Source organism: Sarcophilus harrisii, chromosome 6 (assembly GCF_902635505.1).
Source record: "Sarcophilus harrisii chromosome 6, mSarHar1.11, whole genome shotgun sequence".
NCBI classification, from domain to species: Eukaryota; Metazoa; Chordata; class Mammalia; order Dasyuromorphia; family Dasyuridae; genus Sarcophilus; species Sarcophilus harrisii.
The window spans coordinates 214200928-214345106 of NC_045431.1; positions in this window are offsets into that span (position 1 = coordinate 214200928).

Below are 144179 nucleotides of genomic sequence, written 5' to 3' on the forward strand. Positions count from 1 at the left end.
GAGACAAATCCATCCACATAATCTCAGAGGTCTCTAAATCCCTCCCAGAGGTCACCAGTCACAGCCCAGATTCCATGTGGGGGTGGAAAAAGTTGGGGCTGAATGACCTCAGTGAAAAGAATAATAACCCAAACTGCTCTAGATGTTCTGAGAGAACACATTTGGCCATTTAAAAAGATCCAATTTAGATGATTTAGGATACCACCTAAAATGGTGGTGGATTTTGGGACGAGGGGACATTTAGAAAAACTAACTAGAAGTTGTAGCAAAATTGGGAGTCAGTGGGAGATAAGGGGGATCTAATATGGATGAATGATTGAACTGCCCTTTGTGAATTTAACCTGTAAATGATTTTAGAATCTCAGTTGGAAGGGAGGCCATCTAATTCAATTGTGACTTAACAGTTCCCTTCCTAGACTTCCAAATAAATGATCATCTATGTTCTTAAACTCGATGGCAAAAGAGAACCTTCTGCCTCCTAAAATAGCAGATTACACTTTAGAATAGTGCTACTTGTTAGAAATTTTGTTCATTTATTCACTGATCCATAATCTACATATCAGCAGCTTCCAGCCATTATTCCTAGTTTAGCCTTTGAAGACCAAGCAGAATAAATTTCTCTGCTTTCTATAGGACACCCTTTCAAATGCTCAAAGCCACTTATCATGTCTCCTATTAATTCTTCTCTTCTCTGGTTAAACATATACAACTTCTACTGATTTTCATGTGATTTAATTTCAAGGCTTTTCATCCTTCTTTACCCTCTTGATATTTTTCATTTTGACAATGCTCTCTCTAAATTGTGAAACTGAAGATTGAAAGAATCCTTCCGATTTTGTCTATTATTGTCTATTATCACCCCAAATCTGGGCACTCTGCCTCTATTTGAATAGTCTAAAATTGATTTCCATACCACATGTTGACTCGTATGGAATTTGAAATCCATCAAAACTTCCTGTATTGTCTGTAGATGAACTATTTCCTCATCATATACTTGAGAAGTTTTTGTTTTGTTTTGGATATAAGGATAAAATTTTATATTTTTTCCTCGTTTCAGTTGTGGATGATTCTTCATGACCCCATTTGAGGTTTTCTTGATAAAGACACTGGAATGGTTTGCCATTTCCTTCTCCAGCTCATTTTAGAGATGAAGAAAACAAATAGGATTAAGGGATTTGCCCAGGGTTATAGTTAATATGGTGTCTGAGGCTATATTTGAACTCAGGTCTTAATAACTTCAAATCCATAACTCTGTCCACTGAGCCATCGATGTTTTCAATGTCTGACTATGCGCTAAGTACTTCTCAGCACCTGCCTCAGCCACCTTCATGGCCATTAGAACAAATTCTTCTCATCCATCCATTCCCCTGGGGGATATCTTCACATGCTTGGGGTAGATGGGCTTGAGAGAAGCCTGTTGTGGTTCATTTCAGGGACCACATTATAGGAAAGATCTTGATAAGCTAGGAAGTATTTAGATAAAGACAATCAAGATGTTTAAGGGTCATGACACATTGGGTGATGTGACAGCTGCCTTCAATACTGGAAAGAATGTCATAGAGAAGTGGGGTGAGATTTGATCTTCTTGGTCTTTGGGGGTAGAATTAGGAGAAGTTGTGAAGAACCAGACTTGACGGACCTGAAGCCAAGAATAATTTCTTAATCACTGGGGCTATCCCAAAGTGGAATGGGCCATCTGGACAGATGGTGAGTTTGTTCTTAGTAGAGATTTCTAACCAGAAATTGGAAAATTATTTTTTGAAAGCATTCTTATGCAGAGGTAGGATGGGCTATCACATTGTAGACACTAATTGTATATTCACCTGTTGGGATGAATTCCTTTGAATTGAACGACCTCTTAGTTCCCTTCCATTTCTGAGATTCAGTGACTTGATAGTGAAGCTCTAACCTTAAGAGTGAGAATAAGTATGCTGTGGGTATTGAACTAGAATTAGAAAACAAGTTTTAAAGTGATTTTACCTCTTTGTGCCTCAGCTGCCATTTTCTTCTCCAGCTCATTTTACAGATGAGGAAACTAAAGGAAATGGGGTTAAGGAACTTGCCCAGGGTCATACAGTTAATAAGTGTCTCAGGCTATGAGCTCTATCCACTGAGCCATCCTAGCTGCCTCACAAAAGATATAGTTAAATAGGTTCAAAATTTGTTGAATGAATGGGAATATCTATCTTAACATTTCTTCTTAGATTACTTTTGCTAGAACAGAAGATTGCGAAAGCTTTGAAAGGTGAACAAATATAAGGCAGTGTTGCACAGTGGCAAGAATATGTGTTTGGAGTTGGGTTCAAATACCATTGTTACCTACTAACTATGTGACTATGGACAAATCCTTTATTTCTTCATCTGTAAAATAAGTGATTAGACTATAATCTGAAAGGTCCTTTTAGCCCTAAGACTCATGATCCAATGTAGTAATGAGAAATGTCATTTTTGCCATTTAACTCTTAAAAAGATGTTATCTCAGGCCAGCCCTTATAAAGAAGGAAGTTATTAGAAGGTATCTCCCATTATACTTTAAGACTTGTAAAATACTTTTCTCATCAGAGCCCTGGTATGTAGTTTAAGTGCCATTTCCCCCATTTTATAAACGAAGAAACTGAGGTTCACAGAGGATTCTTGTTGGTAATTACATAGCTGGTTAAGTTTCAGATTCAGACCTGGCATTTCTGACTTCAGACTCCTTGAGCTGTTAAATTGCTCTACTTGTAACCTCAGGCCTTGTGTCATAGTGTTTGACAAATTCTAATTGACTGGTACAAGCTCAGCACTCTTTCTAATATATCACTAATATGTCTAATCTAATATATTACTCAGATAGAAAACAATAGGTGGGATGGGTATGAATTGATACCGAGACACCAAGAGAAGGTGTCTGGAAAACTACTTCTTCATCCTTTTGCTTCCTTTCTGTGTGTTCTTCACATATTTTAACTCACTGGATGAATGGAAGCTATCGAGGTAATTCTAGATATCTCTAGATTTGGAAGGAACGTCAAAGGTTATCTGGTCCGATCCCTTCCTTTTCTAATAGGGAACTTATTAGAGAGGTATATGACTTACTGAGGTCACACTGGTAGTGAACCATCAGAGGAAGAATTTGAACCCGGGTTCCCTGCCTCCAGAGCCAATTTTCTGTATTCTACTGGGGAAATGCAAGTCACTAATGAGTTCCTTGTTTGCTCGTTATCAGTCTTGTTTATTGAGCTAAGGAAGAAGACATTCCTCTAAATACTCCCTACCTCCCACATCCTGGGGAATTTTACCCAGTTTCAAATGGGTTATGTGATTCAGCTGGACATATCTAGAAGCACTCATTAGAAAAGACTGATTCCCCCCCCAAAAAAAAAACTGGCCATCATCACTAATAATCCCATAGCCAGTGGCCAAGACCCTCCTAACAAGAGTGTAGGTGACAAGGTCAGACTTGGGTTAGACATGAGGGACTCCAGGGTGAGATAAGGCTGGTGTGTGTGTGTGTGTGTGTGTGTGTGTGTGTGCTCAGCCATTCTCACCAGCCACTTCAGTGGCTTCCCTGGAAGGCTAATTAAGCAAGCCTACTGCTTTCATCAGGAAACAGTGCCAACGCAGTCCCAGCCTTACAGGAAAAATGCCCCAGTGGTGCAATGGGCTCAAAAGTGAAGGAGAGGCCAGAATCTCGGTGGCATAAAGTGGCCAAGAACTGCATCTCACCCACGCTGGTTGGGTCTTGGCAACAGTGTCTCAGCCGGAGCTTCCGGGACCTCTAACTGGAACGCTGAAAATGTATTAGGGGAAGGCTCAGACTTCCTTGTGATACAGACAGAGATTATTGGAAGGATGTTAGTGCAAACCACCGTGCTTGCTGCCCCAAGCTTCCCCTCAGCTCAATTAAGGCAGAGTTGGGCATTTCCTCATTGCTGAACCCACCCTGTCTCCTTCTCTGCTCTCCTGAGCATTGCTGTATGGTAAAAGGAGATCAGAAGTCTTTCCTCTGGGGTTAGGCTGGGAAGTAAAGGGAGCTGGGCTGGAAAGAGAAATCTGCCTCTCTCGGGCTAATGGGAAGCCTGCTCACCCCAAAAAGTACCCTAGAGTTAGGGGGAATAGCTTGTTCCATGGCAAACAAGTCCTCTTCCCCAGAAGCCAAGAGAATCCCGAATTGTTTTCATCAACATCAGTCAACAAACATTTGCCAAGCAGCTATGATGGACCCATTCTTTTACTAAGCACTGGGGGGCACAAATTTAAAAAAAAAGTCCCTGCCCTCAAGGAGCTTATTTTTGAATGGGGAAGACAACAAATATATAAAAAGGTAAATACAAAATACATACAAAGTAGATATAAGGTAACCTTAGAAGGGAAGGCAACTGATGTGTGGGGGGGGGGAGTGTATGAGTGTTAGGGACAGGAAAGGTCTCCCCACAGAAGGTGGCACATGAGTTGAGACCTGAAAGAAGCCAAGGATTCTAAAAAGGAGGAAAGGAGGACATGCATTAAAAATGCTAAGGACAGCCAGTACAGAGGCATGGAGTCTGGAAATGCAGAGTTGGGTTTGAGGACTAACAAGCAAGTTGCTATTGCCAGATGGTATGCTCTTTACTAATAAAACTCATTCTAGACTTTTACAACGGTACTTTTTAGTTTTTTTGGAAGGAGGGACTGGCTTCGGGCCTGTGAAATTTGGGGGTATTTCCAGTGTGGAAACTCCCTCTATTGACATCTCTTGGCCTTATTAATACACCTTCATAAACTTATCTTAAAGCATTTCCTAGGAGCAAAGTGCCTAGTGCAAAGAGGCACAGAGACAATATGTATTAAGAGGCAAGACTTAAAACCAGAACTTCCAGGCTGGTCTTTTCTATCCATTTTAACCCTAAACCCATCATCATCATCATCATCATAATACCTTACATATGTATAGCACTTGATCATTTCAAAGCAGAGACATGATCTCCTTTGATCCACAAAAATTTGGGAGCTAAGAGAGGAAGACATTTATCCCCATTTTATGGCTGAGAAAACTGAAGCTCAGAAAAGTCCAATGTGATCAAATGGCTAGTGAGTGGTAGGATAGTAGAATAAGTATGGTTTATGGAAAAGAAGGATTACTAGGATTCAGATAAAAGGGACAAAAAGAAGTCCATTATACAGATGAGGAAACTGAAGTTTAGAAAAATTAAATAGCATGGTAGAAGAAATACAAGGTTTAGAATCAGGGGTCTGGATTTGAATTCCAGTTCTACTTGTGTAGTTTAATCAAATCACCTCACTTCTCTTAGCCTCATTTCTGGCCCCTTCTTTATGCTTCCCCAACTATCATCTTGGGTCAGGCCTTCTACATCACTCTCCTAAATTATTGCAGCCACCTTTGAATTGCTTTCCCTGACTCAAGTCTCTCAGTGTTCCAATCCACTGCTGCTAAAGTCATTCTCCTAAAGTGTTGGGTCGACCATGTCTCCCCTCCTCAAGAAATTCCAAAGGCTCCCTATTGCTCCTAGGATAAAATATAATTTTCCTTGTTTAGCTATTAAAGTCCTTTACAACTTGGCTTCAATCTATCCGTCTAGCTTCAATAGCTATTGCTTCCTATGTTCCTCCCACTACTTCTCTATCCCCATGCCTCTGCATGACTAGAATGGATTCCCTCCTTTCTTCCATCATCTCAAAGACCATCTTCTGCATGAAGCTTTTTTTGATGATTCTTTCCACCTGTTAATGCATTCCCTTTCTAACTATCTGGTATTTATCACCTTTGTTTTAAGTTTCAATAGTTAAAACTGCACTAAAAATTTAAGGACATCATGTATTAGAATCAGGTAGATTTTGATATAATGGATAGAGTGCTGGGCCTAGAGTCAGGAAGACTGGATTTCAACCATCTCAGACATTTACTAGCAGTGGGAGCCTGGGCATGTCACTTAACCTAACAGCATGCACCTTCAAGAATTGCTCTGATGATCAAATGAGACATTTTTAAAAGCACTTAGCACTTATCTTATTGCTGTTGTCATATTGTACTTATCACACCTCACACTTTCATTTTTTCTAAGATAACATCGTTGGACCTGATGAATTGTCCTGAAAACTACCCTGCCTCCTCACTCACAGGTTGATGTCTTCTTAGAGAATTTACTACCTGTGTGGACTCAGTTCCTCACCTGAGATTGAACCTGCTCATCACTAAGGTCCCTTTTATCTCCATGAGCTTATACTTAGAATACAATAAATACTGTAACATACATATTTTCTCCCTTCCCTTGTTGATATTTATGCTATTTATATATATATATATAATTATACATATCTACATACATATTCATATAAGTTCATATACATATATGTGTGTATATATATATATATATATATATATATATATACACAGTTTGTCATCTCATTTTACACATTAGGAAATTGAGGCAGAGATTAAGTGACCTATAGTGTCACACGACTAATAAGCATCTGAGGCTAGATCTGAACTTTGGTTTTCTATCTACTCATTATTCTTAGTTCTAGCATCAGGGCTAAGCAGAATAAGTCTAATCCTTTTTCTACATGACCTTTCAAATGCTTAAGAAGAGCTTTCAGGCTCTCCCCAAAGTCTTCTCTTTTCCAGGCTAAAAATCCCTAGTTTCTTCCAACTGTCATTCAATAATCTTTCCCTTTGTTGCCCTCTTCCAGAGGTTCTCCAGTGTACCAATGTCTTCGCTGTCACTTATTTTATAGATGAGAAAAAGCAGGTTTAGAAGGGAGGAAGAAACTAGCTCAAATCAATTGAGAACCCAAGTTCCAACCCAGTGTCCCTTTCACCATACCATGCTCCTTCCAGCTATTGTTTGCCAATTTCCCATATGAATCTGATATCTAGGTTCACTGTATCTCAAATCCAACTTCAAGCAATTGACTTAACTCAGCCTAAAGTCCTAATGGACTTTAGATGATTCCTTTTGACATGGGAAATAATAGGATTCTGAGGTAGTTGATCCAAGTGAACAGAGTACATTTAAGAGCCAAGATGCCCAGAGAAACACCTGGAGGACTCAGTGACACATACTCTTGAGTAATCTTCTGTTACCAAGGATGGTTGAGAGATACCTGCTCATTTCCTTTCCAAGCCGCTGCTGAGGGAACTGCATTGATTTTCATAAACCAAGACCACCAACTGAAGGGTAGAGCTCAGAATATAATTAGTACACACTCTTTGGATCCTGTCCTTACATATTCAAAGTGTAAACTATATATCCTCAAGGTGAAGAGGAGTGTTGGTCTGCTTGGCTCCGTAACCCTCCAGGTGTAGGAGGGAAGATAAATCCCTCTCATGGAGGAGGGACTAAGATGGCTACTGATGGCCTATATGAGAGAAATCAGATGGGCATAAGATCATGGAGATGGAAGAAGCCTTAGGGGTGAGCAGGGTCAATCTCAGGTGAGGAACTGAGTCCACACAGGTAGTAAATTCTCTAAGGAGACATCATTAAGTCTGATGATAACCTGTGAGTGGGGAGGTAGGGTAGCTTTTAGGACAATTCATCAGATCCAGTGATTTATCTTAGAAAATGAAAGTGTAAAATGTGATAAGTACAATATGACAACAGCAATAAGTGCTTAGCCTGTGCTGCAGAATGTTCAAGCTTCCAAGGAGGTAGCACGTGGAGGACACTGGAGGACACCATCAGAGAAAAGTCATACATTATAGATGAAGCCAGAATATTTTCCAGAAAAACAAAAATTTTACGGATTCAGAACTAATTAAGCAATGTATAGATGAATGCACAGCAGGAATTGAAATAGGATTCTATTATTAGATTCCATATCCACGGTCAATTTACCTGCCTCCAATGACCCTTACTCCCCTACAAAAGTCATGGACTTCAAACCCAGCAGAAGTTAAGGCAACTTTCCAAACCATTCTAACTCAGATCTCACAAAGAAGTTTCTTAATCCAAGAAATAGGTTCTGTATATGAACTGTGGGCTAGGCAGGGCCTGAGCACAAACTAGATGATAAATCTTTTCTCCTTGGCTTAAATCCTGGCAAAGCAAAGGAGGACAAAGAATATAGAGTCTTTGATATAATTTCTCTTAAACACTCGAAGATTTGGTCCTTACTCTCATAAAACTAATTTATATGTCCTTGAATTTATTGGTCACAATGTTGCTACTAAATAGGAATATGCTAATTTCCAAAGATCATTCCTAATCATGATCTTAGTAACATCTAAGATGAAAGTCTGAATGTAGCAATAATGGAAGTAAAATTTTAAAAATTATAGCTGGATATACAGAGGAAGCTAGAGAGTAGAGACATGGCAGTACCTGTTAGCAGCTTTTCTTGGAAGTTCTTAAAATTATTATGACAATCAGATACTAGCTTCAGACTTGGGAATCTTTCTGAACTTCATTTTGTTTTGTGTTTAAGTTATGGATGCATTTAAAATAAGACTTTTGATGTTTTAGTTGTTCTACTGATAACCCTTTTTGGGGCGCTTTTGACTTTTCAATGATATAATTTTCAATAATATTCAATAATAGACTAGTTTCTCCTTTACGACCTTACTTAAGTAATCATTTATACTCTAGTCCCACAACCCCCTGAAGAGGGAAGGATCCCAATCTTTCAGGAACTGATGTAGTATATTTAATTCTGTCCATAAAATGCATATGATGTACAAACAAATTCTAAAACATGTGATTTATAATTCTGGCTTCAAAGCTTTACTGCAAACATACTCTAATAGGCAAAAGTAATAGCTAGTTCTAATTGACAGTACAATTGGAATCTCACAAGCAGAAAAATATACTGTATAAATTACAAGGCTAGCCTGATCTTAAAATTATGTACAAATGGGAAAAGGATAATCTAGATCAAAGGGAGAAAGCACTATGCCTTTGCTATAAGTCAGGGGGAAAAACCCACTGAGAGTCCCTGTATATCAGTCTTATCTTTTGTGTTCAAAGATGATTAAAATGTTCAATTAAAAAATTGTTGATAAAAAAGGAAAATGAAGGTGTGATTATATAATAAAATCTCCTTTATCCAAAACTCCAGAATGCTCATATAACTGAAATATGCTTGCAGATGGCCATAGTTCAGAGTGCTGACCCTTAAGTCCTACAAAATCCTGTATGATGTGACTGCATGCCTTCGGAATCATGAGAGATTTATACTATCGCTATACTAGAGAGTTGAAAGATGATGTCAGATATTGGATTGCTGAACATCCATTTTTGAGCTCAAAGGGACCGTGGAACAGAAAATCTAGAAAGTTGGGATTGCAGGGGCTCTTAGAAGGTACCTTAGAACCTTAAATATCAGAGCTGGAGGGACCTATTGGACTTAGAAAGGCTCATTAGAAAAAAGAATATGGATTGTCAAATATGGAAGGAATCAAAGGGATCATTTGTTTCAAATCCCTCAATTTGTAAATGAAGAAAATGAGTCTCAAGAAAAACCAAAGCTGCAGAGAAAATATATTAGGAGTCTCCTACCTTCCAGTCCATTGCTTGTCAAAGATAACATTCTGGCTCTATTCTAGAATCTTTTATTGCCTTTTAATTCTTTGAAAATGAGCAGTTCATACATGACCAATCCAATCCATTAAACATTTATTAAGTACTCGATGGCCTTTCAGCTCTAAATCTATGATCCTTCAATCCTTCTGTGTGTCTGGTATATGATAAGTAGAATGAAAACTGGTACTTTTCTCAAGAAATCTCTATTCTGCTGGACATAGGTGCCAAATCTTTAATCAACCAGAATATTTAATTAACTAGAGCACTTCCTTCCAGGACCATTCTGCATGAGAGGTTTTATGTGTGCATTTGTATAGGTAGAAAAAAGGAGGAGGAGAGAGAGAAATCAGAAGGGGAAGGGGGAGGGAAAAATAGAGAGGAGGAGAGGGAAAGAAAGAGAGAAGGGGGGAAGAGAACAAGAAAGAGACAGAGAAGAAGACAAAGAGACAGAGAGAGAGGGGTGGGGGAGGAAGGAAAAAGGAAAAAGAGACACACAGACAGAGATGCAGAGAGAAACAGAGAGAGACAGAGAGGGGGAGAAGGGAGAGACGGTGAGACAGAGACACAGAGACAGAGAGGGGGAGAAGAGCGGGGGGGGGGGACAAGGAGAGACAGAGAAGGCTAGAGGGAGAGCCAGAGAGAGAGAGAAATAGAAGATGCAGAGACAGAGAGAGAGGGAGGAGGGAGAGAGATATACAGACAGGCAGACACAGATACAGACACACACACAGAAATAGAGACAGAGAGAGAGAGGAAGGGGAGAGGGAGAGACAGAGAGAGACAGACAGACAGAGACAGAGACAGAGAGGAAAAGGGAGAGAGAGACAAAGATAGACACACAGACAGATACAGAGACTGAGACAGACACAGGCAGAGATGAGAAATGAGACAGAAACATACTCAGAGAGACAGAGAGAGAGAGAGAGAGAGAGAGAGAGAGAGAGAGAGAGAGAGAGAGAGAGAGAGAGAGACTGATAGCAGAGAAGAGAAGAGGGGGAGAAGAGAAAGAGGGAGAGAGTAAGAGAGGAGAGAGGGAGAAAGACACACACACACACACACACACACACACACACACACACAGAATGGGGAGTGGGGAGAGACAGTCTCTTCCTGCTGGCTTTCTCAATACCTTTTAGATGGTCTAAGCATATTTAAGAGAGACAGAGTGGTACAGCAGACGGAACGGAGGGCACGTTCTGGGTTCAAGGCCCCCTTGGGACACATACTGGCTGTGTGACTCGCCAGGGTTCTGGGCGGCTCTCTAAAACTAGCCGAGAAGGGGGCAAACGGCCCTTGGAGGGGACGTTTTCTCACCCTGTAAGCCCCCTTCCCACTGAAAACAAAGATGTAGCCCCTGTGTACCATGGATCAGCCCTCTTCTCTTGGAGGTCCCTGGGCCTGCAGCCCAGCCCTCCGCTCCTCCAAGAGCTGACCCCCGCTCCCTCCCCCGCAGACCTCCCTCTTCATCCCCTTTTCCCTCAGAGCTCAGAGGCAGCTCCGGGCGAAAGGGCTAATGCACTAATGAAATTAGCCCACGTTGGGTGTCAAGCAGCCAGCCGGCTTGTCTGCTGGGGTCAGCGGCCAGCGGGAGGCCCCGCACCGGATCGTGGCTCACTTCCCGGCACACAGCTGCCGCGCTGGAGGATGTATAAATGTTTCAGTGTTAGTACTGGGAAACCACATGAGGGAGCATTTGGCGAATGGAAATGCTTTCCTTGTATCAGTGTCAGGAAGGTGAGGGAACCAAACCAGAGGCCTCACGGTGCTGGAGAAGGGATCCGAGGCAGAGGAGGCAGTGTCCGGGGGGAGCTGTCTGCCCAAGACCTGGTCCTGCCTGCTTCTGCTCCCCCTGAGGTCCTGGGGAAAGCCTGAAAGCAGAGCTGCTGGAGAGAAAATGTAGTGTGTGTGTGTGTGTGTGTGTGTGTGTGTGTGTGTGTGTGATCTCCAGGGAGCCATTCCTCTTTGGCCCCCTTTCCAGAGACACCCCCAAAACGGGGAAGGGGAAGAAGTTCAGAGCAGATCATCCCCGAGCCTCCTTGTCAGTTCTTAGTCTAAGAAAGTCAGAAGGAACCTGGTTTAGATTTTTGCTTCCCCAGTGAGTTGCACCTTGTGGCCATTCTTCCTTCTCCTTCGGCACATCAGAAGGGCTTTGGGCTCTGGAGAACATCACAGAGACCTCAGACTCTCTGGTAAAACATTCACTGGACCAGCTGTCCGAAGTGAGAGTGAGGGTCTCTCGGAAAGCCCTGTGGTGGAGGAAGGAACTGATTAAGAAGGCCCCCCTTTTTAAATAAAGGGAGGGGAGATTATGGGGTCATAGATCCCAGCTGGAAAGGACCTTATTTCATTCACTTCCCCCTTTTTACAGATGAGCAAATTGAGACCCAAATAGGTTAAGGAACTTGCTCAAAGTAACACAGATGTTAAATAGGACATTCGGGATTTGAACCTGGATATAGGGTGCTTTCTATTACCCCATGGTTGTTCCCCAACTCCTAAAAGGTCCCTTCACTGAAAGACAGAGTTCTAACCATTTCCTTTTCATGGAAAAGATCCAACTTAGTCGGTTGATGTTTTCAAAGATGCTGGGAAATAAAAGTCATGGGGTTTAGTAAAAGGACATAGTTGAGGAGGAGAAATGGCCGAGTGTAAAAGGAGGAGGCAGATGGGAAGAAAAAGTCAAGGAGAAAGTTCCAACTGAGAGTGGTAGAAATGGCTCCTGTTTTCAGGCTCTCATAGAAATCTGGCCCATCCTTCGTCCTGAGTGGAAGGCAAAAAGAAGTCATTTGGGGGACTTGCCCTGGCTCCATATGCTAAAACCACATGTCTCAGAAAGCCTTCGATGCCTGTGAGAGCCTATCTGGTCGGCTCGCTAGTGGAAAAGGGAGGGATAAATCATGTAGATATTTTAAGGGGCTTGAAGATCCCAGCTTGACTATCCCAACTCATAAACCTGACCACTCCCTTCCCACACAAGAGAGGCAGGATGCACTCACTGGTGAAGTTTATCAATGTGTCTAAATTGTGTTGGGTTTCTCCTCCCCCTCCCTCCACATCTGGGGCAACCAACATGTTATCTGGAAGTAGAAGGATACTGGAGATCTGAGGAGACATTTGAAGGGATGCCCTGGGTTTTATTTATTTTTTTTTTACCAGGGGGGAGGGAGAAGGGTTAGATGTGTGGGCATGATGTCTCTGTGAGATTTCTCAGGAAATGTAGCCACTTCATCATTTGGGTTACAATCAAGCCAGCCAAACTAGGCTTGGTGTTTCTCATTATTCCCATCTCCAGAGAGCACGTATCCTTAGGTTGGCTCCAGTAAATTGGACTTTAAAAGGTAAATGTAAATTCTAGTGTTAATTTATTTAAAGTAAATTATTCAAAAAGTCATATGTCAGCAAGCTTCCTTTTGTGGCACTCTATTAATGTCTTCCTTAAATACAGTGAAGCCCTCTCTAAAAGCTGTTTTATGGATCCAGGAAATTATTACGAAGAAGTGCTTATTGTAAAAGACAGCTTAGTAGTTGGGTTCAATTAGGGAAAAAACCAGGGTCAACAGAAGCCCTATGTGTGAAATAATCCTAATAACAGAGATGCTGGGGGAGAGATGGAGGCAAAAGTCCATGTGAAAAATATGGAGATACATGAGCTAGAAGGAAAGAATAGAGAAACGAAGATTATCATGCTAAGTTTCAGTCCTTCAAGAAAACCTGAGGGCAAGATTTGGATGATGACTTGCTTTGATGGCATCTAGACTGGGAAGAAAAAATACAGGAGTTGGGAGTCCAAAGTCCCAAATTCTAGTGTCTGATTTGATGTATAATCTTTGCTGAGTCACTTGGGCCTTGTTTCCTGATCTATAATCTTTATCTCTATATTTAAGGATATCCTTAGCTTTATGTAGGGCTAATAATGCTTGCCTTTTGAGGAACATTCAGTGGACATATAGCAAACATGCAAATGAGAAAATAGATGCTTAAGTGCTTTCAGATTTTAAATGAGCTAGGAGAATGTATGATAGGGTTACCATCCGTGCTTTGCTATTTCACAGTTGATATTAAATCTCCATTACTGCTGGGAAGGGAGGAATTGAGAAATGGAATACATTCATCAGACCATTGCTTTGCAAGATTCACCTCCTCCTCTAAGAGAAGCATTGGAAGGCTTGAGTGAAATGATCCAGAGTGAAGTGAGCAGACCATTCACGATAGCTACAATAAAATCAATAACAACAAAGTCAGATGCTGTATGATTCTAATGGTCCAAGAGGCTCACTGATTGATTTTCAGCTCTAAATCTATGATTGAAAGAAAGTTAATTTCTTCAGGAGGAAGGCAAATCACTTGCTTTCACAGAGATTCAACTTTCTTCCCTAGTAAAACAGGAATAATAATCCTTGTGCTACTCCCCCATTGGAAGGAAAAATGCTTAAATGACTTTCTTTTTTTTTTAATTAAAAAAATTTTAGTTACTTTCAAGAACCATGAAAGTATAGAGGGTATTGTGATTAGAAAATAGTCCATTTCTACAACCTGAAAATAGCTTTAGTGAGCAAAAGGGTTTTCACAGGAGGGAAACCCCTTTCTGGGTTTACTGAATCCAAAAGATGATAAACGTCTTTAGCCAAGTGTTTCTTCCTGAAAATTGATAGGTCAATTCTCATCCTTCATTAAGACACTATCTGGGGTGGGGGGATGATCATCAAAGGATCATAGATGGGGAACTTGAAGACTTAAGAGTTCATTGAGTTCAAATACCATATCTTACCTATGAGAAAACTGAGGCTGAGATTAAATAATTCACACCTAGTAGGAAGGGGATTTGACAAAGAGATGTCCATCAATTGGGGTATGGCTAACTAAATTATGGTTTATGATTGTAATGGAATATTATTGTGTGATAAGAAATGATAAGCAGGATGATTTCAGGAAAATATGGAAAGACTTACATGAACTGATGCATAGTGAAATGAGCAGAACCAGGAAAATGCTGTACACAGAAACAACAATGTTGTTAGATGAACTGTGAATGCTTGACTATTCTCAGCAATACAATAATCCAAGACAGTGCCAAAGGACTAATGATGAAACATACTATCTCTTTTGAGAGAAAGAATTGATATTGTTAAATACAGAGTGAAGTGTGCTATTTTTCTACTTTCTTTTATTTTATTCCTTTTATTCAAGTCTTCTTGTATAAATGACTAATATGGAAATGTTTTACATAATTGCACATGTATCTGATCAATGTTTTAGGGAATGGGGAAGGGGAGGAAACATATTGCTCTAGATGCAGTAGGTGCTTAATAATTGGCAGATGGTGAATGAATATATGTGTACTTAAAGTATAGTGTTGGCCCAAAAATATATGGAAAATTTATACATACAAACACACATATGTATATACACAAATGTTAAAGTTTAATAAATGAAAACTGCTCCAAGACTTTTGGGATACCCTGTGTGTATACAATTTATTTGCATGTATATTTCTATGTACATATAATAAATATATTTATCTTATGTTTATTTTAATAAATATTTTATTTCTATAAATATCCAAATAGCTTTGTTTTAATTACATGGTTTTACATATAAGCATATATAAACACCTACAATTTAAATATATTCATATAACATAATTTTACTCTAAATATAAAATTATTTTTATTGTAATTAAATTTTTATATTACATGTATTATATATTATTATTTGTATCTCTATATTGATCTAGATCTTTGATTTCAGCAGTATGGATAACATTTGGTATGGGAACTCCTTTCACCACTCCAGACTGAGGGGCGGCTAGATGGTGTAGTGGATAGAGTGCTGGGTCTGGAGTCAGGAGGACCTGAATTCAAATATGACCTCAGACACTTAACACTTAACTGTATTAAGCTTCTCTATGTACCAGGTACATAGGCAATACAAATACAAAAAAATAAAAATCTACATTTTCAATGACATATAATAACTTGGGAGAAAACAAGTACAAAATATTCAGTATTCATTAATAAGAACTATGAGCTGGGAGGAGACTGGGTTCAAATCTTGGGTCCAATGCTTACTAACTGTGGGACATGGAGCAAGTAATCTCATCTCTCTGAATCTCATCTTATGCCCCATAAAATGAGAATAAGAGCAAGTACACTACGTATTTCACAGGATTGTTGTGGGAAAAGCCCTTTGGAAACTTTAAAGTACTCTGCAAATTTGAGTCTTTATTAAGTGCTCAGTGTATGTAAAGCACTTTGCATGAACTTTCAAAGATGAAAAAGTGCACAGTATTTGCCCTCAAGACATTTATAGCCCAAAAAAGAGAATATGGAATGTACACAAATAAATACAAGGAAGGATGGGGGCAAAAGAGAGACCAACAAAATGCTCTGAGAAATTCAAGAAAATTTATTACTTTTGCCTAAAAAGATTAAGGAAGACTTCATGAGGAGGTGGTACTCAAGTAAATATTTGAAAGAAATATGAGTTATTATTATCATTTTAATGATCAAATAAATATGACTTTAATATCAGTTTCTATATAATCCTGGGATAAATTGTGTGGCATTTAATTCTATGCATGAATTGGCTTCAGTAGATTATAAAATCATCCCTAGACAGATAGGGGCCTATATTCTTTTGAAATACTACTACTAAATATTAATAATTCTTGGGGCTTCTGCCCCGAAGGGATTGAGTCATTTTCTTTTGATGATTTTCCCAGTTGCAAATCTGACAATATCAGTAAATTCACTGAAGGTTCTAAGCTATGTTTGGAAGGTCAATTAGCTAGATGTTGTCAGTATAAAAGTTAGCAGTGAAATGATTAAGAGTTCCAAAAATTTACCAGTTTATGGAAGATGTTTGCCAGCTTTCTCTCCTATCATATGTAGATGTTTGGACGAGCAGCAATTTGTGCATAGCCAGAAGAATTCAGATCAGAAGTTACCAGCTCTACCGTACCCCTATAGTTTTATTAAATGAAGCTCTGTAGTGCTTTCTGCCTGAGGTACTATAAAAGTTGAGAGAGAATTACTCACCCTAAACCACATATCAAGTGTCTATGTATGGAAAGGGAAAATATTCCTGGTGCAGAAGCAAACTGCTCAAAAGACATATTTAGATTGAGAGAACCTGCTGTGTTGACTGGGTGCTGTAAATGGATCTGATTCACAAAAAAGCTATAATAACCCGAGGCTATGGACTGGTTTACATTATAATTGGAAACATTTCTTTGAGAGGAAATGACTGCTAAAAAGTTGCAGTTCAATGAATGACAATAATAACTTAGTGAATAAAGCAGCAAAGAAAGGAGGCCAGAACATGACATTAGCAGCTTGCTCCACAACAGATCAGCAGATGATATTAGCAGTAGCCGTGATGACCAAAAAAAGGTATTCTATCTGGGACACAATCCTGGGTTATTATGTTTTTTCTTCTATTGATGGCATAGGGATCTGTGGGAGAGTTTGCCCTTATTTATATTAGGAAGAGAGAAAGACATTTTTCTTTGTTGTTTACCTTGATATTCTGTGTAATTAATCGCTTTTGCTTGGGTCTGGGCAAAAAGAAGTATCATGAGTGATGGTTTTGAATAGATATTGAGCCAGAGAACCTTGAGCATTGATTTAGCTTTCAGGTGCCCACAATGAGGCAGAATGCAGGAAACAGATAATAAAACAAGGTCAATACAGTATTCACCTGGCAAAAAGAATTAATTACTTTCTATGTATGTTTCATTGTTTTTTATAATGTAAAGCTTCCCCAAAGTGTATTGGGCTGCCTTGGAAGAGAGTAAATTGTCCATCTCTGGAGGCCTTCTAGCAGAGACTGAACAACTATACTTGTCCAAAGCATAGCAGAGGGAATTTTTATTCAGGATTAAATGAATCTGGGGTTTTTCAGCCCTGAAATTTTATGATTCACTGATTCTATGACTTCAGTCTTTGTATAAATTTGAGATAGAATTGTTATACATATCAGAGCATATCAGTTTACTTTTGTTTTATCATTTGAATGCTGCTTTTAAGACAGTGATAATAATAGCATTTATATAATATAATTATATTATTAAAGTTTGCAAAACATTTCATTTTACAGATGAGGAAATTGAGGCAGAAGTTAAATTATTTACTCTGAGTCACATAGGTAGTAATGTCTGAGGCTGGATTTGAACTCTGAATTCTTGACTCCAAACTCTAACCACTGTACCTCTTGAATCCAAACTCTAACCACTGTACCTCCTAGTCATTTAGACCTGGACAAATTTGTGAAGCAGGCCAAGCCTGTCTTTGGGGTTCTGGGTGGTACCCACACCCCAATCTCAAGGTACCCAGTGGCTTCATATTGCCAAGGGCTTCCCTACCATCCCTTCCTTCCTTCTTTGTCCCCAAGTCTGCTCTCTAGGACAGGCTAGTCAGAACTTAAGGTGGAAACAGTTAAAATGATGGTACAGATTGGGAGGTAGATAGATTGTTGTTGTTGAGTCATTTCAGTTGTGACCTCATTTGGAGTTTTCTTGGCAGAGATACTGGAATGATTTGCCATTTTCTTTTCCAGATCATTTTATAGATGAGCAAATTGAGGCAAACAGGGTTACGTGACCTGCTCTGGGTCACATAGTTTGGAAGTTTCTGAGGGCAATTTTGAACTCATAGAAATGAGTCTTTCTGACTTCAGACCAGGCACTCTAGCCACTATTTCACCACTTGGCTGTGCATTGGATGGATATTAGAAATCAATAGTCGAACTTCTTCATTTTATAAGTGAAGAAACTGAAGGCTTAAGGAGTTGTTTTTCCCAGTGTTGTGCAATTCAAATTCAGAGATTTGAGCCCATATTCTATGACACCAACATTATTTTTAATGCTAGATATTACTTGAATTGTCAGTATGCCTCAAATCATGATATTAGACTGCTTCCTTCTCCACTTATGGTGTAGATTTGCAAAATTCTTCCTCACAACAAGCCTATGAGGCAAGTATTCTCATTATCATCATTAGTAATATTATCACTGTTATAGTAATGTTATATAATATTGATATGTTATATATTATATATCATAATGGTAATGTGTTGCATAATAATTATTAATATAACACTGTGGCATTAACTTTAGGAATAATAATAGTATCTACAACACAGGAATGACATAATTATCATAATATGACATTATAATTATCATAGTATTATATTATACCATCAATTATAATGTAATATTACAGGAAATTAGTACTAAATTATTATTAATAATACTATTTTTATCAGGGCTTTGATATTTTTGGCATACTTAGTGAAAACTTATCGTTGCAGACTTGCATCTTCTTTCAAATTTATCATTGGATAGTGATACTTAGATCACTGAGAGGCTGGTCAATTGTCAAGGATTGCACAGAAATAGGTGTCCTATGCAGGACTTCAATCCAGCTCTTCCCGAGTCATTTGCCAGCTCTGAATCCATCTCAAATATTTTCATGTCATTCAAGTGTTTTCCTTCATTATACAAAGGAGGAAACTGAGGCTCTGGAAATGTGAGGCCCATGCTCACATAGCTAACAAGAGTAAGAGGGAGGATCTGATTCAAAAGTTTTTCTGATCTTAAGTTCTATTGCGTCATCCTACATCTCGGTGCTGTAGCTAAGAATCAATCAAAACAACTATCAAGTAGTCAACCAGTTCTCATTAAGTTTCTATCATGTATCTAGCACATTCTAGGCAGAGAAATCAAACAGCTTCTGCTCTCAATGAGCTTACATAAGAGCACCTAGGTGGTACAAGAACTAGTTGGGAAGATCTGAGTTCAAATACAACCTCAGATACTAATTGTGTGACCCTGGGTAAGCCATTAATTAGATCTGTGTTTGTTTCTGTTTCTTCAACTATAAATGGGCATAATAATAGTATCTACCTCCATGGATTGTTATGAGAATAAAATGAGATAAAGTGTTTTGTAAATTTTAAAGGATAAAATTACTACTTACTAATAATGATGATGATAATGATAAATAATAATTATTATTATATCTCAAGGCCTGGTCCTTGGATTCTATCAACAATTTGCAGAGGACTTTCCAAACAAAATATACCCAGATTTACTCTGGCTGAAACCTTATATATTATCCAATCCCTCACTTTACAGAAGAGCGAAACAAGGTCCAGATTTTCCCCAAGTTCCATAAGAGAGAGGTCTCAAGCCAAGTCTCTTTGACTCCTAATCCACTGCTTTTCCTACTTGTTTACTATGGTTTTAAATAAAAAGTCCATTTTCAATCCATAAGAATCTTCCAAAATGAATCTCGTTTGACCTCCCTTGTAGCTACATTCATTACTAGATGAATCATCCACTCTAGTGTTCCCTAAGTTCTAAGTCTGTTTATTGGTCTATCATTCATATGGCTACATAACCCTATTTAAAAAAAATCCACTTCCTTTTCAGCATTTTTTCCCCTCCCTGCAAAAACCCACTTTTCCAGATGGCCTTCACTTTTTGCCATATGTCCAAGCTACCTTCGGCTTTTTGATCTTTGCCGACTCCCTTTGCCTCTATTTTTCTCTTAGTATAAATGACACCTTCACGTCTATTGATTCAACCACATTGCCAAAGCTTTTCTCATCTGCTTTCTTTAGGATTCAGGTTTCACACTCACAGGTACCAGTCTTTAAACAGTGATTAACCTGGAGTCATAAACTTGAGGGTCTTGACTATGGCAGAATGAGGCTGAAAGTCTTTGATCTCTTTTTGGTTGCTTCATCCCCCACCTCCAACATAAACCAACTCTTTGAAGTGATGCTCAGCTTTTCTGAAAATGACAAAACGGGACCAGGCTAGGTAAAAGTTTTGAGTAGGGATCATCAGGGAGAGAGTAGTTAGAGACAAGAATTTTTCTGGAAGCTTGATTTATAAAAGCTGATTCTAGTCAATGACGATGAGGTTCAGTGTCTGTAATAGGAGTAGTATCATGGAGTAAATGGTTAGTGGACCAGTCTCCTATTTAACAATACTGGGATTTAAGTCCAGCATTTGACACACATGAGCTGCATGACCATGAGTTATATAACCATTTAGTACTTCGAGCATTTTTCAAAGACTAAAAGTTTCCCTAGGAATTGCCAATATGAATTGGTGAGGGGAGTTTTCATATCAATGTTGATAGAAAGCATATAGACACAAACCAAAAAAAGAACCGCCCCCAAACCCCAACCCAAAACCTAGACAATAATTGAAGTTGAAAGCCAGTATTCTCTATTTTGACTGTCAATTTCAAAGTGTCAACCCCAAACCAATGTTCATTCTTTTCTCTTCCAAAAAAAAAAAAAAAAAAACCCAACCAAAACCCAATAACCCCAAAACCAATAACTTTAAAAAAATTTCCCAGACATGATATGAAATGATATTCAGGTTCATTTGGTACAATCCAAAACCAAAAATATCTGCCTTCTTACATTACACCAAGAAGAACTCCTAGGCTCCCAGTTGCTCTGGCCAGAGTCTGGTATGATGTAAAAATCAAACACACACACATCCCTAGCTCAGCCAATAACCCTGAAATCCCGACCCACACTATGGAATATTTCACACCATGATTTAACAGGGTCCAAAGTTGGGAAAAGTTTGCTTGGTTCCAAGCCTACCAGGGCAGGGATGATGAGAAGGGTGTTTTTTGATAAGAAGAGACTCAGTTCCCTTTCCCATATAACTCAAACCTCCTCCCCTAGCTAAGTAAACTCTGTATGGACGAGAAGCAGTGAAGCCCTTTTTAATTTCTACAGATAATGGGTGCTCCGTACAGAGGGCAGTCGGCTCGAACTGGTCGGGGGCATTACCCAATGCCCAGTTTCAGCATCTCAACTTGCCAGTAGGTGGCAGAAAGTCAAAAATTTTTAAATTCTCTTTTGCTTTAAGGAAGGTCCAAATATCAGAAGCCAATCTCCGATATTCTCCCCACATCTGTATGAGATTAGAAACCAGGAGGGAAGGATTTGTGGAGGTGATGGATCACTTACTTGGATTTACCATGTTTTTAAGTCATTTTATCCATTTCCCCCCTGAGGGTGTGAGGGATCCTGGGGTATAAACCATTTGATCCATTTTCTTATTTTTACAACTTGTCATAATAATCGAGGCTGCATTGCCTCCAAGCTTGGGGGAGCCACACCTTTCATCATTGGTCCGCAGGCACCGACTTCTTGAACTTGACCATTTCTGAGAAACTAAGGTACAAGTTCTGTCTGTACAAACTATGATGTGTTGACTAGCAGATGTTTGATTTCTTTCTTTTTTTAAGGTTTCTTTAAAGAGAGATTTATTTCTCTAAGAGTGTAATTGACAATGTCTTCAAGAAAAGAGACTAGGATGTCTGAAAATTCATATTTCAGGCTGCGGGGGTGGAAGGGGAAGAGCTAAAATAAAGTGTTCAAAATAAATGAAGTCCTAGAAGATGTGAATTACATGTTCCCAAATGGGATCAGTGTACAGAACAGGAATATTGGCAACATGCAAACTATGATTTTAAGAAATAATAAAAATTAAAAGTTTTTCTCTTCCTGTGTGATCTGAAGGAAAAGCATTACCCTTTCTGTGCTCTATTTTCTGAAAGACAAAAACAATACTAGCCAGTGGATTTTCTGAACCCAAGAGAGAGTAAATGAATTGGATCTGTGTAACTTAAAATTTCTCCAGTAAAGATGGCAATAGAAAAATTTTTTTAAAGTTCTATTCATAACCTCAGTGTTATCCTTGACTCTTCACTCACATTCCTCATCCCCAATCTGTTGCCAAGTTTTACATTCACCTTGACAGCTTTCCTAAAAGTTCCCTTTTCTCCACTCATACAGATGCCACAATGGTACAGATCCCCGTCACTTCATGCCCAGATGATTGCAATTCTAGATCATCTTCTGCTCTACCCAACTGCCAAAGCAATTTTCTTAATGCATATGTGAAGTCATGTCATCGTACCCCAACTTGGTAAACTCCAGAGGCTCCCTATTACTTCCAGGATCAAATATTTGGCAGTTGAGGCATCTGAAGCTACGTTTCTATTTTTTTTTTTTTACTTTGCTGTCCTCCACATAGTCCATAATCCAGCTTCATTGGTCTTTCTTTTATTCTTCATATAGGACATTCCTTTTCTTCCACTTAGATCCACAGGTCTTTTGACTACCAGTCCCCTGTGCCTGAAATATTCTTCCTCCTCATCTCTACCTCCTGGTTTTCCTGACTTTGTTCAAGACTCACTCAAATTCTACCTTCTGCAGGAGGCTTTTTCTGGTATTTCCATATCACCTCCATACCTATAAAATATATTTATAGTAGCTCTTTTTATAGTGGCAAAGAATTGGAAACCAAAGTGGAAGGAATAAGTTCCCATAAATGAGGGAACAGATGAACAGTTAATACACATTCATGTAATAGCATAAGAAATAATGAAGGGAATGTTTCAGAGAATCCTGGGAAGACAGATGTGAACTGATACAGAATGAAGTGAGCAAAACTAAGAGGACAATTTATGTAAAAACAAAAAGCTTGTTAAAAAAAAAGAAGTAACTCTGAATCACTTAAGAACTCTGATCAATGCAATGACTAATCATGATTCATAGCACCAATAATGAAGCATGCTAACCATTGCCTGACAGAGCTGGTTCAAGATGTGGAATGAAACATACACATGATGTGTATGTAGAAATTAGTTTTGCTTGATGATGAATATTTATTACAGGACTTTTCTTTTTCAGTTTGTATGTGGGGAGGAGGAGAAATTAAATGTCTGTTAATAAAAAGAATAAAATAAAAGTTGGAAAGAAAAAAATGATTATTTGTTGAGTCCTTGTTAAGTGTAAGGGATTGTTCGAGGTTTGAGGCTTATAGAAAATTATGTCATATGTAGTCCCTGCCTTAAAGAAGCTTACAATGTAGTTGGGGTGACAAAATAAAGATACTTGAAAAGTAATATAAAAGACAGACTTAGTAGTTCAAGACAAATGAAACAATGTGATGAATTGTATAGTTAGGAAATTCTATAGAAATTCAGAAGGGGGAGAAATCATTTTCAGGGAGAGAGGAAAGGAATAGTGTTCATGAAGAAGGCAGAATTTCAGCTGATCTCTGAAAGATAATTGGCATTTTGATAGGCTATGAGAGGTAGACCTTATAGGTAGATGAAACAGGAAAAGGTAGAAAAGCTCAGAGTACATCTGAGAAATAGTGAAGAAACCAGTTTAGCTCAGATGAGACTAGCTCAGTGGATACATTTTTCATTTGTACAAAAAGGGTTTTCTCTTTATAGAAAAATCCCTATCAGATTCCTTTAGGGCTTTTATAATCACATTTAAAGTATATTAATCAGGGGTATTCTAGTAAATGTTTAACAACTTGATGTCCAGAAGAAAAAAAATTATGACACATAAATCTAATCTGCTTATTATTTGATCCATCATTTTCTTAACCCTAGACATTTAGGCATATAGGAACAATAAGTCATACTTTGATATGTAGGATTTTCTTGTGAGGATCATAATTGCCCAATCTGCAAGAAAATGCCCAATCTGCCATTGAGGCAGAGCTCTGAGGATGTCACTTTCTTAAAGAGTACATGGTTCCCTCTAATCAAGTGGACCTCAGATCTTCCTTGTGAACTGAGATGCACCCTTCTTCCAGGGCCTTATTTTTATAAGGCTTAATACCAGACTTGATACTTGAACATTTTAGAGAAGTGACACAAAATACAGAATCCCATTGGATCATAGACGTTGCTTCAAGGACTGAAAATGATGCATCAGTTAGAAATGGTATGATGGTCACAAGATGTTGACTTGCTCATCTTGGACAAGGCTGAGTGGTCCAAAGGTACAAAAATAAGTTGGGGGACTTTCCAAAGAATCAAGGTATCCCACCCACACTGGATTTAGACCTGGAATTTGAGCAAAACAAGATGGAGATCTTTGTCAGCATTCTTGTGGTTGCATAAGGGAGTCTCATTGTAAACATTATAATGGCCTTCTACAGGAACCCATTTTATCTAATTATCCCTTTATGATTTATGTAAACTATCATACTGATTAATATTGATTAGAATAGAGGGCTCCAAATTAATTATTTCCCATTTTCTGATTTCTGAGGTATTAATGACGCTTACACTACAAATTTAACAATTGCCTTTTAGGTGGCAGACCAAGAAGCCTCAGCAGACCATTGGATTAACACACAAATTCAGGATCACTTGAATATTTGATTGTGTCTAGAGAAGTACTGAGGAGGAATTTCAGATGGGAAGGGTTGGTCAACCTGAGTTTGGGAGAGTTGACCCAGAAGGGTATCTTGTTGACAATGGGGAGCCCAACCAGATGTATTGGGGTGGAGATAGGAAATGGTAACTAAGGCAGGGTAACCAGGCCTTTGTCCTTTAAGTGTTAACATCACTTGCAGTATTCCTGAAGCTTAGAAAGAACAGAAATGAGTACCTGCTTGGCAAGAAAAATTAATGAGAAAATAAAGTCACCAGTTGGTCCACAGTTTTTCCATTTCTTAGAACTGACATCATCGGAGAGTTCCTCCCAGACCCCCAGACTCAACCCTACCCTATTTTACTCCACTCCTTAGGATGACTTCCTCTGAATGACTTTGGCCATTTTCCCCTAATTATTGCTCTTCAATAATTCCCACATTAGCTGGGCAAGAGCAGAGCCCAACAAAGCTTCAAGACAAGAGGATCCATGCTTCTTTTCATCCATTTCGCTAAAATCCTTTGTCTTTGTCTTTATCATAGTCTACCTCCCATGATATTTATTTTGTAGACTATACTGTATTCTCTCTCCTTAGATTGTAAGTTTCCAAGGGACAGAACCTGTTTAGTTTTTTTTTTCCTTTTGCAACCCCAGTTTTTGAACATTGCCTTGGGCACAGTATAAGTACATAATCAACATGTGTTGAATTAGGGTGGCATGAGTGTTCCTAGTCTAATGGAAACTGGCACCCCTCCTTCATGTACCATTATTTGCCAAGCACTTCATTTTCTCCTGGATCCCTTTGTTTCCTTTGCCATCTGGGACCCTGTCCTAGGCTGTTCATTAAATTTCAGTAGATGGAGACCTGAGCAGGTGTGTCTCCTTGGCAACATGCTGACCCATCCATTCTACATGATTCCATGATGGATGTGAAGCTGAGAATTAGCATGGCTAGAGCTAATTGGGAAGAACAGGGGATAACCCTGGTCTGAGCATGTTCTGCTGATTTTGAAGACTCTTGCCAATCTTCACACTGCCCTCCTCTAAATACTCGATGTTCTGGCCAACTGGACTGCTAGCAGTGTTCTAATCTCATTCTGTACTCTCCCCGCCATGTTTTTCCATGCTATCCCCCATTCCTGGGGCACACTCCTTTAGTCCCAGATGTTGTTTTTGAAATACTTCTCTTCCTTTAAGGCCCAGTTTCGGTGCTATTTCTCTAATGGAGTTATCCCTGATTCTCCACAGCTAAAAATGATCTCTTCTTACCTTAATTTTCTGGATTCTCTATGAAAGAACACCGAATCTGGAGTCTTAGGAAAATAGTTCAGATCCTTCTTCTGCCTTCTCCCTACACCCCTTTACCATATTACATGTGTGACTTTGGGAAAGTAACTATTGCCTCTGAGACTCAGTTTCCTCAGCTGCAAAATGAGAGGATTCCGCCTGTATGATTCCTAAGGTCCTCTCTAAATCTAGGGTATTCTTACCTTATATTATATTTATCTGTGGACTTGTTGAAATCTTCTCCACTCTCTCTTCAACAATGAGGTGATTCAAAGCTGTTCCTGATCTTGTGATGAAGAGAGCCATCTACAACCAGAGAGAGGACTGTGGGAACTAGGTGTGGTTTACAACATAACATTTTCACTCTTTTTGTTGTTGTTTGCTTGCATTTTATTTTCTTTCTCATTTTTCCTGTTTGATCTGATTTTACTTGTGCAGCAAGAGAATTATATAAACATGTATGCACATATTGGATTTAGCATATTCATAGCACATTTAACATATATTGGATTACTTGCCATCTAGGGGAGGGGAGGGAAAATTGGAACTCAAGGTTTTGCAAGGATTAATGTTGAAAAATTATCCATGCATATGTTTTGAAAATAAAAAGCTTTAATTAAAAAAATCTTTCTCACTTCCATAAATATCAGCCTCTTGGGCAGGGACTATTCCCTTTTTCAAGCTTTAGATTCCCAGTGCTTAATGCCTTACACAAGTTTTTTTTTTTTTTCCTTTTATGGGGAATCCCAAGTAAGGAAGTTCTCTCCATGGATGCTCATTTGTAATCTGGCAGCTAATTTGTAATAACTAGTCTTGAAGAGTTGCTGGACCATTGAGAAATTATGCAAAGTCTAAAAATCAGTATGTATCAGAGGAGAGATTTGAACTCAGATCTCCTTGACTCCAAGGGGTATTCTCTAACTACTTTCTCTCATTGTTCACATAGCAGAAACTTAATATGTGCCTGCTGAATTTGGTATTACTTTTTCAGTGTAGATTTATTTATCATTTTCCTTTCTGAAATGATCTAATTTTAGAGATGTGACCAGTGTTCAGGGCTGCCTATATTCAGACTAACTGAGGGAATTGTCAGCTAATGGGCAAAAATGACTCAGTTGGAGGGAATAACAATTTAGAAACAAGTTTACTTCCAAACACTCCTAAATATTAGAGTGACCTCAAGGAATGGGTGATGCAAGCTGTGCTTTTAACTGCAGGACAATGCTGTATCATTCCCCTCAGTGAATAGGCTCTTGTTTTCCCAACCTTTTTCTTTTGAAATCTTCCAAGATAGTAAACGTCATGTGTTTTCCCTCTGGATCAGGAAGATTAATTCATTCTTTATTTTTATTAAGGGTTTGCTCATTGCTGAAGATAGTGTTTGGTTAAAAAAAAAAAAAAAAGCCTAGTACATAGTCATTCTAGTGTCTTTCTAGCTATGTTACTCCCCCTAATCAAGTCACATAACTCTGTTTGCCTCAGTTTGCTCAACTATAAAATGAGCTGGAGAAGGAAATGGCAAATCACTCCAGTATTTTTGCCAAGAAAATCCCAATTGGGGTCCCAAAGAGTTAGATACAACTAAACAACAATAACCAGTTAGTAAGACTTTGGAAGGGACTGTTTGATAGGCTAAATATATCTGTTAAATAGATTTAAGTGTAAAGATAGTACTGCCCTTGGAATTTAGGAAGACTTACATTAAAATGTTACTCCTGACACTTTTTTTTAATTTGTGATTGTAGCCAAGTCACTGAATTCATCTAAGCCCCAGTTTCCTCATCTGAAAAATAGTTATAAAAATAATTAGTACTTGGCTCACTGGGTTATTTTGAGGGTTAAATGAGATAAATTGTGTAATGTAGTTTGCCAATTTGAAAACATTGTATAAATCTGTTGCTATGTTTTTAAATACTGTATCATTTTGAATTTAGTGTATACTTCTCCCAAAACCTAATATAAAAAATCTAAGTGCAGCTTTTAATTTGTCTTCTAGTCAATAGTACATATTTTTAAATATGGCAATTTTTTGTCATTATCTTTCAGTGACCACTAGAAATATCTGTGATGCTCTCTGTGTATATGTGTTTCTATATGTAGACATAGATACAAACACATTTATAAGCACATGTATACATAATATGTATATGTATACATGTGTATACTGGCCCCCATATATCCTTCCAAAATAGGTCTTATTTTAGGGGTGTCATCTATAGTTGAAGATGGCTTATATTTGGACCGCTATTAGGCAAAAATGGGCCAGATTAAGGCAACTGTTGCCTTTGGACCAAACAGGAACCAAGCTAACATCTGCATTGGAGAGATAAGCAGAAGCTCATTCACTGCAAATCCATTCATCTTCAGGCGCCCTGTGGGAAAGGCAAAAGAAGGAGCAGACATAGTTCTTGCTCTCGAGGAACTTCCGTTCTAAGTTGGGAAGATGATATATACATGTGCAATTGCTAGAAAATGAGACAAAGTAAAAAAGAATCCGGCACCAGATTGTACCTGATGGAGACTGTCAATGCTCTAGGAATTATTGAAAAGCAATTCTCTGCAGCTGTTGGAGTCTCTCTGCAGTGAAGAAAGAGGATTTGCTTCTATTCTCCTACTTTTAACTCTGTTCCACCAGCATGCACATTTGGGTAAATCATGGTTTGAGGAGGCTGTGTACTATCTACCTCTGAATTATACCGTCATTTTTTTTTTTACTTTTGCAGAACAAAGTTCCCTTCTAACATAGAGCATGGTACCGTGTATATAGTAGGTGTTCAATAAATGTCCCAGAATGGAATTGTTTATTGAGTACCTATAGTGCTTGAGCTAGAATTCATCAAATTCACACAATATTCTCCATCCTGCTGTAAGAAAATGGCACTGATACAATTCTTGAACCACTATCCACTGATTCTGTAACAACTTTAATCATGAGTCTTCTCACTTTCTGTTTGAATTACAATTTATTTTTCATGGAGAAATCATTGTACCCACAGTCTGGATATGAGTAAAATTAGTAGCAATTTGGAAGTGCTGAAATGGGAAAAAGGGGAGGAAGAGGAGAATCCAAATACCAGGGCAAAGGCTTGGGCTATCCCTGTTTTTATCAACTATTTCAGTGTAAAAAGACATGTGTGCTTCATAGGTCTACTAGTAACAGCTGCCTTTCTGCCCCATAGCTCAACTGGTAAGAAGCACCATAGCTTCTGTCATTGGTAATAGGTTTCTGTTCCCTGTCAAGCAAAATTTAATCCAGATGAGAGAAAATGAAAGATTTTTCATGCTTTTTACTGGTTCACTATTTTATCTGAGACCATTAAAAATCACAATGCTATTTACTGTTTCAAGGGATAGCCTTGTTTTTGCTGAATTCATCTGATTTTATTTTCTACATTTCAGATTTTTTTTCTCTTATTTTTATTGATTTCATCTGATTTTATTTTATAATCTCCAGATTTTTTCTTTCTTATTTTTTCTTCTTGTGAACACATGATATTCTCATCAAGTTTTCCTCTGACAGTCTTCACACCCTAAATTTTTTTTTTACCTATAGATGTGGGTAGGGGGAGGAACTAGAAGGGAAAGTGTGTCAGTCCTCTTAATTAGGCACATGACTTGGTTTTCACATGTGTGCTCCATCATATCCCATACAGATTCATTCCAGATTAATGCAACTGAGGTAGATATGAGATCTGGTCTAATTTGTTCCACTGTGTGAGTTAGTCTCATATCTAAAATGAGTGTTGATCAGTGATAGCAAACTCAAGTAAAAACAGGAGCCACTAAACAAGCCTAATAGCCATCTAATGACCTAGAAAATTATATATTAACATTTACATTCTACCATATTTTTATTTATTTTCTTAAATATTTCCCAATTACATTTTAACCTGGTTCCAGTAACATTCTGGAAATGGTGTGGACCATGTGCCTGTCTGACACCTTTGGACTCAATGACCTCACATGGCTAATATTGTATGTTTCTAAGAATACAGTTTTGAAAATTAATCTGCATTATTAATGTGAACTCCACAAAATATTTTTAAACACAAAAACATAGGAAAAAGAATACAGGCTGAGAAAACATAATATGAGCCAAAAAATACTTCCTCAACTAGTTTTATCTTTTTAGAAATTTACAGAGTTGAGAGGTCAGGTGCCACAAACAATAGAATCTATAGGATTTTACAACTAGAAACAATCTTCAGGGTTATGTTGGCCAAAAACGAATGTGCACGATGATTTTCTCAACAGGTGGTCATCTAGCTTTCGCTAGTGAGGGGAAATTTATAAATGTCCTGAGGCATCCCATTCCACTTTGGAACTGCTCTAAGTGGAAGTTTTTCCTGACCTCTTTTAAACAAGTCTCCCTAAACTCTAAAGTCAATCCCTTTTCCATTTGACATTTCATTCAATACTTAAAGACAGCTCTAATGTCATCTTCTTTTGGCTAAGAATCCTTAGCTTCTTCAATCAGTCCTCATGTGGCAAGAACTTCCCATCCTCCTCAGGATGATCACCAGCTGAGAAATGTCCTTCCTAAATATGGCATCCAGAACTGATCCAAATATTCCACATGTGGTCTGAAATGCTATTCTTTTGCAAATCTAGAAAATCATTCTGATTCAAATATCAAACCAAAGAACAATTATATTCACCTCCATTTTAAAAGAAAATGCCCCAAGTGGTAGAATCCTAAAGATGAATATACCATATTGCCTAATTTGATTTCCAAAATAAAAAAAAAGAAAATCTCATGCTTACTCTCTCTCTCAACCAGACAAGACTTGAGTTGTTCTGAGTAAGATGTCCATGTTCTCTGTAGCATGAGCTGCTATTGGCTTAAGTCCAGGTGCTGGACTCAGCGCTTGTGGCCAAGCTGTCGAGCTGAGCAAGTTAAAAAGGAAAACCATGGCCCCGTGACTTTAGAGAGCTGCTATTCCTGTCAGAGTCCAAGTCATTGTGCTGTTTATGATGTGGAATGAATTATTTAAAGTTCAGTGTCAACTCACAAGTCTGTGGGCTCTGTGGTAGCTAAAATTAAGTTCTGTGTGCTGAATTCTGGACTTGGGACTCCTGATTTCCATCTACATTGATTACTTTCAGAAAAGAACAGGGAGTCAGGTTAAATTTCACATCATTTCCCCTTTCCTTCCAAGCTCTTCTCTCAAACGTGAGCTCATGGGTTGTGACATTTGGAACAGAAATTAAAACAAGAGGGTTAAAATCTGTTCTGTCATTCAAGACCAACTAAAAGGAAGAATTATAACTAAGGCGGGAAAACAGGGTCTTTGTATCAGGATGCCGGTATTTAGGGGAGAAAGAAAATTGGAAGGATCTCACCTGTTAGGCTCTCAGGAGAAAAAGCAAAATCTAGTAGCTTCCCATTTTAACTAATTATTCTTGTTCAGCTTAGCTAAGTGTTTTTATGTTGCTGAAGGACTTCAAAGGCTGTTAAGACCCTCCAAATATCGATATCTTGAGACAAAGTCCAAGTAACCTCGGCTTAGTTATGATTCTACTCTCCATTATTGACTAGATGGGAGTGGTCAAGATGGAGGCAGTCAATGGCTGAGCTGCTAATACAGAGAGGAAAAAGGGCTCTATGCTGAAACAAGGAAGCTCAGGAAAAAAACAATATTAATTACAAAGAGAAGGCCAAGGATCAGACAATAGATTTGAGCAAAGGGAGTTGCCCATGATTGAGACAGGAAAAAAAAAACAAGTAAGTACATGGAGGTTGGTTTTAGATAGCTGGGAGGGATGAGACAACTTCTGAAACTAAAAGAAGCCAAAGCTTTATCTGAAAGGTCAGTAACCCCAGAGATCCAGAATGTGGGTAGCTTCAATGCACTAGGCTTCTCCTAAAAAAAGAAAGAAAGAAAGAAAGAAAGAAAGAAAGAAAGAAAGAAAGAAATTCAGTTTTGAACCAATATCCAAATCCAGTTACATTGTTGGTCTACGAGCTTTAGCAGAGATGTAACGTACCAGAGCTAGGATAAAGGATGATGTCTATGAACTCTGACCCAGCCAGTTTGGATTTGTGTGTTTGGTTCTGGAGGCCAAACTTTATGGAGGACATTGGCAAGTTGAATAATATCAGGAGGATGATAGCTGAGCTGATGAAGAGTCTTGAGATAATAATTCTCTTCAAATACCTGGCCCTCTAGACCAATGTACCTGTGCTTATAGCTCTGCTCTTCAACATCCCCAACAAGAGGCCGTCCAGTTGGCCTGGAAAGACCTCAAGAAAAGGCCTTTGGTTGCCCTCTATGGCTAGTATCTGAGGATCATTTAGAAAGCAGAAAATGATCATGAGGTAGACAGAAGCAACCATTGGATTAGTTATAGAAGACCTGTCATACTTACCTCCCATAATGACAAAATCACAAATCCCTGCAGTACAGAAGAAAGCTATATATACCCACCACCATTATCACTTGACCATGAATGCCATGATTCCCCTATTTATAGGCTCTTTCTGCCTCAAATTAACTTGCATTTACTTGTCAGAGTAAATGCAGTCTCCTCCACTGGAATATCAGCTCTTTGAGTATGGGGAGTGTTGTTGGGATTAGTGGGGCCAGAGCTCGCAGAAGTAGGCAGGAGCCAGATGACTGAACAACCTTATTCATAAACTAAAGAGTCTTGATTTTGATTTTATAGGCAAGGGGGACCTAACAGTGTTTAAGCAGGGGAGAGATAAAAGGGACATTTCACAAAGATTAAGTGGAAATGGGGTGGGGGGGGGAAGATGGGAGCCCAGTACTTGGTACCAATTGCAATAATGTGATTGGATCAGCTGATGACTCCTAAAGAAGAAGAAAAAACACCGGAGCCTTTGGATAATATTGAGAATGGACCCCTGAACCTTCCTTACCCTGTCACAATGAGGAGATAGAAACATTATCTGCTTAGCAAGGCTCTAACTAGCTTTCAAGTACCCCCCAACCTAGGTAAGAAAGTCTATATGGTGAATCTGTATGACACCAGAGATATTGATAGGGTCCCTTTCAGGGGAAGAGAAAAATTTGATCTGGGATTCACCTGTGGCTGTCAGAGGGGAAAGTGTTAGCTCATGAATAATTCAGAGTGAATTAAGAAACTGAGAGTGTCCTCTGCCCTGAAGAGACTTGGTAGGGACATATCAAACTCCAGATGCAACAGAGCCAGGCTGGAGTGTCATGCCCCCTGAAGCTGGCCCCAGGCCACCTCACCCGGCCTGTAGCAGAAACTCTGAAAGTAGAAAGTCAGTGGAAAGTTGAGGGGTAAGAAGCAAGAAAGGGTGCCGGAAAATAAAATTTCCTGGTGGGAAAAGACCTTGCTCAGCATTGGGCAATTTTGCCAAGCCCAATTTCAGCCCCCAGAAACTCTTCTTCTGTTCCTAATCACTTCAGTTTATGAACACAACAGATGGTCATTTCCCAGGGCCTGGTTTTCCAGACAAAGGCCCTGCTTGTTCATGAAGAAATAACTCGGTTACAAATAATACTTCCCTTTCGAATGTCCAGAGCTCTTTCCAATGAGGTCCCCCTCCCTTCATTTTGCAAGTTTTTAGGCATTATAAAACCCAGAGACACGTTGAGATGGCCAGACTCAGAATCCTAGGTTTGAATGCATGGCTTAACTTCTGAGAGCCTCAATTTTCTTGTCCGTAAAATGACCTCACAGGACCAGTGCCTGAAATGCTTCCTTCTCATGGAAGCCCCAGCTCACTTATAGACTTGGCTCTAGGGCTTCCCTTTGTTATCAGTCTCCTAACTCTGTTATCCTGATCCAGTCTTACATTCTACCCTTCATAAGATAGGTTCCAGCCTCATTTCATAAGACTTCCTATTCACAGACTGGGTTCCCATCAAAACGGCCTCCATGATGCTCCCCAAGTATCCCCCTCTTGCTTCTGCTCATTTGTTCAGATGACGGAACTCCTCTCCTGCTGTGCCCCCTTACTATCTTTTGCTTCGTCCAAGCTCGGCTCAAAGATTATACTTTTATTTTTCCTAGATGTTAAAACTCTTTCCTTCCTCAAACTGTCTTGCATTTATTTATGTGTTTGTATGTTGTATTCCCCAGGAGGAGGTGGGCTCCTGGAAGCTAGAACTTGATTCATTTTTATCTTTGAATCATCCCAGCATTTACCATGTTGCCTGGATCATAGAAAGAAATTAATGAATGCTTATTTATTTGAACTCACTTGAGGAATTTGCTTTGCAGACATTAAAGCACTTTATAAATGGCATAATTTTAGTACTGGTATAGTAGAGGATATTCTCAAAATCAGTTAGAATCAAGGCCATTTCTAAAATGATAATAAGCTCTTTGAGACCAGAAACTGAGACTTATGTTTCTTTGCCTCTCTCAATGTACATCTCAGGGCCTTTCACAGAATAGATCCCCCCCAACCATCCGCACTTACTTAATAATATTTCCCCCCAATTACATGTAAAGACAGTTTTCAACATTCATTTTTATAAGATTTTCAGTTCCATATGCCCAAAGGGCTATCAAACTGTACATACTCTTTGATCCAGCAGTGTTTCTACTGGGCTTATATCCCAAAGAGATACTAAAGAAGGGAAAGGGACCCACATGTGCAAAAATGTTTGTAGCAGCCCTTTTTGTAGTGGCAAGGAACTGAATGAGTGGATGCCCATCAGCTGGGGAATGGCTGAATAAGTTATAGAATATTATTGTTCTGTAAGAAATGACCAGCAGGATGATTTCAGAAAGGCCTGGAGAGACTTAACACGAACTGATGCTGAGTGAAATGAGCAGAACCAGGAGATCATTATACACTGCAATTACAAGATTATATGATGATCTATTCTGATGGATGTGGCTCTCTTCAACAGTGAGGTGATTCAGGCTAGTTCCAATGGTCTTGTGATAAAGGGAGCTATCTACACCCAGAGAGGGGACTGTGGGAACCGAGTGTGGACCACAATATAGCATTTTCACTCTTTTTGTTGTGATTTTCTTGCATTTTATTTTCTTTATCACTTTTTAAAACTTTATGATCTGATTTTTCTTGTGTAGCAAGTTAGTTATACAAATATGTATGCCTATATCGGATTTAACATATATTTTTACCATGTTTAATATATATTGGATTACTTGTCTCTAAGGGTAGAAGTGGGGGAAGGAGGGGAAATTGGAGCATAAGGTTTTGCAAGGGTTAATGTTGAAAAACTATCTGTGCATATGTTTTGAAAATAAAAAGCTTTAATTAAAAAAAATAAAGATTTTTGAGTTCCAAATTTTTCTTTTTCCCTCCCTTCCCTCCTCCTTTCCCAAAACAGCAAGCAATCCAACATAGACTATACGTCATATACAGTCATGTTCAACATACTTCCATATTAATTTTGTTGTGAAAGGAGAATAAGAACAAAAGGAAAAAAACACAAGAAAGAAAAAACAAAAAAAAATTTAAAAAGTGAAAATAATATCCTTCAATCTGCATTCAGAATACTAGATTATTATGTTCATTTATTGCTGTGTTTTGCATACCAAATCTATTCTACTTGATCCACCAGTCTATATCTTAGCCAATATCAGATAGTTTTGATAATTATTGATTTGTAATATAGTTTGAAATCTGGTACAGCTAGACCACCTTCATTCATGTTTTTTTTTTTTTTCCCATTGATTCCTTTTGTCCTTCCAGGTGAATTCTGTCATTTTTTCTAGCCTTATAAATTTTTGTGTGTGGTATTTTGATTAGTATAGCAGTAAGTTGCTGTTGTTGCTGTTATTGTTCATTCTTCCTTCTTGAAGAAGACTAATGATATCAGGCACATGATGTCTTGACTCGAGGTTGTGTGGGATTTGAGTGAGGGCGAGCTGCAGAATGTCATCAGCCTCACTCCCTCCTCCAGAATCATGAGTCCAGTGGCAAGAAATTAATTTAGGTAGAAATGTTATTTTTATTATATTTGCTCAGTCTTCTCACGAGCAATTGATATTCCTCCAACTTGTTTAGATCTGACTTAATCTGTGTGAAAAGTGCTTGCTAATTGTGTTCACGTAGTTCAGGGTTTGTCTCGGCAGGTAAATTCCCAAGCATTTTATATTGTCTACTGTTATTTTAAATGAGATTTCTCTTTTTGGACTTTATTGGTAATATATTTACAAACAGTTGTTAAGAAAAAGTGGACATAAATCATCTGAAACAAAAACCAGGGCAATCTCTAACCAGGGCTTCCAAGGGCTTTGCATATAATAACTCATTCAATACTTGTAAAGTATTTTACAAGGTCTTAGTGTAAAAGGGAAAGTATAAAACTTACTTGGAAAATATAACTCCTCAGTTTTATTTTCATTATACTCCTCTCAACTTTTTTCACACATTCTAAGGTCTTCCCACCGTGTTGCTAATGAAGCTGCCCAGCTGTGTTTTGAGAACCACTATTATAGATCAGATTGAGTCATTTGATGATTATGTAATTGGAATGAGGATGTATGGACTCGTCTTTTTATACCGAGGCAAGAGCTTGATCCTGGATAATCCTATATAGCCATTCTGGGAGTCAGGAAGAGACTTTTTAGTGTCATTCTTGTTGTTTTTCAAGGTAAATTGAAGGGTAAGGAAATTAATGATGGAGGCAGTTTTGTATAGTGTCTAGGATGCTGAAACTGGAGTTAACGTGTGAATCCTGCCTCAAACTAGCTATGTAATTCTGTACTAATCACTTAACCACCCAGCCTCAGTTTCTATATATATAAAATGGGAACATTAATAGCATAAGTCTCAGAGGGTTGTTAGAAGGATCAAATGAAATAAGTTTTCTTGTAAAATTTAAAACACCACCAGTTTTTAGTGAAAAAGCTGTTTATCTAATTGCATCAAGTTTATTGACTAGAAGTTAAAACTTTGATGTTGTAGTTTGGATCGAATTAAAGCCATTCAGTGTTGTGCAGGGTAGGTACCCATGTTTCTATCTTACAGTTCAGGACCAGTCCCATAAATACTATGTTCATCTCCTACTCCACATCTCTGCTCATTATATTCTATCTACCTAGAAACTTGCCCATTCCTTATTTGATCAATGATTTGGAGTCAAAATTGATCTTTAACCTCATTAGTTTATACTTTCTCCTCTCTTATTTTATAGATCAATTTTAAGTAAACATTTATTGAGTGTTTATTATATGTGCCAGACACTGGTCCTCTTGGAGAGTATAAGAGAGTATGTAAATAAGTAAGGTGGTATAATGGATATAGTGTTGCTCTAGAGTCAGGAGGACCTGAATTCAAGTGTGAGCTTAGAAATTACCTGGGCAAGTCATTTAACTTTATTTACCTCAGTTTCCTCATTTGTAAAATGAACTGGAGAAGGAAATGGCAAATCACTCCAGTACTTTTGCCAAAAAAAAATCCAAATGGGGTCACAGAGAATCAGTCATGACTGAAACAATTCAAGACCAACAAAATAAAGTGATTTTACAAACTTTAAATAGCAGACCCCAGGTCATCTAACTCCAATTCTTGGGTTCCTGTACTCTTTCTCATCCTTCAAGCCTTATGTCAGACTCCAAGAGGAACAGCATGATAGAATAGGCTTCACTTGGGGTAAAAGTACTTGGGTTTATATCTTGACTCTGACACTAAGTTTATTGGGTAACTCAGATAACTCTGTGTACCTCAGTTTCCTCTTCTGTAAAATCATGGGGTGAACAACTCTAAATCTATGATCCTGTGACCTACTTACCCTCTCCAATTTGGAAGCAACCAAGTACTCAAATAGTACATCTATAATCTTGGAGTCAGTCCCTGCCCTGGCTGGAAGTATATTAATAATAGAACCCAGATCTTGCCTATGAATCAGGTTCCCATCAGCCACTAAACCACCTAGCCTCAGTTTTCTCAGATGTAAAAATGAGAATAATAATAATTATTATTATTATAACTTCATAGGGTTATTGTAAAGATCCATGATTCCTTATGGATCTAAACTAGCTTCTTTCAGATTTTTCCCCCATACTGTACCTTCTGGCTACCTTAACCTATGGGTTACCCACTGGGTTACATCAGTGCTGGTGCCTGTTGTTAAATATTGCTAACTACAGCTCCCCATTCCCATGCTTGATTCTCCTAATCGCAGACTCTGTGTGATGACCGGCTCTTCCACCACCCACAAGCCCAGCATGACACCCCACCCCCTCCAAGAAGCCTTTGCCAAGGACTCAGGCCCACACTGATCTCTCCCATAGCACTTAGCAGCTCCAGCACACAATTTAGCATAATTTATAACCCACATACTGTCTTACATTCTTTCCCTAATTGTTTTGTGTGTTTGTCTTGTCTCCCTGGCCAGACTGAAAATGCTTCAGAAATAAGGATGGTGTGCCTTCTCTGTCTCTTGCATTCCCTGCTCTCAGAACTAGCAGAGTTCTGAGCACACAGTAGGAGCTTATTAAATACTTGCTAACTCCCTTCCTATCTCCTTCCCCCATCGTTGTTCAGAAGCCTCTCCATGGCTGAACATCAAATGGATCATAAAGCAGAACTCCTTTGGCAAGACAGATTTGGTTGTGGTTTTGTGTTTTGTGTTGTTTTTTAAATACAGAAGGATGGGGAGAGAGAAAGGAAAGAGACTTGGTTTTACTGGAAGTAAGGGGGATTAGCCAGGTTGCATCACTCAGTACAGCTGACCACTCCCAGAAGGGAGACATCCAAAATGTAAGATATAGAACATTAAATATTGAAAATGAAAGTTAAATATTAAACTTTATATGAAATATTAATTCCAATAAACAAATCCAATGGGGGGGTGCTTTAAAAAATTAGGACCAGGACACAGCCAAGGAAGGTAGCTCTAGAGAGTGCTGACCATTGCCCCTTCTTTCTCAGTGCTATTCATCCACAAAGGGTCCACCCATCACATGATGGTGCAGAAAAGTCCCAGAGAAAGAAAACCTTTTATAACTCTTGGTCATAAAACTCAAGTCTTTCCTACAAAACAAAATACAGTGGAGTATTTCAGAACTGCCACAACTTAGCTACTCATGGCAAGTGAGAAGCAAAAATAGAGTGAACGGGGAGGAAAAAATGAGATCTCTGAGCCCCTGGGGTAGGAACTGAATCTTTGTTTGCACTATGTAGGGCTTCTCCAGCAGAAATAAATAACAAGGAGTATAAAAGGAGCTAAGACAATGGACTCCCTTCTGCTGATGTCAATGGATACTTTGCCAAAGTAAAGCTCAAAAATCAGGCACATGAAATAGAACTAGGGGAGCAGAGAACTGGAATCTTTGAATTTAAGAGGTCATCTTACTAAGGTTTGGTGATTCATGCAATATGCAGAGCCTAAGTACCCAGTCATATAATGACTTAAGCCTTATAGGATTCCAAATCATTCTCAATCGTATAAACAGGGCACTGATTATAGTCACAAAAGTTGGGATTGTCAGAGTACCTTGAGGATCAACTAGTCCTAAAAGAGCTTGAATAAGATTCCCCTCTATGATATTCCCAACAAGTGGTCATTTAGTTTTATCATGAAGACTTCTTATGAAGGGGAGGGTGTTCCCTCCCAAAACAATCTTTTGGAAAGATCAATTGAAAAACATTGTTAAGTACTCACTGTATGCTAGACACTGTGCTAATTGCTAGATATCCAAAGATTTAAAAAAATGAAACAATCTCTGCTTTTGAACTTACATTATATTTTCATTGTTCAACTCGTCTTTTTTATATCAAAATTTATTTCATTTATTTATGTGTTTGTTTGACTTCTCCATCAAACCAGCTCTGTCTGTATCTCTATGTTTATAACTATCTATGGTTTATGCCCCATATTGGATTGCAGTCATAGAATCACTAAATCATAGATTTAAGGGGGCCATTTAGTTCAGTCCTTATTATTTTATAGATATTAAAACCCAGATGAGGTTATGAAAAGTCAGCCATAACTGCAAAATGATAGAATATTGATAGCTGTCGTAGTTCTCAAGCTAAAATCTTGATTGTCTTTTTGTTTCTCTTCCCAAACTTAGCATAATGGACATTACCATTATAAATGGTATTATATATTATATAATGGTATAACTGTACATCAGCATATATTTAATTAAGATTTGTAGAATAAATAAAAGAAAAATGGCCTCATTGGTAAACTTTAATAATCTGTTGAGTTATCATTTAAGATTTCAAAGGTCTTTAGATGGGTTGTGGATTTTAGTTTCAGGATCTTAACAAATTCATCAATATGTTATTCTCCTTGGCTTATGGGAAACTTTTTCTAAATTAAGAGGTAAAAATCAGAGTGAACCCAGATTCTTCTTGGTAATTGCATTAAATGCCAAGAACCTAGATTTGTGACCTTTGGAAGGAAACTTTTAGCTGAGTTGGCTCTCAGGGTCATGACACTATAAAAGACCAATTTGTCTCTCTTTAAACTTTGGGGATGAAGCAAGACCTAGAGAGTCGAAAGTAAGTGCCCTCTCTCTTCCCTCCCCAATCCCCAACACATATAAGATACATAACTTAAGGTCCAGGAGAAAACCAGCACCTGGGTTAGTTCCAAAGGGAAGGGTCAGTAAATTTAAAACGTGTGCTCCCTGTCATTCTTTTGCAAAATACGTGAAAAGCTGAATAGGTTTGGAACAGGTCAGGGCATAGGAAGTATTGAGATAAGGCACCCAAGTCTCTATTAGCCCTTGAGGCAGCCAGGGTAAAATACCAGAAGATGATGAAGGAACAAGAATAATTTAGCTGGAAGGACGATCTTCACATGAAATTAGCAAATATGAGTGGAGAAATGAGTGCCGATGGATAGCATAATTCTAACCACATGGAAGGATTAGCTGATAGAGGATATCAGGTAACTACATCAAGTACAAGTCAATCAGAAGACAGCTTGGAGCAAAATATGATTTAAGGTAAACAAGGTAAGATGGAACCACAGATGAATAAAGCAAACTCCACTTTACTCAAACCATTTTTTTCTTTCTTTCTTTCTTCTATGTCACTCCCATTTTCATGATGACATAATTGTTTTTCCGTCCCTACAGTTCTATTCTATTGCTTTGTCAAGGTATAAAGGTGACCGGGGGTTTTTGAAGATGACTTCCAGCTCTGGTTGGTCCTACTAAGTTGGAAAGGTTTTGATGACAGACTCAGTGAAGGACTGTGTTTGTTATTGTAGGACTAGAGTAATGGAGTTTAGAGAAGCTGATCAACAAATTGACCCTAATGAAATGACTTTTTTTTAGCCATGACAAATCAGGAACTGTTTACCAACACTTAGAGCAGTTGTGATGCATATTGGTGGAATGAGTCCCAGGTGGATTATATGCACTGAGACTTTAATATATTGAAATATGTTGTATTGGACTTTCTTTCAGATGTGTTTGTGTTTCTGTTGGCATTTGTTATTTGTTTGAAAATAGCCTATTTTCACTTTTTTTTTCCTTTTTGTTCTGATTTTTCTCTCCCAACATGATACATGTGGAAACATGTAAAAAGTAGAGTGCAAGTATAGTAAAAAAAAGTTTTTAACATGTAATTGGGGAAAATAAAAAATAATTAATTAATTGAATGATTAAAAAAGAAACACAGAGACTAACATGACTAAGAAATCAAGCAAAAATTAGGGGGGGAATCTCCAATTTTTAATTGTTATAATTCCATACTTGACAAGGAAGGACTCTTAGAAACCATATAGCATAGTCCCTTTATTGTACAGATAAAAATATAAACAAAGACCATATACCTTGTTAATGGCAGGTGGGGGATTATAACTGATATTTCATGACTCCTACTCCAGTAGGCTTTCCAATGGGCAATGTTTTCTCTCCTGCTGAGGAATACTATAAACTGTTGAGATATACCATCCCACTTCCTATTGATCATTCTCAGTCATGTATAGTGCATGGGGTTGAAATTACCCAGAAATATTTTATAGAAAAATGTGTCTTCCCTAATAAATCACAAATAGGCCATAGACAAAGTGCTAAAATGACTCTGATCATTTCACAATAACCATGCATACAAAAAGGCTGAAAAACTTGATCACATGCTTCTATCTTCATAACACTTCCCATGTATACTCTCATTTCTCTTCTGATGCACCTTCATGCAGGCCCTCATCACCCCATACCTAGACTATTGCAATAGTGAGTCTCCTTTTCTCAAACTACTCCCCCCATTGAAAGCTGCCCTTCACTCTGCTGTCAAATTGATCTTCCTAAAGAGCAGGTCTGACCCTTCAATCAAATCCAATATCTCCAGAATGAATATGAAATCCTCTGCCATTTAAAGTCTTCCACGACCTGGTTCCTTCCTACCTTTCCAGGTTCCTTACACTGTTCACTATCCCCTCAATCCCATGTACTCTTTGAACCATCAATAATGACGTCCTGGCTGTTTCTTGCACCAGTCCCTTCATCGCCTGGAATGTTTCTCACCATTTTCATCGACTGTTCATCATACCTGGAATTCTCCCTTTCCTTCTCTCTGCCTTTTAGCTTCCTTGGCTTCTGTCAAGTCTCAGCCAAAGTCCCACCTTTGACAAAAAAAAAAAAATTAGCCATTTCTCCTTAATTTTAGTATCTGAGATTACTCTTGATTTATTGTGTAGGTATCTTATTGATAATTATTTGGTTTCTGTGTTTGTCTTTTTTGTCTCCAAAGACTGGCACAGAGCAGATATTTGAGAAAAGCTAGTTGATTGACTTGACACACACCAGGAATTGTCTATAAATTATTAGGTGAATTGAAAAGAGAATAATTTTTAGACACTGGAGAAAATGGGGCTTTTCTGCACATCCCTGAGGAGGAAATGCCTGGAGAGGAAGGAGAGGCTTCTCTGGGTCCTCTCCCTGTCTCTATCTTAATCAGAAGAAAGCCTTCCAGATCCCAAGAGTCCAGAGGATACTTGACTTCCCAGCAGTGCCTAAAGGTCTTTCTGGACACAGCTAGTAGCAGTGGTTGCAACTGGAGCCAAGAATAAAGATAAATGCAGATTTGCATGCTTAAAGAGTACTTCCTGCACACCCTATGAATGAGAGAACAACTAAGAGTTGTGAATGATCCTTCTGCTACATTCACTCTCTAAGATGAGGCTCTGAACTTGCTCTAGATTCTCTTTGTAAGTACTTGTGGGAGTGTTTCTCAGACTTTTTTGGGGGAAAGGGTATTTTTGTACCAACTGTTTTAATTGAATCATCCTACTAAATACCCATTTTCTAAAAACTACTTAAGGATATTCACAGCATTAAACTTTTGGGGAAACATAACAAGTGGGCGTTCAAACTGATGGCCGTAGAGATTGTCCCCTCTAGAATCTTGGAAGGGGTGTTGGGAGGGGGGTAGGGAGAGATATAGCTAACCTAGCACTGGTGTCTCAACTCATCAGCAGGAATGAGACTTGAGAAAAGATTCCTAAGGAAAAAAATAAAGGGTCTCTCTGTGAAATCTCCATCAACCACACTGTCTATATATGCAAGGCACTTTCCTTAGCACGTGCAAAGTATAGACCTACTCCCAGGGGACCCAGTTTCCAAGCAGACTACATTGTGTGGATGTGGTCATTCACAGACATGGCCCAAGATAGAAAATACCTAGGAAACAGTACAACAAGCTGAGAAAATGCATATTCTGCAGATTAGCAGAAAGGACCTTATATACTATATAGAAAAAGGACTGAAGGAAGACTATGGTAAAGAAACAAGACCACTAATCTACTGGATCTCCCTTTGCCAACATATTATGGGAACAAGGTCATAATTTCCTTTATTTGTAAAATGAGATTTTTATGTGATGAATAATGAATCAATAAGCATTTTAAAGTGCCTACTATGTGCCAGGCTTTATATGTTAGACAAAAACAAAACCTTTCTCCAGGAACTTATAAATTCTATCCTATGGCCTTTCCCACGTGGAGATTAGCTGAATCCTTCTCTTGTCCTCAATGACAAAGGCCAAGGTTCTTTCCAACCCTAATGGATTTCAAGTCTATGACTGTTCCGGGTTTCCTTGCTTGTGTTGGTGAGAAGGCAAAGAATAAAATGGGTGGGAATGGGAAGCAAAAGTTCTTTTATTTTGCTTTATCCTGAAAAGAATGTATATTTCATAGAGGTGGTTCAAGCCAAAGTATCCCAGGTGTGGAGCTGGAGTCCAGGAAGGCATAGTGTGGGTAACTTGGTAAGCTCACCAGGTGCTCTTTCTTAACCACAAACATTTATTAAATATATGCCATGTTGGGGAATGGCTGAATAAGTCATGGTTTATTAAGGTAACGGAATATTATTGTTCTATTAAAAAATGATGAACAAGCTGATTTTAGAAAGGCCTGGAAAGATTTACGTGAATTGATGCTGAGTTAAGCAAGAAGAACCAGGAATACGTTGTATACAGTAACAGTAAGATTGTGTAATGATGAACTATGAAATACTTAGTTCTTCTCAGTGACTCAGTAATAAGGCAATCCCAATACACTTTGAATAGAAAATGTCATCTGCATTTTTCTCTCCTAACAAGATTCATAAAGAAATGTGTATTTAAAAAGTTAATATACATATATAACCAGAAAAAATAAAACAATTAATAAAGGGGGGCAATGTCTACCATATGTAAAGTGAGACTCAGCATAATACAACAGCTAGAGAGCTGGTTGACCAGAGTCAGGAACTTGGGTACAGATTCTACCTGACGCAGATTTGTTGGATCCTTGGTAAGTCAGCCTCTGAGTGTAATGAAGCAATTCTCTAAAGCTACAGGAAGTTGCTGATCTGTTCTGGTAGAAGGAGTTTCCTCTTTGTCACTCAAATATTTATTAAACATTTACTGTGCTCTTCATGTCAGGGACACAAATACAGAGAGAAAGATAATGCCTTCCTGAGGGACTTTGCATTTTAACATGGGGAAGGCACCCCTACAGGAGACATGATGGTGAAGTTTGGAAAATGGCTACTCTTAGTACTTTATCAAAAGGGATATTCTAGGAGGGATTCACAAGTGGGAGAAGAGCAGAGGGAACGAAAGTGCCACATGCTGCTGACCCCTAGTGAAATCACAGATTTAGGCTCTCCCTTCCCCCAAAAAAAATTTATGCTAGGCACTGGGGCTATAAAGAAGAAAACAAATGGAAATAGCCCTTGCCTGAAAGGAGCTTTGCCTGAAAAGAGATTATACTCTGTAAGAGTTTCAGTTTCAGTCCCCCATTTGGGGTTTTCTTGGCAAAGATATGGAGTGGTTCACCATGGCCTTCTCCAGCTCATTTTACAGATGAGGAACTGAGCAGGGTGGGTGGGTGATGAGGATGTGCATATGGCAAGATAAATAAATAGAAAAGATATAGCAAATAATTGAAAATGAGGATATTGTCTGGGAGAAACCTGGAAAGTCCAGGGTAGAAGGTAATAGTTGAGCCGTACTTTGAAGAAAGCTGGAGATTCCAATTAGGTTAAAGTATTTTCTCCAGCAAATACATAATGTGCTCCAGCAGCACATTATTAACCAAGTAGAATTCATAGGGATGGGACTCCTTATTTAACCCTTAGGGGAAAACAAGATGGAAAGAATGGCTACAGGACAGATGGAAAGGTGAACCAACAGGATCTTCCCTTAGAGCTATTCTACTTACATTCCAATGGAGTGTAAGCCTCTAGTAGGTGCTTAATAAATGCTTGTTGAATTAAATTTTTAAAAGCATTGGCTCTGACACCAGATGGACTTTGTTCAGATTCTGCCTCTGATACTAATTGCCTACATGATTTGAGGCAAGTTTCCTCCCCATCCTCTGCCTAAGTTTCCTCAACTTATTATTTTTTGTTCTTTTTTTCCCCCTTTCTTTCTCTTTTGGTGGCAATGAGCTAGTAAGTATCTGAGGTCGGATTTGAACTCAATTCCTGATTTCAGGACTGGTGCTCTATCCCATTGCACCACCTAGCTTCCCTACTTTAAAGTGAAAGTCTTAGACTAGCTTAAGAGTTTTAATCCTTTTTGTGTCATGGACCCTTTTGGCAGTTGGGCAATACCTGTGTACCCTTCTCAGAATGATGTTTTTAAATAATTGATTTATTAATTTATATCATATTTTTATTTAATATAAATTTAATTATATCATTATCTATACATTTATTTATAATGAAATAAAAAGGTATTTATTTATTTATAAAATATATATTTATTATATTATATTATTTATTTATTATAAAATAATATATATTTACTTATAAAATCTATATCTAATTATATTATTATTATATTTATTTAATAGAAAATAAATATATATTTACTTATAAAATATATATTTAATTATATTGTTATTTCTATATTTATTATAAAATATTTATTCATTATAAAATCTATATCTAATTATATTATTATGTATATATTTATTATAAAATAAAATATTTATCTATAAAATATATATCTAATTATTTATTTTAAAATAAAATATTTATTTATAAAATATATATCTGATTATATTATTTATATATTTATTTTAAAATAATAAAATAATATATTTAGTTATTATAAAATATAGATTTAATTATATTATGATTTAAACAATTCCATTTGAAGTCAATGGGGATTTGTTTTTCCCCTCCACAGTTCCCCTGGTATCTATCCATCAGCTCCTTCAGTGTCCATGAACTTTTGGAGTACATGAGTTTGGGTTCTTCCTGCTGAAGATATGTATACATGGGAACTATCTGATGAACTGAAGTAGGTGCCCACCAGATCCAGAGCGGGCACAGTGAGAAACCTTCCTGTGGCAGTGTCCCCTCTCGGATCAAGGTCAGCCTGGGTAACATGGAACAATGGCTCCATCATCTCTGGTACTTGGGAAACAGGATGTTCTTGGCCAGAGGGTAATAGGGCCAGCCTTTCTCCCATCCCTCTTAAGCCTCTGCTCAGGTCCAGTTATTCCTGGAAAACCGGCTTGGCAGTGATTAAAGCTCTCGTCCAAGGCAGATCTCTTCAGGTGGAACAAATGCGTGGACCAGGAGCCCAGGCTGGGGGGGCTGGACAGGGGGCAGGCAGAGGCCCCGGGCTGGGCGAGCCTGGCGTCTCATTGGCAGCGGCGGCAGTGGCAGCAGCAGCGGCAGCAATGGGCCATAAATCGCGGAGGCCTTCAGCCGTGGTAAATAACCGCCGATGTACTGCCTTGCCAATGGAGGTGTCAGCCAGTCAATTAGCCGAAGAAATAACATTCTTTCCCCAAGGGTGGATGCTCCAGCCTTTCAGCACCACTAACTCAAATGTCAAACAAGCTGTAACTGCCGTGGAGAACAGGAGCCAACTTTAGGGCAGCACCCGCCCAGAGCAGCCTTTACTTTGCCTCGCACTGGGTCCCGGGGTGTGTGAACTGAGAGCTGAGGTTGAAAGTCGCCCCACACACACAGCCTCTCACCAGGCTGCCGAGGGTACCTGGCTCTAAATGGCCCGGCTGGGCTGCAGCCAGCTCCTACCTTTGCCCACCACCGCCAGAGCCAGTTGGAAGGCCTTCCCAGTATCTTAAAGGCAGCACATCAACTGTCAACAGCAATGAAATGAAGTCGTACTTATTAGTATTTTGAGCCCTGCCAGGAAGCAATTAATTAAGCCTTTCAGATTCTCCTCCTCACTCTCCCTCACACCCCCTTTAACTCTGGAATGCGGATCAGTACCCTCTGCAACATTCCAGGACCTGTTGGGGGCCCCACCAGGTGTTTGCCTCCCAGAGCCATTTGTACTCAATGCCAGTTGGGGCAGTTCCCTTGGCAAGAGCCACTGGGCTATGGGAACTGACCACCCCAGGGAAAGTTCCTTGCCAAGAGATTCAGTGGATCCATTCAAGAAGACGGGTCCGTGGGGTTTTATATATTTTGAGGGTCATGGATCCCCTTGGCAGTCTGGTGAAACTCATGGACCCCTTCTCACAATAGCATTTTTAACTGTTTTGATTATAAAATAAATCAATTGTATTGAAATGTAGGTATTGAAATATTTGGAAAATTAGTTAATCGTCTCTGGGTTAAGAGTCTCTGACATATGCCATCTTCCGAGTGCTAGGAAGGGTCAGTTGGTTTCTTTACAAAGGAAACCAACTACATTGGTTTCAATATATCAAATCTTGATATTTTATCAAATTTATCAAAATTAAAATAAACCCTACCAAATTCAAGGTCTACTGGATGAAGAACCCTACATGTATGATCATGGACTCTTTGAAACTGAGGATCAGAGCTCTTGATCTTGCTAGGTATAGTAGGGCTGGGTTCATAGGTAGAGTAGAAATGAAGGCTGTTGATGAGAAACTTGCCAGTGATGAAGGAGCCATGGAGCCAGAGAGATAGATTGTCTTAGGTGATGGTTGGTATCAGAACTCAGGAGCCTTTCCAAGATGGCAGGTCCCTCCCTCATGATGGCGTGGGGAAAGTTGTGGCAACTTTCTCTCATGCACGGGGAGATGGCAGCTGGCCTTGGGGAACACGCCCAATCAGCCCAGCAAATCCTGTTAGTATCGTTGCATGCCCTTACTTGTCCCTTTCTACAATCTCACCTGCCGTGTCACTGGAAATCATCTCTCATACAATCTCTGACAACAAAGTTTGCCAACCTTTATTCTAAAACATTCTCTTCTTTTATCAAACATCTTGCTAGGAAGCTGGTCCAGTGGTCAATCCTCCTGACAATGAAGAGAAGCAGTTGGTGCAGCATTGGACCCGAAGACCAAAGACCTGGGTTTTGAGTTCCACTCCACCTAAGTGGAGCACTGAACCTTAATTTGTCTATCTGTGAAAAGGGATCAGTAATACATTATTTGTATGACCTATCTCAGAGCAATCTTGCTAGGAAAAGGTTTGGAACATGGTTTTGAAAAACGAGTTACATAAATGGCAATTACAGTTTTGTTCTCTATCCAGGTAGGATATCTAGAATACTGGGCTTACTTTTAGGTCTCATATTATAGGGAGGACATTAGAAAGAGAGAGAGAGAGAGAGAGAGAGAGAGAGAGAGAGAGATCATAAGTTTAGAGCTGAAAGAAACCCAGAGGCCATCAAGTCTACCAACCCTTTCCCTCATATAGATGGGGAAAATGAGGCACAAAAGTGACTTTTCTAGAGACATCCAGCTATTAAGTATCTGAGAGAGAATTTGAACCCAAGAGTTCCTGATTCCAAGTCCAATGCTCTATTATTTCCAACTGATTCTGTGATGGTTAAGTACCTCTAGATTATGCTATTTAGAGATTGATTAAAGAAATTAGAATTATTTAATCTGGTTCTCCAGGGAAGCTGGACGGCATAATGGATAAAGTGCCAGGCTTGGAGTCAGGAGGGTCTGAGTTAAAATCTGGCCCTAGATACTTAATGATTGTGTGACCCTAGGCAAATCACTTTACCCTATTTATCTCAGTTTCCTCATCTGTAAAATAAATTGGAAAAGGAACTGGTAAACCAGATTAGTATTTTGTCAAGAAAACCCCAAATAGGGTCATGAAGAGTGTGACAAGACTAAAAAATGACTCACAACAGGAGAAGAGAAGACTTGGGGAAAGGAGAGGTGTGTGGAAGGGGAGAATAAGTGGAAGATGATAGCTGTCTTTAGGACTTATTATATAGAAGGTTTTGATTTTTTTTTTTGATCCCTGAGATCAGAACTAAGATCCATGGTTAGAAGTGGCAGAGGAACTTTGGCTTGATATAAAGAAAAATGTCCTAACGAGGTCAGTCAAATTATTATTAAATTATTAATTTAATTATTAAATGCTTTCTTCAGGAGGTCAGTCAGTCAAATTACTATTAAATTATTAATTTAATTATTAAATGCTTGCTATGGGCCAGATAGCAGGTTTTCCCCCCTTCAAGGTAGAAACTTCTGAAGGACGCTATAGCAAGGATTCTTAATAGTGTGGATTTGAGAAGGTACAATCTCTTCACATGTGTTAACTCATATGCAAAGAAAATCCCTTTAGTTTTTAGGGCATGGAATATTCTAGCAACCTCTTTATACTCTTCTATTTCTTCTTTTTGGATTAGTTTTGCTCACTCAGTCTGTACTCACACTGGCAAGTCCAGAGTTCTCATAAGAAATATTCATACTGATTCTTACTGTTATAGAGATAAATCTGGCGAGGGTAATACACTTTTATTTCTTACATTTATAGGTCCTGAGCCCCCAATAGTGCGTTTCCCACTTAACAAATCAACCAAAAGAATACCATTAATTAAACAAATTTCTTAATATCTTTTTATATCACCTCAATTTCCCCCATATCATTCCTCCTCCCTCTTTCCAAAAAATCATCCTTTATAACAAAAAAAATTTTAAAGAAAAAAGAAAAAAAGGAAGAAGAGGAAAAAAAATCAATACCATTGATTAATACATTAAAAAAATCTGACAACAAATACAATATTCCATATCCATTGACTTCCCACCTATACAATTACCTCTTAGTCATGAATATTTAATAAATAAAAGACAAAACAAAATGATCAAAACTTAACATTCTATCTGCAAAAAAAAATTTTTTTTAAGGAGACAAAGTAAAAATGATCAAGACAAAAATTAAACATGTCATACTTTCCCATCAATGTACATAGTATTGGGGGTAAGGACACAAACTATGTAGAATGCATAGAAAACATGTAATCTACAACTTCCAACTCTGGGATTTAGGCTTGATGTCCTTGGTTTCAGGAACAAGCTGGACCACAAGTTACTGCTAGGTGGAATCACTGGGACTCTTCACTTTTTGAAGGCACCAGCTGCAGCATTCCTTATCTGAGCTGCTAAGTTAGTGTTATGTTTTTTAAGTCAAAATAGAAACTCTAAGCCTGACACTGCAGAGTTTTTCTGGTTCTACTCCTTTGAGTGGATTTTGACAGGCTGCCACCACTCATGTAGTAGACGGCAATTCAGGGAAAGGGAAAGGTAGAACTTAACTCCCAATAGTTAGCTCTTCCAAACACCAAAATTTTCTTCCAATCAGCTCTTTTTAAGAAGTAGATCTTTTCCTCTAATCAATTCCACTAAACATCAGTTGCCAATTTGCTCCTTAAGTTCTCAACATGAAGCAGCTCTGAGGTACCTTCTTGGATCCAATTCTGATAACCTATCAGATCACTCAGAAGTTTGTCCTTGAAGAACCTATTACTCCAAAGGAGAGTATTTTGTGTAAAATGATTTATCTCTATCTTATATTGAGAAAGTCACTTTTCTGTTAGCCAAGCCATAAACTGGAAATATACCCGTAGCCATTAAATAGGTTCCAAATTTTAATCTCTGCTTTTGTCAGTTGCATATAAATTAGATACTGAGAAAGAGGACACTTTAGCTATTTTTATTCTGAATGAATATCTTTTTTTTTTTTTGGTAGTCTGCAAACTCAATAGAAATCAACAGTGTGTGATATAAAAATCCAAAATTCTAATTGATTTAGGTTCTGCTGAGTCTTGGTCTGGGTGGATAGTAATGCCTACAAAAAATGGGGGTAATAATAACACCTATCTATTGGTGAAGTTATTGTAAGGATAAAATAATATTTGTAAAGTAGTTTGCAAACCATAGAGATTGATCAATGTCATCTCCTTTGTATTCTACTTGTCACCTCCTTCCATAGTGTAATGTTCAGTTCTATTGATGACAAAACAAGAATATCCATTGGAAAGTGATCTGGTTGGTGAAAAGCCTTGAGTGTGTACTCTGAAGATTGGTTGAATAAATAGGGATGCTTCATTTAGAGAAGAGAAGTCTTAGGGGAAACATGGGAGTTTTTGAAAAGTTATCTCTGGGATTAGACTTGCTCTGCTTGGCCCCAGAGGGCAAAATCAAGAGTTTGGAGGGTTGGGGAGGTGGGGTGTAAAGGAGGGGAAGATTTTGGCTTGATGGAAGGAAAAACTTCTTAACATGAAAACTATCTAATTATGGAATCGAAAAATGCCTCCAGAGGCAGTGGATTTCCCCTCAGTAAGAGTTTTCAAATAAATAACTAACCATTGGGTACGTATATTATAGTAAGGGTTCCTATTCAGGGAAGGGTTGGAATAGGCAGCCTTTGAGTTACTTTCAACCCTGAAACCAGGTTATTTTGTGGTTCTAAGGTTCAGAGAACTTAAATGATTTGCTCCATCCATGACAGGAAGGGACGTTGGAGATCACTTACTCTGATATTTCATTTTACAAATGAGAAAATTTAAACCCAGAGAAAGGAAGGGATTTTTTTCAAAGGCATACCACTAGTAAATATTAGGAGAATTCAAAACTAAATGAATTGACAGACATTGAATGTTTTTTCACCATACAAGGCAGCTTTCTGGATAGGGATAATTCTTGAACTTCCCCCTACACATACAAACACACACACACACACACACACACACACACACACAGTCAATTAACAAGTATTTCTTAAGCATCTAATATATTTCAAGCGTTGTACTATACTGGTATTGAAAGACAAAAAATGATAAAATCACTGCCCTCAAAGAGTTTTTAAGTTCTCTCTGGGGAGACAACTTATACATAGTTAAAAGTAGATTTAAAGTGCACAGTAAGTAAATATAAAACATGGGAATCACTGGATGGGCCCCAACACTGCTCACTCATGAATTATGTGGGGACAAGTGAATCAATCTTTCAGCTTCTCTCCAGATCAAAGCTGAGTAATCACCACCCCCTCACCCTGTCTCAAGGGTGGTCAAGACTCTTGTTGGGACTTTGGTAAGATGAAGATAAAGAGAAGAATTGGAATGATGAAGATCAAGGAACCATTTCCCTTCCTGATCTCTCTATTCCCAGTCCCACACAAGAAAGCTTTCCTGACCTTTCCAGCTATGGGCGCAGGAGTCAGGGAGACATGGATTCAAATCATACTTAATAGTTATGTGACACTGGGCACATCACTTTACTTCTCTCCTTCAGTTTCCTTATCTATAAAGTGGAGATAATAAATGTACCTACTTCCAAGGGTTGCTGTGAAGACCATATAACATCTCTACATAGCTATGTAAATATATATATGTACATAGATATAGTATTTCGCAAGCCCTAAAGCATTATATAAATGCTATCTATTGTTGTGTTCCCCCAAGTTATTTTTCATTTACTTTGTTTTTATTTTGCACATCCAAAAGTTCCCCCTTCAACAAAGTTGTTTTGTATATTTTTAATTTATTCTTTCTTAACGCTTTTTACTTTTAAAACATATGCATAGATAATTTTTGACATTCACCCCTGCAAAACCTTGTGTTCCAAAAATTTTTCCCTCCTTTCCCCTGTCCCTCTTCCCACTTTCTCCTGTTTATATTCACAACTGGCATCCTCATCCAGACCTCCATGAGGAGTTATACGGACCTCAGGAGGCATCTATTTCTCTGACATTACAAGGAAAAAAGAGAAAAGCCATTCCCTTACAAACTTCCTCTTGTGAGCAGGAGACAAATTGAAGAAAAAAGAGAAAAGGGACAGACTCCTGCCTACTCCCCACTCCTTAACACCTCGACACCGGCCTGCTGGGAACAGCTCCCAGGCGAACTCAGAGAGGGGAAACAAGAGAGGGGAGCCTGTCTGCTTGCCTCTCCCAGAGTCAGGGAGGGATGTAAAATAATCAGATGCCAGTGGGTCGGTATCGCTTTGCAATGATTGCTTTGTGGGGTTGTGTCAATAGGTGAGGAAGTTGAGTTTCAGCCATGAAACTTTAGCACGCTGACACAGTGGCCCTGAACAGACATCAGTCTCTGGTTACAGCCAGGGATGACCTCCGACCCATCTTCTCCCTACCATACACCCCCCCCCCCCGCTTCTAGCTTTTAAGAAATATTACTGGAGACATTCCCTGAATTTGGGGTTACAGCTCAGGAAAGAAAGACCACTGAGGGTAGTCCAATTTTACCCTTTTCTGCAGTGAACATTGGTTTGGTTGACTGACTGTTGCTTTATTGGGAAAGATCTTATTACATTATCATATGTTCTTAATCTGGGAATTTAGGTAAAAAAATTTTTGATAAGTATATTTTAAATATAATTGGTTTTCTTTGTCATTCTCTGTATTTTATTTTTAATATAAAAAGACTAATCTGAGAAAGACCCATAAATTTCCCCTACCTGCCAAAGAAAGGGTCCGTGTCATCAAGATTAAGACTTTTTGCAGGAGACAGAACTCAGTTTGGTGGTGGTGGTAGTGAAACCAATGGTTTCAAGTGGATTCAGAGATATTTTAAAATAATAAGTTAGCTTGGAATAACTCATTGAGCATTACAAAGCAATTTCCTTACCAATCTCCACAAGTGGGACAAGCATTATGATTCCCATTTTAAAGATGAAGACATAGGTTAAGTAGGAGGTTAGCCACTTGGGAAGGGAGGATGTGGGATTCTGCATCTCAGTCTTTGATGTGAAGAGGGAAGGAGCTCATAATCATTGGGTTGCTCTCCCTCCTGCTCTGGCAAACACCTTGACTCACTAGAACCTGTTAATAGCCCCAAGATCACCCTACTGAGTACTCTAGATAAAACAAAGGAGAGATTAACAGGCTGCATGACCAGTCAGTGGGAAAGGTAGAGTGAATGGCTCAGGAGAAAGAACGTTGCATTTGGAGCCTGCATTAGAGCCCTAGTTTGAAATCCGTGTGGTCCCAGTTTCTCCACCTGTAAATGACACTCATCTGTGAAGCCTTTTAGCTCTAAATGTCCGATCCTCCTCCACCAGCTCACCCCATTCTCTCCCCAGCTGCTCTTTCCATGTTCAGCTGTCCACGTCATCCACCTTTTGGCAGGGACTGGAGAAACAGGGAGTGAGGGGCAGAGATGACTGATCTCTCAGGTAGGTGTGTGTGCATGTGGAAGATGCCATCTTGATAAACATCATCTCACAGCTGTGCACATGATCTGTCAGCAGGCCTGTTTGGAGATTTCTTCACCAGCTGGGGATTTCCTAAACTCCCAGAACTCAAGAAAAAATTTCTCCTAGCTCACCTTCCTAATATCATTACTGGGCTAAAATAATATCTTTTCTTACCTATACGGTGGCCCATTCTCTGTATCATAGAATATAAAGGTGAATGGGACCTTAGATATTATCTGATCCAACTCTCTCATTTTATAGAAGTTAATTTACTAGCCTCTGATCACCCAGCTAGTAGGTAATTGAGCCAGGATTCAACCTCTGTCTCTAAATACAGTCTCCTTTCCACTATATCATCTTACTTTTTTTTTGTCCAAAGTCTCAATTTTCTTTAAAATAAATTTCCCTTCCCCATGGGCCATCTTTGTTAACTTGACCATTGAACAGAATAGCTGATAAAGAAGAAATCTCTCTCAGGGATGGCCCCCCTCTCTCCCTCTTTCCCCAAATCCACAATAGATACTAACTGAGTTTTGAACAGTTCTTTATGATGGTAATAAATTCATGAGCCATTCTTTGCTCTACACACAGATACACAGACACACACACATACACACACTGGATTCCAAGTACAAGTGACAACTGCCAGCCCATCCGAGCCAAATAACTCAAAATAAAATTCAAAATTTCCTTTATGTCTTTGTTTTCCTCCAGACTATGTAGGTACAGAAGCTGCTAGGATGAGTATTGGATTAATTGGAGTAATGAACTTGAAGTTCTTAAGACCTGTGATCAAATTCTGCCTCAAATATTTACTTGTTATATGATTCTGGACAAGTCCCTTAACCTGAACTTTTCCTCTCTGTAAAATGTATGCCTTAAAAATTCTTTATCTCCCAGAGTTGTTGTGAAGATCATATGAGATAATATATGTAAAACGCTCTGCAAACTTTAAGTGCTATATAAATGCTTACTAATTGTATGCATATATGTGTGTGTGTTTGGGTGTAGATGGATATATTATTGTGCCTTTATGATTTGTACATATTTGTTAAAATACAGGTGATCCAGGGAACTCTGAAGCATCTTTCTTATCCCACATGTTCCGTGTCTTTTTTCCTGTTTCACAGTCAGTGACTTTCACCAAGCTGACAGCCCTTTCTGCTCCCCCCCTTAATCCCAGCAAGAAGATGGATGGTTACCGCCCGTCCTACAGCATTGTGAGTGTTTTCAATTTATGAATCAACACAGGCAAACAGCAGGTCCACCCAGATCAAAGGTCCCTTTCTTCCTCTTGTTATCCTCTGCAGCCAGGTATTTTTGGAGGCAGCTGGGAGAACTATTATCACTTGGAGTGATGGGGGGTGGGGATGGGGGAAAACACCAAAGTCCTGAATAAGTCATGTCTCTTAAGTCCAGAAGCCATGTTGGAGCCTCCCAGGCTCCTGGGCTCCTGTGATCATGACTCGTGGCTTCTAAGCAATTGTAGAGGTACTAGGAAAATAATATGAATATTGATGCTATTTCTCCGATATCTGAGAGGCTCCGAACTGCACTTACAACTTAGATTATTGTTCTCATACTGTCTTTAATGGAGGATAATCAGCCACTGGGTCGGCACAATAGATATTCACTGAGTTTTGAACAGTTCTTTACGACAGCAGAAAATTTATGAGCCATTCTTTGCTCTACTATTCCCTCCCCCCCCCACTTTAGCCCCCCATCATGTTCATTCATTGTCAGTGTGACAGCAAAGTGCCTGACTGAGGAGCAATTACCCAGAGCAAATGGATTCGCAGCAGATTCAAAGAGATTGATAACAATGAGTGCAGACGTACATTATTAGGAAATTAAAGTGGAAATCAAGCAAGAATTAGAGGGGGAAACCTTTGAGTCTAAAATATTTAATTGACATAATTATCTATTAAAATATTTTTGAACATTCCCTTCCTATCCTGATGTTGGAACAATTCCATTGACCAGTAGGCAATTAGAAGAATGATATGACCATTGACCCCTTAAGATGTTCACCCAGAGAGAAAAATTAGGATGATTTGTTAATCCCCATGCTAGGATTTCCATTTATTAGAATTACAAACGTTTTCTGACAGTCTTTCTGTTGGGGTCTTAGGTACCATTTAGTGTGATTAGGAAACCTTTAACTCTCTATCATTCAACTCAACACTTAGCAGACACTATATGTCAGGGAAGCAAAGATTAAAAAAGAAAGAAAGAACTAGTCTCTTCCATCAAGGACCTTATAATCTATTAGAGGAGACTTGATAAATTCACAGATAGGTAGGACCTAACTATATGTTCCACAAATGAGATGCCCCATTTTTCGACTCTGGACTGGTTATTTTCTCTATCCCCCATCCTGGGAATGCTCTCCCTGCCTGACTTCCTTTAAGCCCCATCTATAATTCCCACTTCTACAAGAAACCTTCTCCAACCTTTCTTGCCTGTTAATGATTTCCTATTGATCCTATAAATAGTATGCTTTGTATATATTTGTTTGCATGTTATTCCTTCTCTCCTCCACCCCTCATTAGATTATGAGGTTCTTATAGAGAGGAACTGTCTTTTATCTCTCTTTTTTTTAATCCCCTGCACTTAGCACAGTGTCTAGCACACAGTAGGTCCTTAATAAATGTTCATTGATACATAGAGAGTAGGGAAGGCTAGAGTGAACTCCCCCACAAAATTTTGAGGAGGAAGGAAAGTACTCCCAGTTGGATTTATCAGGGGAGGCTTTACAGAAGGGATGATTCTTGGAGGAGCCTTGAAAGAAAAGCAGACTTCAAACAAATGCATCATGTGCCTTTTATATGTGGTATACTGTGCTGGACAGTACCCCTCTGTCAGAGCTCATAAAATCTGGCTGGGGGAGATGGGACACAGACAGCAAGGGTAGGAACTATTTAATTTTTATTGTTTTTTTTTCTTTTCAAGGAAATTAAGGTTAACACAGCATCACACTGCTAGTGAATGTCAAGAATCAAGCCAGATTTGAATTCACATCCTCCTGACTCCAGGGCCAGTGCTCTATCCACTGTGCCACTTGGCTCCCCCCTTGTCTTTGGGTTCTTGCTAAAACTTAGTGCTATTCTTTGCAAATAAAATGTATTTAATAAAGGTTTTTTGGAATGAATAAAAAATAGTTGACCAATGTGATAAGTGTCAAAGGAGCAGAGTGGGCAGTAAAAGATAGATAGACAGGATAGACAGAGAGGTAGATAGATAGGTAGAAAGACAGAAAAACAGAATAGATAGACAGACAGAGGGGATGGATAGACAGATAGAAAGATAGATAGATAGAAAAATAGGATAGATGTTGTTCAGCTATTTTCAGTTGTAGATGGCTCTTCATGACCCCATTTGGGGTTTTCTGGGCAGATAGTGGAGTAGTTTGCAACTTTCTTCTCCAAAGTATTTTGTAGGTGAGGAAACTGACACAGTTAACCCTATTGACTTGCTCTGGATTACACAGCTAGTAAGTGTCTAAATTCAAGAAATATAAGTCTTCCTAACTCCAGGCTGGAGAATGAGGCAAGGGAGACTCCATCAGCAGCATGGCCTGACTTCCCCAAGATAGAAAGATAAGACAAATGAGATATATGGATAGATAAGAGAGAAAGATAACTGATAACAGTGAGTATGCATGTATTCAGAATTTACTTAGCCACCTGCTAAGTGCTGGTCAAACAAATATAAGCAAGAATATAGTCCTTGTATTAAGGTAGCTTATATTTTAATGAGGAAAGACAAAATCTACCAGGGAATTGGAAAGAAAGGTTATTGAAGCTTTAGCAGAAAGTTAGCAGAAAGGCTTCATGGAGGGGGTAGAGTTTGAACAGGGGTCTGAAAGATGAATAGGATTTGGATGTCGAGATTGTATAATGCTAAGTAAAAGGCTTGAAGTGGGAAGATCCAAGGTGTGTATAACTGAGTCTGGAATGAAATTCCTGCCTCTCCAAAGTTTTATTTAAGGTTTCCTCATGTTTTTGCTCACAATAACCCTTTGATTTAGACAGTCTAGATTTATTATCCTTATTTTCCAGATGAGGAAAAACAAAGCTAAGTGAGTTGATCATGTTCAACTCTCAATTTCGAAACCAAGTTTCCAGGCTCTAGATAATATGGGCTTCCCTGTATTACCTCTTTAAAATTAAAAGCCTGTCAGGAGAGAATAGAGAATTGAAAAAAGAGCTCTAGAACCCTTTACAAAATGTAAACATTTCTGTTTTTCCATTTTCAGGGCCACCAATTTGTTTTTATTTGACTAGAGCATGGACTCATTTTATCCTTGCTTTGAAAGTGAAATCTCTTTGGTAGCTGACAAAGTTATGTGGGTGTTGACAGCTCCAGTCCTTTGGACTTTATTGGGATCAGTGAATTACTATCTTTGTTTATTGAAAAAAATAACTTCCTACGAAGGGACTTTTAAGGTGGGAGAATAGAGGACTAGGCTAGGTGAGTGGAAAGGAGAGGGGACAAGCACTACTCAAAGGGAGGAAGTGACAAATTCAGATTTTTTCTTTTCTGTTCACCTAAATCACAGTTGTATATCTTTCTTTAATTTCACACAAAAAGCTGTAAGCCAATAACCTCAGACAAAAGCAGAATCAGGAACAGAAAATAAAAAGAGGCTTGGGGTCAGGAAAAACTTCCCAACAATAAGAGTTGTCTAGAAGTGAAATAAGCTATCCTAGAAGGTAACGGGGGCTCCAGGCAGAGCTTGGATGACCTCTTGTCAGATTCATCATTGTAAGGATTCTTTTTGGGGTGTGAGGGGAAATATATGGACACTGAATTACCTTCAAAACTCAAAATTTCTCTGAGCCTGTGATTACTGAAAGTAATTGTGAGAGAATTTCTCCAAATGCTTGAGTAAAGTAGAATAAGAAACCAGTCTCCAACAAAGGAACCAGGATGATTTTTTTTTACAGCAGATACGGAGATGCTTAATTATTTACTGTATTATAGTATTAGACATAACGCTTGAAAGCTTCAATAAATAAGCATAATGGGCTCCCTTTAAAAATGTATTGGTTGACAATTTATTTACGTATGTATATGAACATTAGGTTATACTATAGCTTGTCTGTCTTCTCTTGGAGGAAAAGTACTTGATAGGAGACGTTAATTAGAGCAGGCAGCTAAAAGTATAGCTTTCTCTTTGCTCACTAAATACAGACCTTTTTTTTTCCCCTCACACATTGTATGGTCTGTACTTTCTATAATTATGCTGACCACATAGCTATTTCTTATTTGTAAAATAGTTGACGTTGGGAGACTGTTTTTTAAGGGTTAGAAACAATGAAAATGAGAATTAACAATGTAAAGATATAAAGTAGAATTGCTTCTCTGTGGTTGTGGGGGATCTGTTTTTACTGTTAGGGAAAAGGCTCCAACCTGTGCTAAATATATGGCTTGCATCTTTCTTATAATTAATGATTTAGAGCCATCTTTGACATGGTTGTTTATAGTCTGAAATTCTTCTTTTAAGAACTGTTTATATACAGCTTTGACCACTTGTCCATTGGGGAATGGTACTTGGTTTTATACATTTTTCAGGTCTTTATATATCTTGGCTATTGGGATCTTATCAGAAGTATTTGATGCAAAGATTCTTCACTCCCCAAACCCCAAACTGACAGCTTTCCTTCTTATCCCAGCTGCATTGACTTTGTTCATGCAAAAACTTTTCAATTTCATGTAATTGAAATTATCTATTTTCTGTTTGTGGTTGCCTCTATGACTTATTGTCAAGAATTATCTTCCTAGCCAGAGTTATAAAAGGTCTGATTTCTTCTGATTTTTATTTTATGGTCAATATCTTAAATTCAGGGTTTATGTCCATTTCCAACTTTTTATGGTATATAGTTTCAAGTCTTCTAAATCTAATTTCTGCCAAACTGTTTCCCAGTGTTCCTATGTTTCTCCTCTTTCTTCTCCCTTTCACTCCCCTAGACGCTAGTCCTCTATTCTCCCATATTCAAATCCCTTCATATGAAGTTATTTTCTTTTAATAGAGAGATAGCAATTCATTAATCCCAACAAAGGTGCAAGTTTCTCTTTAAAAACATCAAATCAGGAAAGTTTTTATGGCAATACTCAATAATTGCTCTGAAATGCTACTTTAAGCACAAAGTATGTGAGTGATCTAATTGAGCAACAAATCCAAGGTCGGCTATAAGATACTAGGAATTTGATTCAATTCAATTTGATTAAATAATATTTATTAAATGGCCAAGAGAGAAACAGTTTGATGTAATGGACCTTAAATGTTATCTAGTTAAGCCCCCTCATTTTTCAAATGAGAAAAAATAGGCCAGAATAAATTAAATGACCCCTTTAGTCAGCCAGGTAATAAGTGGCAGATATGAATTTGAACCAAGCTACTCGTATTCATGAGAGTCAGGACTCTCCTCTCCTCCCTTTCCTATCTCTCCTTTTGCTGACTCTCACTTTACCTCCTCTAAAAAATGGGGGGTGTAAATAGCACCTTCCTCTCAGAATGTAAAGATTGAAGGAAATAATATCGGGAATGTGCTTTAGAAACTTTAAAATACTTTATTGTCATCTCTGTCCTCAAGAAGCCTACAGTGGCGAGGGAGAAGAGAGGGATATTATTCATAAAGACACTTGGCTAAATTATGCTGCTTAGAGAGCTAGTGAATGAAATACATGGGGGAAAGGGAAATAAACATTCTTATAGCAAATATCATGCACTATATTATCTCTTTTGATCCTCACAAAAATCCTGGAAGTAGGTAGGTGCTATTATAATCCCCATTTTGCAGTTGAGAAAAGTGAGACAAACAGAAATTAAATAACTTGTTTGGGCTCACATAGCTAGTCAGTACTTGAAATGGATTTGAACTCAGGGTCTTCTTTACTCTAGGTCAAGCTCTCTCTCTTGTATCACCCAGTTGCTTCCTATAAAATATTACCCGTGGAACCTACCTCCCTATTTTTTTAAGATAAATGTCAAATGAGAACATGAATATAAAGTGTTTTGAGAACACAAATCTAGCCATCATTAGCTGAGTTAGTTGTTACTTTTATAGGATGACATGGGAAAGGAAGGTTTATATATAAATCCATAATATATGAACTCCTACTTGCAATGGCATTTTCCTCACAACAGTGTTGTGATGCAGGCAGTACAATTATTAACATCCTCCTTTCACAGACTGGGATCCAGAGAGGTCAGTACACATGGGAGATGGGATTTAAACTTGGTTTTCCAATTCCAAGTCCAGCATTCTTTCAATCCTACTAAGAGTTTACTCCTAATTAATAAGCATTTATTGAGCACTTAATGTGTACTAGATACTATGGCAGGCACTTGAGACATAAATACAATGAATGAAATGATCCTTACTTGCAAGTTTTACATTTGAACAGGGGAGACAATAAGGAAATATATGAGCACGTACAGAAAAGGAGTCCAAAACAGAGGTTAGTTTGACAAGGTATCAGCAGTTGGGGAGATCAAGAAATTTATCAAATAGAGCTGCATCTTGAAGGACAAGAGGGGAGGTCAGCCATTCCAGAAATGGGGTACAGCCAGTATAAATATTTAGAGAAAGAAGATAGAGTGTTTGGTGGAAGGAACAGAGAGGAAGTCAGTTTAAATGAATCAAAAAGCATAATATATATATTATATAATATATAATACACACACACACATACACATACATATGTAAAAGATAGTAGGGAAGGGTTTTAAAAAACAAACAGATGAGTTTGTATTTTTTCCTAGAGACAATAGGGGCTCACTGGAGTTCATTGAGCAGAGGAGTGACAGACAGGGTCAGATCTGAGCTTAAGGAAAATCACTGGCAGCGACATGGAGGAGGGATTGGAGTCGGGGCAAGGAAGCCAATTAGGAGGTGATTGCAATAATCTAGGCAAGAGGTAATGAAGGCCTGACCTAAGCTGTGTGCGTAGAAATAAGGGGGCAGATGGACAAGATGCTATAGAGATACAAATGGAAAAATTTAACAACTGGCCGATTATATGGATTTAGAGACAGTGGGAGGGTCTAAAACGATGCCAAAGTTACTAATCTGAGAGACTGGAAAAAGTTGGTGCCTTCAAGAGAAGTAGGGAAATTTGGGAGATGGACAGATTAGGGGTGGGGGGCGGTATGAAGGTAGTAAGTTTTGTTTTAAACAGGTTGATCTTGGGATGTCTCCTGAACATCCACTCTGAAATGTCCAACAGGCATCTGGTGATGTGGAAGTAAAACTAAGGAAAGAAATAGGGGTGATAAACCTGTGAGTTGCTGGCATAGAAAAAATAATTAAACCAATGGAAGCTGATGGGATCACCAGGAGAGAAGAAGGAGGTCTAAGACCCAGCTTTGAAGAACACTTACAATTAGGGGGAGTAAACTTGATAACAATTCAGCAAAAAAGACTGAAGAGGAATGGAAAGACAGGTGGGAAGAGAACCAGGAAAGAGTAGAACCAAGAGAGAATATACAGGAGTGCCATATGCTACAGAGGTTAGGAAGTATGAGGGCTGAGAAAAGACCATCAGATTTGGCAAATAAAGGATCATTGGTGACTTGAGAGAAGGCATTTTCAGTCTTAAGATAACATCAAATATGATATTCTATTGATGAGTGAATAAGAGGAGGGGAAACATCCAAAGTACATAACTTTTTTTAAGAGGTTGGCTGAGAAAAGGAGAACTAGAAGATGATAACTTGATGGGATGGTAAAATCTAGTGAAGTTTTTTTGTTTTTGTTTTTAAAACACGGCAGACTTATCTGTTTAAAGGAGTAAGGAAGGAATAAAACTCAGCAAGGAAAAGCTGCTGTGTAGGTACACGGCTCGGTGCTCCAAGATCTAATGTAATCTGGTAGTCAAGCTAAGATCAGTGTGATTAATTGCTTTCAACATGATGTAACTGCCTATGGGCTTGTAGCCTATGTTACACAGTCAATTAACTACAAGACATAATCATTGGTGATGTTATTTATCGCTGGCTATGGCCAAATCATCTAAAAAGTGAGGCACAGAAAAGGCAGGAAGATCCATCATGTTCTATCCCTTAGGGCAGAGAAAACGGAAATACGATGGAGACCACCAGTTCTCACTTTGTCCCTGTGCCAAAATGGTATATGGGGCTAATGGCCTTTCATTTCAGAGGGATTAGAAAGACTTCAAGCTTTCACAATTCATATTCAAGGTCAACTCAACAAATTCAGTTCAACAAAAAAATTATATCATTATCACCACCACTACCGTCATCATTATTATAGCTGATGAAAGGGTTGCCAAGCACTTTAGAAATAATGTGTCATTTTATCCTTACAGCTACTTAGAAGGGAGATGTTATCGTTTTCCCCTTTTTACAGATATGGAAACTGAGGCAGATAGAGGTTAAGCGGGAAAGGACCCAAAGCCACATTTAAACTCCTTTTTCCTGAGTTTATTCTGCACGGGACACTACATTGGGTGCCTGTAAGCCTAGTCTTACTGAGAAGTCTGGTTCTCTTCCGTCCATGAACTTACAATCATACTGGCAAGATGAGCCATAAAGTTGTACAAAGGAGTTCCTGGAAATTTGGGGGATATACCATTTATTCAAAACCATTAGTTCACTGGAGATCCCCCAATCAGGTGCACAAATAAATATGTGACATCTTAGGAAGGTAATACTTGCAGCAAGTTGAACAACAAAGGGTTAAATTAACCACAGGCTCATCTCTACTCCTGTCTTGCCTCATTCCTGAATTTCTGTTTTAGCTAGGGAGCCCAAAGTATGTCAATGACTTCTCTGGTGAATGGCTATTCTAGCCTCAGTGCCCAAGGTACCGTATTTCAGCCTGGGAGGGCTGGCCATGAGCCTTGCTACTTCCTTTTAGGATAAGGTGAGAAGAAACATCCACTGTTGATGTGCTGGTACCCTCCCAGGAAGATGCTTCATATCTCTAGCATTGCTCTTAAGTCGGTGTAACTCCCTGTGTTCTATTCTCTTCTTCTGACTGATATTTTTTATAATTTATCCTCCCTCTTGTCAAATAACTCTTAAGAGAACCTCCCAATAATTAAAAAAAATTCTTGTGCAGGAAGCATTCATCACTTAGCATCGAGGTGACATCCAAAGCATTAGCTTCTGGAGAGGTCGTTTTGAAAGAAAAGGTGGAGTAGACATGACCCCTCTTCCACTTCAATGTCTTAACAACCTATAATTTCATTGGTATGGCTATTTTTCCCACTAACACAGTTGCTAACTCTTGTATAACTTAACAGAAAGCATTTGAAAGCCGCTGTGGATGAAAATTTTTTTTTCATAATTATGAACATTTTCATAAATAATTCAAGGCCATAACAGAAGAAATGCAACGAGATTTTATATGATCCGTCTCTATGATACAAACAATAATTGCTATAAGACCTCAAAAAAGGGAGATATCAATTTGGTCAGGGGCAGCCAGGAGCAGATTGATGGAAGAAGAGGGATTTCAGCTGGGCCTTGAAGAAAGAACAAAATTTAGATAAACAGGCAGGCAGGGGGTTGGGGTCGTTAGGAAGGGCTTTCTTAGTGGCACAAAGATTTGGAGATAGGAAAACACTGGAGCAGACCAGTTTGAGCTTGTGGTTCCATTGGGAAATTATGGGAAATCATCTTGAAATATTAAGTTGGAATCATATTTTGGAGAGCCTTGAATATCAGGTAGGGGAATCTGGCCTTTATTTTGTAAGGTAAAGAGGAGCTCTTGAAGATTTTTGAGCAAGATCTAAAGATCCTGTGTCAGAAGATTTGTGGGGGGGGGGGGGCAGAAAAGATCAAGATCAAAAAGGAGACTCTTGTCTTGCTTAAAGTAATGGAGGTGGGAAGGAGCTGGATAATCATACGAGGTGTCAGATTGAACTTTTTCGGGGTAACATTACTTGGCAGAGACTGAACCATTGCCCCCATTACTATTTTCTGTGTTCAATCATTGGGTCTTGCAGTGGAGGGAATCCATAAGAGATGATTGCTAATACTCTGGGAAGATAAGGGATCTCTTAGTTAAGAGCTGGTATGTTATATATTTGACAGTCCCCCTTGACCAGAGTAACTAGAGGCAAACATTCAATTAATATGCTTCTGGGCTCCAAAATATGGTCTATTCCAACTATCCAGAAGCTCTTCTCTCTCTTTCCCATCCTACCCTACTCACAGAACCAAAATTCTTCTTTCCTTTACCCAGAACTGACAGGTGGACAGATGTGTATGTCAACTCTAATTTCATGTCAATCAATACTTGAACTAGGCAAAAAATGAAGATTTTCAGAATTGCCCAAGGAATACCTTTTTCCAATGAGAGAAAAAAATTGCTTCATTCTCCTTCAGCAGGAACTAAGGAAAGGCAACCAGGACTTAACTTGAGGGCATCAAAATTTAGCGGGGGTACCATTAAGCAACATAGAAACAACAGAGTTTAGTATTTACTTACAAAGAACTGTTAAAATAGGAACTTTTTTAAATGACAGCTTTTTCCTCCTAACCACTCTAAGTTGAAGAAGGAGGCATGCTGGTAAATGTTTAAAACTTGCTCTTTTGGGGGGACAAATATAAACAGGACACACTTTTAAGTTTAATACATATTATAAACATTTTCTCCATTCCTTTTTTTAAGTCTTGACAATCAACAAAACAATAAACAAGCCTTGATTTTTAGCATTTGCACATTTCTAAGGCACCGGTGCTTTCATGGAAAATTGGACAATCCCTGCTGTCCTGTTTGAGCTGGCTCCAGCACATGCCTTTGTGGAGCCCTCCCCAGGGTGACCTCAAGATGTCCTTGAGCCCTGGCAGGACATCTCCCTCCCCTACCACATTGAATAAGGGGGCATTTTACAACACTTATAAAAATCACTGTTTCCCAAACAAAAAAGTCAAAAAAATCAGGAAAGTGAGATCAATATCCCTGGGAACAATCCCCTTGAGGAAAAAATAAATAGTAGCAATTTCCCAACTATTTCCCCAGGGGCTGTGTTTGCTGTTTGACCACTTCAGTTTTCTTGGTTGATGTCCAACCTTCCCCTCAGACTAACACAAACAGGCCAGGTGTTTTCTCTCCATACCAAATGACCTATAAGTGTTTTTTGCATGTGTTAGTTCAGCTCAGCTGGGGTTACTGATGAGGAGGAGAACCAGAGTGGGGGTGGAAGAAGGGAGGGCTATTCTTGGCCCCATAAAAAGTCTCAGGAGGAAGCCCTGATTTTTTCCATCTTTGGGCACATCTGGTCTGGTCCATGGAGATTTTTACTTTGGAGCTGGCCTGAGCAAATCACCCTGCCTCGCCCCTCACCTGTTCCCTTCTCCCCCGAGCTCCCAGGATATCTGTATCCAGGTGAAATCAGGTTAAAGAGAATAGCAAGGGCAGCCTCGAAAGGAATAAGACAGGAAAAGGAAGCCAGTGTAAAAGTAGAGAAGGTCAGGGACAAATAGCGGCAGGTTGGTTTATGGGCTGATGGGATTAGGGTACCAGGCTGCTTTTCACACCAGCTGATAGAAGCAGCCTTCCTGCCCCAGTCACTTGAAGCAAGATCAATGTCCTTACCTCTGACCTTGACTTACGTGAGGCAAAACTCAATTTTTCAGTATGGAACCCCTTAAATGAAGAGAAGGGGACAGAAAAGCCAATGAGATGGGGTCTGCTTCACAGACAATATTTCAGGAAGACTCTGCCATGTCAAACCATTGCCTCCCTTCCTTTCTCTCCACTTGACATTACAAACCCTTTGATTTGACCCCTCACCACTTTATTTCCCACTAATTTCAAGCTAAGAACATCCCAAAAAGGGAGTGGGAAGGAGAAAGAGAAGAGGAAAAAAAAGAAGGGTCCAGGATATTTATGGTCTCACTTTCAAGATCCCACCAATAAATTTCTGAAAATGTTGTTGTTTCCTGAGTCTGAATATAAACTAAAAAACATGCCTTCCTGGTTTTGTTTTTATGACTATTTCATTGAGATTTTGAAATGGCCTCGAGCAAATTTGTAAAGCAAGTCAAGTTCCTATTCCCTGCCTTCCTGCTCCCCTCTCTGCACCTTGTACCCTATTCTTGTGACTGCTGTTAACCCTCCTGGTTATTTGGAAGTAGGAGCATCCCAAGAAAGGCTGCCTTCCCCCTGCAGGCTCTGGACTCCGAATTCTCAGTTTCTTCTCCTTTGTCCCATTCTAAAGCCTCTAATTTTATTGCTCTAATAGCTTGGAAATATCTAATATGAATCATTCATACCTTAGTATGAATTACCACATTTCATAGCAATGGTAGTAGTTGTAGATTCTCCATAAAGGTTCCTTGATGATGATATGATGATTAATTTATCAATTCGATGAGTTCCTCCTATGTCATAGTTCTGAAATCAGTGTGAAAGGTTAACCCTGCCCCAAAAATTAAATCCCTAGCAAGTCACTACCTAAATCCAAAGTCCAAACAGTTGTTTCCTATCAGAATCCAAAAAAGCAAAAATGAAAACCATACAGACCCAGAATAGACACAAGCCACAACAAAATTTAATAGGAAAATCTATCTCCTGTCCTAGGCTTTTTTGCATTTTGCTGCAAATTTGCATTGGCTTTTTCCAAAACAATTTCTCTTGCTGACCAAGGCAAGATGACCAAGTGTTGATTTAATTTGGACGTTCTTAGCTGTAGAATTTTTTTTAATCTCTTCATCTTTTACAACTGATAATAGCACCACATTAGTCATTGGAAAGCAGATTCAGTGTTTGTGTGTGAATGTATGTGTTTTTTTGTTTTTTGTTTGGCTTTGCCAGGATTATAATCAAAGCCTTCCCAGAATTACAGAACACTCCAGGGATAGAAGGACCAAGAATGTGCTGGGCTAGGCGAGAGCCAATAACCTTACCCCTGGAACTTAGTTGGGTCCCTGAGCCTTTCCATCTGCATAAAAGAACAAAAGATTTTTGGAGGCAAGAAACCGAGGGATCATAAACCTTAAAAACCCTTGGCAACTTTGCTAGAAGGGTCCTGATCCAAATGGAAACTGATTGAAAGCAGTTAAGTATGTGGAAATTAAGCCTCCAGCTTTACAGTGTCTTGGATCTTAATTAGGTCACTAACAGAGATGTATCCCTCACTGATCAGGAAATATGGTTCAAAACACACATTTAAGCCTGAGGCCTTTGCTAGCTGGGACAACAAGAGTTTGGCACCTGGGCAAGGAATTTCTTCTGCAGAGGAAATGTTTGTCCAACTAATACAGAGCTGGAAAGTACCTCAGTGGCCATCTTTTGGGTTCCGTTCGCAAATGTAACTCTGACTATAAAATATCCCATGAATAGTCATCTAGCCTCTCCTTGAAGATTTCCAATGAAAGAGAGCCCATCATCTCCTGATTTTGTTCTAATTGTTGGGAAGATTTTCCTGATGTCAAACTTAACTTGACTTTTTATAACTTGAACCCAAATATTTGAAGACGGTTATCATGGCACCTCTGAGTCTTCTCTAAGTGAAAAAGTACCATTTCCTTCAACTGAGCCTTATATATTATAGACTCAAGGTCCTTCACCATCTTCATTACCCTTCTTTGGACCCTCTTAACTTATCAGTGTCACTTCTTAAACCAGACCATTTAGAACTGAATAAAATAATCCAAACATGGTCTGAGGGCAGGTAGGGTAGAAGAGATATATTATTTCCTCATTCCTGGAAACCACAGCTCTTTTGATACAGTTCAAGTTTGCACTAGAGTTTTATTTGTTGCTCCTGCTGATTTCTACTGAATTTACAATCTACTAAAAAAACAAAAAATCCAGTTCTTTTCCAGCCAAATTATTGCCTAACTATATCTTCCCCATTCTGTATTTATGAAGGTGACATTTTGAACTCAAGTATAAGATTTTATATTCACCACCATTGTTTCATTCAGCCCAATGCTCTCGCTTGCTAAGATGCTTTTGGATACTAACTCAGTCATCCAGGGGATTTATTATCCCTTCTCCTTTTGTTTCATATGTGAATTTGAAGAACATATTACTATAAGCATATCACCATAAGCATAAACATAGCAAATGCTATTATTGAAAAATTTATGAGAATGTGAAACATGGCTTCGGAAATTTAGGAACAGAAAGGTAACGGAGGGCGAAATAAAGGGCAGCCATTAGAGACCCCTTACCAAGCTAACATTGATCCACTAGAGACTATTCTTTAGAATCTAGTCCATTCAACCAGTTCTAAATCCATCTAATGGCATCATCATTTAATTCAATTTTTAAATATATTTTATAAAAATAGGATGAAAAACTTCATCAAAAGCTTTGCTAAAATCTAGGGGAATATATCATTAGTATTTTTCTAATGTGTTAGTTTAAAAGCCTTGTCAAAAAAAAAAGAAATAAGATGTATCTGAAATGGCCTATTCTTGATCAAGCTGTGCTATCTTTGCAGTCACTGCTTCCTTTTCTTTATCTCTTTAATTAGCCATTATAGAAATTTCTCATGAGGGAAAGTCTAACTCATTGACCTATATGTTGCCAAATCAGTAGACTCAATTCTGTTCCTCCCTTTCGAAATAAGGACAATATTTGCCTTCCTTCATTTCTCTCCCATTTCTTAGAATATTTCAGATATCACTGATAAAATCACAGTTATGCAAGACACCATTACTCTGAGCTATTGACTTGCATTTACCAAGATCCTCTCCTAGTACTAATTTGTCTTGTGGATGAATGAAGAGGAAGAAGGAAAATAATCATTTATTAATAAAGCATTTTCTCTGTGTCAAGGACTATTATAAGTACACTTCACAAGTATTATTTAATTTGAGTCTCATAATAATCTTGGGAAGGGGTTATTATTATCTATTATTTTATAGTTGGGGAATCAAGGCAAACAGAAGTTAAATGCCTTAGTTAGGGTCACACAAATGTTTGAAGCTGGATTTTAATTCAAGTTTCTTTTTTTCCCTTTTTTTTCTAAGACAATTGGGGTTAACTGACTTGCCTATGGTCACACAACTAGCAAGTGTTAAGCGTCTGAGGCCATGTTTGAACTCAAGTCCTGATGACTTCAGAGCTGGTGCTCTAACCTCTGAGCCACTTTGCTGCTCCAAATTCAAATCTTTCTTAATCCAGACCCAGCCTTCCATTCCCTATGCCATCTGGCTATCTCTACTTTTTCTCTGCTATAAGGTGTCCTTATCCTATCCACCCCAAATAGGAGTCCCACCTTTTTTTGTCTTCTTTCCTCCAACATAGCATAGAAAAATATTTAGCTTTTTATTTTGTCTTTTTGTTATTCTTACTCTTTCTTACCAGCCTCAGTGAACTTGTGAACTTTTAACACTTTTCATATTTTTATAGAACTATGCCATAATCTTATAATTATGTTCTGTATTTGCACTTAATTCCATCTTCTATTCAAATCTTTTAAAAATATAAATTGGATTCTCAATCTTTTTATTGCTCACTTGCATTTTTGTTTTTTTACTCATTTATTTTCTTTTTCGATCTGATTTCTCTTGTGCAACATGAGAACTGTATAAATATGGTTTATACATATTGGATTTGACATATTTTAGCATGTTTAACAAAAATTGAATTTGCTTGCCATTTAGGGGAGGAGATGGGGGGAAGGAGGAGAAAATCTGAAACAAGGCTATGCAAGGGTCAATGTTGTCAAATTATCTATGCATATATTTTGAAAATAAAAAGCTTTATTAAAAAATAAATAAAAATATATAAGTTGGTTGGGGAATACCCTGTCCATTCTTATTAATCTTTTTGGACAATTTCTCTTTTTCTTCTCACTGGAAATGTTTCCCTTTGTGTCTTCGGAATTCTTGAGAATTTACCATTTCTCTTAGGCTGACTTCCCTTATAGAATTTTAGTCCATAACATGTACCACATCTCACTTCTGAACTCTTTAAAAACTATTCCATGAAAATCTAAGGATGCTTTAAGTTTCTGCCTGGATTCCCTCTCCTTTTGCATCACAAATTCCACAAACAGGAGTCACTTTCACCCAAGGTACCCATCATTTCCACCCCATACACAGTTTCTCTTTGCAAGTGAAAATCCGATCCCGAATAGAATTTCTCCTTGTTCCTCCATTTTTTGCAGAACAGAGTGATCATTAAGACGAGTCAGGAAAATTATTAGTTGCTTTGCTTTTGGCAGAAAGAGAACTTGAGCAGATGTCCAAATAATTGAAGTCTCTTGTCACTCCTATATCATGTACCAGGCTTGTGATGTTTGCCGAACTTCTCATCTATTTCCTCTTTCTGCCCGGGTGGTCTGTATTGCATTCTAGGGACAAAGTCAATTCTACTTCTCCCTCCCTTGATCTTGATCCCACTGCACTACACTGTGTTCCCTTCTCGGTTGTCTGGTTCCTGGATTTCCTCACAGGAATATACTGTGATATATACAATGCTGCTCCCTTTTACAGCTTATCCTTCACTTAGTTGCCAAAACAATCTTCCTTCTGTACACATAAGACAGAGAATCAGAGCTAGGAGGGACTTTACAAGCTATCTTTCAGTTTAAGGATGTCTGATCATGTTACACCTTGCCATGAGTGGTCTAGAGAGCAGCTCCGCTGTGCTCAGACATGCTAACACACCCACTTCACAGCGAGTATTTACCACTCAAAAACTGCTAGTGGCTCCATGTTGATTTTTCAGTCATTTTTCAAGACCCCCTTTGGAGTTTTCTTGGCAAAGATACTGGAAAGGTTTGCCTTTTCCTTCTCCAGCTTATTTTACAGAGGAAGAAACTAAGGCAAACAGGATTAAGTGACTTGCCCAGGGTCACACAGCTAGTAAGTATCTGAGGCAGCAATTGAATTCACATTTTTTTCTGATTCTGGGGCTACCTTTTGATTATAGAATAAAAACCACACAACAAACAACAAATAAAAACAAATCAAAAAACACTTACATTCAAGGCTGTCTAGAATCTGACTCCAGCCCACTTTTCCTGCTATCTTGCTTAGACACAATGCTCCAGCTGTTATTATTAACTCTTGTCAACCTTGTTCTTTGGTTTTTTTTCCTTCCAAATATGAATGCAATCTGTTCCTTCATGCCTGAAATCCCTCTTCTATGGCTCAGCCATAGAACTTAGAGATCCATCCTCGTCAACCCAGCTCAGGCAACATCTCTTTTGGGAAGCTTCCCTTGGAGCCCTAGCTGAAAGGAATTGCTCCCTCTTCAGATTTCCCTGGAATACTTTGGATTACACTCTATTTTCTGTAACTCGTATTTGGGGAGGGGGTGTCATATCCATTTGCCTCAATAGAGTATCAACTCCTTGAGAGCAGAGTCTTTGCATCCCAGCACTTTGTATCCCAGAGTAAATGCCTGTTCAAATGAATTTCTTTATGACATTAGGGTTGCTGAGTTACCTGTGGTACCCACCTTGGTCATCAGGTAATATGGACAGTATGATGTGGATATACTTGGGAGGGGATTTTCGGACCTGCTACGGTCAGACAAATAACTTGCCTGAGGGTCCAGGGAGGAGGCGGCTGGGAGTTTGCACAGCAGAGGGAGAAAATTAGAATATTGGGAAATAAGATTAGATGTGGTTGTGTTGGAGATTGGCCCCATGGTAGACTCAGTATGAGGAGATCCATCTTCCCAGGTTATGATTGATTAATCCCACGACTCCCTAACATCCCTCAATCCCATATCATCTTGTCCAAGTGCTTAGAAACCTTAAAGCATCATATAATGGTGACAATATTAATAGAATGCCTCAGGTACTTTCCAGCTCTTACATTCTAAAAGCTGATGACATGAACCTGGCCTTGACCTGCTTGAATCTTGGAAGAACTCTCCAGAGATCCTTGAACAAAACGCAAGGGGGTAGGGAGTGGGATTGCAGACAGCACAGAGCCCGATCCATTATTAGGTGACTGATGCATGTTGTTGAATGGAATAGGGTGGATGGAACAGAATTAGTTGAGAAGGAAAGCCTTCTAGACAGAGGCAGAAGAACTCAGGAGGCAGAAGAAGTGCTCTGCTCCTGGGAGGTTGGAAATGCTTAACAGGAGGCAGCTAGAGACTGATTGATGGACTAGCACCTGGGATCCCAGTTGCTAATAGCAACAAGGGCAAAGAAAGGGCTTAGTTTCCACTGAACCAGGGAGGAGAAGGCATGCTGAACATGTTAGTAATGAGACATGGCTCTTTAGGAGGGTGTGGAGCAGAGGCGGACTGGAACCACTTGCAATCTTTGGGAGCTGAGAGTCACTGGCCAATAGGCATAGGGAGAAGGAGAAAATAAATTCTCCTCACATTTCCCCTCTCTCTCCAAATATGGCTCCTTTCTGATACAAAGGCTTAGGGACAGCTATAGCTAAATAATTAATATGGGGTATCCCTCCTATTTCCATATGCCTTCTATTTTGGTCCCAAAATCTCACCTCTCAACCCCTAAAACCATTCTCCCTGCTGCAATGTTTCTCAGGGTATGCTCTATCCTTCCTTTCCCTAATCAAAATTACCCAGCCTTTGTCTCATTCCTTCAGGGCTACCCACTTTGATGAGCTAACTGAATAAATTTATTCAACTTAAGCCAATAAAAGCTTAATGGGAATGGAGGATAGTTCAAAAAATCATGGTAATTAGAGCTATAGAAGGCCTTAGAGAACATCCCCTCCATCCTCCTTGTTTTTTAGACAAGATAACAAGGGCTCTTGAGTGGGGAAAGAAATTTGTTCAAAGTCACTGAGGTCATTAATGGAAGAACTGAGAAAAGAGTTCAGGTCTCCTGCCTTCTAGACCAGGACTTTTCTTACTAGTCAAGACTCTTAGTTCACATGAAGAAGTGAATAAATGGGATTGTGCAGCCAAGTCAGAGGGATGTTTTAGGGAAATCCTATCATGATTCATTAGGTCGATGACAGTCTTTCACCCACTGCTTGACCCCAACATTCAAAGAGAACCAGAAGCTTGAGAATGGGCTAGAGGGGAAGGAGAGTCTATGAAAAAGGATAAAAGCAATTAGAAAACCCAAGTGACTTACTTAATTCCATTTACCCTTTTTCTGAGGCCCCTAAAGCTCTAGAATCTGGTGAATTTTCTCTTCATCTAGTCTTGATTTTAGGTTCACAATGATGTGTCTCTGTACTATGGCACCAGCGGCTACCACCTGGATCCTGGCCTTCCAACCCTATAACCCTGTGTTCTATCTGATGAACCATTGTGCTGGTATATTGTAAATGTTTAATGAATATATTTTTCATTCATTAATCCACTGTCAATATCTATTTTAAAAAAGAGTTTAGATTATATAACCTCAAAGACCTCTTTCTGCTTTGAATTTCAATGACCTAGGCCATTGGATCTACAATAAGAGTTCTTAACCAGAAGTCTGTGAATTTTGTGTTGTCATTTTTAAAAATATTGTAACTGTATTTTAATATAATTAGTTTCTCTTGTAATCCTATGTCCTTTATAATATATATGTATATGTGTATATATATACATATATAACTGCATTATTCTGAGGAGTTTATAGAAATAGTATTTATTAGACTATCACAGGAGTCCATGACACAAAAAAGGTTAAGGACTCCAGATTTGAGGAAACAGCTTCACTCCCTCCTTTTAGTAATTTTTTAATCCATTTTATTTATCTGTTATCTCTCCTGTTAGATTATAAATCTAACCATTTTTACCTTTTCTTTGTATTCCCAGGGATACAAAATGCCTGGTCCATAATAAGCATTTAATAAATACTTATTGATTGATTGACTCCTGGGAAGATGGGTCTCAACTATTTTTCCATCTTTATCAAAGCAGATTTGCATTAGGAGAGATATGACCTAGATATAGAATCAAAGAATAACTTTCTCACTGAAATAGTTGTTATGGGTTTTTCTAGCCATCATCATGAAGCAATGCTAGTTATGTTACTGGACCTTTTGTGTGCATATTTAAAGCCCAAATGGATAGCCATCTGTCAGGATGGTTGAGAAGGTCTCTGATGGCAAGAGGAAACAACACTAGAGACAGACTATGACAAGCGTCTCCCAACTATAAAAGGAAGATGGGAAGGAAGAGTTCAAATTTGAGAATGATAAAAGCTAAAGAATCCTTGGCCAAATCCAAAAATGAACAAACAAAAAACTGAGAGGAAAAGCTAACAATTCATTGGTGGCAAGTTTCTGGAAAGATTTTCTCCTTTGAGATTATTTAATGAAGGGAATGAATGACATGCCACTCTGGGGGAGGCTGAGAACAAACTATACTCTTTAGTCAATGAAAGCTTCTGATATTGGACTTTGAAGCTCAATGGTGGGCCAGTCAAGTCACAGCAGTCATCCGTTGGTCTGCACGTGTTTCTGTAATTATCCTGTCCAGGTACCACATGCATTTCCTTCTTATGGCCATAACCACGATGGAAACAAAGGCCCAGGGATCCAATGAGTCAGCTCTGTGAAGGGCCAGAGGAGGAACAATGAGGGATAGCCAAGGGGGATTTGATATAATCTAAAATCCATCTAGAATCTCCTTACTTCATAATGTGTACCTATCCAGTGGGTTCTTTGGTTTATTGTTTCTCCAAGGGGGTTGGGGGCAGGGAGGAAGAAGGCAAAGGAAATGAGGAACACTCTCAGATGGAAGAGAAGTGGTTTCTTCTTGTGTATTTATAAAGATAAGTTTTTAAAAGTGAGATTTGTTTGATGGTGAGTCATCCTCAACATTTGATGGATATGAATCAGATGACCTTCCCTGGCAGCAGATTCTGAAGAAAAAAAACAAACAAAAAACTATGGACTAAAGTTTTCTGATTGTTCAGAAGCCTTCAAAGAGTTCTAAAAGGCAATATCATTAGCTATATCATCATCTATCCTCAGTGGTAGCTTTTTAATCAACTGTTAAAAAATAGCAATAATATGACCAAACTCTCTGGGAAGGACATACTTGAAAAGTATAGGGAGGGCATGGCTACCTGAAGACTTACCCTGACTGAACTTCAGCTTAAATGGGATATTGGTCTTTCCATCCTTCCTTTCTTCCATTTTGGCTTCAGCTCTTCAGTGATTCTCCTTTTCTCTCACTTAGTCAAGATAGGGAAGTTTCTCTCAAGGTATTCAACTTACCAAGAGATAAACATGCAGAGCCAGCATCATCATTCTTAAGAGTCCAAATAAATTTGCTAAGACAAAATATATAGCCTCGTTACCCATCCTGCTTCCCACCAGCCTACTTCAGGTGCTTATAACTTCATGCCCAGAAGTATTAGGATAGTCTCCTGTATTCTACCTGTGATTGGCTTGCTTTTTCCCTATGAACAACATCTCTCAGAAGGTTTTCGCATTATCTAGTTCATGAGTCATGGCTCGTGAGGGAGAGGGTTGGAGTTTCTCCAAGGATCCCATGAATAACCAAGTGGAAGTCTTTGAGTTTGAGAGTTCCAAAAACAAACATTAGTGACATGAAGCTATGGAGACCATCTTTGTCTTGGCTTGCTCACATACTTGGTAAAGAAATATCCCTTTTGCCTATCATATCCTTTGACCCAACAGTGTTTCTGAAAAGCTTATATCCCCAAGAGATCATAAAGGAAGGAAAGGGACCCACATGTGCGGAAATGTTTGTGGCAGCTCATTTTGTAGAGGCAAGAAACTGGAAACTAAGTGGAGGCCCATTAATTGGGGAATGGCTGAATAAATTATGGTATATGAATGTTATGGAATATTACTGTTCTATAAGAAACAATCAGCAAGATGATTTCAGAGAGGCCTGGAGAGAATTACATGAACTGATGCTGAGTGAAGTGACAAGGACCAGGAGATCATTGAGCAAGGCAACAAGAAGATTATATGAGGATCGATTCTGACGGATGGGGCTCTCCTCAACAATGACATGATTCAGGCCTGTTCCAATGCTCTTGTGATGAAGAGAGCCAGCTACACACACACAGAGAACCATGGAAACTGAGTGGGGATCACAACATAGTATTTTTACTCTTTTTGTTGTTGCTTGCTTGCTTTTTGTTTTCTTTATCATTTTTTCCTTATTGATCTGCTTTTTCTTGTGCAGCAAGATAATTGTATAAATATGTATACATATATTATATTTAATATATATTTTAAAAATGTTTAACATATATTGGATTATTTGCAATCTAGGAGAGGGGTGGGGGGAAGGGGGAAAATTTGGAACACAAGGCTATGCAAGGGTCAATGTTAAAAATTATTCATGCATATGCTTTGAAAATAAAAAAGCTTTAATAAAAAAAGAAAAAATACTCCTTTTCATTAGCAGAGAAGCCAACTGAAATGAACAGTTAAATGAGGGAAGAATCATCAACGGAGCTTAGGAAGAGTATAGTAGAACAGCAATAGGGCCTTACAGGTGTGAGACCATGAATAAGAATGTTAACCCCCAGAACTGGTAGACCATAGAAATCTTTCAAACCTCTGTTAACTGCAGGAGTTAATGACTTTGGCATTTAGCCTCTGAACTTTCTAGTTCTTTCTTCTTGAAGAATCTTCCTGAGATGAAGTTCTATTCTATGGAAGGAAAAGGAGAGAACTGAGATAATTATATTTCTAAAATGCATGAGTTTTTTTTTTCCCTACATTCTATTATCTTTAATATAATTCAATGAAACTGTTTATTAAGATGCTTTGCTTTTTACTGACAGCTATGAAAGGAAGACAAGAATGCCTAAGTAGGTGGGCACTAGCAGAGAAATTTTGATTGGTGGATACACAAATATGCTTATAGACATCGTGTTAAATCTAGAAAGGTTATGCAGGGAACAGAACTAATGGGTGAATGATTAATTGTCCTGAGAGGACAAAGCAAGTCAACTGATACAGCATTCCCAGATGGTGGTCACACCCCTAACTCAATATATATGTATATGTGTGTGTGTATATATATATATATATACACACACACACACACACACACACACACACATATATATATATTCCTACTATTAGTAGTACTAATACTAGTACTACTATTACCTCTTCTACAACTACTAACTATGACTATTACTACTACTACCACTACCACCCTACTACTGCCCTTACTTTTAGGACTTCTATTCCTACCATTATATCACTATAGATGTAGGGATGCACTACTACTGCTTTCCTAAAGCCATATAAAAGAGAGCTAATATTTTTTGGCTTTAAGGATCTGTTTTCCTTTGACATGTACAAATTTGCATTTTGCCTTTTAATTTACCTGGGATTTTTCCTGCCTGGGATTGATCTTGCTCATCATGTCACTCTCTTCCTCAAAATGTTCAGTATTTTTTAGGGACTACTGGGGAATAAAAGCCAGACCCCTTGGATACCATGTATGCTCATGATCTTTGAGGCCATCCAGTTTACAAATGAAAAAACTGAGGCAGGTTAGGTAAAATCTTCTGTAAATCTTCATCTATAAAATAGGGATTTGAACTCATGGTGTCCTTCCAAGATCCTTTATGAATCTAAATCTATGATCCTTTAAAATATGACCCCAAAGTGGAATGGGCTGTTTTAGGAGAGAATTGGTCCAGCAAGGGATGGATGATGACTTGTCACAGCATAAACAAAGATCTTATGTCGCAATTGTAGAGAGCATTCTGGGTTATCCATAAGTCCCTTCTTGTGCTTAGATCCTGGGCTTTTGTATACAGGCTTGCTTTGATAGATCCAAAATAAATGTTAATTGCAAATTGGATGACTGATGAAAAGTTCTAATTCAGTCCCATCCCAAGTCATCATTAGTTGAGATCCAACTTATGTTAAATCCAGTTTATAGGCTTATAGGATTTGGGAGCTGGATGAGAGTTCATTTAGCACAGTCCCCCTCATTGTTATTCAAAGTGAAATCATCCATTTAAGATCCCAGAACTAGTTAGTGACACAGGAAGAATCTGTAGAACTACTGTTTTCCTGCCCACGATATCACGTTATAGCACTAAGTAATATAGAATATTACACATCTATAATATGAATGCAGCAATATGTACATATCTGTGTAATCTTACCCCAGAGTAAGTGTTCAGGGATCCCTTGCTGCTTCTAGGAGTGCCCTAGAGTGGATGAATCAGAACCTCGGAACTCACTTTGGAGACATCTCTTTAGACCAGAGAAGGTTTTTTCTTTGATCCTTTTCCTGGCAAAGCTAGAGCTAGCCTCAACACTTGAGGTGGATGGAAGGAATACGGGAGGGCTCCTGTCCTAGGAGTGCAGCGATCAATATTTCACTCTGATGTTTACAAGCAACCAAGCATGGTGAGCTAACATGGGTTAAAAGATTTTTCTCAATGAACTCCTCTCTTCCCTCTCTATCCCAAACTCTCCCCTCCGCTCGTCTAACACAGGTAAAAAAAAACATCATCAATGAACACTTTTAATTGTTTCAATTACCGCTCCTAGAAAGCCCAGACTGTCTCTTGTAGTAACCCTTCCCACTGGCTCCATTCAGGAGGTCTGGAGGCAGGTTGCTAGTAACTGATGAGATCTCACAGGAACCTCAGGAATTGAAGTTAATAAAAGAGAGGGAAACACAGATAAATAATTTACCACCTGAGCAACATCAAGAGATTTCTGGGATTAAGATTCAGGAAATTCAAAAGATACAATTTAGACAATAAAGATAATATATTACACAATTATCATCCAATTGGCTTCAGCCTCATTCCAGACCCTAGAGCCTACTTTTCACATCATTACCCGGCTGCTCTCTCTGCCTTTCTGGCTTAATCAGAGAGCAAATAGGCCCGTATTTCCTTCCACCCACTGCAGCAGAAATGATGTCTTCCGTGAAACCTGAATTCTCTCTTAAAACAAAGCAAAACAAAAAACAAAAACAAAACCTCATTGATTCTTCTACATTGGGAGGGAAGGGAGAACAGAAGCAAAAAAGGAGAAGGGGGGGCAGAGAAGTAAAGACTAGAACTTTTCATATTATTTTAAATTTTATTTATTTAAAAAGAAAAAAAAAGTAGAAGAAAACCCAATAAACAGAGTAGCATCCTCTTCTGCTCAGTACCCCCTACTATTCAAGCCTTTGGGAAATGTACATGTCATCATTGTTGCCAACTTAATGGGAGCTTAGACTGGGATTGGCCAAAAGACCACCCAAATTTCCGAAAACCCTAAATCTCATTTTCCTCCCATCTAGGAGAGATAATGTTCTTAAACAGCTCCGTGCAGGGGGAGACAACGGAAGAGGAACATTTATAATGGGACTGAGTGGGCTTGAGGCTCATAGCTCCTACTGACTTTAATAAGAGTCTCACAGCCAAAATCCCACACACTGTGAATGAGAAGTTAAAGGCCATAGGCAGTAACGACACAGAATAGAACTCAATCCGGTGGAACAAACTGCAGGGAAGTAATATTAAGGCTGTATATTTGGGATCACAGGATTTAAAGCAGAGAGAGACCTTTGAGATCAACTTGTCCAAGTCCCTCCTTTTCCTATTGGGAAATTTGAGAGGTCTCAGTAAGTTTTGGTCCCTGGGAATGACCTTTCATGACTCAGAAGGTAGAGCAAAAAGAGCAGTCTGGATTTGGGGTCAGGGAATCTCGGTTGCATCCCAACTCTGTTGTTTACAGTTAAGTAAACATTTCATCTGCAAAATGATGGGGTTCTTAAATCAAGGGTTCTTAAGTTGAGGTCCATGAAAAAATTTCAGGGAAGGAATGAGAGATCTGAAATTCAGAATGTTAAAGTGGCTCATCCATGGAATATATTTAAGAATTAGGATCCCACATCAAGTCTTAACTCAAAGTCCAGTTTTCCTTCCATTACATAATGATGACAATAAGATGGGAAAATTGGCTGTACCCCATTTGTGAGCTCCTTTGGTTTGTCTTCCTGAGCCCTGTCAGCATGATAAAGTAGAAAACATGGCTTACCCCAAAGTATGGAAAACTGTGCATACTTTTTGATCCAGCAGTCTCACTACTGGATCTGTGTTCTAAAGAGAACATTATGTTATGTAGAGAGAAGGACTTACATGTGTAAAAATGTTTGTAGCGACTCTTTGTGGTGGCAAGGAATTGGGAAATGAATCTGACTGTCAGTTGAAGACTGGCTGGATAAATTATGGTATATGAATGTAATGTAATATTATTGTTCTATAAGAAATGATTTCTTTGTCTGATTTCAGAAAAGCCCAGAAAGACTTGCATGAACTGATGCTAAATGAAGTGAGCAGAACCAGAACACTGTACACAGCAACAAGATTAGTGATGATCAACTCATTTAAACAATGAGATAAGTCAGGACAATTCCAGTAGATTTGAGATGGAAAATCCCATCAACCTCCAGAAAGAGAACAAAGGAGACTGAATGTGGATTGAAGCATAGTATTTTCACCTTTGTTTGTTCATTTTTTTCTTTCTCATGGCTTTTTTCCTTTTGATCTGATTTTTCTTGTACAACATTATAAATATGGAAATATGTATAAAACAATTATGCACATTTAATTTATATCATATTGTTTGCTGTCTTGGGAAGGGGAGGTAAGGAATGGAGGGAGAAAAATTTGGAACAAAAAGTCTTATAAAAACGAATATTGAAAACTATATTTTTATGTATTTGGAAAAATAAAATACTACTAAAAAAAAGAAAAAAATATGACTTAAATAATAGTGGGTGTGGTCCTAAAGGTCTGAATTCAAATATTGTCTCTGAGCATAGTCACATCATTTCCCCTCCATGAACTTCACCATCCCCAACTACCAAACTGAGAATAATACTACCTATACCTCTCCAATTAATCTTGAGGATGATTACTCAATGATGCTTCTAACACATCTTAAAGTGACATATAAATGTCAGATATTACTATGAAGCGCCCATCTTCATCCTCATGTGCTGACTGTGTTCCATGCATGGAATATATTCCCTTTTTCCTCTCTGTCTCTTAGAATCTCTCCAGTTTCCTTCAAAGCTCAGCTTATGCCTTACCTCCTGTAGGAAGCTTTTCTTGACCTCCCATATACTCATCTACTTACATGTAGCATGTAAGCTCCTTGAGGGCAGCAATTATTTTTATTTTATCCTTTTATTCTCATTAGGCATCAGTCCAGACGATCAATGAATCAACAAATGTGTATAAGGGGATGACTGTCATACACTATGGTAGATGCGAGAGATAAGATGCAAAAGTGAGATAGTGTTTACCCTCAAAGACCTTATGTAACAGTTCTAAGCAAATAATTTTAATTATAATGGACTGGATTCGCCTCTTAGATTATTTTCTTAGCTGACTTCTTGGTTACTTGACCTGAGGATAAAAGCTAAGTATTTTCCCTAGGTTAGAAGGAAAAAAAAGTAGATTATCAAAGGGTAAGTCTTGCAGTCAGGTAAAGACTTTTCTGAAACCTGCCCAATTTGGAAATCTGAACTTCAACAAAGAACATAGAAGAAATGTCAAGGAGGCGGATGGAAGCCAACACCATTCTTTCTTCACCCCCAAATTCCAAGGGATTAGTTTCATCATCATATCATGGCCCCTTATAGGAAAAGCCAAAACATAAATCCTCAGAGTTGTAAAATGACTGGGGAAGTTAAGCCAGTCTGTATTTGAAAGTCTCATTCATGGAATCTCTCTGATCCTGAGCAGCTTCAGTCAACGTCTTGATCCCTCACACTTCCCCACCTATAAAAATAAGACTCTTGCCTACATTCTGCTGTTTACCCCCAGGAGAGAAGAAGAAAGCTGTTGGGGTTACACTCATCAGTCAGCAAGCATTTATTAAATCCCTATTGTGTCAGACATGTGCCAAGGGCTGAGGATTCAAAATCAAAAGTAAGGAGCTTGTAGTTTGGGGATGAGTCCCAAAGTGATCATGCACATACATAGAGATCTATACAAAATATAGAGGAAATGGACCCAAGATTAGCTCCAAGCCCTTAAGAGAATGTTGCTGTGAAGCAATGGATTACCTTTGGCTAAAATAACCTTACTGATGAATATATATATATATATATATATATATATATATATATATATATATATATATATATTTCCTTACTATCTGGCTCCCTACTCCCATCATCACCAATTGCCTTGCCATCATTCTTTTGATTCTGGAACTATGATCAAGTCAATTCTACCATATTTGGGAGGGGGTGTAGCTATTGATGACCCTGTGGTCCCACTCACCATTCCTGTGATGGTACCAAAGTGTACCTCTTGACTACTACTCTTTTATGACATCCACAATGGAATGGAAACTCCTTAAGATTAGTCATTGTTGTGATTTCATAAGACTATATTTTTCCCAGTACATTTTGATGTGTTAGGTTTCCTCTGTTCTTTTTTCCTGCTTGGAATACCTGTGCTGTCTTCCCACTGCTTATGTATGCATGTTGTTATTTTTCAATTGTTTTGTCATGTCCAATTCTTCATGGCCCCATTTGGGGTTTTCTTGGCAAAGACACTGGAACGATTCTCTAGCTCAGTTTACAGATGAGAAAACTGAGGCAAACAGGATTTAATGGCTTGCCTAGCTGGGGTGAGACAGCCAGATTTGAACTCAGGAAGATGACTCTTTCTGAATCCAGACCCGGTACTCTATCTCCAATATGTGTATATACACACAGAGAGATAGATGTAGATATATTGATATAAATAGCTATATAAAGATAATTATTTCACTATATTGTTTTCCTTTATATTCCTATGTATTTTATCTTTTTAACAACCTCTTTCTGAAAAAGAAACCACTGGACAAAAAGTAGCAGAGTCTTCTCCCTCACAGCAGAAACGTTTGATGGTAAAAAAAATTGGCATTCAGGTCTCGTTTTCTCAGAGCAGAACTTGTAACTTAAAACCTCTTACTTCAGAATTCTTCAACCTTCTACTTAAACACTTCCTTCTACATGAAACTTTACCTTTCTCTCCCTTTGTCCTATCACCACCCCCAAAAATAAAATCCAAGCAAAAATATATGGTGTATTTTATTTTAACCAGATCTATGACTTTATTTTGAGAACTCTCAGGAAGGAACTTCTAATAATCCAGATTCATACCTAAATGTTGCCTGAGTGACTGAGAGGTTAAATATCCTATTCAAGGAGCCCCATCCACAATGTGTTTAAGACAGGACTTGTATCCAGCTCTCCCACTTAGAATCAGCTCTCAAGCTACTAGATATTTATTTATTTATGGATTTATTGTTTCCCCCCAAAGAAGTAGAAACATCTTGAGGGCAGGAATGGTTTCATCTACTCACTGGTTCCCTATGTACGTAACAAAGTGACTGGCACATGGAACTTAAGAAATGCTTGTTCATTGACTAATGAATTCATTTCAGCATCATCAAAGAATGAGTGTTAGTACAATCTGGGTCTCCTCTGTTTGGGGAGAGATGAGAGAGGGAGACGCATAATTCCATAATGCCCTATTTGGAATATTCATAACTGCTCCTAGTCCAGGAAGTACCAGGTCAGGGTTCTGCCCCCACTGAGTTCAGAGAAGTGGACTCCACACATTTCAACTTGTAGAGTCCTTTTCTAAGCACCTCCATCCTTCAATGATCAACTGAAGCAAGTTTTATTGAGGGTCTCATGTTGTAACAAAAATATCTCATCAAGAAACATGATACAAGAGTCTAGACCCTTTGGAAGGTGCCTTAGGCATGGTCTCAAAGACTTGGAGGTCCTATAGTGGACTCTTTGTTCTATAGTTTGACAATGGTCATCTTTAGAAATGCATGTTATTGAATGTACACTCCCTTTGGTAAACCAGATTCTGAGATCTTGCTCCCAGCCCCATCTATAGTAAAAGGAGCTCCCCAAAGCCCAATTATAGCCATGAACCATTCTACTTCCTACTAAGGGCACTCCCTAGAGATGTGGTCATCCTCCTTCCCTCCCCCTTCCCACCATCCTTTTAAATCCTTTTACAAATAGTCCGTTCATTGGCAGAGGGAGAAAATAGTTGGGGATGTTTCTCCTGCTCTTTCTTCTTGTTTCTCCTTTTAGATAAAGGGCCTTCTCTTGTATCTCTTATCTTAGGTGCCAAGAAATAAAAAATGTACTCTTGACAGCACTTGGTTGATGATGGCTCTTGCTTGGGGACCAGAGCCAGGACCTGGACCATTAACCTCCTTGTTCAGGCCCACTGTCACCACCACCCCACAGGAGAGGCTGCAGCTTTATTGCCTACTTCCTGAAAATGGCTCAGCACTTAGGCATTTTTCTGTTGCACCAAGGTTAAAGTTAAATTAATTTCCATTACCTCCAGTCATAAATCACCAGCAGCCATCCATGGATGAAATTCCATTCAGGAGACTAAAGTCCTTCTTGGATCCCACATTCAGACACTCTAGCTTGCCCTTAGTCAATTTCCCTGCTTAGTGTTCAATGGGCAGGTCCCCAAACCAATAGGTTCAGGTTCAAGGATGGCCGATGAAATAGGAAACATCTCCAGAAGCCTGAAACAGGAAGCTAGGATGACTGTCATAGAGTTTAGAGGGGGTCTCCTTCCTCTCTTTCCAGTCTCAGACCCTGTTTAGTTTCTTAGCAGGGCTCCCCTTGATGGGGTGATTTAAGAGACTTATCCCCAAGTAATTAATCCCTGATACCATTTACTAATCTCAAAACTTAGATCTGGAAGAAATGCTTTTATAATTTTTGTGTATCTGTGATTTTCATAGCTAATGATTCTGATTTTTCCCCCAAATCTTGAATTATTATCAATTCAGAGATACAGGCCAAGATAATGAAGAAAGGAAACAGCAAAGTACAGAGTCATAGAAACAAATCTGAGGAGAGTTTAAAGTTCTGTGATGACTCATATTTAGCAGAGTAATGTGTAAAGAATTTCAATCAGAGAAGCAAATGGAAAGAATGGAGAAGGAGAAAAGAGAAGAGATATGAGGGGGAGGCAGACAAGGGAGGGGAGAACACAATCATAGAATATTCAATTCACTTCAACAAAGTATTTATTAAATAACTCTTGTGTGCCTGGCCCAATGCAGAGGATTAGAGATACTCAAGATACTCCCATGTATCCATAATTTCAACTATATAATCATTCTCTCCAGAGATGCAGACCATGTATTTGCTGAATGCTTTTTGTCCATATCCTCTCATAAATTTATTCCTAAGAGATCCCCTCAACATGTTGGGATCTTTCTTGCTTCCTTTTGATATGGAACACATGGGATGTCCACCTGTTATCCTTTATTCCTGCCAAATGACTAATCTTCTTTTTCAATCATGCATTTCCTTTATGACATCCTTCATCCCTATTCTTCTTTGATACCTTTTCATCATCACATGTTACAGCCTATTCACACTCATCCCCTCCTGCATCTAATTTTGAGTTCTTTGGAAACTGGGATGTTTTATGACCTACAGCCACATTTCCAACAAGTTAAAAATATAAGCCTTTGTATCTGGGACAAGTTAGGTATCATTAAAGAAACTTTGTAATTTCCTAAAGATAATGTATCATACTTCCCTTCTTCTGTTTAACCTTAGGACTAGGTTGTTATCCATTTGTCAGGTCTGTCCCAGACAGATATGCTAATGGATAAATTATAGATTTTCCATCTGATTGTGTGTCATGATTTGGATGATAAGCATTTTTCATCCATTTGGTTTTCCTTATGTGGATGATCATACCACACTCTTTTGAATAATGGTGGATTTCATCTGGAAAACTCTGCAGTGTTCCAGGACTTTATGTCATTGTTATATAGGGACATGAAGATTATTATCCCCCATAGAAGGTATAAGGCAACTCATTAAAAGTTTATTTGAATTTGGACAGAGCATATGTGGAAGAATGTGTAGAGAAATTCCTGAAAAGATAGGTGGGAACCATATTGTTAGGCTAAGTATTTTGTATTTATCTTAGAGGCATGAAGATTTTGGAGTAGGGTTCACATGTTTAGATTTATGCATTAGGAATATGAATTTAGCAAATGAGTGGAGAATGAATTTAAAGGGAAGGATGTGAAACTTTCTAATGATAACTGACTTTTATGTAGCTTTTTTTGCGGCTTATTTGTTTTTAGTTGTGTCTGACTCTCTGTGACCCCATTTGGGGTTTTCTTGGTAAAGACACTGGAGCAATTTGCTATTTTTTTCTCCAATTCATTTACAGAGGAGAAAACCGAGGCAAACAGGGTCAAGTGATTTGCCTAGGATCATAGTTAATAAGTGTTTGAGGTCAGATTTGAACTCAGGAAAATGGGTTGGACTGACTCTAGGTCCAGTGCTCTGTGCACTATGGGACCACCTAGCTACCCATGTTTGCTAAGCACCTTACGTACATTCTCATTTGATCATTACAATAACCCTGGGAGGTTGATATTTGCAGAGATGAAAGCTGGAAGGGACTGTAGAGATGAACCAGGAAAACCCTTCATTTGACATATAAAGAAAGAGGCTGAGTCCTAAGAAGATAAAGAGCATTCCTGCTGGTCAGACCAGTACTTGATGGCAGACTCATTGTCTTCATCTCTCCCTCTCTCTCCCTTCCTCCTTCCCTCCGTCCCTTTCTCTCTCTCTCTTTCTCTCTCTCTCTCTCTCTCTCTCTCTCTCTCTCTCTCTCTCTCTCTCTCTCTCTCTCTCTCTCTCTCTCTCTTCCTTCCTTCCTTTTTCTTTCCTCCCTCCCTCCCTTCCTTTCTTCCCTCTTTCCACCATCCTGAAAAACAGAAGGGATGAAGAATAACCATTTCAAATGGTTATCAGTAGCCTTCAGAGCATAGCACTTTTAAAAATCTGGGAATCCTAAATATGGGTGATGAAAACGGACATACTCTGTGGTTATTAAATCCGTTCCCTAGTTCCTTGTTATTTGTGTACCAGGAAAGTCAGCAGGCTACAGTGAGTAAAGGGCCTGTATAGAAGTCAAGAAGACCTGATTAAAATTCAACTTCTGACTCAGCTGCGAGTCTATGGTCAGGTTAGTCTCTTCCAGGAAATCCTTTAAAACTAAGTTTCAAATGAGTTGCAGACCTATATTGGTGGAAGGCATTGTCATACCAAGAATGAGCTACTCAGGTGAAATCATAGGTCCTGTTTCTTTTTCTTTGTTTCTCTCTCTTTCTCTTTCTTCCTTCTTTTCTTTTCTTTTCCTCCCTCCCTTCTTTCTTTTTATTTCTCTTCCTCCCTCCTTTCTTTCTCTTTTCTTCTTTCTTTCTTCCTCTTTCTTTTTCTTCCTTCCTCTTTTCCTCTCTCTTTCTTTTTCTCTTCCTTTCCTTTTCTTTCTTTCTTTCTCCCTTTCTTTTTCTCTTCCTTCCTTCCTTTCTTTCTTTTTCTCTTCCTTCCTTCCTTTCTTTTTCTTTCCCTTCCTTCCTTCCTTTCTTTCTTTTTCTCTTCCTTTCTTCCTTCCTTTCTTTTTTTCTCCCTTCCTTCCTTCCTTTCTTTCTTTTTCTCTTCCTTCCTTCCTTTCTTTCTTTTTCTCTTCCTTCCTTCCTTTCTTTCTTTTTCTTTTCCTTTCTTCCTTCCCTCTTTCTTTCTTTCTTCCTTCCTTCCTTTCTTCCCTCCCTCTCTCCCTTTCTCCTCCCTCTCTTTCTCCCTCCCTCCTTCTTTTCCTTCCTCCCTCCCTCCCTCCCTTCCTCCTTCCTTCCCTTCCTTCCTCCCTTTTTCCTCCCTCCTTTCCTCCCTCCCTCCCTTCCTTCCTTTCTTGCTTCCCCCCCTCCTTCCTTTCTCTTTCTTTCTTTCATTTTTAGTGATTGTTATTTTGTTTGGGTTGCACTTTCATAGGACTGAGGTTCTAGAGATTGATAATTTCCTTTTTGCTAATGAGCTAGGTATCAAACTGAAGCCATTTTTGCTTCTAAGGTTTCCTACATTCAAGTCTCCATCTCTGAGCAATAATGCATCCCCTTATCCCTGCATTCTAGCCTCCATTCAACTTCTCATCTTATACAGACAGAGTCTAATCTTAAATATAAACATTCTATTCTTAAGTACAAATCTCAATTCCAACTACCTGGGTGGGAGAAGGCCAGTCTGAATATTTTTAAATAAATGAAGTTTTATTACTTTCAAGTTAGCCCTCCTTCCCCCACTCCTTTAGCTGCCAACAAAGTGTTTCCAAGTAGAACTCCCTAGGGGCCTGCTTTAATGAATAGTTAAAACTTGCAATTAGCAGCATTCAAACAAAGGATATTCAGGAGTCCTTTAAAAGTTTGCCCTCCCAAACAGAGGAAAGATATTCCATCAATCTTGTTGGCCCTATTCAATTGCTTAGCCAGCCCTATTTTCAGTATTAGCAGTACCAGGGTCACTTCAGTCCAGGCCAAATGATTACAGTTTCCCAATAAATGGAGTTCAGATTAATGAGGCTTGACTAGATTGCTACAGAAGGAGAATCTATAACTTTCTACAGTAAAAAAAACATCATTAATATAGGGGTTTAATATTTACAAAAGACCTTACACATGTTACCTTATTTATTCTTCCCAACAATCCTAGGGAGACAGGGGTAATTTTCCCCCCTCATTTTAAATAAGAGAGATTTGGGACACAGAAATTTGGATTAGTGGCATGCTAGACAAAATTCAAACTCAAGATTTCTTGGACTTCAAATTGAGTACTCTATGTTGGACCAAGCCAGCTAAGCAGCGTAGTGTATGGGTCTACAGTCCCATAGATCTGAATTCCTTCCTCTGACCTGCTGTGTGATCTTGGGCCAGTCCATTAATTCAGTTTCCCTCAGTTTCCTCATCTGTAAAAAGAGTTGGAGAAGTAAATGTCAAACCACTTCAGTGTCTTTGCCAAGAGAACCCCAAAATGAGTCATGAAGAGTCAGACAAGATTGAAACAAGTGAACAACAAAACAACATCCATGAATATACCCTGGTCCCTAATCGGGTTCAATGTTTGTGGAAACTCTTCCTAATTCTAACTTAAATTCCCTTAATAGATATCAAAGCCTATTTTATCAGGGAAGTGGAATTCTACCATACCCTCAAACTACCATGTATTTATTTGTGTATATTTTTTTGTATCTTAATTCTTTTTACTTTTTCTTTTTTTCTCTTCTCTTCTCTTCTCTTCTTTTCTTTTCTATTAAATGACTTGCCCAGAGCCTCATAGCTAGTAAGTGTCCAGCTTACATTTGAACTCAAGTCCTTCTGCCTTCAGGGCCAACACTCTCTCCACTGCACCATCTATCTGCTCCTTTTTATATATATATATATACTTATTTCTGTGCTTAATTTTGTTTACTTGATAAGAAGTAAGCTCCTTGAGACAAGTAGCAATTTCATTTTCTTCTCTGGATCTCTCCAGCACCTAGGACAGTGCTGACACATTAGTGGGGGTTTTTAAAAATGCTTTTTGATTAATTGAATGATTGATTTATTTGCCCCTCAGGATTAGAAAAAAAACTTCAGGAAATATCATTACACTCAATTAAGACAATGAAACACAGAAAAGAAGCATGTCAGGGCCATTTGAGAGGTCTAGTAAGACTTCAAAATGACTTCCCAGTGGAAGTAGCCCTTAAACTGCAAATAATTAGTAGAATACTAGCTAGCATTTTTATAGAGTTTTAATGTCGGTAATGTACTTTACATGTATGATTAAGTGAGGTAGGTGCCATTTTATAGGTGAGGAAGTTGGATGATTCTCCCAGTCCAAGGTTCAGTAGCCAGTGTCTAAGGAGAAACTGGAATTGACTCTTTCTGATTGCTTCCCGAAAGAAATAGAAATGGAGAATATCTTGGTGCAAGACATGGCCTGAGCACAGACTGCCAAACAGTGAGAAATCCAAGTTGGCAGAAAGTGGAATTCTGTAAGACAAGATTGGAAAGGCAGTTGGAGCTCTCTGTGCATGAAAAGAGATTAGCTCCAGAAGTGGGAGAGCTGGGTTCAAGCCTCTGTCACTTATTAGTTGTAGGACATTGGGCAAATTATTTAATATTCTGGGCTTCAGTTCCTCCTCTGTAAAATGGGGAGTCTGGAATGGATGATCTCTACTGAAGAGTCTATGTCACACTAAGGAATTGGTATTTCCCCCCCCAGTAAATAATAGGGAGCCAACAGAAAGTTTTTGAAGATAGTGCTGATTCAGAAAGATCAACCTCTGAAGAATATAACTGGTGACAGCTGAAGATGCAAAAATAGATGTGCTGTGATGAAAAATGGATCCCCTCCAATCACAATATGCCCATGGGCTCACTTTTATTTATTGTTAGAGAGGCAGACATATTGCAGTGAAATCAGTCGATAAACATTTATTAAGTGCCTACTGTATGTCACAAGTATTGTGTTGAGTACCGAAGTTGGAGTCCTGTGTATAACCTGACTATTTTGGGCCTCAGTTTCCCATCTTTAAAATGGTTTGAATTAGATGATCTATGACCCTAAAAATTAGCACTTGAAAGTGTACTTTCATATATTATTTAACATTCTTGATTGAATAAGTCAATCATCTCTTCTCTTAAAAGGCTCTCATGCATAATAATTTAACTGTATAATTTAATTATTTATTTAATATTTAATAATGAAGGAGAGAATGCAAGTATTATCCTTTGGGCCAGGGGTGTGCTTATTTTTAGTGTGAGCATTTACATCCTGGAATCAGCAAACACTACAGATCAGGACTGATTCATGTTCCTCATTGTTTGGAGGAAATTGGAGTTAAGTGACTTAACAACACACAGTTACTAAAAGACTGAGTCTGGATTTGAACTTGGATCCTCCTAACTCCAGGACTAGCACTCTATCCACTGTGCCATATCACTGCCCTAGACTTTAGAAAATGGTGAGAAACTTAAAAGTGTGGACTGTCTGGTTGTTAAACATTTTACCATCACTATCACTTTAAAAATGGGGAAACTGAAGCTCAGGGAGATTTAAGTGACTTACTTGCCCAACCAGAGAAGAGGCAGAACTAGAGACTTCCAAGTCAGATCTATTTCTTCTCTTTACCAGTATTGGAAAAGTTGGAACACTCAGAATGAAATGACCATATAAACAGAGCTGCTGCAGTGATGAAAATCCTGGATTCCAAGGAGCATGTGGACACTAGACCAGAATTAATGGCTGGAGGTGGAGAACAGAGGAAGTTGGGGAAGGCAAAAGGCAGGGCAATGCAGATCCGCAAGGACCCTTAGAATAGGCAAGCCTTTAGTTTCTGAGTCTTTTCTTAGTTTTCTTAATGTAAACCAAGAATGGCAGGGGAAAGGAGGGCAAACTTTAGTAGAAGGGGCAGGGAAAACAAATTCATAGCCTGGAGCTCAGTGCAACATAGGTTAAATAAAGAAATGGAGAACTAGAATTCTGGGAAATCCCCTAGGAGGTTAGGGAGCTCTTGTTCTCCCTCCTCATACCATGCCTGGAGAAAAGTATTATTTAATTCTGTATTGGGGAGGAGGGAGACCATTTCCAACAGGGGGAACATCTATAGAAAATTCTTGGAGATGAGAGATGGAGGATCTCATTTGGAGAACAACCAGGAGGTTAGTGTCACTGGACTAAAAAGGATGTGTCATAGATTAAGATGTAAGAAGACTGGAAAGATTGGAGGGGCTGAGTTATGAAGGATTTTGAATGACAACAGAGCATTTTGCATTTGCTCTTGGAAGCCACTGGGAACCACTGGAATTTATTGAGTAGGAGAGTGACTTGATTGGACCTTCTTTCTAGGGGAAATCACTTTAGTGATTGAATGAAGGATGGATTGGAGAGGGGAGAGATTTGAGGCAGGCAGACCCCCCCGCACACCTCCAGCAGGCTGTTGCAGTACTCCAGGAATGAGATGATGAGGGTCTATTCTAGAGTAGCAGCAATCTCAGAGGAGAGAAAGGGACATATCCAAGAGATGTAGCAAAGCTGAAATCAATGGACCTATAGAGGATAACAGAAAGAGAGAGAGACAAGAGAAGGAGAGACAAAGAGAGAGAGAGAGAGAGAGAGAGAGAGAGAGAGAGAGAGAGAGAGAGAGAAGAGAGACACAGAGAGAGAAGAATCCAAAATAACTGCTACCCTATAGTGTGAAATTCAAATTCCTGCTCCAGCATGTTGACTTATAAAACCACAAACTAGCATTGTCTATGTTGTATTATATTTTTTGTGTATTTTATTAAACGGATTTGGAAGTTGTGTGGACAGCACATCTCGGTACATCGTTGATTAAATAACCACCCCTAAAAATGGCTCTGATCACATCACTTCTCTTCTTAAAAAACAAAAGACGAAAAACAAAAACCCCCTTCCCTTTTGTACAAAAGAAAAGCCTCCTAAAGAAAGAATCAATTCTTGACCCTGGCATTCTGAGACCTTCCAGTATAAGAAGGTCTTATATTACCCCCCTTTCCTTCACATTTTCTGTTTCAGCCAAACTGGACTGATCCCTCCCTCTTCTTACTGGGCACTCTCCCACCTCCAGTCCTTTGCTCTCACTGTTCCCCTTTTCGGAATAATGTGTCCCAGCCCCACCTGGCCCCACTTCCCTCCTCCTCTCTCTACCTCTCCCTTCAAGCCCCAGTTCAGATGCCTTCTCTGACCTCCCCAGGTAAAAATGATCTCTCCCTCCTCCAATTTCTCAGAGCCCTCTGGCCAGCTCTTGGTGACCTATCACATTCTGTTTTGTACCAGACTGATTTGTTTATGAAAAGATGTTATCCCTTCTCCTTCTTCCTTCCCCCCACATTAGACTGGAAGCTTTTCACCTGTCAAGACTGTCATTTTTTTTAACCTTTGTATCTCTCTATATTCAATAGTCCATGTTTGCTGAATGAATGGAATGAATCAGTTAATTAAGGTTGTTCATAACAAGAGCTAACCTTGATGTGGTTTGCAAAATGCTTCACATATGCTACCTCATTTTCAACACCGTGATTCTCTTTGCTTTGCCATGATAGATACTAGCAAATCGGACCTGATAAAGTCAAGATTTCTTCAGGTCTGTAATATTATCAATGTGAGAACTCCACTGATGCAAAAGATGCCTTTTCATCCTGTGCTGCTGCACTTCTTCATGAACTACAGATCTTTTCAGGTCATCCACCTAACATGCTTAGAGCCTTCGACTGTATTTCTTGCTATCAAATAAATAATAATGGTAGTAGTAATAATATTGTGATAGCATGTTTGAACAGTACTTTACAAATACCTCCTTTTACTCTCATAACCTAGTATTAACCTATTAATTATTATATATTATATATACTTATCATATATAGTAATATTAATAGGTTATATGTGATATAATAATATTAATAGGTTAACACTAGGTTATGAGAATAACATATGAGAATAGGTTAATTGTATATATTAACCTATTATGTTAGTATACATTATACATTATGTATATTAATATGTTAGTATAGATTATACCTTATGTATATTAATCTATTATTCATTATCCTCATTTTACAGATGGAGAAATTGAGGAATACAGTTTAAATGACTTACCCAGAGTCACACAGTTAGCATCTGAGATGGGATTTGAACTCAGCAGTTAGGTGGCTCAGTGGATAGAGGGCACTGGGACTAGAGACAGGAAAACCTGGGTTCAAAATCAGCCCCAGATACTTACTAGTTATGTGGCCCTGTCACTCTGTTTGCCTTAAGCCACTCCAGAAGGAAATGGCAAATCAGTGCAGTAAATTTGCCAAGAAAGTCCCATGGACGATATCAGTGTTCTGTGGTCCGTGACCATAAAGAGCTGGACATGACTTGTGGGAAAGGGGACTTTCATTAGTTCCTAACCCTCCTTCTCTGGGTTGGACAGTCACCTCTCATGTGCACCTAACTCACACTTATATGACTCAAGGGACTCTTGCCTTTCTCCCCACTGGTATCAGGAGATGTAGAAAAGCTCTTCCGAAAAGGAGAAGCTATTGGACTAAACCTCATCACTTGGTTGTAATGTGGATTGGCAAGAGTTTCAATTTCCTTACCTACCTAGGACTGTCTATAAGGTAGCTCCATGGGAGAGGAGAAAAGAGAAGGGAGAAAAGACATTGATTTTTAATCCCACTGACCCCAGCCAGGGGAACCTTTGAAATGTCCCCCAAAGGGTCCCCCTTCCCCAAGGATGCTCTGTGAGCCCCAGATCTTCCCAGGCCCATTACCCATTTTCCAAAGGCTCCAAGGCTCCAAACACACTGCCGATAGTTGAGGCCTGGAGGGAGATACCCTTCAGGCAAAGTGGGGCTCAGAACCAAACAGTAGGAAAAACAAATATTCTCTCTCTAGTCTTTCTGTAGAGGGATATTCCTTCCTTCCACTGCACCTAGTCTGTCCTTTGTTTCTGCTCCTTCTGGGGAACCCACCCTCCCTCCGAGCTGCCTCTGTGGGACCCCAGGAAGCCTGATGAAATGAAACCCACACCAGCAGAAGTGAGCACCAGGCGCCTGGCTCTCTGGCCCTTTTAATCTAATCACTGGCCTATTAATATAATAGCTCCCCTCCTATCTTTTCAGCAACCCAGGACTTCTGAAGCCATTCAACAAATGCTCCAGACCAATAACACTCACCCCACTGTCTGGGGGTTGAAATCTGATAACAGCCCAATGGGTCTATTTTACAACTTGGTTTACATCTCAACAAGGTCCTTCAGGCTCAGGTTTACAGGGACAGTTGCCTGTCAGGGACAATCTGTGACATCCCCCTAACCTTTATCCCACTTTTCACGTCCCAGGGCTGCTAAAGCCAGGATAGGATCACAGGATTACTTTTCAGGTGGAGAACAGGATCTGCAAAGCCCGACTTCCAAATGAGACCAGCTTTGTTTCCCTCCCGAGCAGAAAGCGGCTGCCTCTTGACCCCTCAGAGGCCACTGGTTCATGTCCTCCCTGGGTGAAAGTGGGGGAGCCAGATGGATGTTTCAGCTAATTGGTCAGGCCGGCTACGGGGCCTGGCCACCAGTTGGCAAACACAGGGGAGCCTCCCAAAGTCAAGCTTCCATGGCCTCCGGGATCTGTCAGGTCCAGGGGAAAAGAGAGATCCAAGAGAAGAGTGTACAGACTTGAAGGCCTGTCAGCCAGGGGGCAAGCACCTAAAGCAAACTAGCCCACAGGGACATTCCCAGAAGGAGGAAGGCTCACTCTAGCTGGGGAACTAGCCCAGATGCCAGCCTTGGTACTACAGAAGGGAGTTGGACCAAGTCAGAGAACCCAGCTAGAAATCCCGTCTGCTGCCTGTGCCTCTCTGGGCCTCAGTATTGCCATCTGTAACTCTCTGGGGTCTAAATCTGTGGTCCTATGTTCCTTTCAGTGATGCATGATGGAGAAAGCCCATTGGGAGGGAGGGCTGGTCCTGAAGCTTAGTATATTGGTACTCAATACTGATCATAGAATTTCAGGTTGAAAAGGAAACAAAACTACTGATTTCTGCCCTCGGGGCAAGAGGCAGAGAGGAGTCCAAGGCAAGAGGCCTGAAATCCATCCTCAGTTAACTCAATTAAGATGGATCCAATCAATCGAAATCAGTCGAGGCATCCAGGTGGTATAGTGGATTGAGCTCTGGGCCTGAAGTCACTAAGACCTGAGTTCATAACTGAACTTAGACACTTACCTAGTTGTGGTTAGTATTATAAGAAATAGAAAGAAGGTCAGTTTGGCTGGATTAATGATTCATGAAAGTGAAAAATGGAGCAAGGAGGATACAAGAAAGGTTCTTGACTGGAGGAGAAGACCAGGGATGCAGAATGGCTTCCCCGGAAGAAGCAGCAAGAGGCATTTGGTGGCTTCCTTTATTGAATTACTTATTCTTGCTAAGGAGAAGTAAGGAAAGTCAGGATAACCAAGGCACAAGTTCTACCTCTGATATATAGTAATTGGCGGAGCCAATTAACATTTAATTTCCTAAAATGCAGAGAAAGCACTATTTGCATTGGTAAAGGAAAACTGACACCTCATGCTTCTTAAAAGGATGAAATCACAGGCCTGGTCCCTTCTCCTCCCCTTCCCTCTAAACTTTCTAAATAGATATTTTTGAATTTATTCGATTAATATTTTAATAAAACACAATTCCCGACCATTACTACAGGACAATGATTCCAAACAGAAATTTCCTTCTGAATAAATAATAATGCATGATGAATAACATAAACATAGAATCTATATACCCATAAAAAGTTAATATCTGTCAATAATATAAAAACTATGAGAGCACCATTTGCAAAGCAGTTTTCAGTGTTTCCATGCTACAAAAAGGTTGTAATTTCTGTCAATGTCCCTTAAATTTCAGAGCTCTGTGGCAAGGCCCTAAGCGTCTCATTTTACTTATGATTCTTTTTAAAGGTTAATTCTAATTTGACCAGGAAATCTCTTCTACAATATCCTGGACATTCTTTTTTTGAAGACTAACAGCAATGGGGAATCTGCTAATATTTCTTCCGTGATAGATATCAGGACCTACTTTTTCTAATAGGCTCCATTTGATCCAATCAGTCTGATGAAAAGACAGCTCTTTTTCTTGACAAGACCCATATACATATATCCTTTGCCTTCTCCAAGGTCCTTTACAGATTATCACTACAATGAACATCTCAAATTTTAACTATTTTCTTATCTACTGGTTCCTTCTTTCCTCCTTATAAACCTGCCTAGATCTCCCCCATCTTTAAAAATCCCTCACTAAATCCAATCCATCTCTCAAGTTATCATCCTATATTCTGATTCTTTCTATAGCCAAACTCCATAAACTGCTATCTACACTCACTACCTGTACTTCTCTCTCAACTCTTTGCAATTTGATTTACAATCTCATTGCTCAACTGAAATGATTACTTCCAAAGTCATCAATGATCTCTTAAATGCAAAATCAATGGATTTTTCTCTGTTGTTATCCTTCTTGACCTCTCTATAGCATTTAACACACAGTTGCCCACTCCCTCTTCCTGGACAAGCTCTCCTTTTGGGTTATCGAACCCTTGCCTGTCTGCCTTCTTTGAACATCAAGAGTTTAATTCTGGTCCTTCTTAGAATTATGCTATCCGACTCCTGTCTAGCCCAAATCCTAGTCGTGACTCCTGATAACCTGACCTGGTTGTCATACCACTTGAATCCATGTATGACAGTGATTTAAATTACTCTGAAAAATGCCCAAGGCAAACTAGTCAGAGATAATTCAAAAGACAAACTAAGAATCAAATATGATCAGAGAATAATACATTCAGAGCCATAAGGGATTTTACAGATCATAGAGTCCAGTCCTGCATTTTGTACTATTCTTCTGACACATTTCCACTTTGTATCCAATGGCTGAGATGAACATTTTTTCCCACAGTGATTTCCCTTCCTCTATCATCGAGCCTCAGCTATCATGAATAACAAAATAAAGGTACCACCAGAATGTTTAGGGAACACTAGCACTTCTGGTGGGAGGGCTTGCTGTGATCCAAAAAGAGCCCCTTTTTGATGTCTACCTTTCACCCAATTCGATATTTAAGGATTTAAAAGCTTATCATATGGAACTGATTAAATAATCTAATTGGTTCTTTTTAGTCCCAAAGGACAAAATTAGGAAAAAGATAAAATTTTAAAAGAGGTAATTTTGGCTTGATATCAGTAAAAAACTTTCTAATAATTAGAATGGTCCAAATATGAGATGCTTTAAAAGAATTCCCCTCTTTAGAGTAGAGTGGGTGACCACTTGTTGGATATATTTTAACTGAGGCTCCTTCCCGCTCAAAATACTATTAAAGTTCCATGATCTGTGGTTCTCCCCAGGGACATAGACAGAAAGGCGAAATTATGACTCTCCTAGTCCATTTGATTCCCATCAGCAGCACTAGAAAGGAACAAAGTCAAAACCAGCAACAAAAGTGAGATTTCACATTATTTGTATCTTATTCCAATGCCTTCCCTTGCTGAACACAGACCATCTGGTGCAGAGAAATAAGAGGCAAGTCCCAGGTCATCCTGATCACTATCCATCACCATAGTTTTCAGGACCCCAGGAACATTCCTGACATGAAAGAGGCAGCCTGAGATCTGTCAACTGACAAAGAATGAGTCCATTCATTCATTCCGCCATGGTTTGAGTCTCAGCCTTGAATCTTTCTACTTTATTCCTGGGTGTTATCTGCAAAAAACTAGCCAGTGGGCTTCCCTGAATTAACCCCAATGTCTTTGTGGTTAGAATGCTCTCTGAGTTGAGGGACTTGCAATAATTATTCTCCTTCTCCCCAAATGTTGCTTTATTACAGACTCAATCTCCTTGTTAACAGATTTTGTTAAATGAAATATTTTAAGGGATTAAAATAAAAACTTCCATCAGTCATTCAGAAATTTGAAATTCTGCAGAATGTTTGGTGACAACATTAAGTGCCAACAAAGCTAAATTATTGGATATTAACTAGCTTCAACAAACATTAAGTAATTAGGCACTTGGTCATATAAAGGCAAAAATGAAAATTATTCTTGTTCTCAAAGAGTTGATATTCTCTTTGGAAAATTATTTTGTATAATTTTTATGTATTTATTTTGTGTTTATGCTGCATATATTCTATTCTTATATACTCAGATGAGTTGTTCTGAGGAGGTTAAGAGGAGCCTTTTTGGAACAATGGAAAGAGCTGAAGATAGAGGGCACAAGTCTGAACTGCTGGTTCTTCTCTTGTTAGCTGTGATTCTGAATAAGGATCCTGAATAAGTTGCTTCCTGTTAGTGAGACCAAGATTGCTCATTTATAAAATGAAGGAACTGATCTTTGTAATATCTTCTGCTTCTATGAACATATGAATGACATTTTTTTTAAGATGAGGAAAAAGAACATTAAAAACTTTTTATTAAGAACCTACCCTTGAGACAACTAGATGGCATAGAGGATAGAGCACTGGCCCTGAAGTCAGGAGGACCTGAGTTCAAATCCGGCCTCAGACACTTAATACTTCCTAACTGAGTGACCCTAATCTCAGTTGCCTAAGCAAAAAAAATTGCTTTATATTTAAAGGGACCTGTATGTACAAGAATGTTTGTGGCAACCCTCTTTGTAGTGGCCAGAAACTGGAAACTGAGTGGTTGCCCATCAATTGGAGAATGGCTGAATAAATTGTGGTATATGAATATTATGGATTATTATTGTTCTGTAAGAAATGACCAGCAGGATGATTTCAGAAAGACCTGGAGAGACTTACAGCCTGATGCTGAGGGAAATGGGCAGGATCAGGAGATCATTATATACTTCAGCAACAATACTATATGATGACCAATTCTGATGGACGTGGCCCTCTTCAACAATGAGATGAAACAAATCAGTTCCAATAGAGCAGTAATGAACTGAACCATCTACACCCAGCGAAAGAACTCTGGAAAATGAGTGTGAACCACTATGTAGAATTCTCAATCCCTCTATTTTTGCCCACCTGAATTTTTGATTTCCTTCACAGGCTAATAGTACACTATTTCAAAGTCCGATTCTTCTTGTGCAGCAAAGTAACTGTATGAACATATATACATCTATTGTATTTAACATATACTTTAACATATTTAACTTGTATTGGTCAACCTGCCATCTGGGGGAGAGGTGGGAGTAAGGAGGGGAAAAAATGGAACAAAAGGTTTGGCAACTATCAATGCTGAAAAATTACCCATGCATTTGTAAATAAAAAGCTATAATAATAATAATAATAATAATAAAAGAATTTACCCTGTTGAAGGCAGAGAATGTTACTAGTTGCTGTGGGAGATGCAAAGTTTAGATAATAAATGGACCTTGCCCTCATTGAGTTTATAGTCTAACAAAGGGATATCATCAGGGGTGTGCTGGTAAATACTGAATAATCAGTTCTCTAAAAAATCCCAATGCTTTTCAATTTTAATTTACATTATTAACATTTTCTCCATCACCTTCTGAAGTTTAGATAATCAATAAAATGATCAAACCCTGATTTGTTGTGCTTGCCAGATTTTTTTGGGGGGTTGTAAATGTTCGTACTGAAAATATAATAATTGGAATGTTCCTGCACACAAATATTGTGGAAAAAAGGGAGTAATGAGTATTCCCATGTGACTTAAGCAGATAATAGAAGAAGAAGAACAACATAAATATGGAAAAGCAGAGAGAGAATAGATTGTGGAGAACTTTGAACTCCAGGCAGAGAAGTAAGCTTCATTCAATAGTAATAGGAAACTACTGAAGTATTTTAAACAGAGAAGTAATGATATACGGAGATCCATGGAAAGGAAGATTAGAATTGCAGCAGCCCCCTAATCCTCTGCTGGGTTTGACTTGGACTTCACACCACAGTTGAAATACAATGCAAATTTTTATAACTAAAGTGTATTCCTTCTCAACTTTGTGAATACTGACACTTCACAATGGGTCCAGTCATCCAAGTGTCTTTGGAATTATTCCCTCACACTCACTCATCTCATAGAATGACAGAAATTCAGAGAGGTAATTTATAGACTTTGTTTGGATTGACTCCTGTTATTCAGTTGTTTTTAGCCATATTTGACTCTCTCTGACCCCATCTGAGTTGTTTTTTTTGTTTTTTTGGGGGCAAAGATACTGGAGTAGTTTGCCATTTCCTTCTTCATTTTATTTTATGGAAAAGGAAATTGAGGCAAATGGGGTGAAATAACTTGCCTAGTGTTACCCAGCTAGTAAGGGTCTGAGGTCAGGTTTGAACTCAGGAAGCCACTTAGATGTCCCTGGAATGAATCTTAGAGATCATTAAGTCTAACTCCGCCATTTTGCAAAACAAGATAGTAAGTTCCCAGGAAGAGAACACAGCTTTTTTGGAGAAACAAGAATCTGAGAATTAGAAGGGACTTCAAATATCATTTTTATCTATTTAAGGATTTAAAGGTTTATCATATGGAACTGATAATAAATAATCTAGTCTGTTCTTTTTAGTCCTAAAAGACAAAATTAGGAAAAACAGATAAAATTTGCAAAAAGGTAATTTTGGTTTGATTTCAATAAAAAATTTTCTAATAATTAGAATGGTCCAAATATGAGATTCCTTAGAAGAGTTCCCCTCTTTAGAGGTCTTTAAGTAGAGTGGGTGACCATTTTTTGGATATATTTTAACCACCAGATGAAGGAATCTGGTTCCTCAGTGTCACTACTAGTTGTCTTCAGTCCAGTCTTTAGATGATTTGAAAAGTCACCATCAGGCTTATAGGAGGTGAGTGATTTGCCCAATATTACACTGGCATTAAAGGAGCTCAGCAGGACTTGGACTTAGGTATTCTAAGTCCAGATCTCATGCCCTTTCTTTTTCTTTTTTTCCTCTAATCCCATGCTATCATAAAGATGATTTCCCCCCCCCCTTTTCTTTGTGTATCTAGCACCTGGCATAAAACAAGCTCTCGATAAATGCTTATTGACTGACTAACTGAAATTGGTATTAGATTGGCTGGTCTCTGAGGTCTCTCTGACCTCAAGGATTTTATGATTGAGGCAGGGCATATGCTTCCACACTCATAGCCAGAGAGAGTGTTGCATTTGGCCCCACAAACAGTGACATACAGACTGGAAAACATGCCCTGTGAGGATGCCAAGAGGTGAGGGACCAATGGCAGTGTTTTAAAGGAGATAACCCAAGTGGAGCACCAGCACTATGCAATGGTAGCTGCTATCTCCATCATTATCATCCCTCGTCATTATTGTTCCCAGATTCGGGGACCCAGCCCTCCCCTGGCAATCTCTGTCCTGATTTAAATCTGTCTGTTGTCTGATCAGCTCCAGGGGTGGGAGGACAAAGAGAATGAATGATCAGTGAGATATTGTTAGTCATTCCCTAGCAGTTCTGGTAAATGTTGGGTAGGGAAGACATCCTATTAAAAACAGGCAACAGAATCATACCAGAACTTGTGGCTTTTAGAAAATCTCTCCAAACCCTTCATTTTTCACTGGAGGAAACCGAGGACCAGAGAGACAGCAGTGGCTTGCTCTGAGTCACCTCGGCAGCAGATAGCAGAGGTGGGATTTGACCCAGTTCCTTTGACTTTTTCTCTCTAGTCTACCTCAGTAGGAGTTGGAATTATGATTACACTCTCTACCCTCCAAGAGCTGAAGTTCACTGGTAACCTTCAGGCACAGATCCACTGTTGGATTCACTATAGATGGTGAATTGGGAGGGATTCCCAGATGGGATTCAGTTGCCTGAGGTCATTACACAGATTTTCTAACTTCACATCTAGTCTCATACTGGGTCCCATGATGAAAGACTTTGCTTTATAAATACCTCTAATAGGCAACACCAGTTGCTAAATGTCAAGGAGATCTAGTTTCTGATCTTGACTCTGCATATTGGATATATCAACTTCCTATTGCCTTGTTTTCTTTATCTGTAAAATGGGGGAAAATAATAATTTCTTAATCTACCTCAATGAGTGAGAGTTCTTGCAGAGATCTATTTCAGAACAATGGTAGAGCCTGAAATCATGTTGAAAGAAGTTGAGGAGGGAATTCCAAGTGGGGAGATCAAGTCAATGAGTAAACCATTTTTAATAAGAGTTTTGGCAGGGAGGAGAAAGACTGACTGAATGAATGAATGAATGAAATTAAAAAAAAACATTTAGTAAGCACTTACCATGATATGACAAGCACTCTGCTGTACGCTAAAGAAACAAATAGAAAGTTGAGATTGTCTCTAATGTTAAGAACATTACATTCTAATGGGGAAAACCACATGTATAGGAGGATTCACCTACAAAGTGGATGACAATGTCTGAGGTCTGGAGGGCACAGAAGCAGGATAGATGTCAAGGCTTTGGAGTTCTTTAGGGTTCAGTAGCAGAGTGGATGGTAAAGCTTATTGGTCTGCCATGTTTCTGGAAGACTTATAGACAATGACTCTGCATTCATCAAAAAGATATGGATTCCTGTAGTATCCTTCCGGAGGCCCCATGTTTGGCGCCAATATGTAATGTTGGGGCTAGCTTTCTCAAGAATCTCTCTGGAGTCTGTGGTCTGAGATCGAGCTCAAGCACACTCTCACTTGAGTCTCTCTTGAGTCTCCTTATTTCAAGTCCTCCCAGCCCTTGTATACCTTAGTACAATTATATACTAATCATGTGCCAACTGTAGAACTATTACATCACCATACTAAGTATATATGAACTAGAGAATCATCATCTCATCAATCAAACTGAATTAACACCCTGTTGTAAGTATACTTTTCTTAGAGTTCCCCAATATCTACGGTCCTCTACAGATACCACGTCCAGCATCCTAGTATGGGCTCTGACACCATTCCAAAAGGTGAGATTTGGAGGAGTGGGAAGAAGAAATAGGCTAGAGTCCCCAGTAAGGTCTCTAGTAGGCTCTGATCAGTTTTGCTCTCTGGTGCCTAGAGATAGATAGGCAGAGTAGGCTGGGGCAACATTACAACATTGGAAATAGTCAATTTTGGAAAAAAAAAAAAAAACTATAGGAAGAGAGGCTCAATAGTCCAATCATTCTGGAAAATAATTTGGAATTATTCCAGAAAAGTCACTAAATTGTTCATAACCTTTGACCTAGAGATTTCACTATTGGGTGTATAATACAAGGAAGTAAAAGACAGAAAAGCTCCTTATATACCCAAATTTTCATAGTAGTACTTTTTTGTGATATCAAAAAACTGGAAACAAAGTGAGTACCCATTAGTTGGGCCACAGCTGAACATATTGTAATATGCAAATATAATGGAGTATTCCTGCCCTGTAAGAATCAATGAATATAAGAGAGTCAAAGAAACATGGGGAAAACTTAAAACATCTAATGCAGAATGAAGTGAAAAAAAACCAGGAAAGCAAGATGTAAAATGTCTACAATAATACAAACAGAATACTAATGCAAAGGAAAATTGAATGATTGTATGACTAATCTTGATGATAATAAAACACAAAGCCCATACTTTTCAATAGAAATAGAGGACACCACAGGTGTGAAATGTTATCTGCACTAGGAAGCTGGGCTTGGGCTTGTTATTTTTACAACAGGGGTGGTTAATGTCTTATTATAGGGGTGGTAAGTGTAGATCCAGATATGAGCCTGACATAGAACCAAAAGTCATTAATAAAAATGATTTTTTACAATACAATTTGATAAAGGTAGGATGTCATCAAGGGAAGGTTTTTTATTTGTTTGTTGTGATGGAAGATGCATAAGCATGTTTATAGACTAAAAGAACCCAATGGAGAGGAAAAGATTGAAAATGAATTTAAGTAGATGGCTGATGGAGAAAGTCCCAGTTTATTACTATATTCAGTAAGTATCTTTTAACTGTTGACAATATGTAAATCCATATGCTAAGTACTTTAAATTCAAAGATGAATAAAAATATAATTCCTATCTTTGAGGAACTAATCAAGGGAACAATGAAGTTATCACACACACACATTCCATATCCTATGATTCAAAAGAGCACATAAATGCATTAGAAAGGTGGAGAAAAAAGTACAATGAAAGACTCAGAGGAAGTTTTCATAGAGAAAATGGCAAATGAAGTAGGGACTTTAGGAATGGGAAGGATTTCAATTGTTCGAAGGATGTTCAATTGATAGAAAGATGTAGAGGGAGGAAAGGGAAAACATTCCTGGGTCTGAAGAGGGTGTGAATAAAAGCATGGAAGTAGGAGTCAGTGGGTGTGGAAAATTGCATAGATTATCAGATTTTTTTTCAATGTGTTGATCAATTTTGCTGAATTTTCTTTCTCTTCTTCCTATTTTTTTTTTTTTATCTTCATTACAAGGGGTAGCTTTCTGGGAGGGGAGAGAGAAAGATACAGAGAAATTTAGGCACTGTAAAGATAAAATAAATCAACAATGATCTCTTTTTTTAAAGCCTGGAGGTGGGAAAGAGAAAAGAAAAAAAAAATGGGATGGCAAGTAACCTGATTTGGCTACTGCACAGAGTATGTGGATAGGAGTAATGTTAGGTAAGAATAGGATGGTAGACTTCAGCTAAATTGTTGAGAGCTTTGAATATGAGGATAAGTCTGCAAGCATTTATTAAATATTATAATGCCAAAGAAACTGAGCAAGATAGAGATTAGAGACCAATTCAATAATTTATTAAATGGAGAGAAATACTGGGACCAATGGATCCATGTTGATCCCAGGGTTAGACAAGACTATCATCTCAAAGAGTCTAGTTCAGAGTATTGGAGCAGCGAGCTTTTTATGGAATAACAAGAACAATGACATAATGGAGGTACTAGGAGGGGATAACCTAATAGAGGTTACTGATATTCTAATGACATCTAAAATGGATAAACCTTTATCTTGTCAAACATTAAGGAATGTGTATAAAACCTTTATCTCAAACATTAAGAGGGGATGGTTATAACCTAAGGTAGAAAAACGAAATAGGACAATTGGAGGAACTGGTCACCCCATTAAAAGGGAACTTTAGCATAATAATACCTACTATGTTCTGGGAATTGTGCTAGGCTCTCAAGATACAAAGAAAGACAAAAAATAATCCCTGCTCTCAAAGAACCCCAATTCTAATAGAGAAGTTCATATTCTAATGGAGGAACTCAAAGTTTAATGGTTAAAAACTAATTTCTTTTTAAATTTTTTTTAATAGTATTTTATTTTCCAAATATATGTAAAGATAATTTTCAGTATTTGTTTTTTAAGACTTTATGTTTCAATTTTTTGTCCCTCCTCCCCCTTCCCAAGCTAGCAAGTTAAATATGTGCAGTTCTTTTAAACATATTTTATATTTGTCATGTTGTGCAAGAAAAATAAAAACAAAAGAGAAAAAGGCATGAGAAAGAGAAAAAACAAATAAACAAAAAGTAAAAATACTATGCTTTTATTCATGTTTATCCTCTCTAGTTCTCTCTGTGCCTGTAGATGGCATTTTCCATCCCAAGTCTATTGGAATTGCCTTGAATACCATTTTGCTGAGAAGAATCAAGTCCATCACAATTGATCATCACATAATCTTTTTTTAAAAAATATATTTCTTTCACTTTCTTTCTTTCTTTTTTTTCTTAGCTGAGGCAATTGGGGTTAAGTGACTTTCCACAGCTAGGAAGTTTTACATGTCTGAGTTTAGATTTGAACTCAGGTCCTCCTGATTTCAGGGCTGGTGCTCTATCCACTGCAGTCACCAAGCTGCTCCCTGATCATCATATAATCTTGTTGCTACTATATACAATGTTCTCTTGGTTCTGCTTGCTTCACTTAGCATCACTTCATCAAAGTCTTTTCATATTTTTCTGAAATCAGCCTGCTCATCATTTTTTTATAGAATGACAGTATTCCATTACATTCATATACTATAACATTTTTAGTCATTCCCCAATTGTTGGACATCCATTCAGTTTCCAGTTCTTTGCCACTATAAAAAGGGCTGCTACAAACATTTTTGCACGCATGGGTCCTTTTCTCTCTAAAAGCTCATTTCCAACAATTCTCAGGCCTTATAAGGCTCAATGACTTTAGGGAACCACTGAAAGTTTTTTAAAATCAGAATGAATGAGGTGGGAATAGAACAATGGAATGGGGGGAAGATCATGAATAAGTCATGAGGCTATTTGTAGTGGTCTGGGGTATGGGCAAGGATGATAACAATGGGATGAATGGAAAAGTTAGGATAGGAGACATGAAAGACATAATATATCAAGGTTGAATAAATAAAACCATGCAGCTAATTGCCTGTGGGGAGTGAGTTCATTTGAGAGTTACATTTTTATGCTCAAAAAGTTATCAAACTGTGCATACCCTTTGATCCAGCAGTGTTACTATTGGGCTTATATCCCAAAGAGATTATAAAGAAGGGAAAGGGACCTGTATGTGCACGAATGTTTGTGGCAGCCCTTTTTGTAGTGGCTAAAAACTGGAAACTGAATGGATGTCCATCAGTTGGAGAATGGCTGAATAAATTGTGGTATATGAATATTATGGAATATTACTGTTCTGTAAGAAATGACCAACAGGATAATTTCAGAAAGCCCTGGAGAGACTTATACGAACTGATGCTGAGTGAAATGAGCAGGACCAGGAGATCATTATATACTTCAACAACAATACTATATGATGACCAGTTCTGATGGACCAGGCCGTCCTCAGCAACGAGATCAACCAAATCATTTCTAATGGAGCAGTAATGAACTGAACTAGCTATGCCCAGAAAAAGAACTCTGGGAGATGACTAAAACCCATTACATTGAATTCCCAATCCCTATATTTATGCACACCTGCATTTTTGATTTCCTTCACAAGCTAATTGTACAATATTTCAGAGTCTGATTCTTTTTGTACAGCAAAATAACGTTTTGGTCATGTATACTTATTGTGTATCTAATTTATATTTTAATATATTTAACATCTACTGGTCATCCTGCCATCTAGGGGAAGGGGTGGGGGTAAGAGGTGAAAAATTGGAACAAGAGGTTTGGCAATTGTTAATGCTGTAAAGTTACCCATGCATATATCCTGTAAATAAAGGCTATTAAATTAAAAAAAAAAAAAAGAGAGTTACATTTTTAACTCATCCTTTTGCCTTAGCCTTCACATCCAATCCTAATGTATATTGATCACCTCATTCCCTCACCCTTTATGCAAGCACTGAGAACTATCTGAGGGAAAAATTTCCTCAGTTGTTCAGCATCTGTCTTCCTTCACCAAGAAGAACTTTTCAACAAAAATTATAGAAAGGACCCATGAGGAACCTTATTCTCTTTCAGGCAAGGAATGCTACCATAATACACACACACACACACACACACACACATATATATATAATATGCTACCATAGACCTAGTAGACTTAGAGCTGGAGGAGAATTTGGTGACTGCATAATTCTATTTCCTTTATTTCCAGAAGGGGAAAATAAGGCCCAGGAAGATTATAACTTATCCAACTGACTATAGGCAAACTGGCACTGGGATCTGAATCCATCATTGGACTACAAACTTAGGACTCTTTTCATTATAGATCCTTTGATCACAAAGCCAAAGCCTTGGTATCAGTTTTTTTTTTTTTTTTTTTTTTTTTTTTGTCTCTTTCTACTTCACCTTCTTTACTTCACTTCTTAATTAGGTGCTCCAACTAGTGACACTTACTTAAGCCTCCAGCATGTTAAAATAACATCTCAGGAAAGAAAGATCACAGATTTTAAATGTTCTGAGAAAATAGAGAGGAGACAATGTAGAAAGTTCTGAACTAATAAATTTCTATTTGGGCAGCCTTAGTAATATTAAATGGGCGATGATCTGGGGGCATCTCCTAGTGGGGGACTGTATGAAAATTCCTTCTTGGGAAAGGGCAATAAGAGATCACTAGTGGACCCAGATACAAACATGTACTAAGATTCTGCCTTTAAGCCTACCGATAGAACATCCAACTCAAAGACAATATTTGCAAAAACATTAGCAACTTCCCTTTCAAGATTTGAGACTTCCCTAAGTCCTAAGAGTGGTCAATCCATTTTTAGTTCATCTGAGATGCAAATGGTAAGAAAATAAATTTGCTATGGAATGTTAATCCCTTTCCCCCCTCCCCTCACTTGTCCCCCAAAGAAATGAGATAGTGCCTATTTAGAACATCTTAAGAGTATCATATGCTAAGGTGTAGTAACTTGCAATCAATACCTGTAATTTGATGATTGTGTAATGAAATCCACCCACCTGAATCTGATCATATTTTTTTCAGGGTAGACTAAAAACAAACAAAGTTCTTAAGGTTTGGACAGTATGGGAGGCAATATCCAGCCAACTGAGACAAATGATTAATTCTTTGATGGGTGATCAACATACCCGAACAATGTCTGAATGGTGAGTGGATACTGTCAGATTCGCTACTGGTGGCTGAGAAATGGAAATTCATTCATTCAACAAGTGTATTTTTTTTTAATTTTTGTTTTTGATGTGGTTCCTGTGTGCAAGCACTTATGAGCTCCAGAGTCAGTAAGGCAAAATGAGCTATTCACAGAGTCAAGGAAACATGACATAGACTGCTACAAGTATTGCTACAGATATGTCTGAATACAGAGGACTTTCTCCTTTGCCATTTAACATTGTGCTGGTGATACAATGGATAGAGTGCTGTGTCTGTGAGTTCAAATTTAACCTCAGATATCTTCTAGCTGGACCTGGGCAAGTCACTTAACCCCTGTCTGCCTCAGTTTCCACAACTGTAAAATGGGGATAATAATATATAACTTATATATATATATAATATATATATATATATATAATATATATATATAACATATAACTACCTTTCAGAGTTTGTGGGAGGGTTTGATGAAATAACATCTGTAAAAAAGTGATTGGCACAAAATAGGTACTATATAAATGTCTATTCCCTTTTACTCTTCTCCCCTCCTCGGCCCTACAATTCGGGCATATTCCTACTAGTTGAGAAGTTGATTTTTCTGAACTCAAATATTTTGATCTTCCTTGTCACCATAGTAGCTTTTTATGGTCAGAATCTTTTTTTATTGTTTACTCGTTTTTCAGCCTATTACTTTGGTTCTTAATTTTTTTGTTAAAGTAGGGCTGTTTCCAAGATGGAGGACACAATGTCCCAAACTTCGGGATTTTGTGCTGCTGTTTTCAGAGATAGTTCAAGGGACCTGTACTGTGAGTCAGCACTGCTACCCAGATCGGAGTATGGGCAAAGCAATAGAGTCCTGCCACAGGGCAGCAAAGAGACTCCTGCTATATCCTCCTGACCAGCTGTTCTGGCCACCCACCTGGGTACTAACATCTCCAGAAGCTGCCAGTTGCTGCTACGGGTCACCACCATAACACTCCTGCCTCAGCTGTTGATTCAATGGCTCCTAAAGCCCCCTCCTGGCTGGGGTCTCCCCCATGCCCCAGTACATCAAACCTTTCCTGCTGAGTTGTCCTTAACCTTTGTGGACTAACAGGTCTAACGACTACTGCCATTGCCATTAATTTAGAGACCCCACAGTCTGTTCCTGGTTTTGTGGGGCCTGAGCTGTGCTGGTGTGGTCTCTGCCCCATGATAGAGCTCCAGACCCATCCCAATGTCACAGACCCCTCCTGCTGACCTTCCAAGCCACCTTCGACTGGAAAATCGTCCCACTTAATCTTTCTGTGGATTCTGCTGCTCTAAAATTTGTATAGAATCGTTATTTAAAGGTATTTGGAGGGATCTGGGAGAATTCCAACATGTCCCTACCTTCACTCTACCATATTGGCAGAGTGAAGTATTTAAATTTTACATTTTTCCTGTTCTAATTCTTCTTACTAAATTTGGCCCAATGTTCTAATCTAAAATACTGACTCTCTTATCCTGTGGGTTAGCTATTTTTTTTTCAGTTTTGTGTGATCTGCAATTGTGATAAGCATGTCATCTGCATAGCTGTAGGAATCATTGATAAAAATGCAAAACTGCAAGGGACCAAACACAAATCCCTAAGGTCTTTAGCTATGCACAATGCATAAAGCATAAAATCTGAGTTAGAATTGTTCCTTAGATATGCGTTGTGTAACCTAAACTTTCTGTTCCTCAGTTTCCTCATCTGTAAAAATAGAAATATTAATAATAGCAATCATCTCACAAGACTATTGTGAGATTTAAATGAGTTAACATATGTAAAACACTTTGTGTCAAATGCTATATAAATGCTACCCACAAAGGCCTAACTAGTCATTAGTAACTAGTTATTAGTAATATAAATATTATTGTTTTCTCCTAATCTACTAGCTTAGTAAACTTGGTCATCATTGTTTCCTTTTCTAAAAGCTTACCAACTAAATATTAAATGCTATATTTTTGAATTTTGCAGAAAATCAAAGATAAACTCACTCTCTTATAGTTTCCGAATTCCACTCTTTCCCTCTTCTCCTCTTTTTTCTGAAAGTTGGAAAGAAGGAAACAAGTATTTATTAATGATCGACTATGTGTCAATCACTGTGCTAAGCATTTAACAAATATTATTTTATTAGATTCTGACAATATTTGAAGGCAGATGCTATTATTATCATAATCACTATTCTACAATTGAGGAAACTGAAGTAAACAGAGGTTAAGTGACTTGACCAGTGTCATTCAACTAGTAAGTGTCTGAGGTTATATTTGAATTTGAGTTTGATTTCAGACCCAGGACTCTATCCACTGCTCCATGCAGCTGCTTCCTGATATCTTTCTTCAATTCTGTAGCACCTTTTTTATTCTCCAAAATCTTTAAAAAATCAAAGGCTATGACTAAATAACACTTACCTGTGTTTTCAGTGCCTAAGAACATATTTTTTTGGTATTTAATTCTTACATCATCCCCTTCACTAGGGTGGATCCATACTAAACAAAAAATACATTTGGAAGGTATAAAATGGCATTTTTTTCAACGCCAACCAATTTCTTTGTTAAAGTTTAATTGGGACTCAGAGCTCAAAATGATTGACTCTACAAGCATTTCTATAAATTGGCTCTTAGTTACATTGCAGTCCAGAGAGCTCTGATATAGGAAGACTTATTCATCTCCAAGGTTCCCTCCAGCCCTATCATGCTGAGGATTCTTAGTGGAAAAAGGTAGCATATGCTATAGTATGTAATGTCTCCAGTTTATAAAATCTGTTTTGATAAAAATTGTTGTGTAAATGGTAGCCAGACATTGGATGCAAAAAAAAAAAGTCATTTTTAAATTAAATGCATATGGTTGAACCCTAAATCCTTCTCCTTGACTAATGAAGACAAGGTTTAAAAGATTTCTCTTCTCATTTCTCATATTGGAGACAGACTTTCTCTTCTATTTCCTCCCTCCCCTGGCTACTAGAGAATGTAAAATACTTTGTAAAGTCAGGTATCTTTCCTTTAGCTTTGCCATTTCTTCTGAAAATTGAAAAGTTTTGATGCAAGTTTCAATAACATCAGAAACCAGAACAGATGTTAACATTTAATATTAAACTTCAATATGATCCCTTCTGGTATCACTAATGATTCCTAGTTGTCTCAAATTTTATAGTCAAGCAAAATCATTCTGACATATTTTGAAATAATAGAACATATTGAAGTTATATATTATTATTTCAAAAGAGAATATAGCAGGAAGAGATACACAAAGACAGAAGCTAGTGAGATGCGTCTTCTGTTATCTCTTGTCAGTCATTTTAATCATAAAGAAGTATATCCTTGGGTGAATCCTCATTTATTCTTCCTCATTGATCAGAATCATAAAGATTTTTTTTAAAAAGCTCATATATTGATATACTTACCAGGGCAAAAAAATATAAACTTTATATGCACCATAGGATTCTGGGAAGATAGTAGAATAATTCCTTCTAAAACAATTTAAAATAATGCCTCAGAGTGAACTTTTGAATGAGAGAAATAATTAAAAGTTGAAGTAAAGCAGTTCTCTACCTAAAACTACTTGGAAAGACCCAGTCTTCTGAGGATGTGGGTCTGGCCTGAGTGAAGGGCAGATACCTCCGGGTAAATGAACAAAAAAAAAAGTGGGATGAGGTAGCTGGGTCCAATGGCAACCTCAGCTTCAGGAACCTTCATTCCACAGTATGGGGATCAGACAGATGATCAGGGAAGATTGTAGGGTCCTCCATGGCATGCAGGACCCAGATGCATTGACTAAACATGGTCCTGGACTGTGGCTATAGGGGAGGAGGAATGAGCACACTCCAGTGTGTGCTCCTATGTGAGCTGCTTACCTGTGTTTTCAGTGCCTAAGAACATATTTTTTTGGTATTTAATTCTTACATCATCCCCTTCACTAGGGTGGATCCATACTAAACAAAAAATACATTTGGAAGGTATAAAATGGCATTTTGTGAGTGCTGCTATGTTCACAGAGACAGGGACTCTGATGGCTGTGACCACTCATGGTCTCACTAGTTTTGATTCCAGGATAGAAGAGTGAACCAAAGTTTGCCGCCATGGAAAGGACCACAGAGAGCAGGAGCATTTGCAGTGACAGCTATCCTGGGAGATCTAGTCGTGGCTCAGCAGTAGAGAGGAGTACCTGAAGTGAGACCCCTACATAGAGTTCACAAAACAACACAAAAAACCTGGAAGTTTGAGACATTATCCCTCATACCTTGGAACTAAAGTCCTACTCTAACACAAAGTTAATAGTTAAATAAGCTGCAAAGGAAAAAAAGAAGAGTGAAGTCAAAAAATTATTTCTACTTCAAAGAAAAATGTAAAATGGTCACAAACCTAAAAAGAATTTTTGGAAAAGCTTAAAAAGTACTTTTGAAATCAAGTAAGAGAAGTTGAGGACAAATTAGAAAAAAAATAAGATTAATACAAGAAAATTAAGGAAAAAATCAAATGACTGGAAAAAGAGATACAAAAATTTACAGAAGGAAATGATTCCTTAAAATTAGAATTTGGCAAGGAGAAGCTAATGACTTCATAAGACACCAAGAAATAATAAAACAAAATCTAAATAATGAAAAAGTAGAAAGGAATGTGAAAAATCTCATTAGAAAAATTAACTGAGACAACATAAGAATTTATTTGACTACTTTCAGGTTATGATAAAAATAATCTAGACATTATTCTTCCAGAAATTATTAAGGAAAATTGTCCTGAAGTTTTAGATCTACAGGGTAAAATAGAAATGGAAAAAAACCCATCAATCACCACCTAAAAGAGATGGAAAGATAAAAATTTACAGGAATATTATGACCAAAGTTTGAAGCTACCAGGTCAAGGAGAAAATACTATAAGCAACTAAAAAGAAATAATTTAAATAGTATAGAGCTACAATAATGATAACATAAAATTTAGCAGCATCTATATTAAAAGACCAAAGGCACAGAACAGGATATTCAGAAGAGCAAATGAGTTGGCTTTGTAACCAAGAGTAACCTGTGCAGGAAAACTGAGTGTGATATTGTGTGGAAATATATATTGAATTAAAGAACCTTCATATTCATGGGGAAAAAACCAGAACTGAACGGAAAATTTGACCTACAAGAATCAGGAGAAATATAAGAAAGTAAAAAAGAAAGACCAATTAAAAGGGATTTAATTAGATCAAACTGTTTACTTTTATATGGGAAAATGTAATCTATAATTTTTAAGGATGTTATCATTATTAGGGTAGTTTGAAAAAATATACATAGATAAAAGGCTTAGGTTGAATTGAGTATGATGAGATGATCTTAAAAATATAATTAGGTAGATAAAGGTAAAATAGAGTAATTATCTTATACAAACAAGGTATAAATGGAAGAACTATTACAGAGAACAGCAGGCAGGAATGGATAGCTGATAATGCTAGAACCTTATTTTCTTCAGAACTGGGCTAAAGTAGGAATAATATATTTAGAAAGGTCCAAAAATCTTCTTAACTTACAGAGAAATGGAGTATAAGGGAATAGGATAAGGAAGGGCCTCTGAGAAGAGATACAGATTAGGGAGGTAGTGGTCAGAAATAAATTAGACATCTGAGGAGAGATAGCATAAAAAGAAAGAGAGAGTGAGGAAAAATAGGATATAGAGAAATACACATCTAATAATTATAACTGAATGTGAATGGGGTGAATCCCCCCACGAAATGGAAATAGTAGAATAGAAACCAGAATCTAACAATGTCTTGTTCACCAGAAACACATATAAAATTGAGAGATACACGTAGAGTCAAAATAAAGTGCTAGCATAGAATTTATTATGATTCAGCTGATGAAAAAAAAAAAAAAAAGGCAGGGGTAGCAATGATGATCCTAGAGAAAGATAGAGCTAAAATAGATTTAATTAAAAGAGACAAATAGAGACACTACATTAAGATAAAAGGTAACAGAAAATGAAGTATTATCAATACTAAACCTATAAGCATCAAATGCCATAGTATTTCAAATTTTTTAAAGGAAAAGCAAAATGAATTACAAGAGAAAATAGAGAACAAAACTACAATAGTGATATAATACTTTAATAATCTTTCCCTCTCAAAACTAGATGAATTTAAGTGAAAAATAAATATTAAAAAAGTCAAGGAGATGAATAGAATTAGAGTATCTAGATATGATAGATATCTGGAGAGAACTGAATAGGAATAGAAAGGAATATACTTTCTTTTTAGTAGTACATGGTATCTTTACAAAAATTAGCTACATATTAGGGCATAAAAACTTTATAGTTAAACGTAGAAAAATAAAAATACTAAATTCATCCTTTTTATATTATAATGCAATAAAATTATATTTATTAATATGTTAATTATATTATTATATTATATTAATTTAAAATAAACATACTAGAAATTTGTTTTATCTCAGAAGTAAAATGGAAATGTTAGTTGTTTATTTTTCATCCTAAATCTATAAAATTAACTCCAACATGGGACAAGTCATAGGCAAATTAAATGATAGAACATGCTGCAACTAAAAGATTGGAATCATAAGCTTTAGATTCAAATCCCAGTGTGGCTATGTCATTTTGTTTTAAGTTGTTTTCTCTTTGGGAGCCTCAGTTTTCTTTCTAAGATTTCTTCCAGTTCTAAATCAGTGCTCCAAATACCTTTCCTCATGCCATTGTTCTCTTCTTCCATTTCACATGGAGAATATTTTGTTTTATCACTTTGGGATCATCATAAGTACATTATCTTTCCCCTTCACCAACATTTTTTTTTTCTCAGAGATATTACACATTCATAGATCTATGATTTTACCAATAAGGATACTCCCTTGAATAGTGTGAACTATTCCCAGTTCATGCATAGCAGGATGCCGGATTTTCAACAAGAAGCAACCTCAGCAGCTTTTAATTTCAACCCACTCATTTTACCAATGATGAAGTGTATTCACTGCACCAAACTGCCTTTCAAGCTATTCAACACTTGAATGCTCCCTCCTATCAATCTTCCATCAGGGATTAACCTTAATAATAAATCTTAGACTTGCTAGGTAAAATTTCAGTGCAAGCATTGACCCTTCAGAGATTGACAAACACTAGAAATCAAACTTTGATTTATTGTTTTTTATTATCTCCACTTAATAAAAGTGATGGAGAAAATGTTAATAGCATGGATTAAACATTAAAATGTGTCATTTTTTTTTTCATTGTGTTGGTTGTTAAACATTTATGAGCATACCCTTGGATTCACTCCATGTCTTTCTCTTGAATTGTTGACATTGCATGGAACACTTTCTACTGGTCATCTCTTACTCTCCCAGACTCACAACCTTTGCTAATCATATATTCCTTTGATAATATCTTTTGCCTGTGTCTTTTGAAACTCTTCATTAATCATACGTTGCAGTCTATTCACACCCTTTATGGATCCCTTCATTGTCTTTTTTGCTGACCTGAAAATTTAAATCCATGGAGTCTACCATATTGTTCATTTCCCAACCACATAAAATCAAGATGAGCTTTTGTTTCAGGAAGAAGCTTGGGGTTATTAAAAAGTATTATGTCATTTCCCAAGAAGTAGATAAAGAAATGTTTCAATCAGATGAAAACCTTGGCCCAGAGTCATAAGAAAGTAGACAACACCCTGGTTTCACGTGGACCTAGGTTAAATCTTGAAGGTTTATGAATAATTAATATATTTTATGACTCATTTTATCCCTATTGGGACAATCACACTGGGAACCTTTGAAGTTGGCTTGTTTCCATGACATTGGAGCCTGCTTTCTTACTAACAACCAAAATTCCTAATCATCATTCAAGCCTAAAAGGACTTGAGAGGTCATTTCATGTTTTGCCTTTCTTTATCTATAGTGAGTTCTAATTACATATTTAGAACATGACTCTTCAAAACATTAAGGTAGGACTAAAATACTTTCTCTAATGGTTAAGAGAAGGAACAAATCCTTTTATAAATATTATTCATTACTATAGGAAAATCCCAGATGAAGAAATCCCCCCACCAATGCAAGTTGGCCCAATTTATGCAACATTTTGCCTGAGAAAGTTACCTAGACCGACTTGAAGCCAAATGAGTTGCCCAAGAACACAGTTAGTACATATTGGTGATAATCCTTGATTCAGGTCTTTCTAGCTTTCAGGTCAACACACCGTGTCCAAGATGTCAAGCACAAAACCCACAATACTCCTGAGTGAGAGTAGAACTAGATTAAAATATAATTGGGAAACACTTAAAATATATAAATTTAATAAAAGAGACATAATGTTATTTGGGTCGGGGGGTTTTTGGTACATATTTTTCTTACATATAGTCCAGTTTCTACTTGAGTTTGGCAATGTTCACTGTTATATTGCCTCTCTATTTTTAAAGAAATGTAAATATTATGTATTTCTTGAATAGCCTGCCCCAGCTCTCTAGTTGTATTTAACACTCTTCATCTTTGAGCTCTCCACACCAGCCTCACTACTCATCAACTTTCCATTCTTCCAAAAGTCCTTGACGTTGTCCAATGATTCAGTATCAGAAAATATCATTTAATCAGAGGAAATTACACTAAAGAAGAGGCATTAACTTATGATTCCCCAGTTATTATGTCCTAAGGACCATGGGACTTTCCCGACTTGCAACTGAAACCTTGTCCCCTTCCTCCCATTGGAATGGGAGTTTCTTGGGAGCTACTGGCTACTTTTCATTTTGTATCTGAGCATATAGATCAATACTTTGCATGTAATTAAATCATTAAGCCCATAGCTTAATGAATATTTATTTCATTCATTTTCTTAAACTCCTTGTCTTTGATCTGGGTGATCAAGTCCTTATTGAAGCCTTACCTATCATGTAAAGCCCAATTCATATATCATCTTTTCCAGAGAGTCTTTTCTGATTCAACCAGGTTAGATATTGACCTTTCCAGTCTTTATAGATCTTTACAGACACTTTGCTCGTGCCTGTCTTTGCCACTGACCACGTATTAGTTTGTATTGTGATTGTTTGTGTGAGAATGTCTTATTGACTGTAATGTCATTGAGAGGAAGCAATATGGCTCTTGTAAATTCTCTCTGTCCAGTGACTAACAGGTCTGCACAATCTTTATGCAAGTTACTTTAGCCTATGTGATTAAAGAGGTTGATCAGATAATTTCAACATAATACACATCTAGCCATATACCTGTATTCTTACTTTGCTATATAACTATAGGTCTTTAATCCATTCATACGTATCAACTTTACTATTGACTTTTTATTTGCTTTTGTGCTTTAACCACTTTCCAAGACTGATCTCTCTGTTTCTTTTTCTTGCTGGCATGATCCGCTATAGCATAACCTATAAGCACCCTTAGATCATTTTTGTTCTAATGATTATTATTAGGGAGAGCAATCCTTTGGCTAGGGAGTAACCAGGTATGAGAAATGTGTAAAAGCATTGCCCCCAAGTTGACTCTTAGAGTCCATGAAGACAGAGAAGGAAGGAACCTGAAAATTCACCTGTTCTAACTTTTTGGTTTGACAGATGAGGGAACTGAGGCTGAGAGTAGGGAAAAGGTGTTGATCCAAGAAGTACAAAGCCTAAGGAATCCTAAGGTCCCTAGATTCCCAGACTGTCACCAGTTTCATAGCACTGCCCTTACCTGAGCTTCATTTCCCTAGTTCTAGTGATTTACAGGGTTTTTAAAACATGGTTCATTTATCCTAGGCATTTCATTCTCTAATGATAAATTCTATTATGTCCTTTATGGAGAAACCAAAGGAGATGGAAAGCTGCCTGATGCTTCCAATGGCTTACCTTATGAGCCTGTATTCCACCCCAGCCCAAAGTGATCATTCTGCTTTGACCAACCTTAGGACTCTCTTGATCTATACATGAGAATAAACAACTCATTTTGGGCAAGTGTTTTTTTTGCCTCCCTTGGGTCTATAGAATTATCATTAAGTTTATAAGTCTCCAAATGGTCACAGGTGAGACCCTGAATAAGTCACCTTCTCTCTGGAAGTTTTTCTTTTATTTCACTAGAAAAAAATAAGGGGCTCATGAATGACAAGAATTCCTCTGTAGTCAGAGTATCTGGTTTCAGCTAAGCTATTCACATGTGTCCTTATATACAATTCATTTTACCCTATTCAGTTTCCAAATCTATGTGATGAGAGGGATTGATCAAATAATTTTGAAACTTCCTTCTAGCTATATACTTGTGCTCCTACTATGTTATATAGCTGTAAACCTATATATAAATGAGGCTGTAGGTCTCTTCCTATAATCTACAAAATGCATTCTAGAAAAGAATAAGCAATTTCTTCCTTAGGCAACCCTTTGAGATCCCTTCCAGTTTTGATATTCTAAGCTTCAATGGTAAGAACATGTCTCATCCACTGACTTTTGTATATTAGGTCTCGCTGTGTTTTTTGCCCCAGATATGATTCAAGGTTCATCCCACCTTTTTTTTAATAGCTGAGACAGCCTGATGAAAGGGTAATGAACTTTCAAGTGTCTTGGCAGGCAAGGAAAGCAGACTTCTTCGTATGTATATAGGCAGGCAATGGGGAGGGGAAAAATGTAATGGGGGACTTGTGTGTATGCACATAGCATCTGGAACCAATGTCCTACATTACAAATGTATATTTCATGAGGAAATTTGTTTTGCGTGACTATACATCTTTGTTATGGGTTTTGTTTTTCTTGCCTCCTCAATATGAACTGAGATCTAAAAATAAAATTGAATTTTAAATTTTTTAGAAAAGGAATTAATTTTTAAAATGTATATTTCATTAGCCTGATCACGATCAGCATAGTGAAACAGAAAGAATTAAAAGAAGAGTGAGGGAGATCTAGGCCCAAATTCTAATCCTTTGAGTATGGAAAAAGTCACTGCCCAGTTCTGGGCTACCTATTTTCTCCAGATTCAAAGGGAAATTGATGGGCTCTAGAGAATAGTTGATCGCCGCAGTCTTTTCTACTTCTAACTTTCTAAGAGTGTAAGGGATATTTTAGACCAATAGGCTACAATTGGAATTGTATGTTTGTTTTAAATATAGTGCTCAGAGTTTCACTCATACCCAAAATGAATATGATCACAGAAAGTCTGGTTATACCGATTTTACCAATTAACAATATTAAGTCTAAAAGAATTTTCCTAAGTCAGTTAAAGAGAATTATGAGACTTTGGGACATTGGGGGAAGGCTGATGATGCCATGATATAATACAGGAAGTGTCGAGATACTTTCTGGCCATCAGAGAAAGACGGGAGCAAGTCAGGGAATGAGTCCACTGGTGGAAATCTACAAGTATGGAAGCTGAAAAATAATTGCGTGAGCAAGAATTGGTCCTTAGGGGAATACAATTTTTCTAATCTAGCTAATCTTCAATTTCCTCATCTGTAAAATGAGGGTAGTAAGGTAATTGGTGTCTGAGGGCTCTCTGAGCTCCAGATCTATGAGAGTCTATGATCTATTTTTTATTTTTATTTTTTTTTTTTTTGCTACTGCCATCTATTATCTTGTTTCCATTCTGCAAGATTTATTAATCTGATAGCACAAAGTAGAGACAACTCTATTCACTCCAGATACCTGCAATCAGTTTTTGGCTCTGATATTTGCTACCTGGGAATCCTTAATAAGTTATTTAATCAAACCATGTTTCAGTTTCCTCACCTGAAAAATGGCCTCTTAGGATGCTCTGAATCTAAAAATGATTTTATGAAAATATGGGTGACAACACTTCTCTTTCTCAGGAAAAAAAGAAAACCATAATTTAGAGTAAATGTGAGCTGTTAGTTTATCATTATTTCAGCAGAACAAAGGGACAGAGGGCTGGGTAATATATGTAAAGCGAAGGGGGAAGTGAGAGAAGCTGATCTGTGTGAGCTTGAGGAGTTTGAGATCTTTGTTACATACAATCACAACTAGTTCTTGAGGAAACTGTGACTGTTTGGAGTTTATCACTTTCTTTTCCTTTTCTTTTTTTTTTAAATTTCATGTAGTTATTTTTTTAACATTCATTTAAAAAATTTTGAGTGCCAATTTTTCTCCCTCCAACCAACCCCTATTCCACCCATGAAAACAGAAGAATATGATACTGATTATACATGTGAAATCATGTACAACATATTTTTGTATTTGCCATCTGTTTAAAAAAAAAGCCAGGAAAATAAAGAAAAAAAGCACTTCTTTTCTTGCCAAAGTTCATCTCAAAGTATCATAACTTCTTTCCATTTCTTACTCACCTTCTCCACCCCTTCAGCTACCAGGGATCCCAGGAATCTCCTCTCCCCATGATCTATCTTCTCATGGCAGGCTGTCCTGTTGGAAAGAACATTTCAGCCATGAAAACTCATCCCAGGGAGGTGTAGGTTCATAGATTTTCCCAATCAGAAGAGGGAGGCCACACCTGCCTGAACAGGAATCCCCTTAATAACATCCCCAGCAAGAGGTTACCTGCCTTCAACTTGAAGCCTTTCTCGGATCTGGAGGCTCAGTACTTCCTGAAGAGCTCCCAGTGTATCTCGGTGGTTCTGATCCATATCTGGCCACTGGACCCATACAGCTCTGGAGGAGAAAGTGAGGCAGGTGACCTTGCTCAGCCCTCCCTCCCTCAAATCCAACTCACTTGCATGTCATGGTGTCACCTCCTTGATGTCATGGTCTTAGAGAACAAAGGACTAACAATCTTGTGTTAATCGTTGTATGATTAGTTTCCCACTTGGGAACCCAACTGAACTGATCACTTGGACAGCACAGATCTTCTTTTCTTCCTTCTTTCCTTCTTCTCTTTTCTCTTTCTTTTTCTCTCTCTTTCTTTTTCTCTCTCTTTCTCTTTCTTTTTCTCTCTCTTTCTTTTTCTATTTTATTTTCTCTTTCCTTCCTTCCTTTCTTCCTTCCTTCTTTCCTTCCTCCCTTCTTCCCTCTCTTCCTCCTTCCCTTCCTTCCTTCTTTCCTCTTGTCTCTCTGTGTCTGTCTCTCTCTCTCTCCCTGTCAGTCTCCTTTTCCCTCTTCCTTTCTTTCCCTCTTTCCTCTCCCCCTCCCCCCTCGCTCTCCACTTATCCTGATCTATATATTGCCACTGGATCCAGATGAAAAAATGATGCAGATAACCTTGGCCAACCCTCCCTCCCTCAACCCAGTTCATTTGCACATCATGGCATCCCCTTCCTGACATGTTTTAGAAAGAAAGACAGACAATAACCAGCACCTTCTGAAGCAGCCCATTCTGATCTTGAAGATCTCTGTTGATTAGAGAGTGACAGAATGATCTCTTGACTCCCAGAGAACAATGTTTTAATGATCATACATCTGGATCCTGAGGTGGAAGGGGTTTGAGATTATTTAATCAAACCTCATTCTACATATGAGGAAAGCAAGGTGACATGACATCACATAGACAGCAATTATCACAGTATCATAGACCTTGAACCGGAAAGGACTTCAGCACTTATCTAACCTGACACCCCTCATCCTCCCCCCATTTTACTGATGGGAAAACTGAGTCCTGGGAGAGAGAGTGGCTTGTCACTCTATATACACAAGTATCAGAAGTGGGTTTTGAACCAGATCCTCACCTGTCCACTGTCCACCATGCTGTGCATTCACCACCTCACCCCTCGGTTTCCGCATAGTAAGAATAAAGATAAAAATCCCCAGCTGCCTCAGAGAATTCCGTGTTAGGAAGGGTGAGGGCCAATACTTGTGAGTTTCTCAGAGGAACTCCCAGCTGAAAAAACTCCCTTCATCAGTGTTCATTGGCACTCTCTACAATCTGTAGTTGCACAGAGGAATCAAAGAAAGGAAGCCCACAGCCTCCCAAGTTTAGCCAATCCAGATTAAAATGTAATTGAAAATATTTAACAAAACAAATAAAAATACAAGAAAAGGATAAAGCTTAGAACGAAATCAGCACACAGTCTTTGTGTTCCTATTAGTGGTCTCCATTTCTATCTGAATTTGACATCACTGACTCTAGTGCTGAAAGGTTAAGGAACTTGTAAGAGATCACAGAGGCAAGTATCAGGGTCAGAATTTGAACTCAAACCTTCTTGAGTCTGAGCAGCAGCGTGATGTAGTAGACAGAAAATCTGGCTGGGAGTCAGGAAGATCTGGATTCAAGTCTTGCCTCTCTTACAACGGCTGTGTGACTTCCGGCAAAGCACTTGACTTCTGTTTTCTAGATAACTATGTTGAACATTATAGGATCTAGACCCTGGAGGGACCTTAAAGACCATGTCACCCAAGCTTCACATTTTATATCTGATGAATTTAAAGCTAAATGACCTGCCCAATGGTCCACAGGTGAAAGAGGCAAGATTCAAACCAGGCAGCTAGGTGGTGCATAATGGATGGAGTGCCCAGCCTCGAGTCAGGAAAACTCAACTTCACAAGTTCAAATCCAGCCTTATACATTTATTAGCTATGAGACCCTGGGCCCTTCACTTCACCCTGTTTGCCTCAGTTTCCTTATCTGTAAAATGATAGGAAATGTAAAATGAGAAGGAAATGGCCAACATCTCCAGTGCCTTTGTCAAGAAAACTCCAAATGGGGTTATCAAGGGTTGGCCAGGACTGAAAAATGACTCAAGAATAACCAAAGGACCACTTCAAACCCTCAGTTCAATATTCTCGACTGTACCTTTCTGTCTCCTTTTTGAGTCGTACCAAATTTAAGGCTGCTTCTGTAGCTCCACCATCCCTCCCCCTCCTGCTACCCCTCCCACATGTGTTTTCACTAAAGCATACTTTATAGATAATGAGTTTACAATGAGCCCATTATTTATCCCCACAACCTTGAAATGAGAAGAACCCTGACTATACACCAATAACAAGCATCTGCTCGGCGTGTACAGTGTATTCTCACTCCGGAGCGTAGCCACCACACTGTTAGCTGTTAGCTCTCCATAATTACACACTGTAGACACATAATTACATGGAATTACACTAATTACATAAATACACTATGATTATCTGAAAGTTAACATTTAAGGAACACACAAAAACGATGTGATGGTCGGGAGGTAAACCTGATTTGGGCAAGGGAGGGGGGGATGAAGAGAAATTTGAGTAATATTATTAAACTGAAGCTAACACCAGGGATTCTGGGAGCCTCATTCCAAGATAGACATGAAGCATCCTAGAAGGTAGAAGGTGACCTTTCCATCTCTTCCTTGCACAGGTCTCACTTGTGATGACCTCAGAGGATCCAATTACGTTCACTTTCTCTGTTAACACAACGGATTAGAAAGGACATTTGGCTTGGAAACAATATCTCTGTTTTATCTCAACACCCACAGATAGACACATGACATTTACAGACTGACTGATGGTGAATGCAGGATATGGCTCAGGGAGTTAGTGACACACTTGCCACTCCATGAGGGCAGGGTCAAAGCAATCCAGAAGACGTGTCAATGGCAGAATTGTAGTATTCCTCCCTCACTCACCCCAGAACCACAGCTGTAACTAAGAATCGTGGCAAGTGAGGGAAAACACCCTAAAACATGTTCTCCAATCAGTTTTAAAGGACAAATTAAGCTGGAGGTGTTGGGGAGAAAAATCCAGGGACAAGGTCCTTGGAAACCTCAAGGCTACTGCTGGAGGAGCACGTCTGGGTGGGGTGGAATAGGAAGCTTGCTAACGGGTTTGCTTCTAACAAATCATTCTTATTAACTAAATTGCTAAGCTTAGTGGTTTCTACTTGGTCAAAGTCTTCTTATAAATTACTGATAAATTTTAGTATACCCAAGCACAGCCTTGATCACCCAACTCTGATTATAGCTCAGCTAAAGGGGAAATTTCAGAAACTATATATTTTATTCTACACATTGGGACTCAGCTTACTTTGAGTGCTGGTCTCAAGCTTAATGTTTCAAACACATGCATTTGGAATAGAATGAAATAGAAGAAGCTTTATAAAAGAGTATGCAAAAAAAGGAAGATTTGCTTTACTCCAGAGGAGCCAAGAATCTCAATGTGTAAAATAATCCTTTTTGGTTGCAGAAATCGGCATGGACAGAGCTGTAACTACGTGGAGTGATCCAGGGTGCCAAAATTTAGCAGAGGTTATATAGGATGGTGGAAGGAATCCTGGACTGGAATTAAAGAAAGATTACCATTTACTTTGTTGCCTCCCTCTGAGAACCATGAGAACTAAGGACCATCTGACTTGCTGCCAAAGCCTTCCACCTGGTATCTCCCCTATTAGAAAAGGAGGCTCTCTGAGATCAGGATTGTCCCACTCATTTATTTGTATCCCTGATACTTAACACAGTGCTTTGCTCAAAGTTAACACTTAAATGCATTTTCATTCATTCATTCAACCATTTATTCATTCATCCATCCATTCATCTGATAGATGAGGAAGCCATAGTTCAGAATGATTTGTCTAAGGTCATTCCACAAAAGAAATGCAGAACTAGAATTAGAAACAAGCCTTTTTAAATTCTACCTTCCATGTAAATAGAAATTTAATTAGACAACAAGGATTCCTGACCCAGAAGAATTCATCCAAATTTCCCTTAAATTTGGAGCATTTCTCATGCATTTGGGGAGTTGGTTTATAGACCATTAATCACTGGACAGAGATCTGGCAGAGAAAACCCAAGCTCAAATGTTAAAAGCAATTGCCAATTGAAGATTCATCAAATGGTGATAATACATCTCTGTTAGTTTAATGTAAGTCAATAGGAAAATGGGATTCAATTTATAACAGCTCTAGGAAATGAGGCATTTCAGGAATGGATATGTCGTTTGGAACACGATACATCTGGGTGGTATCATTAAATTAAATCCCATCTGATGGACAGGAGAGAGCATTGGAAGATGTCGTGGGTAGAATGCTGCATTTATAGCATCAAGAAGATCTGAGTTCAAATCCTATCTCACAAACTGTGTAACTTTGGGCAAGTAACATATCTCAGCCTCTGTTTCCTCATGTATAAAATGAAAATGATTATATATCTCAGAGGATTGAATGAGATGACATATGTAAAATCACTCTGCAAACCTTAAAGTGCTACAAATTGCTACTGCTACTACTATTTCTACTACTATTATTGCTGCTGCTGCTACTATTACTACTATTATTATTGTTGCTGCTCTTCCTCCTCCCTATTACTAATTACCATTATTGCTGCTGCTACTAATAGTAATATTATTGCTGCTTCTAATATTTGCTAATAATTGCTGCTGCTGCTACTATTGTTACTATATGTTGTTACTATTATATTGCTGCTGCTACTATTACTACTATTACTATTACAACTATCATTATTGCTGCTGCTGCTAATATTACTACTGTTACTATTATTGCTACTGCTGCTGCTCCTCCTTCTATTACTTTTACAACTATTATTATTACAGCTGCTACTAATATCACTATTATTGCTGCTGCTAATATTATTGTTACTATTGCTGCTGCTGCTGCTATTGCTACTATTACTATTATTGCTGCTGCTACTATTACTACTATTTCTATTACAACTATTATTATTGCTGCTGCTAATATTACTACTATTACTATTATTGCTACTGCTGCTGCTCCTATTACTTTTACAACTACTATTATTGCAGCTGCTATTAATATTGCTATTATATTGCTGCTGTTATTATTACTACTACTATTGCTTCTGCTACTATTACTATTATTGCTGTTCCTACTACTATTATTGCTGCTGCTGTTTCTCCTCCTATTACTATTACAACTGCTATTAATATTACTACTATTATTGCTACTGTTCCTCCTTCTACTATTATTACAACTACTATTAATGCAGTTGCTACTAATATTGTTACTATATTGCAGCTACTATTATTACTACTACTAGTATAACTTTGCCACTACTACTATTACTACTACTATTATTGTTGTTCCTACTATTATCATTATTATTGCTGCACTGCTCCTCCTCCTATTACTATTACAACTGCTATTATTGCTGCTGTTATTCATATTACTAATATATTGCTGCTGCTGCTATGAAAATTCCTCCTCCTCCTTTTCTACTACTACTAGAAAAGAGGAAAATGACATTTTATCAGGTACCATCACTGATGTCAGATAGATTTTAAAGGACATTAGAACAAGAAGAAATCTTGGAGATCATCTAGACTGTCCCTCTCATGTTCAGGTGAGGAAACTTAGACTTGGACAAGAAGCTGGGACCCCTGGCAAAGCTTTGTGGCAAGACCTCAAGCCAGATCTCCTGATTTCCAGGACAAAATCGGTTCTCTAAAACCAAGCTTCCCTCCCAAAAGCCTCTGTGGAAAAAAGACCAAGTGATAAAAGTGTCATTATCCTTAATTGGCATAGAAGAAAGATGAGCTGATTACCTCAAGGCTACACAGCTATGAGATATCAGAGCCAAGATTTGAACCCGGCTCTTGTGACTTCCATCTGTGCATTTCTTCTGCACTTAGGCAGGGTGACACAATTCTTTCTGCCACATTTCTCATTATCCCAGTCAGCAAATGTCACAAAGCTATGGGGCTTTTCTTTTCTTGATAAAACAAAGCAATAAAACTCCCAGTGGAGTTATAACCCCAACAAACCATGTCATTTCTTCGAGCCTCAGTGTTTTCATTTGTAAGATGGGGACAGTAATATTTGTCCTACCTACTTGCCAGGCTTGTGGTGAGTTTGCTCTCTGGACTGTAAGGAAGCTCCTTCCCTCTCCATTTTTGAGGCCTCCTTCCAAAGTCAGGTGTTCTCAAGTCTGGCCTTCACAGATGGAAACCCCTCCAGACTAGGGAGGTGGACTTAATTACTGAGATATCTATTTGATTATGAATAGTTGTCTAGACATAAAAGAGATCCCAGGGCAATTTTAGGCCTGGATCAGTGAGCTCCATGACAATAGCAGGTCTCAGAACAATTGTCACCCAGAAACCACATACTCTCTGGCCCTGATAATTATCCGAGTGTTCTTGGGATGTTTTCAGGCCGGTGGATTTCACTGGTTTGGGCTCCAATTGCCATCACAGATCATCCTTAATAGGGCCTTCACTCAACCAGCACTCAGTTAACTCATTTTTTTTTCTCCATTTCAATCATACCCAACTCTTCCTGATTTATCTGAGATTTTCTTGTCACAGATATTGGAGTGGTTTGCCTTTTTCTTCTCATTTTCAGATAAGGAAACTGAGGTAAATAGAGTTAAGTGACTTGCCCAGAGTCACCCAACTAGTTAAGTATCTGAGACTGGATTTGAACTCAGGTCCTTTGTCCAATGGGCCACCTAGCATTAGATCATAGACTATGGCTAATTCTGAACTGAAAGCCTGTCTCTCTTGGTAGGTCCCCCCATAGTTTATCTTCCACTGAAAGGCTTTCTGAAAACCCAGTCATCTCTGTGTCACATGGAGGAAATCCCAATGGGACCCAATGGAGGTACCACTCAGGACTATGGGAGTTAGGATATGAAGGGAGTTTACAAACTGTTGAGCTGAGAGGTTTTTTAATTTTTTTATTTCATGGATCCCTTTGGTAGCCTGGTGAAACCTGTCAGTCTTTTTGTAGACCAACATTTTTAAATAATTGAAAGAAATGCTAAATTTCAATTAAAGATTAGAGGGAAAAGAGAAGCAATGTTTTTTCCCACTCAAATTCACAGATACCTTCTATATACCACGCTGCCCAGAAATCTGTCCCTAAATCCCAAGTTAATAATCTTTGGCTTAGTCCAATTATTTCAGGTGTACAAATCTGAGGAATACAGAGGGGCTTGTTTAAAGCTACATTGCTAGTAGGGCCAGGATTTGAACAAAGAACAGAGATTTCCTGACTCCAAATATTCCTTTTTTTTCCCCCTTCTTCCCTCCTTCCCTCTCTCTTTCTCTCTCTCTCTTTCTTTCTTTCTTTCTTTCTTTCTTCCTTTTCTTTCTTTCTTTCTCTTCCTTCCTTCCTTCCTTCCTTTTTTCCTTCCTTCCTTTTTCCTTCCTTCCTTTTTTCTTCCTTCCTTTTTTCCTTCCTTCCTTCCTTCCTTCTCCTCCCTCATCCTATAAGTATGATGTTGATTTTTTTTTCTCTTTCTTTCCATCCTATCTGATGTTTTTCTTTAATTTAATTGAGGCAACTAGATTGTACAATGGTTAGAGACCTGGATTTAGATTTATTAAGACCTAAATTCAAATCCAGCCTAGCTGTGTAGCCTTGGACAAATTATTTAACTTCTGCTTCTGTTTTCCTCATTTGTAAAATAGGGATTGTTATGAGAATCAAATGATGTAATATATGTAAAGCATTTTACAAATCTCAAAGTGTATTTAAATCTATTAATATTATTTTGCTTTTAGCTCAATTAATTAAAATATAAGCAAACACTAAAAAGATTAGACAGTGTGCTTCCCCAAAACAAGGGAAAATAATAGAGAGATTATTGTTTGTCCTTTATTCTCCAAGAGGACCTGTGATATCTATTGCTATGACATGCAAATGAATTGGATTGAAGTTGAGGGAAGGCTGTAAGTCAATAGTCTCACTTTCTCCTCTGGAACCATGTGGTTCCAGTGGCAAGACATAGATCAGAATGACTGAAGATGACCTTTAACAGAAATGGTATTTTATGATGGATAATGGAAATTACACAATGCCTTGCACATCATAGGTATTATATAAATGGTATTATTATTTTTATTTATAATTTTAAAAAAATTATGGCTTGTTAAAATGGCAGAGAGGTGGTGCAGTGGATAGAGCATGAGCTTGAAATTAGGAAAAACTGAGTTCAAATTTGGTCTTAGACACTTACTAGCTGTGTGTTACAGAGCAAGTACTTTACCTCTATTTGCTTCAGTTTTCTCAACTGTGAAATGGGACTAATAATACTTTGAGGGGCTGTTGTGAGGATCAAATGAGATAATCAAATGAAATAATATTTATAAATTACTTGGTGTAGTACCAGGTACATAGTAGCCATTCTATCTATCTATCTATACTAGCTAATATTTTTTAAAAATTAATATTTTTAAAGGAATAGAAGGCTGATATCTTGAGGGGCTGTTGTGAGAACCAATGATATAATCAAATGAGATAATATTTGTAAAGTACTTAGTATAATACCTGGTACATAGTAGGTATATATATATATATATATATATATATATATATATATATATATATACACTTATATACACACACACACATATATACTCGTTAGTATTTTTAAAAATTAACATTTTTAAAGAATAGAAGGCTGCTTGTTCTAATTTGAACAAGATAATGTCAACACTATAAATTGCATTTAGACAATATTAGTTTGATTTTATTTATATAAACTGTCAGTATTCCCAGGCACAGACTTGTTCACTGATGATTCTGTAGAAATCCATGAATTTCTGGTAGCCATGATTCTGGTAGAAAGAGTTCTCATGGCCCTAGGAATCAAAACATAGAATTAGTCTTAACTCTTTCATTTCTTCGCCATATGACTTAGGGGAAAACTCTTTACTTCTTTCTTCCATTACCTCATCTTCCCAATGGGTCAGTCCATTGAACTATAGTCCATCTTGTAGAGCACGTGTAGAGATAAACTGAACTACTTCAACTTTAAGGGATGGAATTCTCCTTGGAAGCAAGGGATTAGATGAAAAAAAATTTTACCACTATGATTCATTATTCCATTCTGTTATCATAAACATTTAAAAAATCTGCATCCAATATACTGTTCTTGCAAAGGGCATGAAAAGAAGGATCAATTATGAACCAACAATTTTTTGGAAAGTCACTTGTTCAAAATTCACCTGTTGGTCACATTAAACAAGCAATAAAGATTTCCAATTTTGAATGGATTCATCCATCACATGGTATCTACCACGTCTTTCTTTCTTTTTCTTTTTCTTTCTTTCTTTCTTTCAATAAATCCAAGGGCTTAACAAGGTTGAACATATTTGATTTTCAAAAGAAAAGAAAAGAAGCAAACTCATGCTCATTCTTACCCTGCCATTCTTTTGGAATGAAGGAATATTGCCTCTAGAAACTTTCAAGTCTTTTCATTGTTGCTTGTACTCATAAAGAGAATGAGTCTCTCTTAGTGGAAAACACTAGATCAGGAAGCAAATCCAAAAGAATAATTTACATATAACTATGTCTAACTGTTGGCTCAGAACCACAAACTCTGAGTTTATACAGATTTGGTTCAATCTTGAGGTTGAAATGAGATAACATATGTGAAATGCTTTACAAACCTTAAAGCAGTATATAAATGCCAGCTTTGTGAATATTATTTGAAATTGGTTTTTCCCCCTTCATACCATGTATGAACCCAGAGTTTTACCTAGTAACATGAGAATTTAGCTCCTTTTGCTCCTCACTCAAGGTTTTCTCTAAAAACATTAGGAGTTAGTCTATATCTAAATCTTCACCAAAAAAGGATAAAGGTCTCAGAGCTCCCATGCAAGCATTCAGGCTAACAAAACATTTAACATAGGAAGGGCTCTTTTTGACTTAACCAAAAAATCCAAAGGACTGATACCTGAGTCCACAAATAGTGAAGAAATTTCCCTTCTCTCTGCAGTGAGTATCAAGAAACCTATATAGAATTCCATATTTATAGTACAACTGGTATATTATAAACACACTTTTCCCCAAAGAAAAAGCACTGAGTGTCTAGAGAGTCTACCATTTCCTCTAGCAATATTCTTACCATCTGCTAGAGATCATACCTACGGGACTTTATTTTATCCTTTTCATCTCTGTAACTTCCTCTCTGGAGTTCATCATCCTGAATGGTGATTATCCCATCTGCCCACCATTTCAGGCATTTCATGCCATAAGCATGCTTCTTTTAACTCTCTTTTTTCACCTTCTCAACTATGTCTTTATACTATCACTATACTCTACTACCACAATATTTTCTAGCTCTTAAGTGAGCAAGTCAAGTTTAGAGCAAAGAGCACCATCTGTCTACCATATTCTCCTTTTTCCATTTCTTTCTTATTAGAATGTAAGCTTCTTGAGGGTAGGAACTATTTGCTTTTCTATTTTGCATTCCCAGTGTTTAGTACAATGCTTGGCAAGCACTTAGGACTTAATAAGTCCTTTCCCATTCATTTCACAAAATTGAATAAGCCATGGAACTCATTGTAACATTGAAAAGCAAAGTTTTGTTTTTGTTTTTGTTTTTCTTAATGTCTTGGTTTTTGACTCTCCTTAGTTCTGGAACATTTCCCCTTTACCAGTGTCCCTTTACTGCTTCTGGCTCACAGAGTTATAGCTCCTGGACTGGCCCAGGAATCTCTTCCTGTTCGTCACTTCCCCATTTTGACTCTGACCTCTAAAGTTACATATTTCTCTAAAATATATAGCTCTCTTGGGGGCCAGGTATTTTGTTGTTGTTTAGTAGATTCAATCATGGACATGGCTTTCTTCAACAATGAGGTGATTCAAGCCAATTTCAATGATCTTGTGATGAAGAGCGCCGTCTACACTCAGAGAGAGGACTGTGGGAACTGAGGGTGGATTACAACATTGTATTTTCATTCTTTTTGTTGTTGTTTGCTTGCGTTTTATTTTCTTTCTTATTTTTCTGGTTTGATTTGATTTTTCTTGTGCAGTAAGCATATGTATGCATATGTTGAATTTAACATATATTTCTACCATGTTTAATATATATTGGATTACTTGCCATCTAGGGGAGGAGCTGGGGGAAAGGGGAAAATTGGAACATAACGTTTTGCAAGGGTTAATGTTGCAGAATTATCCATACATATATTTTGAAAATAAAAAGCTTTAATTAAAAAAAAGAAATACAAACATTTTAATCATACAAAAAGTAGTTTCAATCATGTCTCACTCTTTTTGACTTTTTCTTTTTCCTTTTTTTTGGGGGGGTGGTGGTGATGGTGTTATCTTGGTAGAGTTACTGGTATAGTTTGGTATTTTCTTATCCAGTTCACTTTACACTTTACAGGAAACCGATAGATTTTTGCCCAGGGTCACACAGCTAGTAAGTGAGTCTGGATTTGAACTCAGACATTCCTGACTTCAGGCCCAGGTCTCTAACCAATGCACCACCTAGTCACCATAATTGTGTTAAGTACCAAGGATTCAAAGAAAGACAAAAATAGTCCCTGCTTTCAACAGTCTAACAGCAGGGGAACAATGTGAAAGTAATGATGTACAAACAAGATAAAGGCATTGGAGAGCATCCTTGAGGGAAGGTTTCAAATACAACATGCTCCTGAACATGCATACTCTCTCATGGGTAAATGGTCATCAAACTCCATCCCTGACACTTCTTCAGATACTTGTGAATAGTTATCAGGTACCCTTAAATCTTATTACCTCTATATAAAGCATTCCAATCACTTTCCAGGATGGTTTCTAGCCTTCTGGTCCATGCTTTTTTGGATTGTTCTGGATTCTGGATTAAATCAGAGTATATAGAACGATGTTATCTCTTTCTTACTCTGCACTGTGTCTTTCTGCAGCTTAAGAACATATCAACCATTTTGGGCTATTTCAAATTGTTGATTTTTATTGAGTTTTGTTTTCATGTGAACTGTTATATGCCCACTCCTCCCTCATACTATATATATGATGTTAATTTTTTAAATTGCAAGTGAAGGATTTCTTGTTTATACCTATTAAATTTCATCTTATTTTAAGTCAACTGATTGTCTGGTTTGATGAGATCTGGACTCTGTTATCCATCATGTTCCTTATTTCTTCCAGATTCAAGACATCAGTAAACCTGATGAAAATACTATCTCTGCCTTCATCCTAATCATTAATGAAAATATTCAACTATAGACTAAGAATGTAAGAATAAATACTTAGGGCACTCCAGTAGAGGTCTACCTCCAAGTCTAAACTTTTTAAACTGTGGGATCATGTAACTGAATGTGGAAGTCATAAAATTATGATTTATTACCAATAAATGTTTGATTTGTAGACCTATTTTATATACTTGGGGTTACATAAAAATTTTTCAGGTGAAAAAGGGATTGGTGAGTAGAAAAATTTTAAGAAGTCCTGCTCCAAGACAGATATTAATTTATTAAAATTTCTTCTTTGAGTCTAGTCATCCAATAATTTCCAAATCTACCTAATCATACTATCATCTATCAGTATCCATCTATCTCATCTTATAATGGGAGAGACTGTTAAATTCTTTAGTGATATTTCAATATGTAGTGTCTACAGCATTCCTTTGACTTTCTGACCCTATCAAAAGATGAAATGAGACTATGATGACTGTTCTCGATTAGCTCATGGAGATCTTGGTGATCACTCATCCTCTTTGTTAATGTTCAGAAACTATTCCTCATCAATATATTGTAGAATTTTGTTAAGAACTAAAGTAAAATCCATTGGTCTATATCAATCTAATCAGTTTTAGCCACATGTTTAAAAAATTTTAAATGTTATTCCCTAGCCTCTTTCCCACTTTATTTACCAGATTTAGTTCTGAATCACTTTCAGATGTTTATGAAAAAAAAATCAAGCCCACTCATAAAAGAATAAACATTTGTCACCATCAAGATTATTCAAAAGATTTTGTTTTGGGCCCTGGCTGTTCCTCAGGAAGAATCCAAACAGGCTTTGAACAGCATTGCTCAGAAATGGATAGGCTCCCAAGGGTACATCTTTGAAGGTCAACTCTCTGGATAATGTAAGTGATGTGTTTGTTAGAACCTCAGACACATTACCTTGTAGTCCCTTCTCAAGGACTCCAGGTTATACAAAGCCAAATGAAGTTTAGATGAAGGATTAGGGATAAATTATTCATCTTTTATCCTAAATCCCATGGAATCACAACCAACTAAAGGCACAAAACACAGTGGGATCAATAAGTTGGAAAAAAAGGAAGCATGAATTATGGAACTGTTGATTACAATATTTGGTCTATCTGTACTCTCATTAGGTTGAGTGTTTAAGGACATGAATGAATAAATGAATGAAAATATTTCTTTTTCTAAAACTTAAAGTATGGTTCAGTACAGAAAGATTGTGAAATTTTCGAGTTTTCTCCAAGAGATTGGTTTTATTCCATCTGAATTGCTGAAATATGACTTTTTCATTGTTAGCTGCTTAGGATTATATTTAAGAAGCAGACTAATATCATGGAAAGAATTCTTAATGTGAGATTGGGGGAAATAGGTTCAGACCCCAATTGGAGTATTTATTGGGACCATGGGTAAATCAATTCAGATCTTAGCTTTCTTTCTCTCATCAGTCAAATGGGAACAATAATATTTGTACTACTTATTTCAGGGAATGATGTAAGGAAAGTATAAAAGTATCTGTGTGTGTGTATATACATACATACACACATGGCCCACATATATTTTTTTACTGTCATGCTCTAAATTATATTCAGCAGCCCTATTTTTCTGGAGTTGAGTTAGATTATCTTCTCTGAAACACAAAGTGTTTGTAAGAAATTTAAATTACAAACTTCAGATATTGTAGAAGTTTTGGACATAGGAATTATCATTCTGTGGCCTTTTTATAAGCTAGATAGCTTGTGCTGTAGAATATTAGCCAGATTAAGGGAAACGATAGGTACTCCTTCAAAATCAACAGGTTTAAAGAATTGGTCATTGGCCCCACTTACTGGTTGTACTCGCAGGTCACATTAATCACTATTTGGTTTCACGGCAGATGTGGAGGAAGTGGAGTATCTGGATTCCAAAAGAGCACCAGAACACAGAGAAGGATCACATTTCACATACATTCAACTTTAAGACAAACAAAAAAGAGATTTATGTGATCTGAAAGCAATAAGGATGAAAAATACAGTGCTAGCTATCAAAACCACTGGTGTGAAACCAGATTTGAAATTCTTTCTACAGTTTTCTTAATTAAATTTCAACATTACAAAGCTGGCCATGCAAGGGATTCCTCTCAGAATACCACTGCACAATTTAGTATAATGCTGTTTGAGCGTGAACATTTAAAACATTCACATGTACCCACACCCACCATTTTTACTCCCCCTTAAAACATTACAAGCAATCTAAGTCTAGGATCCCCTCATAGTCTCCTCATCACAGAGACCCTGTGATGCAGAAATGAATAATCCTATCAACCCACTCCCCTATTCTGATATTCATCAACCCAACTCCCAAAAAATCCCACTCCAGATCTACCCAGCCCTTTCTTCCATTGTACTCTTTGGCATACCTGCTCCACAGCAAAACAAAAAACAGAAAAAAACCCCTTCCTTTTATCTCAAACTTTTCCTTTTCTCACTTCTTCCATCTTCTGACTTCCTCTCCATAGCATTACATCCTTGGCCCTCCTTTCCAGTTCTCATGGCCCTTTCACTCATACCCCTTGTCAGGGAAGGAGCCTGAGTACTCTTTGCTTCCCGTTGCTCTTCCTTTTCTATCATCACTCAGCAACTTCTCCTTTGAGAGTGCTATTCAAATTTATAATCTAATACATATCCTAGGAGTCATTATCAATTGACCCTCAGAACATAATCTTGAGTCACAGTCTTTCTCTCCTTCTCAACCCCTGCCTTCATATTAAGGTACTTCAACATACATACTAGTATTTTCCTCAAAAATCCCAACTTCCCCGTTCCTTAATTTACTCATTTCTCACTGTCTGCTCCTTTACTCTACCAGAAGAGATGATAATAACATTGGATTTTCCCATAAATCATAAATTTTTTACTCATCATAACATTTTATCATTCCATCTTTCCCTTTGCCTTTTAACGTGCCAAAGAACATCTTTGTTCTGCATTCCCATTTCTCCACTCAATTCTTTCTTAGATTATTCTCCTCTCTTTCCTATCTCAGTCTCTTAGTGAATTGGTTTGATGTTACCTTATCCTCTACCTTCAAATGCCTTGACCCCTTCCCTATCAGCTGAGCAAGTCTTGCCAAACCTGAGAGTCATTGTTTAATTTTCCTGGTGTATATTTATGCCTCAGAAATTGGTGTAATCCTACAATCAAGTGTTGATTTACTATTTTTTGGATTATCTACATTTAAGGAAATTATGGAAAAAAGTGTTAATGATGCAGATTAAACCTTTTTTATTATGTCTTCATTATGATGATATCTAGTAAAAATTTCATTCCCAAATTTTAAAAAAATACATAATTTTATTTTCCCTCAAATTATATGTAAAAGCAATTTTTAACATTTTGGATTTTTAAGTTTTGAGTTCCCAATTCTATTTCTTTTTTCTCACCTCCCTTTTTCCTGAGACAATAAACAATGTGATATAGGTTATACATATGCAATTATGTAAAACACTTTTACATTAGTCATTGTGTTCGAGAAAACTTGAGGAGAAAAAGAAAGGAAAAAATCAAGGAGGGAGGGAAGAAGAGAGAAATAAAGAGAAAGAAAAAGAAAGAAAGGAAGGAAGGAAGGAAGAAAAAAGAAAGGAAGGAAGGAAGGAAGAAAGAATGGGAAGAAGAGGGAAGGAAGAGAAAAGAAAGCAAGCAAGCAAGAAAGGAAGAAAGAAAAAAAGAAAACATGTTTCAGTCTGTATTCAGATAATTTTAGTTTTTTCTCTGAAGGTGAATAGCATTTTTCACCATGAGTCCTTTGGGATTGTCTTGGATCACTGTGTTGCTGAGAATAGCCAAGTCATTCATAGTTGATCATTATACAATATTGCTGTTACTGTGTACTATCCTGGTTCTGATTACTTCACTTGGTTTCAGTTCACACAAATCTTTTCAGATTTTTCAATGCAGATTAAACTTGAAAAAAATCCTGTTTTCTTAGAGCCCATTGTGAAACATTGATTACCACACCACTGGATAACTCCCATAATCAATTATTACTTTTTTTTTCTATTCACATGATGGAGAATATCATAAACCCATGCTGATTGGGTCCGCAACAACTTTATTTTATGCAATCTCAACTGTGTCCAGCAAGAAAATCCTTTTAACCTCTCTAATTTATTCTCTTACTTGCCACAGCAGCTTTGCTAAACTTATTTCCCCCATTAGAGTGTAAGCTCCTTGAGGAGGAGTATTTTTTCTCCTTTCTTTCTACCCTCAGCGCTTAGCATGGTACCTGTCATGATAATCAGTATTTGCTGAGTTTGGCTGACTCATTTGAAACAAGATCATTCCCTTTACATCCAGGATGATGAAAGTTCCAGGAGAAGGGACCATTTTGACTTTTGTTTTTATGTCCCCCAAAACTAGCATGGTACTTGGCACATAGAAAACATATGATAAAGGTTTTGTGAATTGAATGTGAAGCAATCCACAAAGGATGTTGAAAAACCTTGTATAGGACCTTGAGATTGGATCCAATATAGGGCAAAGAGTCTTAGCATGGAAAGATCTGAGAATTAGAAGATCCAAATTTGAGTTTTTCCAATGACACTAACTATATGATCTTAGACAAATCATTTTACTTCACTAAGCCTCAGTTGTAAAGTAAAGAATAGTGGTAGGCTTTCTGACTTTAAAATTGTAAAATTTAGGTTTAAATCCCTGCTTTGCTTTTTACTTCCTGTATTCCCTGGACAAGTTTCTTTTCTGTCTTTCCTTTCCTCATATTGATATCAAGGGTGACTTTTAGGGTCCCTTTTAGTTCTAAATCCAAGGATTAGACTATTGCTAGATGGGTCTCCTCCAACTCTTACAGCTCTCCCACCTGAGACAGTTACTGAATTTCAGAGTGAAGTATCAGCAAAACTAATTTGATTTATTATTATTTTAATAATTGTCTAAATTTAAGAAAGTGATGAAGAAAATGTCACTAATGCAGATTAAACTTAAAAGAGTATCCCATGTGCATTATTTCCTCCTCCCCCCCCCCCACAAAAAAATGGTTGTTAAATGTTAACCAGCGATCGATGAGGTTTTTCCTCTTTCTTACCATCAAGTCATTGATTCAGCCTTCTTTCCTACCATGCTGCTTGCCTTTGGTGCTGGACTATATAGATCCTAAGAGCAGCCATTCATCTTTCCAAATGTTCTAAAGATGAAAAGCAATTACAGATTTTTCTACCAATAATTTGTCTGTTGTTTCCCTTTGTACTTATTTTAGTGTCTGATCAGCACTGCTTCTGGCAGAGAAGAAAAACAGGAAATGAACTGAAATCGTTATTAGTGTTGGAAATAACAAGTTTTTAAGGTGTTGGTTCCTAGGTTTAATAGACTTTGGCTGCTCCAAATGAGGCAAAGGGAGACTTGCCAATGGAAGGAAGTGACTGAAAAAATTTCCTCACATTTCGTTTGAGCATCATGGGGGAAAAAAAAACATTCTCAGAGCACTTGTGTTTTATTTGTTTGTTTGATTGATATGTTTTGTTTTACATGACCTGATGGGAAGGGTCTCAGGAATAGTCATCTCCTATTCCTTACCAACTCTGCTTCCAATCTTCTCCAGCCCAGAAGGCCATCCAAAGATCTGTCTTTGTGTGCAGGGATCCACCATCCCTGCAATCATTAATGCCAACTGCCAATCAACTGCAACCAAGAAAAAAGGCAAACCAACCTAACCAGAGCAGCTGCCTGAGGCAGAGTCAAGAGCCAGAATGTGGCAGGCAAGCTGAACTTCCACCGCCTTGACCATCATGATCATCATTTACCTCAGATATCAGTGGAAATACCCAAGGGTCCCAGACCCCTGCCTCTGGACAGATAGACAATGGATGGATGGATGGATGATGGATAAATAGACAGAAAGATGAATAGAGGAATGAATAATCAATGAATAGATGAGAGATGGACAGATAAGTGGATAAAAGGATGGATAGATAAGAAGGTAGAAGATAGATATATGTGAATATATACAAAGAACATGAGAGCAAGCATGGAGTGTTTATTATAGCTAGGAACTTTGCCAATCTCTGAGCAAAAATTTAAGCTAAAAGATAGTGCCTGCCTTAAGGAGCTTATCTTATAATGGGAGGAGGTAAAAAAAAGTTCAGAGAATGAAGAGTAGAGTGGAGAGTAAAATCAACTTGGATGACCCAGGCAGAAAATGAAATGATGATATTTAAGAAATTTCTTCAAAAAGAGCCTTGCTAACCCATCATTTCTCTATATTCTTTAAGGGCAATGAATAGCATGGAAAAATGGAAGGGCCACTAGTTTAGGATGCAGAAGGCCTCAGTTCCAATATCTTTTCACTTACTATTTTGTAGATTCCCCAGTGGAATATTGTCAATCAGTCAATATGGATTTAAGTGTCTACTATAAAGCAAGCACCATGCTAAGGACAGTGGGATAAAAGGCAAAATAAAGTCCCTGCTCTCAAGGAGCTTCCTAGGCTACAGAGAGATGTCAAGTGAACAACCATGTACAAACTCTATGCACTATAACAATGGAAGGAAGGCATTGGCATTAAGGAGGGTTGATGCTGTTGCTCTGGGTTTACATCTTCCACATGGCCTTCCATTGCCTTTTGTGATATGGCAATTTTGGCTCCTGAGAGTTTTATGTTTTGTACGTAACCTTCGTAGAGTATCCTGGGTACCTATGGTAGAGTTAACCCCCTGATTCCAAGGGGGAAGGTTACTTAATTTCCTACTATCAACCTTTCCAGATGGAGGTTCCAGTTATGTGACCCTGGGAAGATTGCATAATCTCTTTGAATGTATTTTCTTACCTGCCAAACAATTATACCATATACCTCATGAGGTTTTGGTGACAAAAGAGCTTTGCAGAGTTTTAAGTCCTATTGAAATATGAAGTAGTGACAGTATGTTCCAGTGCATACAGAGGTGCCAGGACACAAACCCAATGAGTATGGCAAGCTCCTTCACTACTCAGTCCTTTGAGCAACTCTTTAAGACTAGGATTTGCTGAGAAGTCAGCCTGTAAGAGAGTGTCTCACTGGAAGTTTCCTATGTCAACAAGCTAGAAGTTCACCAAGTAGACCATCAAAGGTCTTCCACTTATAAGACTAGAGAAGGTTTTAATTTGTCAGATCACATCAGATCTAGAAATCAAGAACCCAATTGTATTTAGTCCTCGAGATCTAAACACAAGAAACCTATCATCAGTCAAGTGTTAATGAATGTTAAATCTTGGCTTTTAATATTGTCATTGCATAGTAAAAGGGGAAAAAGCAAACAAAACAAAAAAACCTAGATCTCTGTGACTGAAAATCCTTTCAGTAAAGATATGGAAGAGCTCATGTTTTCCAACTCTGATTTTTTTTTTTTTTGAGGCAATTATGATTAGCTAGTAAGTGTGTAAGGCTGGTTTTGAACTTAGGTCCTCCTGACTCCTATTTTTCTATGATTGGTTGAAAACCCAGGGCTTTTTAAATCTCTTCTGTTAATTTTGTTTTCATTAGGAAATTCATGGTTCTCCCCTAATAGACCTCAGTTTCCTCACCTATAAAGTAGGATAACATTACTTTTAAGATCTATCTGACACGGTTGTTGTAATGGTGTTTTTAATTCAATTGAATTATGGGTCCTTACATAATAGAAAAGTGTGGAAGGCTCTAAGATCTCCTTCCTATCTCCAAATCTGATCCTTCTCCATGAGGGCGAGCAAGCTGCAATATAAGAATTTAGAAAAGAAGTCCTACGGCCAGAAGTCCTTGATTAAAGCCAGCTTTCCTCTCATAGCCACTGTCAAGATTATTGATGGATAAGGTTTGGTGTGGTTTTCATTGGGGCAATTAATTTCTAAGTTCCTGAAAATCTCTCCACCTTACCTGTCATTGATTACTGTGCACAGCTGGGGCAGCCGTCCCCAGTGAACTCACCAAAAGAACCATTTTGGTCTCCAGCAGAGGCATATGTGGATGTGTTTCTCTGTTGCATTAGCACGAATTAAAAAGTGGTAGTGATGTTTTTTCACTTCTTAATATGATTCAGATAATGAAAGGAGGTTTTTAAGGAGATCCATGGGGAAAAAAAAGCAATAAGAGGAATAAATTGATTTATTTCTTGGGTAGAGATGTAAGCCAGTTTTTAAAACTATTTGTTTCTAGAATACAGTGGGAAAGAGTAGATTTAGTGGTAAACAATATAGATTTGAATCTCTCAACTTGACTTCTACTATATCTGTGACTTTGTTCTTAAAAAGCTCAGCTTTCCCATCTGCAAAAGAGAGATGAGAATTTCCATACTTACCATCCTTGATTGCTGTGAGCATCAGTTCAATTCAACAGACATTCATTAAATGGTGATTATGTATAGGGCACTGTCTAGCCATTTAGGATATAAAGATAAAAAAAATCTTCCTTCCAAGAGTTTACATTTTAGAGCTGGAGTTCTTAAAACTGGAATGGGGTTTATTGGGTCAGAGTCCATGAAATTGATTACATCTTTATTTTCATTAACCTCTGAATGAAATTGAGCATTTCTTTCAATTATGAATGTGAGCAACAAACTATGGCAGTATTGAGTTTCATCAGGTTGCTAAAGGGGTCCAAGAATAGGTTAATAAGCCTTTATCTGGAAGGAATCACAGAATTTTAGAGCAAAAAAAAAGACCTTCACAAATATTTATTTCAACCCAGACTTGAATAAGCCTTTCTACTATAGTAACAGTAGTAGTAGTAATAGTAGTAGTGTCAGTAGTAGTAGTAGTACTAACAGTAGTAGTAGTAGTAATAGTAGTAGTGATAGTAACAGTAATAGTAGTAGCAGTAGTAGTAATAGTAGCAGTGGTCGTAGTAGCAGCGGTAGTAGTATTGGTGGTGGTAGTAATAGTGGTAGGGATAGTAGTAGTAGTAGTAGTAGGATATTGGCAGTAATAGTAGTAATAGTGGTAGTAGTAGTAGTACTGGTGGTGATGGTGGAAATAGTAGTAGTAGTAATAGTGGTAGTAGTAGTAATAATTATTGCTCAGTCCTGCCCAACTCTT